This window comes from Artemia franciscana, unplaced genomic scaffold (genome assembly GCF_032884065.1).
Source record: "Artemia franciscana unplaced genomic scaffold, ASM3288406v1 Scaffold_1188, whole genome shotgun sequence".
In the NCBI taxonomy this organism is placed as follows: domain Eukaryota; kingdom Metazoa; phylum Arthropoda; class Branchiopoda; order Anostraca; family Artemiidae; genus Artemia; species Artemia franciscana.
The window spans coordinates 1-137,883 of NW_027062757.1; the positions used below are offsets into that span (position 1 = coordinate 1).

General features: G+C 34.0%; 3 protein-coding genes across 4 annotated transcripts; 1 reads left to right on the plus strand and 2 right to left on the minus strand.

Annotated features, from left to right (window-relative positions):
* The first annotated feature begins 1,328 nt into the window (after positions 1–1,328).
* LOC136042370 (microtubule-associated serine/threonine-protein kinase 2-like) lies at positions 1,329–24,011 on the plus strand. 2 transcript variants are annotated; one of them, XM_065727340.1, is made up of 8 exons: positions 1,330–1,632; positions 4,184–4,412; positions 5,417–5,655; positions 9,722–9,936; positions 13,955–14,190; positions 14,941–15,061; positions 20,386–20,436; positions 22,523–24,011. In XM_065727340.1, exons 1-8 carry the CDS (start codon positions 1,383–1,385, stop codon positions 23,771–23,773), a joined length of 2,592 nt encoding a protein of 863 aa, XP_065583412.1. In that variant the 5' UTR covers positions 1,330–1,382; the 3' UTR covers positions 23,774–24,011. The 2 variants fall into 2 exon arrangements, with proteins under 2 accessions (XP_065583413.1, XP_065583412.1); XM_065727341.1 differs by lacking the exon at positions 20,386–20,436 and having other exon boundaries at positions 1,329–1,632.
* Positions 24,012–36,951: 12,940 nt separating this feature from the next.
* On the minus strand, positions 36,952–60,796 carry LOC136042369 (BTB/POZ domain-containing protein 1-like). Its single transcript, XM_065727339.1, has 6 exons — positions 60,748–60,796; positions 47,590–47,692; positions 45,909–46,054; positions 44,202–44,421; positions 42,213–42,371; positions 36,952–38,564 (listed from the first exon to the last, which is right to left on the minus strand). The coding sequence occupies exons 2-6, from the start codon at positions 47,680–47,682 to the stop codon at positions 38,019–38,021; spliced, it is 1,164 nt and encodes a 387-aa protein (XP_065583411.1). The 5' UTR covers positions 47,683–47,692; positions 60,748–60,796; the 3' UTR covers positions 36,952–38,018.
* Positions 60,797–132,056: 71,260 nt separating this feature from the next.
* LOC136042371 (ankyrin-1-like) lies at positions 132,057–134,060 on the minus strand. The gene has a single exon (XM_065727342.1). It carries the CDS (start codon positions 134,058–134,060, stop codon positions 132,057–132,059), a length of 2,004 nt encoding a protein of 667 aa, XP_065583414.1.
* Between the last annotated feature and the right edge of the window lie 3,823 nt (positions 134,061–137,883).

Here is a 137,883-nt window from a genome sequence, read left to right on the forward strand (position 1 = left end):
GTCTTTGAGTGATAAGAGATAGGAATGTGTCTAACTATCCCTTTTGAAAGTATTACCTTAAATTGTTAAGTTGTTAACCTAAGTTAAATAAAAAAACATCCATCCTTCTAGTCTCCAATGAGAAATGATGACGATTAGTCATCTACTGATGAGTAGGTGACTAATTCGTGTACGAATTGTCTAATTTGAATCATGTTCAATTGTAACCTTACAAAAATATCTTGTAGTTAAATTGTATCTTGCTGTGAAAGACGAAGAAAGTAGATATGCTCCCTACAAAATAGGACTATATATATATATATATATATATATATATATATATATATATATATATATATATATATATATATATATATATATATACCTTAAATTGTAAATTAAGTTGTTAACCTAAGTTAAATCAAAAAAATTCCATCAAACCTTACAAAAATACTTTGTAGTTAAATTGTATCTTGCTGTGAAAGGCGAAGAAAGTAGATATGCTCCCTACAAAATATGACTAAAATCAATTTAGTTTCATAGTCATTGCTTTCTCAAGAACAAATTTTTTCTTTGAATGACCTAAACATTTTTTAAATTTTAATTTAAAAAGATGTTTATATGCTTCTTTTGTCTTTTCTAAAATAATCTTGAAGAGTTTCCGTAGTCAAATGATACATTCAGTAACCTTCGGTATGCTCAAAACTGTCTGACTATGTTGCTCGTTTATACAGTCGATCTTCTCTTACCATGGTACTCATGTCAGATTGCAATTGGTTGAATCATATAGAATGCTGTAATTGTTCATGATAAGGTCAAATCTCTTCTGGCGAAAACAAGAAAAGTCGGCAGGGGTCTCACCTCTGCAGATAAGTGAATGGAATTCCTCCTTTCTTTCATAAAATTAATCGAATGCCCCACAAAGAAACTAGGTAGGTTTCATCAAAGTGTATTAAGGCTCAGATATCTGATGCTAAGATTTGTGTATCTAACCATAAGATGCCCTCTTCCAAAAAAGAGAAAAACAAATAAACAAAACGAATTCTAAGATCTGAAAGTCGTGCATCTATATGATGTTCATCCGAAATCAAACCATAAAATTCACACTTTCTTCACTTTTTGATGAAAATCATGTGACTATCACTTGTTTTTACGATTGTTGACTCACGAGATAATATTAGATCCAGATTTATTCTGATTCAATGTATATAGTGTGTTGCCATTTTTCGCCTAAATTATAATTTTACACAGCCACAGCTCAAAGCTTGATTTTGCTCTTATTGTGTTTCGATTTTGAATTGTCAAACTATTAAAACTTTCTTATTTCTGTATGTTCAAGATTTCTTTTTTCTTTTTCTTTCTTTTTTTTGAAGAGTGGTAATTTTCCCTTCCATATCCTTGATATGGCTCTAATTTTTGTGAGTAATACATCTGAAAGTACTGCTATTTATTTATTGTGTCTACCTTTTTTCTTCTTTTTTTTTCAAATCTTAATAATTTTAGCCCGTTTGGATCGCTACTGTCACGAATTAGTGGGCAGTGAAGAGACGGACGAAGCTGATGACAGCACACCACAATTTGGGTCCTTCTCTGCCTACTCTCCAAGATATAGAAAATCACAAGTATTCAGGCTCGATGATACTGCGAAGTCTAGTAAGGATTTCCTATTCTAGATTTTTTCCTTCAATTTCCATTCCTGGGTCCAATTGATTCAATATAACTCATAGAAAATTAGTTAAGGTCAGAAAGTCATTAGTCAGCCAAAAAGAGTTTAGTTCTGTGTTTCTTTGATAAAACTAGCAATGAAACAATTATTGCGATTCCACCTCCAAAGCAGGTGTTCATTGATGTGTTCAAATTATATACTCTTTTTTGGGACGGGAGTGGGGCTATACTTGTAAGAACGGTTATCAGTAAACTATAAAAGATTAGCGGTAAACCCTTGATAATAGACTAGGGGTAAATCATGTATTTAATTAAACCTTGCGCCTTGAATTTAAGAATAAATAAAAAAAGATTATCAGAAAAGGATACAATTTTCTTTAATATTTTGGAGTTCGTTATGGGTGTCATTTTTGAAGATTCATCCCTTAAAATAAAAACAATTCAAACACGATATTGAATATGTAAAAAAAAAAAACTGATACCCAGTATTCAAATTCGAATCGTGATTATCATTTCTAGAAGGGATTTTTTTTTACGATATAAAAATATTGATAGTCTTTATAACTATATCTTATAGTTATCCTTAAAAGCACTCTTTTCAAAAAAAAATTAGATGTTTCTCTTAATAGAAAGTTTTTTTCCAGATGGTCTTAAATAACTCCATATGAATATCTTGTTGTTGCCATGGATTTGGCTTCCTTTTCCTCTTATTGTGACGAAGTAGTAGTATCATAGGTGAATCCACAGATATTTCAAACTAATTATTTAGCCAATTTTCACATACCCTATGGATGTTCGAAAATTGGTGCTATATTACTATACTTTTATTGGTGCCATAACTACATTCTTTAACCCTCAATTTACTTTATCATACACCCTGGTTAATTTTCTTTTCAGTGTTCTTTAATTCACAGCATGAACTTCTTAGGAAAATCTTACCTGCCATAAGAAAAGAAAAGGCTACATATTTTTGACATTCTTTCAAGTTACCCTGAGTTTATGTTCCGAGTGTTGCTAATCATCTGCTTATTGGGTGACATCTGCTAGTGTTAAATTAGTAATTATGCTTGGAAATGCAAAATGGCAAAGAGGTCGTTTCTTACCAAACAGTTCACTAGTTTCCGATCTTTTGTGACGAATATTAAACTAAATAGTTAAGGTTTTAGTTTAGATAGTAAGGATTTTAGTTTTGATCAAATCAAACTTGAAAAGAACATAAATTACCACAAATGCCAACAGGGCTACTGCCCATTAAAGGTTATAGCGTCATTTGCGCTTTATCCAAAAATATCACTGGAGTAACCATGGTTCAGAAATAAAAGCAGTTCAACTCCTCCCCCCCCCTTCTCTCTAAAAGCCCTAAATGGTGTGTCATTTGCCTTTCATTGAAAGTGATATGTATTTTGAACTGTGTTTTTTATTTGGCAACACTTAGACAAAAAATAGAATCAACATAATTGTCAAGATGATTAGAAAGAAGTAATGAAAGTAAACTAAACCAGTTTCACTGATTTTCTAGTACATATTAGTTATAATTTTATAAAATTATGTGATGAATCTGTGATGGTAAGTGCAACGAAATATTAGACTTGCTGAAAACAAGATTTAATCGCTAAAATTAAGCTAGCAGCCCATGCTGTAGTACTAAAAAAAAACCAACCGCTATCTCTAAAAGAAAATGATGTAGCGTGACTGTCTTTTTCCAATACTTCCACTTGCCTCCTCCTTAAGAGCTTTTTCTTCTTGTAGCACTGTTTGTCAAACAAAAGACAAACACTCAGGCTTGTAACTGGCTTTGATGACTTGAAGGAGAAAGACTTAGGGAAGAGCAATTACAAAACAGCTTTGCTCTGCCCTTCACATTTGTCTAGAATCTTATCATTCAAGGTTTGTTCAAGTGGAGGATCAGCAGATGTGTAAAACAGAAACTCCTTGAGGAACTAGCAGTATACTTGGCGTTTTTGACGTTTCTTGTGCAACATTCTAAAAAAAAGTTAACATGGATATGAACTGGATGGTTCGATTAATTGCAAAGCATTTAACTAAAACGGAGAAGCTCAAGGAGAACAGGTGGCGTTAAGACACTGAACTCTGCCTTGGATTGAGTCCAAAGCTGAAGGTTCGACAATAATATACTCGAAGCTATAATCTAGAGCACGTTAACCAGTATGGATTGTAACCGCCATCTTTCTCGTAATTTCTTAAAAGGTCAACGGTGCTTAACTCAGTTTTAAAACCGGCCCTAAAATTGGCGAATGAATTTTGTGCTCAATCCAAGACAGAGTCCAAAGTATGAACCTTGCTTAACCGAAAAGGAAAAATTCTAAGCAAAAAGTTAAAATTATTTTAGCAAGAAAGGGAGCATTAATTTGTTGTTTTTTTTTACCATTTCTTTGACTATGCTAGGCATATTAAGATTAGAAGGCTGTGTCATCGTTTTCATTCGCGGGAAATTTCTCTTATCTATGATTATTATTCACAAATGCAAGATTCTATTAATACAAGATTTTAATGTATCATTTTGCGTTTTTCAATTTAGGTACCGATTCAGATCAGTCAATTGTATCAGAACCTTCTCCTAGCACTTCGAGGAAGAGCTGTGAAACAGATGAGCAAGAAGAGCCAAAGACGGCTGCGCAAGAGCCTGCTGTAGAGCCAGAAACTCAGGTAGCAAGTTCACCACAAATTGTGCGAAGAAGACGAACTTTACAAAGGGATCTTGGAAGTGTTCCAAAATTAAATATACCACCAGCTGATGCAGAATTAAGGTTCGTCAGTTCGCATGAAATTGCGCCAGAATTTCGAAAAAACTATGTGTGGCATAAATAGTTAAACAAAAAACCACACTGGCTCTATAGACTCAAATAAAAGGAAGGGGTAGACACTTTTTTTTCAAGTAAAAGAGAAAAAATATATACTGATGTCAAACAAATTAACTACATATTAATTTTCCTTTTTTACTCAATAACAGCACAAGAAACAATAACAGCACAACATGATATTGGAAGCTAGTATGCCTAGAAAAAAATATCCAGAAAAATGTATATCCTGTTGCTGCAGGTTAAAAAGGGTAAAAAATACGGCACTGGAATTTACAATCCCTACCGGTGGTGCTGTTCTCTGTTGCATTTCCCTTCAGCGAGGAAGTGCAATGAGGGGTTGGGGGCCAGCCATCCTGTGCTTTCACACATCCTTCCTGTTTACCTTCCCTAGATTTCTCCTGGTACCAATTTAGAGCAGGGTCGAATCTGGCTGAGTTCACACTGTCGGCACTGACCGCCGTTCCAAACCAAATAAAAAGTGACACCAGGACTCGAACCCCCGTCCTCATGGACAAAGGATTTCAAGTCTATCGTGCCAACCACTCGGCCAGGACGGCTCTAGGCTCAGTGTTAATGCAGGGCTCGAATGTATTTTATGTATTTTCGTCCCGTTGTTTGTCCTGACGCTGCCCTTGTTAAATATTATCGAAAGCCATAGTAATAATTGAGTAGAAATAGCTTTGCCCTGTTTATTGATTTTTTGAAATGGCATTTGCATTTTTTTTTTTTTTTTTTTTTTGTATTACAGATGCCCATGTGACATGTCGTGTTTGGGAAGAAAAGATAACGTTTTTATCGTTTTTCAAATATTTCCCAGGATTGCCCTGTGATTTCTTATATGTTTTGTATGATTCTCCTTTTCTTTGAAACATTCTCATTTAACTTGAGAACTTGCTCAGCTAAGCAAGATAAGCTAATGTTCAAAGCGTAAAAAAATGCTTCTGTTGCAGCATATCCCTAAGTGAGAATCGTGAACTGTCTCCAGTAGAAGAAGTAGCATCCACAGCATCTGTTGAGGTAAATGACAGCACTGAGAGTTCACCTTTAAGCACCCTCGACAGTTGTTCTCTTCAGAGAAGCAAGTCTACCAGTTCCGCTACTTACTCGCCTCAGTCTTCAAGTCTTAAGAAAACAAAATCCATGCTCCGAAGTCCATCGGGTAGTGGACTTTCACTCATGATACCTGCAGGTAATTCTAGATTCCAGTATTTTCAGTGGTGTTCTTCTGGGAGAGGGCTACTGGGTCCGATCTACTAAGAGGTGTAATTTCAGCCTCCTATTCATCTCACTATTCAAAGTTTAAAAAAAATAACAAAAAAAAACATATTATGAAGTAACGTTGATCCTGGAGTTTCATGCCAATAGCTAATTATAACTTGTAGTCTTTTCTTTTTTTAGTGTTGTTTCTTGGGGGAAAGATCTTGGGGTTCTATCAACCAAGAGCAGTTATTCTGTTAGCTCAGACCCTGATTTTCTCATTCTTCAAGTCTTAAAAAAAAACAAATTCAATCCTCTGAAATTCTCTGGGTAAGAACTTCCACTCATGATACCCTAACTATGCTGTTTTTTTTTTTTTTTTTTTTTTTTTTTTTTTTTTTTTTTTTTTTTTTTTTTAAGTGTTTATGTATTAGGCGTAGGAGTACCATCAGATAGAAACATCAGCCTTAAGGATAGAAGCTCCTAAATGTTGACCATTTTCTAGCCATGGAATTTAAGCCGGTAGTCATAAAAAATACATATAGCTGATAAAATTTAAATTTGCCATGCTTTGCTCACCCCATTGACACTATTTGTTTAAAAAAACAGCTTTTTTTATGGCATAGACACGTTTATTTCTTCCATTCCGTTTGAACATGGTACATATTTAGAATGATTAAAAGTCAGTGTTTTACAGATCAATTGTAACTTTATGGCTTATTCAGTACTCCATTACTGTGTCAAAGTGAGTATGATTAAAAGGAGAGGGAAAAGGATAAGAAAGAACAAAGAAATAGGACTTAAGGCCAATGAAATTCAGAGAAGAAAAAAATGTGTAGATGTTTTGCCGGTAAAAGTAACAAGGCAACCTCTGTAGGCAATCTATATAATAAAAATTAATAACTAGAAAAAAAAACTAAAGATAGTACTTACTTAACAAAGATGAATTTCGTCGTTAAAGGTTCATTTTTTTTTGTAAAAAAATTTGAAGATTTGACTTATTAAATCACGGTACGAGTTTGAGAGAAATAAGCTAATTGTATCTTTGAATTTTTGTTTTATTTTTGTTGTAGTCTAATTATAAATTTTGTTACCTTTGAGTTGTTCAAGATTGAACTACATATCACCGACACTGCTCTCAAACACAGACACCGACGAAAGGTTACATGGATATCACCCGATGTAATGACTGAAAATATAATTGACTATATTCTAATATCCAGATGATGGAAGTCTTCTGTAACAGACACTGTTTCACTACCTGGAGGAGACTTTGACTCGGATCACACGCTGCTGATGTCTAAATTGCCAAGACGACAGAGATTCGCAGATTCGTAACTGAAAAAAGACCCTTATACCATTAGCTTCCCTACAAAACTACGGGACATCATGAGTGTATCCACACCCCTCCCAACTTCTGAAGAGATTGACCGCTTAGCCGGACATGCTATCTCCATAATGATAGAGACTGCAAATGACATACTTCGTTGAAAGACTGAAGATCAAAAACCTTGGATCACTGAAGACATAATACGACTATGTGACCAGAAACACGTATACAGCAACAAACCTGACTAAAGTAGCCGAGACACTACAAACATCTCAAAAGGAAAGTTGAACAAGAAGTCTGAAAGGCGCTCCAAAACTGAATCGCCGAGAAGTGTAAAGCGAAACTCAGTTCAAGATAGACAACATTAAGGACTTCTTCGAAACAGTTAGAGAACTATCCACTAGGAGAGATCCTAAAACGTCCGTGGTCTTGGACAAACAGGGGAACGATAACAATGATGCGAAAATTATTCTCACCCGATGGAAAGAATATTTTGAGAAGAAATTAAACCCACAAGTGATGACGAAACCAAACGTCCTAAACTACTTCCCAATCACAAAGCGTGACACCCTGCAACCTCCAATAAGATCCGACACCAAAGCCGCCATAGAGTCCCTGAAGTGTGGTAAAGCTCCAAGACCAGACGGTGTCTCTGCGGAACTAGTAAGTGTCGTCTCAGAAGATGTTGTTGACATACCATAGTATCATGACAGCCATTTGGGCCACTGGATATGTCCCACGACAGTGGTGTAAGACTGCAATAGTACCAATTCACAAAAATGACTCAAAGAAAGGATGTGAAAGCTACCAATCTATCAATCTGACAAGCCACCAGACCAAATTCTTGACTGAGATCCTCCTCCTTAAAATACAAGCAATCACCGCTCATGTAGTCAACAAGTATCAAGCTGGCTTTCGACCAGGACGATCTACTATTGACCAAATCTTTACTGTGCGTCAACTGATGGAACGCTACATCGATTTTGAAAGAAAGTTCTATCAACTATTCATTGATTTCCGACAGACCTGTGACCTCATATGGAGGAAAGGTCTTTGGCATATTCTACAACACTACGGTATTCCAGACAAAATCTTCAAACTCGTTGAGGATACGTACAACGAGTTCAAAAGCCAAATTATGACTACATATGGCCTTTCTGATGAATTCTCGATAATTTTCGGAGTCCTCCAGGGATGCACCCTATCCACATATCTGTCCAACCTTTTCTTGGTTGCCACCCTCTCCCTGATACCCGCTTGGTATGAGGCGAAAATAGATCCTACTTGACAACCTAGCGTACGCTGATAATATCGACCAGCTATCTACGGCTCCCAAGAAGTCCAAGGACAGGCAGACAGCATCTCTCAAGCAACGAAGTCATATGGGATGCAGATTAATGCAAACTATACCAAAATCACATTTACATCTTGCCAGGGCCAGGACAGAACAACCCCCCTCTTTAATAATTGATGGGTAGTAAGTGGAAACAATTGACCGATTTCTTTATCTTGGAAATCTATTAACGGCCGATAAATGCCACACTGCTGACATTAAATGCCACCCAGTCCTTTTCAGCTCTAGTTTCAGAAGACCCACTAATATATGAAAATTCAACCACCTCTCGAACCATCTAAAAACTCACTCATTTAACAGCCGGATCAAACCCATTGCTCTGTATGGGTGCGAAACATAGAAAATAAAAGTCTTAAACGAGCGCACAGTTCTTGCATTCGGAAGGACATGTCTACGCCGGATAGCGAAGACTAAATGCAATGATCGTATCACAAATGAAGAAGTCTGTTGAAGACTAAAGTCAATAGACACGATCCTAAATAAAGTTAATAGACAGCAACTACGCTGGTTTAGGCACGTCAAAATATGGATCCTATTCGACTACTCAAGATCTCGCTCGTAGGGACTGTTGGAGGGCGTCAGTCCCGGGAAAGACCTTGTTAGAGGTGAATTGAGAACTTTAATTGGCAAAATATCATGCATATCGAGCATTGGTCCGTAAAATTTCCAAAGGAGTGGTCCCAAAACGTCCCACGAGGACGGATGGGACCTAAGTTAGTAGGTAGTTAGCTTTTCGCTGTTTTATTTTTTTCAATTCTTTGCTTCGTTCTACATGTTTTGTTTTATTGTTTCATGTTATATACAGATATATCCTTCATATCTTTTGTTCTGTTTACGTTAGGAAATCTTAATGCGTACACAACTAGAATATTTGCTTCTTTCTACCCTGAATTTCACTGGTACTAGGTACCGTTTCTTTGGCTTTTGTTGTTGTTTTTTACTTAGTTTTATGACAGCTGGTTAGTTTGATGTTGGGTATTACAAATTGATTAAATTCAAATAATATATGTAAATAATACAATATATGTAATAATATAATATATATAAATAATATATTCCTTTGGTCTCAGTCTTTCCTAATTTCTTGTTTGATTTTCCCTCCTATTTTTGATATTTAGTTATTCTGTTTAATATTAAGTCTACTGTAACTCGTAACGAGAAGTTGCATTATTATGAGTATTATTTTCTTTTTTAATTAAGCAAACCGTAAATACTTGCCTTTGGAAAAAAAAATCAGAAAGTAGAACTCTGTTGTTTTTTCCTGCGTAGAACACTTAAGGAATTTGCAGTTTAGACAGTATAAAGTTTTAAGATGGCTTTACTAGTTTTTAATAAAGGGGTTTTTAAGTGACTTTTGTCTCGATTATTTTTCAGATGATATTTCGGTTCAAAACGTCCAGTCCCCGGGTGGTTCCAGCACAGCCAGCTCTCGTGACACATCTCCATGTAGAGACCTTTCACCAATTATTACAAGTCTTCGTCCACCATTGATTCTTCGTCGAGGAGCCAAAGGGTTTGGATTTACTCTAAGAGCTGTTAGAGTATATTTTGGTGACACCGACTTCTATACATTGCACCATTTAGTTCTGGTAAGCAGTACTTTGTCAAAATAGGCTTTTAAGTTGCAAATAGGTGAGATTGTATATCTTTGAACAAACAATTTTAAAAAGTGGATGGTCCAATATTCTGTACGTTGTAACATTCAGCGCTTGTAAAGCACGATTCTATTTTTTACCTTAAAGTGTCAAATAAATTAAAATCTGATTGTATGATTGGTCAAGTGGAAATTTAGAATTTTTTTTATGTCCTTGGTACTTCATACTTCATAAGATCATATCATAAATTGGAGACAATAGAAACCAGTAATGGAAAAAAAACAAGCCAAAGAGGTCGAAACTGTTTTTATGAAAATGAGAGCCACAAGTTGAGCGATTCTCAAATGACTGAAATGAATGAAAGAAAAGGTCTTTAAAAGATAGACGTAATAATTTATGATCGTTTTAAGTTTTAATGTTATTCCTTACTTTCAGTTGAGAAAAAACTTTATTTTTTTTATTTAATAACAACCACAAGCCGAAGACATACAATATCTTTGGTTTATTATCACACAAGAGTCATAGTTTTGAGGCTGCTTAAGATAAAATTAAATGCTAAGATTGGCCAGTAAACAACCCAAGTAAATTATTACTTATACCGGCCACTATTTAAAAAGTTCGAACTTTAGCGTAAAGAGCAAAGTATTGACGATGGGTAGAACTTCCTCATATACGTAATATGAGGGGGTTCGTCTTCTCGTCAATACCTCGCTCTTTACGCTAAAATTTGGATTCTATTCAAACTCTTTAATAATGACCCCTGAATCACAAAGGCCGTCTATTTAGAGTAATTAGCTCCTTTGAAATTACTAAAAATACTTTAGCGTAAAGGGCGAGGTATTGATGAGGAGACGGACCCCTGTAATAATTTCTGTTCGTTTTAATTTCTTCTTACTCCTTACTTTCAGTAAAAAAAAACTTTATTTATTTATTTTTAGTCTATTTAATTTCTTCGTGTTTTAAAATAAGGCTGGGAAATCCAATACCCCTTTCATGGAAATACTCTTCCCCCATGAAAAATTCCTCTGTGAAAAGATTCTCCCACGTAGCCAAATCCCCCTGACCTTCCAGGAGAAATCTCCCTGAAAACGTCTGTATACTTACCAATAACCAATAATATATTTAAACAATGCGCATAAGTTTATAAATTGCAGCCCTTCCTCCGGGGACTGTGGGGGATTAAGTCGTCCTCAAAGACATAGTTGTTAGATATTTCGACTGTGCTGAATAAAATGGTTATCTCAAAATTTTGATCTGGTAACTTCGGGAAAAAGATGAGTGTAGGAGGGGTCCAGTTTTTTAGGTCGCTTAACAAGGTCGCTAGAACTTCTAATTTCCGTTCGAAGGAGCCCTCTCACAAAATTCTAGGACCACTGAGTCGACACGATCATCCCTTGGGGAAACATACAAAAAAAAAACAAATAAACATGCATCCGTGATCTTTCTTCTGGCAAAAAAAATTTAAAATTCCACATTTTTGCAGATGGAAGCTTGAAACTTCTACAATATGGTTTTCGAATATGCTGAATCTGATAGTGTTTTTTCATTAAGATTCTATGACTTTCAGGGGTTGCTTCCCCTTTTTTTTGAAAATAAGGCGAATTCTCTCTGGCTCATAACTTTTGATGAGTAGGACTAAACTCAATGAAACTTATATATTTAAAATCAGCGTAAAAATCAGATTTTTATCAAAATCAAAATAAATTAGACAGACGGGCTGTGTTTGGAAGAGAATCAGCCTCACGTGGCTTACTGCTGCTCAGTGTTTTACTAACTGGAGATATTGTTCAATTGGTTTTGAAATAGTATTTTACTACCCATTGTTAAGTAAGGATACCATCAAACTTGAAAAAATAGGTAATTTTCTTGACAAAACACTGAGTGGATTTGGTCACTTGAATTTTGTTTTTTGTCCCCAGGTGTCCTTCGTTACATCCCTTATTGCCCCTATGTGTTATCCCTAGTTACAGGATTTTTCTTAAAAATAAAATGAGTACAAGCATTTATATTTTGAGCAACAAATAATAACACGGCAATTCAAAGGAATTGGGTGTGAATAATAACGGAGTAAGTTTTTGATGATGATAATTAGCATAAATAAAGGTAATTATTGTTTAATAACAGATATATAACGATCAAGTACAATAAAATGATTAAATGTGTAATAATCGAAATGTACCTATTTATCATATTATTACCGCCATTGGTAATTTTGTTTCTGAAATTAATTGAATGTTTCCAAAATATATTAGTGTTTGCTCATTTTATTTTTAAAGATAATAAAATAATTCGATTTAAGGTGTCCCTTTATTTCGCTAAATTGTGCTGTATTTGGTTATATATTTTTTGCCTATTTATTTTCAGAATTATTTTTTATAATTAGCATTGTGTTATAGTATTGTTTTTTAATATGACTTCAGAGTTCTTCAATAGGATAATTTTTGTTATATTTTTTGTTTTTATAAATAATATAGATAATAAAAGGTAAAGAATACAGCAATGGACGTGGTGGGCATTAGACTAGGTTTGATGGGCAGGGGAGTGACAAATCTAGAAATCGAGTTTTCTGTTTTTGACGGGTACTTTCTTTGCTGTAGAAATTTTTTAGAGCTCTAAGAGTTTAAAAAAAACTGTTTTGATGACAAAAGTTAATTTATCAGCTACTTATAAAACTGAAAACGGAGGAAGTTTTTTGTAAAAAGCAAACGTATCTTTATAACCAGATTGCTTAAGAATTGAAAAGTTTTTTTTTGCATTCTGCAGAAAACTTGGTGTTTTTATTTATTTAATTTTTTTTTAATGTCATTTTTTTCGATTAATCATGTATTTCTATTTGCTAATTTTCATGCCTACTCCTATTTTTTGGGATTGATTATTTAATGATGCTAAGAAATCCTACGTAATGCTAAAAACCATTTCAAATTGCGAGAATATTGATTTTGGTGAAATAAAACTATGATTTGTGAAGTAACTTATTCAATATCAATTCTTTTTGTTTGCTTAGTTTAGGGTGGGGTAGTTTAATTCTTTATGATAATTTTCCTTCTGTATCTGTCTGTGTTTAAAGTTAATCTCTATTTATATTTTTAAACCTATACTTAATACCAATATAATAGTCTTTATTACTTCTTGTACTACCACTTACAACTCACTGCAGCACCAATCCGCCTGAGTCCAACACAGCCACGCACGCTCCTCTTCCATCCCAGTCTATTCAAAGCCTCCCTCTTAGCAAGAAGTTACAATTTCTTTGAAGTCCCTCTTCGCGACATCCTCCCACTCCATTCGAGGACCTACTTTTCGTTTGGCCTTGGATGGTCTGCTGAAAAGGATGATCTTTGGCATTCTGTCTTCCTTCATCTCTAGAACGTGGCCTAGCTATCTAAATCTTTGTCCAGTTATAGCCCTAAAGTTCTAACAAAATTTTTGAAGAATTTGACGAATAGAACCTTTTTATAAACGAAAGCCAACTGTTTATCTTTTACTTTGGGCTTCTACTTCGAAATTATACGGTTTAATAAAAGAACAGTGTGTTGTGGAGTGGTGTTTTATGACGCGCTAATATAAGTAATCAAAATGTTGCGATCTATTGTGGCATTTGACGGGACTCATTCGCGAGTGTATAAGTCTTGAGCTACTTACGATCTTGCGTGAGCGAAGTGAGATCCATCAAAGAGCTGTCAAAGCAGGGCCTTTTGTTTAGTATATTATAAGTCGAAATTTTTAACGATGTTTTTTCTTGTTTTCCCCTAGAATCAGTCGATCAAGGGGTTTATTTTGGAAGGGGGAGGGGGTTATTCTAAAAAGTGTAATCAGGTTTGTAAGGTTAATTATTATTTATCTATTATAGTCGATTACTAGATTTCAAATCCCATTTTAGAAAGCCTGGCAGTCAGTAATGAATAACTACTTCTAACTGACTACTGCCCGTCTCTGATCTAAGCATTTTTACCATTTAATGTTCTTTCTTCTAAAATATTGACGAAAAACTAATTATTACTGTTTCTTCTAGAATGTTGACGAAAGAAGTCCCGCCTTTGAAGCAGGCCTTCGTCAGGGTGACCTAGTTACTCACGTAAATGGCGAGTCTATCCAGGGTCTTCTCCATACTCAAGTTATGAAACTCTTACTGGCTGGTACTGATCATGTGACAATTAGAGCAACTCCCCTGGAACAGACATCTATTCGTGCTGGAGGTCGAAAAAGAGAGGTTTCTAAGTCAAAAATGGCAAAACGTTCGCAGCAAGCGTAAGCCTCTTTTTGGTTGTTTCTTTTTTTTCCTTTTCTTTATTTTAATAAAAAAAATTTCCTATGCAATATCAGATTTATTTGTTAAACTAGTCGGCTACAAGATGGATTTAGCCGCCAAAACAAATATGTTGGTTCTGGTTAATTTCTAGATTTCAAATTTATTCTGAATTGTAATAGGTCAATACTTGTTTTTGCTTATGATTTGTTTTATTGTTTACTGATTTAAATTGTAAAGAATTCCTACATATTTTTAGGGAGGGTGAGGGACCAAAAATTGAATAATAATGCTCCTTTGTCAGAAATTAATCCCCTTCGTTAAAACACAGCGTGGTTTTTTCAAAGCATGTGCATTTTTGATCATGGGAGTGGAGCGGGGTGGACAGCTGACCTATTTATCTTCTCCTCTGGGTATCCTTTCTTGTTTTTCACTTAAAATCCCAAAAAAATTTATACATAGGTTTACACTGATTCAATCTGAGGGGAGGGGAAGGGTCAAAATTATAAGAAGTGCTTCAAGCCAGATTTCATTATTTTGTGTTGGGGGGGGGGGGAATGAAATTTATTATCACTTATTTTGAAATTAGGATTGAAGCTCTTGTTTAATACAAAAAAAAAATGTTTGTCTATGTTTATCTTTTGGGAGTGTAAAGTGCTTTAGAGGTTCTATTGCCATGTGGTTTAACTTTCGGTATTGACGTTATTCCGTTTTTGTAGTATATTATAAATGTGGGAAATTCTCTATTCTAGGAGAGTATTGACTGGGAATCATATCCGAAAAGTGCAACGGAGTGATGGACCAGACAGGCGTCGGAAAACCTCGCTCTTTAGGAAATTGAGTACAAAGCGAGCAAGCGCTGAAATCCAACAGGTAGTTCTTTCTGCTTTTTATCACTTATGTCAACCCGCTTGAATAACAGATTTACATGAAGGTGACTTTTACTAGAAAATTAAGCTTTCTCCACCTAAAGCCCCATATAAATACTGGGTGGCCAGATAGCATCCCTGATTAAATTCCATACAGTGCAAATCTAGAAAGGAAAATACTTAAAGACAAAGTAGGCAGCTTTTAAAGACAATTTTTCTAATTAAAGTATTTCAAAAATGCATGTAAAAAATAACAAGCATTTCAGAATGATAAAAAGACATCAAATTCCTGTATTGGAAGTTATGATAAGTTTGGCAAGATACTGCTTCCAAGCGTTTTCCAGGATTGTCTTCTTTTTTTCTTGGAGCTATTTGTAAGTTTATTGACTCTCTGAGCTCGAGGAAAAGAGAAGGAATTTCAGGTAGTCTTCAGGGAGGGATATTTCAATTTGAAGTACTTCATTGAATCTTGCATTGGTGGAGTTCTATAGCTCAGTCGAGAGGAATCCCAGCATAGAAACGACGAAAATATCGTCTATGCTTATTATTTGTCATCTTCGCTTTTCTTTCTATAATTTTCTTTCCTTTTTCTCAAATTTTACTTGCTATTTCCTTCGTTTTTTTATTTTTCTTCTTACTTCAGTCAGATATACCTTCGCTCTTCACTTTCACTTTGTGGCTGTTAGCAAGTTTGAGGCAAGCATTTAATTTTTTTTTCTTTTTGTCTGTTTAGTTGTAATAACTGGATTCAAAATTTCCCCCGAGGTTCCAAATGATATGCTCCAATATATTAAAAAAAGTAGCTCATTTTTAAATTTCTCTTTTATAAGAGAGACAGAAAGAGAAAGTTCTTATTTTATAAAATCTCTCACAATCTAACACAATAAAAATGACAATATTGGCGGTAGATAAAAAAAATCAGCGGTCTTAAAAGCAATAGGGCGTTTAAGCTATGATCCAAATACCTCCTGCCACTGGCCAAGACACTTTCTGTGCAAATCTTAACTCGTAAATTAGGACTTTTTTGTGTGGCACTGTCATATCGATTGTCAATCATCAAGGAGGGATGAGGGGGGGGGGGTAAATATTCTTTATGCACTAGGGTAAAAGCCCCCCCCCCCAAAAAAAAAAAAACAAAAAAAAAACTAGTAAGATGATTGAGCTTTAGAATATGGAGTGGGTTTCTGGTCGCAGTTCTTCATTCTCCGTTTTCTTTATTGTTGTAAACACCTTGTGTGGACTCTTCAACTGGGATTCTGCTTTGTAAAGCAAGACAAGCTAATCTAAAACGTGCTGCCTGTGTTTTTTTAGCAAATAAAATGCTCCTGGTTTTATGAAAGACTTGCTATTGCCCAAAATTAATTTTGTTTCAAGACATCCCTGGTTATTTTGTATAATAAGCAAACGGTATGTTCCCGATTTGCAATTAAGAAAGTTTTGTATTTATCAAAATAAACAAGCCGTTGAAGAAGCATAAGGGAATCTCAGTGGTGTGAGCTTGTGAATTTTAGCCTTTGAAATTATTTATAGTAAATTTTTGATAAGAGTGTCATAGGTTTTTTTTCAAATATGTGTCAAATCTGCTTTAAATTTTACCCAGTTTTACAGTCGAAGGCATATTTTTTTTTTCTCCAGGGCGAGGGAGACAGTTGTCCCACTATTTTTCAAGTATAATAAGGTCTTTTAAAAATATTGTTTTTATCAAAGATCTTATATTGCAAGGCTCAAACAGGCAGTAAAATTGCATTCAGAAACCTCAGACGATTAGTTTTTTCAGGAGGAGGATTGATGCTAAAATTTTACCCTGATTGCGACTCTAATCCCCATTTCACCTCGATGTCTCATTTCCGATACTATTCCTGAATCCACGAATACTTGCCTTTTTTATGTTATCCAATCCAAAACAACTAGAAGACTTTAGTTAGATACGTCACCTGATCAAGTTCTTAATAGAAACTTATGTAGATACATAATTTGCTGTTTAAAATTCCTAGTTTTAAAACTAATAACAAAAAAAGTCAATGCTTAATCAGGTGTCAGGAAGTTGAAGTTCATTCGTTAGTGGTAATGCTAATAAAACCCTTCTTGTCAAGACTCATTTTTTGTTTAGACTGGATGGTCACTGTAAAGCTACGTTCAATTTATACTGCATAAAAAAACTAAGTTCATAAGTAATTAAAAGGTAGATGCATAGCTTTAATGAATTTTTTAGTATTGAAATCAGTGTTTCTCAGTCTTTTTCCTTTTTTTTTAATTTCCACGTTAAATGTTTTATCAGCGTATCTAATTTTTTTTTCAAGAACATCAAGGGACCTTCTTCGCCGCCCTAGGACAATAGAAGACCCTTGCAGATAGACCATAGAAAAAAAAGCATCTACCTAACAATCCACCATGATTAATTTTTTCAAATTTATTTACTTCTTATTCAATATTTATTTAAGCTTTTAGCTACTGGGCTAACTCTGCAGCTGTTACTATGGAGATTACGGCTAACTCCGCAACTAATGTACGCTACTTTTTCAACATATTGAAGTACTAAGTACGATTTATCGCACTGGTAAAAAAAAAAGGAACGAATGAATCACTGAAACGATTTTTGTCATGTAGCACATTAGTTCAAGATTTTGGGGTGTTTATGATGGCTTCAGTAGCGTGGGGTAGTAGGCAAACGTGGTTAGCACTCAAACGAAACGTTTTGCTGGATTACGCCGTGCCTCTTGACTATGCTTATTTGTTTTGTTTTTTTTTGTTTTTTTTTTACATTTAATAACTGTGATTGAATCGAAGCATAAATTAATTCGTTCCGTGCATAAGTTAAGGTACTAAAAGGGCTGGGTAACTCCCCCCCCCCCCCCCAAAGATGAATCATTTGTAGAATGCTTCACTAAATTATATTTACTAGTCTCAGAGCTAGGGATTCTGGAATCGTTTTTTGTACTAGTCATGGCCGATCCCTGGCTACTTTTACCTTTGGGTATATATGCCGTGTGATACATCTGCAGCAGTTGGACAAACCCTGGGTGCTCTGGAAGGCCAGTCCCAACACCCCTCCTCCTCCCTTTTTCAAAGCATATTTTAACACTTTTACCTTAGATGGAGTTTTTTCACTTTTTAACTGAATTGAAAATTTGTATTCTGATATGTTCTCTCAAGCAAGGAACTCTAAAAATACGACTGCTACTACAAGCCTGAGACTACAAAGAGGAGCCATTTACTTCAATCTATTTTTTTATGCTTTCAGGATTCCTTGGGTAAAGTCTAAATGTTTTTCAAATCCAGGAATTTGTTTAGCATGTTATTATTATAAAACATTCTATTGTCTACTCATTAGAAAATAAATTAAAAGAATTTTCCACCCCCATATTACTTAGGCTGTAGCCAAGCTCGCGTCCATGTCTTTTTATACGCGGATAGTGCAAATTCAAAAAATACAAAATATAAAACAAGTGAAGCACATTAGTTAAGTGTAAACACGAAAATTTCTGGGAAATCTGTTCCCAAAGGCTTTCCATTGTTTGTCTTAGAAGAATAGATTAGACCAAGATGAAAGAAGGAAATGAAGAATATTAGGTTGATAGAATAATTTCATTTGTTACTGTCATATATCAAGTGGTTTGACCAACGACAAAAATAAATTCAAACTCAAACTGAACATTACCACGTTGATAAAATGGCGCAAGCAAATAAAGATTCTGAAGCATTATCATCACATAACTCTTTTTATATACAAATGGCAGAGTTTATGCAATAATCACTTACTCTGTTTTATAGCTGGCTTATTAATATATAGTAAAAAAAATTAAGTTTGGCATATGCATTGTTAATCAGGAACATCCGAATGGATGAGAGGACGCTCAAGAAATTGGCTTCTGGAATATTGAAGCGTTTTCGATGCCCCCCCCCCCCCCTAATATATTACGTATTTTACATAATTCATTTATTCTTCGAAGCTGTGTCACCTCTGAGATAAAAATCCTATGTGTCTATGGTCGTTGCTACAGATTTTTGTCGAAGTAAGTTCAAAGCGTGATCAGGTACATCAAAAAGAACCAACTCAGGAACCAAAATATTACAGCAAAAAATGAACAAACTTCTTCTTTTTTCATACACTGAGGAAACAGAGCTTTCTTTACTATGCAAATAAAGAAAAGAAACATCTTATAAAAAATCCAGTTCTGTTGCATGTAAAGAGAAAAAGAGAGCTGTGCTTTTTTTTTTTTTTTTTTTTTCTTTTTTTTTTTTTTTTTTTTATATAAAGAAAATGTTATGTCCACAGTGACATTGCTTCCAAGGATCGAGAAAATTTGCTCAATTCCTGATACAAATCTGATCTTTTGAAAAAGAACGATTATCACTTCCGATTAATCGCCCCATTAAGATTTATCAGGATGATATGACGCTTTAGTGATATTGGTTTCAATCTATATAAATTTATGTTTCAATCTAAATATTCCCAACAAAGATAAGATCTCTAAGAGATCGATTTAAAATAGTGTACTCTTAAGTCTGTAGTATTTTAAGGACTGTTGATCCATAAAAGTTAGTCTTTCATGGTAGCCTACTGTAAAACGTTTGACTTCTTTTTATTTTATTTTACTCTAAAGCGGCAACAAGGCTTTGAAAGTCTATGTGGGTTCAATATTTTTTTTTTGTGGGGGGATACGGAAGAGCAAACCTTGTAACTGAATGTAGCTGAACGATTTGGTATTAGTCAGTACATAGTATTCCAAAATGGGTTGAATCGTCTTTAAGCTAGGGGAACCTAAGTCTTTGGAGTATTGTGGCTCTTGAAAAAAGTGCCAGATACGCTCTTGTATTGTATTGGAATAACAACGCTTCTTGATCACTAAGGTCCTTGCGTTGGCCCTGGGGTATGTTAATACGGCCGGGTTCGGACTCTTGGTCCCACATTACCAAGCTGAGATCAAACCCACTCCGCCACCACAGGATATACGCTCTTGGGTTTTAAGCATGACCATATTTAAATAATTTATTAATGATTGTATGTTAATTTTTATTTCATATTAACTCTTACTATTTTATAAATAAATTATCCATTATAAAGGACAAAAGTAACTCGTAGAATTGAGGACTTTTTCAACTTGACACTGACTTGTGTTATTTTCTTCATGAATGATGGAAAGGTAGTGTGGATTTCATAATTACTACAGTCCAAGTCCTTCGCTTTTAACTATAATATATTTGTTTTTTATTTGGACAGTACCTTTTTTCAAATTTTTATTTAATCCTTTCTGCCTTTTTCTTTGCTTTTTTAATATATATGTGCTTTGCTCTTTAAGTTGGCTTGACTGATTTCATTTTTGACAGGGTCCTTTTTCGGCGCCTGTACTCCTTTCAGAGAGCATGGCTTTTCATAAGGTAAATAACTCTGCTTATTATCTTTATTTTGCCTTTTTATCTCTATTATATTTTTATTTCATCTGTAAGTCTGTTAATCTTCTCTGTATTTTGGGCATAGTTGAAGAAATCATTTAAAACATGTAAGGTGGACCGACTTTTTTGGCATAGTCTTTTTAGGGGGGTACTGAGCACCTTTCTCTATAACCGTTTCTTCTTGGTTGATAATATTAGTAAATGATACACGTTGTATAAGCAAAAGAGCTTAAGTTTTACGCTTGAATATTACCTCTGGAGAATTACACTTAACATTACCAAAATTTATACCAATAGAATTATCCCCCGTCTTCTTCAACGAAAAAATATACCCATGCCAATGAAGACAAATAAAAAAGAGTAAAGGGGGCAGTTATTCCCTCTCCCATCTATATAATATATTTGACAAATAAATATTCTCTCTGCTACAATAAAGAAGTCAATAACATAGGTAAATAATGCGTTTAACAAGTTTTGGGAACGCATTTTAGGTTTTTCTTTTGTAAAATATTCAATCTATGTGGCTATTGTTGAAATATGATATAGATCTCTTGTTTGTTTATCCCCAAGAAATAATTAATGATGACAAAATATCATAATATCCTTTGTAGTGTTGTGTAGATTGGGGCTAGTTGCAGCTTTTATTTCAGTGTATTTTATTTTATCCTTTTTCTAGGCTAAATTTCTTAAGCTTGCCTTTCCATACCCAGTACCATAGTATATATGTATGTACGTGGAACAATGAATGGTTGAACTTGGACTTGGTTGAACTAGAATGTCTAATAAAGCTTAACTATAAATTCAAATGAATTTACAGCATATTTTCCCTTTATTGGTACTGTACTACAAGTGTATGTGTGTGTGGGAGTTGATATGTGCCTCTCCAAAATTTATTTTTGCCCCCCCCCCCCCTCCGTTCAATTTTGAAAAATAACTTTTGCCATTTTCATTGAAAAAAGATTTTTTTTTATGTTTTATCGAAGAAATAAAGAAAAAATGCCATCGCTCCCCGCTGGAATATTAAAACTACATTTTTGACCCCCCCCCCCCCACCTCCTCTACGTTTCCATAAATTGACACGGACAAAAGCGAGAAAGGGACAGACCAAAACTTATCATTGCCGAAAAAGAGGGAAAAAAAAGGAAATGCCATTCAACTTTAGTTTAATAGCCATCCGAGAGTGAAACTGTTTACTTACCAAATAACTACAATAAATGATACTATACAACTATAAGAAAGAACTATAGAACTTATGAGCTGTAATATATGGGTCTCTCGTAGTGTATTAGGAAATGATAATGAAGGGTAGTTTTGAGGATCCTATGATAGCAACTCGCAGCAAACAAAGGGTACGCTTAGTTAAGCTCTGATGGTTTCTGGCAAAATGCAATGGCTTACTATAAAGTCCCATTCTAGTTTCAGAAACCATTCCACGCTGTTCAAAGCACGCTTGCTAGATGACTAGTCATATAAATGTTTCTTATATTGTAAAAATGATAGTGAGTAAGTAAAATCTATTTCCCCCCCCCCCCCCAAGAAAATAAGAAACTTTTTGACGGTGACACCTCTTTTTAGGCCAAGCTGTTATAAATTTATTTTTTGTAAGTTGTTTTGTTAATATTTCCATATTGGAAACACAGAGACAGAAAGACAGATGTGCAGACAGACAGACAGAAAGACAGACAGGCAGGCAGGCAGGAAGGCATGCAGGCAGGCAGGCAGACAGGCAGGCAGAGAGAGAGAGAGTGAGAGAGAGAGAGAGAGAGAGAGAGAGAGAGAGAGAGTGAGAGAGAGAGAGAGAGAGAGAGAGAGAGAGAGAGAGAGAGAGAGATCGAACTATGACATGGTTCCTAATTTAGCCATAAGTACCTCTTAAATTAGCATAAAAATATACTATCTTTATTTTTACTTTTTGTTTCTTGTAATAGTAAATTTATTCTTGTAATTGAATATTAAATGTTTCAGTTCTTTTCTTTTCAAAATTTGATTGGCTTCAATTCTTCCTAAACTTCTTAAAACATGTAGGCCAAGTTTGATGCTAATTATTTTATTATCGATTACTTTTTTTTAGATACAAAATTCTGGTGGTTCCCCTGTTCTTCATACCAGCCAAAGTTATCACGCCGGTCTCTCTAAATCTTTCAGTGGTACAGATATTGACATAAAAAATCTTCAGATGCAACAACGTCGAAGCCCAACAGAGTCACCACAGTCATCACCCTCCACTTCACCGTGCTCAACCGCTCCTAATAGCCCAGCTAGTCTATGTGGAAGTCAGTTTCCTCGACCGTCCTCTCTTCATGGTTTAAAGCATAAACTGCATACTGTGGCAAAATCGTTGAGTAACCCAAGAAGAAAGTCGGCTGGAAATATTCCATTATCTCCATTGGCAAGAACGCCCTCCCCTTCTCCCCAAATTGTTGCACCTGGTTCTCCAACAAGGTCTCCAAGCCCCTTGGCAGTGCCTCTTGTCCATCACGCAGGAAGTTCAAATTCAACTCAAGTATATTCTCCAAGTGGTCAGCTTTCGCTGCCTCTTGGTAAAAAAATATTCTCGAGGCCAAAATCCGCTGAGCCAGGATCTCCACTCTTGCGTCGAGCCCTGTCTCCAGATAGACTGCATCCACGGTCTGCTGAGAAACCAGGCATCTCTCCTCTCTGTTCATCCATGCCTCACGCAACTGTGATAACTCCTCCTAGGGTTACAATATTTAATCACCCTGTTAAAGAGCTTCGATCCCAAAGCTGCGATGAAAAGAAAGAGGATAAGAAAGGGTTAGGATCCAGTTCCTCTGCCCCTAATTTTGCTGTTATGGGAGGTCAAATATCAGAAAGTCCTCTTGTCTCAGATAAACCCCCTCTATCACCTGGTAAAACAAGAGGTGGATTTATAGTGCAGTCAGACTCCGACACAGAAGAAAAGAAAGAGTTGTCATCTATTTTTAGATCTGAGTCTTCTGGTGAGGAGTCAGAAAAAATATCACGTGCTAAGACTAGGCTCGGATCTATTGGCAACCGAACATTTAAGCCAATCGATAAGCCCCATAAATGTGAAAGAAAGCAGACATTTAAGCCTAGGAACACTGTACATGAGGCTAATGATAACCTTTTCGAAATACCATCAGAGTCTGTTTCATCACCAGCAAAGACAGATATTCCGTCCACAAGTGATAATTTAGATAGTTCATCTAGTCAGGAAATAAACCTTGGCAGTAGTATTGACTCCACAGCCATGGTCAATGCTGGTGATGTAGCCACTGTACGACGAATGAGACGTAAAAAATCACCAAACTTGGGAGTAGAAAAAGCGCAAGCAAATTGAAGACTTTATAAAAACTGACACCTGTGTTCAAGTTGTTCATGCGTTACTGTGTTTAATGTGTGCATTTTCAGCGTGTCATCAAAACAACCTCAGTTCAAGAGTGTACTTGTAGAGATTTGACAGTGTTAAAGTTGAGGTTGATACGGTTTCAGTTTAGCTGTCTTTTCTTCTTCTGTTTCGGTTGACATGTTTAGCAGAATACTGTCTAATAGCTGCCAATACAAGTCATTCAGATAAATATCACTACTTTGTGAATATTCAGTAAAAAAAAACAAAAGTCTTAGGCTGTCCATTGTGTGTGTGCGCAATTGATAGTTTAACAATGGCAAGTATTTTACATCATTTTATCTCTCTTAAATCGGCTATTTAAAATCTAGAAAAATTTGTCATAAGCAACGCAAAGGTCACGGTTTCTTTAAATTAAAAAAAATAATTTTCTTCCGTGTTCGATTTCTGACAATAGGTGTCCAAAAATAGGATTTACACAAAAAGTAGATTTTAGGCCACTCTATTTTATGATTTCAATTAATTAATACATTAGATATTAAAAATCTAAATTTAGAAGCTGGGGTACCTCCCTGAGTGTAGCTATGGCCACTAGAATAGCCGTTAGATTTTGTGATGCATAGGTCTTAATGTACGAATATCAGAAAGCTGTCAAAGTTTTCCTGCTCCTTAGAGGATTAGATCTTTATTCTTAGATCTTATATTATGTCCAGCATGCATTTGCGTTAATTTGCTCCTGAAACCTCGCTTTACAATAAGCGTATATTCAAGTGATAATTTGGAGCTACTTGTTTTTTCTCTTTTCCTCTTGTATTGTTTTTCGAAAAATGTTTGCGAAATCCTTGGTATTCCTATAGAATTACAACTTACAGTTAATTTTACATATATATTACGTATATTCATATTGGCACACAAAGAAAGTTTCGTTGAAGGGGGAGGGACAAAATCTACACATTAACAGTCGAGCGATTTTTTGGCCCTCCTCGTCTCTTCAGAGGTTTACGGTTTTATTCCCTCAAATTTGTGGTTGTTTTTATTCTATGAATGTGTTACTACAAAAATATTCAGTGTATGTATTTATGTTTATTTTTGTTTTCATTTCAACGGTGGATGATCTCTCATTTTACTTAGAATTTTTTACAGCGTCCTATTCGATTTTACTACAATAGTATACTGTTTGTTCACATGTTGATTTTGCAGTATTTTTGTTTTTGCATTTAGATGTAAAAAAAAAAAACACTAAATTTAATAGATGGTGAATGATGCGTGAGACTTGATAATTTCTTATTAAGTTCTACCTATTTTTAATGCTTTGGATTTTTACCCGCGATTGAAATAGAAAAAAAAGCATGACTTTTATTTTTTTATGATTGGGTGAAAGTTTTCTTGCCCCCTCCTCTCCTTGTTCATTGGTTTCAAACATTTGGTGTATTAATATACACAAATTAACAGGTTTCTTTTAAAAAAGTTTTAGAGATGCATGCACATAACAATTAAATAAAGTAAAATCTCTCAAAATCAGGATGACTACCGAAAATGACAAAAACCAAATTTTGTCACCGAACACTTTTTTTCGTTCAACTGACGAAACATAACTAAAATGTTCTCAATAGTTTTATTCATGCACAAACAGATAAGTGAAAAGAACAAGTTTGAGAATTTTGACCGGATATTCGGTATATTAAATTCAAAATCAGGAACGAATAATGTTTTTGAACCTCTTCCGCTATTTGTTGTACAGACTTGATCATTTCTCTCATAACTGGACGGTTTAGACTGAGCTCAAATGAGTATCGTTAGCTGGCATGGATGTAATGGTATTTAAATGCAGCAATTTTCTAATATTTTTATGTAGAGATGTTGATTTTAGCCTAAGACTTCATCTTTATTGTCAGTCTCCTGAAAACCAAAAGATGGCTGTTTTGACTTAACTTGTTTTTTACTTCTTAAATTACTTAATGCAAAACATATTTTTTGACTTTTTTAAGTTAATAGCAAAAGTGTACGTTTGGTGCTGCAGAAATGTGCAATTATATTCCCCTCTCATAGGAGAGGGCTGGTGAGTTTCAAATTCTCCTCTGTTCTTGGCCTGAGCAACTCTGGAATGTTTCAAGAAACTTGACTTAAAAAACAAGACTTTTATCTACCCCCCCCCCCAGCCCTAGAATTAGTCAAATTGCAAATTTCTATTTCACGACAAATTTGACGTAAGATTTTAAAGGTATGAAAGTTTTCATGTAAAACTTGAAAATTTATTAAATACCAATTCGTACGCTGTGAGATAGAAAAAATTTCATTAGGAAATTAAAAAAAAAGAAAATCTAAAAATGTTCACTAGGATCTTTATCATTTGTAGTTTTTCATACGAAAGAAATTATTTTTCTGTCAATGTTATCTTCTGTGAATTTAATGTCTTATGAATTGTTTTGCAGCAAAGCTGTGAGGAATGATTTGAAATTATATTAATTAATAACATTGTATAATGTAAAAATATGATCACTCGTCAATTCCTTTGTTTTAGTGTGGAGTACAGCCAAAACAACTCACCGTTAGTTTTTTTTTCAGGTCTTCCGATCCGAATATCCTCGGTACTTAGATTTGAAAATAAATAAAAAGGAGGTTCAATTCCATTCTGAACACTCGAAATAAAAATGCAAAAAAAAAACACAACTTTATAGTCACAGTGATTCAAGATACTAGTAACCCAGGCAGTTGCCCGGGACACCATGAGCTTATTGCCCTTTGAATAATTAGTGACCCTAAGACGGGTTTAACCCTATTTCTGCTCGAACTTCCTCAGTTTTAAAAGCTAAAAATAATGACCTTTCCTATCGAAATGGACCATGTGGAAGTACATAGCCACATAATAATATATTTTCACCAAAGTCGCTACCTAATTATCTTCTATTTGTTTCCATTAATGTCTTGTGCTTCCATTAGTATCATTACTTAAACCTAAATATATTGGGGGAAATACAGGAAACCCTTTTTTGTGCTAACATTATCTCCTGTGAATATAACGTTACCGAATTGTTCTACAGCAAAGCTACAAAAAAATATATTAAAGTACCTTGTTTTTGGATGTATATTTCCTTTAAAAGATTTCCATGGGAAGACCCGTCCCTAGAGAAAATTAAGGGCCTTGTCCTACGTTAGATGTGTAAATACAGATTTAGATTCCGTAAAATTTGTTTTAAAACCAAGATTAAGTACTAGCTCTTTTCTCCATACTTCCTGTGAAATGTTTGCTTGCATTAGCCTATGCTTTTTTTCAGCCCTGTCTCACTATTAGTTTGAATGCTGTTACCTTTTCTATTACTTGTTAAGAATTTACATTTTTGATTACATTTTAGCATTGATTTCTATAACTTGCATATTTGTCAGTCCACTCCTTTTGATTTCTCGATTTACGACATTGCTTTTTGCAGCTCAAAGCCTGCTAAGTTGTGTTCTGTTAGATCATGTAGTTTTAATGATAGATAATTATTTACGTTGATAACCTAGACTAATATAATCAATAAACCCTATTTTGGATGTTAAACTGCTAAAGCATTGCTTTTCTAATATTCCCTTGTCTGAACTCCCGCGTTTCTTCTCAAAGAAGGCAGAAATACCCAAGGTCAGCTTTAATATTGTTGGCCAACTGCTTATGAAAGACATTTTGCTAATATTCATAAGTTTATACTTTTAATCCTTTTATAAAGAAGGAGTGATAAAACAATATAGTTCTCACCTCTTTCTTATCAATATAATTTTATTAAAGTCTTATATAGCCGCCTTTGATTTAATTTAAGTTCTACTTATTGAATTATTTGAAATTTGACTTTTTTTCATCTATTTTTACCATATGATTGGTTATTTTGTTTAATAATAGTAGACGTTTTTTGCGCAAGTTTTTAAAAGTAAAACGTATAGACAATTAATGAACAAACTAATCTTTGAAACCAATGTTTAAACTAACTAAGTAATGTTAGATTTCGAAGTGGTTTCACGATATAAGAATTAGATGGTTCTAACACCTTTTTTTTAGAAGCGTAGTGAAACTGTAAAAATACTTCATTATGTCTTCCCTTCCATGGCATGTACTTCCTGACGGCTTAAATTATTTAATAATTTGACTTCTTAGTTTCAGTAACATGGGTTTGATTAACCGAAAACGAGAACTAATGTCTTAGTTGCCTGATGAGCTTAAAATCCCACTTATTTAGCCAAATTCATGGAAATCCAGCTGAAATTACAACTAAATTAAGCGAATTCACAAGTAAATTAAACTTAAACTTGAAATGTAATTAAATTAATTGAAATTAAAACTAACTGAATTTTTGGCTGAATTTAATTTAACAACTAAATGAAAGACGGTTTACAACTCATTTGAAGTAGTTTGAAGCCAAAAATGGCCCGAATATTCCATGAATGCAGTACGAATGGGACACAGTTTACTTTGTTCCTCTATTGGGTTCCGTGATTCTTATTTTGGACCATACTGCAGTCACTTCCCTTATAAAAATAAGGCCTTACTACTTTGAAGACCAACAATGTTACGAATATTTTCAAAAGTGCTACAGCTTGCTTGGCTCCTGCATTGGGTCCGGTTATTTTCATTTTGGACTATTTCGCAATCACTTTCCTTTGTTTTACACTTTTTTCGCGGGTTCACACTTTTCTTTTCTTTTTTTCTGTTACATTGTTTTTTCCTAACTTTTTTGGAATAATTGGCATTGAGTACGTGAGCTCTATTCTTCATTGTACTGAAAAACTACAAATATAGCTTGATCTCATCAAAAGCGATAAAGAAAGTTTCATCGAAATAGGAAAACAAATCCATGTTCTAAAAATCCAAATATTTTGCAATTAAATTTAATTTTTATTTCGTTATACTATCCTAACCATTTGGAAATAGAATACGAGCCTGCCGAGTTTCAATTTAGTGTTTCGGCATAAGAGTTAGAAGGGTAGAATTCAATGGTGGCATTTCATGGGGGGTTGCCCCTCTTCCTCTACTCCCTTAAATTCCGAAAATTTCTTTTGGGTATTTTAATTAAAAATAGCCTTTTTTGCTATTGTCATTGAAAAAAAAATACTCCCCCCTAGATTAGGATAGATAACTTTGCTCCCTCCCTTCCCCCTATACATATTTGTGAATTTTGGCTACTGACGGCATTCAGGGGTGTGCCCGTGACTGTAAAAATCATGAAGAAGAATATTGATATATTTAAGTCAATTTATATAAAAGGTGAAATTAAGACAATACCGGAAAAGGCTGTTGAATAATTAATGGCAAATTTGACTCAATGAGCACATTCGGGATAGGACACTAAGAGGTGTGTTTCTTAATGCAAAAGAATGTAGTGGATGGAAACATAAATATTCCTCCAAAGTTGGGTTTAAACTACTTTACTTTGGTTGCTATTCCGGAAGGACAGTTCTAGCTCTTGGACCCTATATAACTAGATTAAGTCGTAGAATGGCTTGAGATACAGCTTTTTGTTTTGTGTAATAGTTTTCTATTTTTGGTGTAGCACTAATTCTGGAAAATGTATTATAGATAGGAATTGTCTTCTTTTTTGCTATTTTTAAGGCACTCAAGCATAGTAGAGAACTTGAGAGTTGGGATGTGTTTATGAATTTCTGTTATTCATTAATGTGAACAATTTTAAAGTGTCTTTATAATTGTTGATTGGTTTGAATTTTTTGGGCTTTCATTCTATTTTAACTTGGTGTGGACTGCGCACTGGTTTGTTAAACTGTTCTGTGTTTCTTTTTTTCTCGATAAATATATTGTGTTACAGAAAAATAAAATGTATTTACAGAAGACGAAGAGGGACATTTTCAAGATATATTTCTGAGTACAAAACTTATTCAGGTTCGTCAATAAATTATTTGTGACATATTTCTAGTAGTCAGACAAGTGGGGTACACTACTACTACTAACAACTTGATGCACCACCCAACCGGCTGAGGCCAACACACTACGCATGCTCCTCCATCCTAACTTATCTAAAGCCCCCGAAGAAGTTCCAATTTCCCTTAAATCCTTCCTTGTGACCTCTTCCCATCCAATTCTGGGACGACTAGCTATGGTAATTGAAAAGACTTCATGAAATTTTATATCGAACTCTCATGCATTGGCTGCGTGGAGATAAGAAAACGAATCGTTCTGTGAAATTTCGCCTTTAACCCGGAGTCGTGGTAAGTTCTGAGATCATGGTCGTGATTTCAAGACTTTAGTAAAATAGCCAAAAAAATACTATCATAGTTCTTTTCTAGACCAAACCGGAGTAAGCACTGCGCTAAACCCTTGAAATTAAGACCATAATTTTAAAATGTAATGTGACTGTGGGCTAGCGGTCAGATCTGACGAAGAATTTTGCAGAATTTGGTCTGTATTCGTTTTTTTTTTGTTTTTTTTTTCTCTGTGAATGTCTATGAGAGTTTATTCAGTGGTTGACTTATGAACTATCTATTCCAGCATAAAATTTAATATTTGATTTATAAAAAAATGGGAAAAGGAACATCAAAATGTTGAATTATCTCATTCATAATTTTCTTGATCTATCAAATAATAAAAAAACAACAATTTTTTCAACTGAAAGTAAGGAGCAACATTAAAACTTAAAACGAATAGAAATTATTACGTATATGAGAGGGGTTGCTCCTCCTCAATACCTCGCTCTTTGCGCTAAGGGTTTTTAGAATTTAAAAAAAAATCTTCTTATTGTTCTAATTAAACGAACATAGTGCTTCGGGAGTAGTTCTTAAAGAATTGGGACAGAATTCAAACTTAAGCGTAAATAGCGAGGTGTTGAGCAGGGAGAAACCCCTTTCATATACGTAATAATTTCTGTTCGTTTCAAGTTTTAATGTCGCTCCTTACTTTTAATTGAACCTTTTTTTTTTATTTCTGATCGTTTTTTAATAACGCCAGGAAATCTGGGTATAACTCCACGAAAAAATCCCTCCTCCCCACGGATTTATTATCTAGACAATTCAATTCTGACGAAAGTTAACTCCAGACAATTACCCTTAACATCTCCGTGCGTAAAATTGAGTCAGCAAAGAAAAAGCAAGACATAAGAAGAATTACGTATAGGAATTCTGGCCGATTCTCCCACGTATAGGAATTCTGGCCGATTCTCCCAGTATAAAATTTCCCCTGAAAAATCACCCCCTGAAAATTTCCCTCCACGGAAAATTGTCAACGTGGAAAATCCCACCAGCAGAAAATTCTCTTCCCTCCCCACCCGAAAACGTATGCATACTTCCCAATAACATACTATACGCAAACAATGAGCAAATTTTGTAACTTAAAGGCCTTTCCCCAGGGATTTTGGGGAGCCATGATATCTTCAAAGGCATAGTATTCGGTCTTTCAACTATACTGAACAAAATAGCTGTCTCAAAATTTTGATCGGGCGATTTTGAGACAAAACGGGCTTGGGAGGGGGCCTAGTTGCATTCCAATTTTTTGGTCACTTTAAAAGGGCACTAAAACTTTTAATTTCTGTTCGAATGAGCCCTCTCCTGATATTCTAGGGCCACTGGGTCGATACGATTACCCTTGGAAAAAATAAAAATAAGCACACATCCGTGACCTTTCTTCTGGCAGAAAATACTCATTCCACATTTTTGCAGATAGGAGTTTGAAATCTCTACAGTACGGTTATCTGATGCCCCGAATCCGACGGTGTGATTTTCATTAAGATTCTATGTTTTTTGGGGGGTGTTTCCCCCTTTTTTCAAATATCAGGCAAATTTTCTCAGTCTCGTAGCCTTTGATGGGTAAGATTAAACTTAATGAAACTTGTATATTTGAAATTAGTTCCGATTCTTTTGATGTATCAATTGGTATCAAAATTCTGTTTTTAAGAGTTTCAGCTACTATTGAGCCGGGTTGCTTCTTAGTTACTGTGCGTTACCACGAACTATTTGATTACAACTAGTATCAAGATTTTTAATCTATGAAATGTTCCGCTATTATTTCTATTTAACTCTTACTCTTTTTTACTTAAGCTGTGTTATAATACGAAACACACACAGTTCACTGCCCTCAGTGCTTCAATCAAATCCTACCCATTAAAACTTACTGTTATGGACTAATCCAAGAATTTTGGAAACAAGAAAATTTTTCTTTGTATGCGTTAGCTAGGTTTTGACATGAGCGACTTCTGCTTCGGCAGCGGGATTTCACATCACTTGGTGATAAAGTTAACGTTTAGCTTAAAATCTGGCTTGCTTCTGTTTAGAACAATAATTAAAGAGTCCTTTTTCTGGTCGTCAATTTTGTTTTATAATACCAAGGACAGTAAAATGAAACCTGCCTGAATTGGTGAAGTGGAAACCTATCCAACTGTGTACATATTTAAGAAAAACTGTAATCCAATTTTTAGTGCAAAGATCTCTGTTCGTAGTTCTGTAGTTTTGGTAATAGCAGGAGCCAAATTAAAAAAAAAAAAAAAAAAAAAAAAAAAAACATGGGCGAAATCAGCCAAAAATAAACTAAACTCTATGATACAGCATCTTAAGAAGGCATAGTTTTTCTTTGAAGATGCAGTTGTCTTTGGGAATCAACAGGTTGTAAGTGTTTGAATTTGTGGACGGATTAAGGCTTCAAATTTAATTAATTAATTTTGCTTATTTATTTTCACAATTCAGCGTGGCAACGCTGGCAAAAATGTGGCACAACGTTAAAAACGTCATATTTGAAACAACCAAAGATAAATCCTAGAAAATCGTGGTTTTCTAGTATGAATGGACTAAAGGGCAGAAAATATGTTTATTTTGTTGTCCTTGGTATATCATGGTGAATAAAAGCTCCCTATTTGTGTACTACCAAAATGGCACAAACGCTGAACTTGTTTAGATAAGCATTTATAAAAGTCTTTCCTTTTTTCGAAAAACTTTCTAGGATAATTTCAGGGAACTTCGTTATTAATCAGTCTTTCTCAAAAGATGTTAATTTTCAAAATACGTTTTGTTTCTTCTTTGTTTCAAAATCTGTTGAGTTTCTGCTTCTTGGTAGTAGGAATTTTTAAGTAGAAATGATCATACGAGAAGGAGGAGGAAGAAATAAGGCGAGGAATGGTCTGCTTCGGATGAAAGTAAAACCGGCACTATTAAACTCTACTGAAACTACCAAAATTGTAAAGGTTAATACTCATTAGCATTAGGGATTGCAAATTAGCCAGCCACCACAATAAACAGATGATTTAACATGCTACTATTTCACTTTCAACGTCTTGCTGGTGTTTTTAACATCAGTCTGATAAACTACCGTCGGTCATTGGATTTGGAAACAAAGAGAAGAAACAAAGCACTATTTTAAAAATAATGTTAAAAAGCGCGTAAAAAATGAGCTTTAAGCATTGTCTTTGATTTTTTTTTCTTTCGTGCACATTTGACATCAAATCGGGTATCCAATTTTTGGTAACCATTTTGGCGGAAGTTAACTCTCTGAGAAAAAAATAACAACATTTTCTCATCGGAACAACGTTCAAATTCTAATTTCACAATCTTCCTTTTAAGATGTCTTCTGGCTTTTGTCAGTTTGTCCCTCTAAAGCAATGAGCAAAATTAAAAATTGCTTTCGTGTGAAACAATTGACCAAAACTTAAGAAGAAGAAAAAGAAAGTTTAATCCGAGTGTGGTAGGAAAGAAAACCTTCGTTGGGAGAATTAAAAAATTTCTTCTAAAAAGTACATGGCGATCCTTATGATTTGTCTCATTGGTAAGTTGATTGATTACTGGTCTTGTGAATAAGCTAAAAAAATAAATAAATGTCATACTAAAAGTTTTATTTACAACTGGGAAAATACAACAAGAATTTACTTAGGAATGTTGAATTTGAATATCTCCAATTCTTCTTCTCAACTCCCTATTCAGCTAAAATTTTGAATAAATGGTTCCAAAAGAAAATAGCCACATTAATGAATAAACTTGCATCTGCTTCCATAGCGGCATCGCAGTCCGTATTTACAAGGTTTCCGAGAAAATGAGTTATTTCTCTTCTTGTCTATTTGAACAAAATCACTCGAGTTCCAAACTAAGGGCGTCCATTTTTTCTTATTTTCTGGCCTATTTACAGCATCTATTTCGAGCTTGCGCTTCTCAGGATAATTTTGTTTTTCGTCCATTTTTTGTATCACTTTATCTGGCAATGGTGTAAGTAAGTTACTTGATGGCACTGATCTGTTTCTATCTTGGAAGTAAGCTTGTGTATTTGTAGACTCACTTATTCTAGATTTTATATCTGGTTTGTCATCTGAAACCAAAAGTATCGATTTCTTGTATTTTAGTTGCTGAATCAATTCAATATTTTCTTTCAAGATACATTGTTTTTCTTGCTCCTTATAGTTCGCATTGAATGAAGCTGGTGACAAAAAAATCGTTGATACTAGTGGGACAATCTTCAGTATTAAATGAACTTCTGGTCTGTTCTTTATTGGATTCTTCTCTCAGTATCTTTTTTAAATTTCTCTCTTCTGGCTTCAATTCTTCACGTAATTTCTGTTGTGGCTGCTCAAATAAATCTTCACCTAGCAAACCTTCAACGTTAACCATATATACAAGGGTTTCATGAGAAATTAATTCATCATCACCCGCCAGGAGAACTTTGCAAACTGGCGAAGTTTGACTCTTTGCCACAATTCTGCTTTTTAAAACAATTAAAAGCTTTAGCGTCAAGAGCGAGGGATTGCGGAAGGGACAACCCATTTCATATACGGAGTAATTTCTGTTCGTTTTAAGTTTTAATGTCGCTCCTTACTTTCAGTTAAAAAACTAGTTTTTTTTTATTATATCAGAATAAAGAGCGTATTCTTTCAATGCATTAATTGATTCCAAAATTCCTTTTTTTTTTAGTTTTGCTTACTATTGGGCCGAGTCGTTCATTCCTTACCAATTCGCTACCAGAATTTGCTTGAGTTTCATTATGGTCAGTTGACTCTTTGGGGGTGTTTCCCCCCTTTCAAAAAGTAGGCAAACCCTTTCATGCTCGGGCTGAATGAGATATGCTAAAGGCTGATACCTCCTACGTTATTACAGAAAAAAATGTTTCTGAACTTGATTTTAATGCCTCAGTCACATGAACTGATTTGGTTTATAAGATAGTGACGTACAAGTACATTTTAGCAACTGTGAAGGATGGGTGGTAGATCATTTTTAGGTAAGGGGTTAGATGCCTCAATGAGTTTTTTTAATGGCCTAATTTTCTAAGCCCCATTAGACCTTCAGATAAACACAGAATGAGTTTTGAGGAAATGTGTTCTAAGCCCTTGTTTTCTGAGTCCATCGGATAGACATATTTGGACCTACACCTTTGTTAAATCCTCAAAGAATTTTCTCTGTGGGGATGTTTTTTTGCGAGAGATTTTTTGTGGTGCAGAACTATCCGGGTAAAATTTCCACAGAGGGAAAGAGGGTTTTTCCGGGATTAAATTGAAGAAAAAAGTAATTATTCTGAATATAAGGGGGTTTGCAGTGTCCTGTACCCCTCGCTTATTAGGGCTTCAAAAAAGCTACCTATTCTGATTCAATAACCCTTGTGTTGCAGCAGTTGTTCTTAAAGAATTGGGGAAAAATTCAACTTTAGCTTAAAGAGCGAGGAACAGTCCCCTACAGGTACAAAAATAATTTCTATTTGTTTTAAGTATTGATGTTACTCCTTGCTTTCAGCTGACCTGACTTTTTTTCTATTGTAATTTCAATTTGAGCCAGCTCTGGTCATAAATGAAGGATTATTTTTTAGCCTGTTATGATCAAGATTTAGTTTCGACTGTTCTTTTGGAACCTGTAAACCATTACATCATCTAGTTTCTTTAAGTACTACCTTTCTGAACTGGGCCACCTTATGCAAAAAAAAAAACACTCTGTAAGCAAACGAAGACCCAAAATGTTATCACTCATAATTTTAAGTAAAAGTGGACAATTACTGCCCGAGCTGAATAAAATTTGAAAACCTGTGTTTACTAGTTTTTGGATACACCAGCTGCATGTCGACCAGATTTAAATTGACCACCAATTGTAGATTTTGCAGTCCTGACTTCTTTTCTCTGTATCAATATTTAGCCAGAAAAAAATCTACCATAAACACTTTGTGATGCAATTTGAGAAAGATATCACATTGAAAACAAAAGGCATGAAGTTTAAGCATAATTTTTAAGTAACTTAGACAAGCAAACAAACAGAACAGCCTACATTTACACCTGCTTCATGAAGCGATGAATTTGGTGAAAGCTGCTTCATCCACTTTAAGTTTATACCTCTCTGAATGAAAAGTTATTTTTCTCTTTCTTAAGAGGAGAGTTACTAAAATCCTGCAGATGATACCGAGATTGAATACTTTGACTCTCCTTTCAAAATCAGAGATTCTGCAGTTTTTTTGAAGACAAGATATTCTTTTTTTTCTTCTAACATGGACAAGAATACCCACAAGAAATTTTGCCAGGGGACAAATTTTTCAGGAGGATGAGGAGGGCAATTTTAAAGCGAATAGTTACGATGACAATATATTAAAGTCCGTTAAAAGAGACAGTAGGTAGGTAGGATAAAGGGGGAGAAGATTTACAAGATCCTAGGTCTCAAAGCGAAGTTTTTATTGTCTTTCTTTTTCCCAGAGTGATGGGGGGATTGCTCCCTCTCGTATCCTTTCACGGATGGCACTCACGAATTCACGACTGTGAATGCATTTATGCGCTCGTACCTTGAAATTTATAGGCTTCTTAGTCTTGAGTAGGACGTTGCTCCATTCAGAAGGCGAGGAGGACTAATCCCCGAAAGGTTCAAAGCCTAAAGAATACATGACAAGGAGACAACTTTATTGAATGATTAAATAAATAAAAAAAATCATCTGAAAGTAAGAAGCAACATTACACCTTAAAACGAACAGAAACTCTCAACTTAAGTCTCAACTTTCTTTGAAAATACTGCTCATTCAAATTAAAATTCTTGGGTTTCAGAAGTTGGTTTTAAAGAATTTGGCCAAAGATTCCAACTTTAACGTAAAGAGCGAGGAGTGAGCGAGGACGGAATCCATTCCGTCCATATAAACCCCCTCCCCCCAAAAAAGTGATAAGTGTGGATATGTGTGACTCTGGATTTAGCATGCATCAAATGGCACTAGGATATCTATCCTTTGGTACTTTTAAAACAGTAATCGTGTTCCAAAAGTCCGAAAATGGTAAGTCAATTATGTATATTTATTATACAAAAAAAAAATACAGGAAAAATTCATTGCATCAAAATATTAAATATGGAACCGGCTATTTCCACATAAAAACAAACTCATTCATAAGCCTCACTGTAAGATTATAGTCTCACTGTAAAAAAAAAAGAAGAAAAAAACCCTGCAGAACAGAGCTTCAACTACAAGCGACACAACTTATATTTCACATCAGTTAGAGAATTTTATAGGACAATTTACAATCTGAAAGATTATATTTGGGACTAAAATGGTGAATTTTTTTTATCAACATTATAAGTAGCGAACAGTTTTGATATTCGTTTCTTTACAAAATAGCGGATCTGAAACAATTATGGATATTTACCCAGCCCTTTTTCAAGCAATACCAACACAATTCTGTTAGTAAGCCAACTTTCCTAATAGACAAAGCATAATTGAACATAGGGTGGAGAGTATGCGGTAACAAGAAACCATTAAAATTAACGAATTCAAGTTGTCTAAGCCTGAAAATGTACATTTGAAATTAAGAAGCCCCTTGATCATTAACCTTTTCAGATAAAGTATCCTCTAAGGCCTCTCTCAAATTTTGAAAATGTGCGCATTATTTTTAACTATATAATTATAAAAATATGCCAAAACTATATAAATAAGATATAATTTAGTGAGAAAATGTATGTCAAATGACCTCTCTAATAGAATCAAAGCGTTTGAGTATTAAATGGCTGGTGACAAAGAAAACACGCATCTTCAAATTTCTTTTAGAGTGAGGAGGGGGGTAAGCACTATCAGAAAAAAGAGCTCATAAATTGTTTTTCGTTCCCTACATTTTTTTGTAATGTCTTCATATTTCCTAACGGAACTAACTTTTGCAAAATCGATTTCAACTGAAAAAATTCAAATATTCTTATACCCTTGTTAAACAGCTCACTCTCTATAGTCTTGAAAATATATGTATAAAATAATAATAGTAAACAAATCACAATACAAAATAGCATAGATGTTTACTCCTTTCCTTTTCTTAACCACAGATCAAACTGAATCTATTAATAAACAAAGTTTATTTCATGCTAATATCCCCTTCAACCATGCCAACTTCACAGGGAATATTCCCTTTACAACAAGTTTGTACGTAGAGTTACTACAAAGAACGGCTTGACTATCAAACACAGCTGCAACACAACAGACACCCGTTTCTACAGATACAGATTTAACAACTAGAGGATAATCTTTTGAATCAAGGACTGAAACAGTTGCCAAACATCCAGTACCAATATGAACCTTTAGATGACAACTTACTAGTAACACTGACTGCTCTACTTTAAACTCTTGACTAAGACAATCATAATGTCTCATTGAAGACCAATAAGAGCTACCGAAACTGAAAATGTTCATGTTTATTCTGATTGTGACATGGTTAACTACGGATTTGGTCACTCTAAATGTCTTTTTGCTTAAATGCCAACTAGGGGAGATGATATTTGATTCCTTGAAAAGAAAGAAGTCAGATTTTTCCTTATCCGTGAGCAATTCAGAACGAGCAGGGCCATCGAGAAATTCTTCAATATCCATTTGTAGAAAATGAACATAAGGTATGAGGCTTCGTGCCTCCTGCAATTAAACAGCCGAAATAGAAAACAAGGTATAAGTCTTCGTAAATCTTAAAAACAGTTAGTTGAAATAGAGCATAAAGTATGTTCTAAAACATTTATGTGTATGCGTTTTTAAACATATAGAAATATAACATAAAAACTGAACATTTGGTATAAACCTTCATCCTTCCTGCAATTAAACAGTTGAGTTGAATTAGCTTCATTTACGGTACAATAACATTTTTTTCACCATAATAGGAATGGCAGTAACACAAGAATTTTTAAATGTATTATTCTTTTATTTTCACGATCTATCTTCAATCACGATCGATCCATCTCAACTGTTCTATGGACTTTTATTGGTTTTCTTTTATTTTGGGCAGTGATAAGGGGCAAACCCTCTTTCAAAAGCATGGTTGATGTAGCGTGAATAAGGAAGCAGTTTTTACTTTTTTAGATTCTTCTTTTGCTACTAAAATCCCCTTTGGAATTGATTTTTGGATTTATATTAGAGGAGAATTTATTCATGCATTCAATTTTAGAATCGTTCCATGCGCGTAATTCTAAAAGAAATCATAGCTTAATATGCATGTACACATGTGTAAATGAATGCCATCTTTTATGCTGCACCAAAAATTTGTATCAATTGGGGTATTGTTATCCTGAAACACATTTTATATGGCTTAAGATTTATGTGCCGTTTGCAAGTTTTCAATATGTTTTTTTCTACAGTCCTTTGGTTTTAATGGCCCAACGTAAGACGACAATCTTGCCATCGCTAGACGGATGAAATTCAGCCTTACCCATATACTGAATTTCATTTTGGAATTCACTTTCAGATTTTATTTTAATTCTTTACTGAAAACTAGGTTGAAAATGCGTCAGATGCATGCAAAATTACGAAAGTTTTCCTATTTTATGTTTAGGTCATTTACCAAAAAAAAATGTAAATAATGACATAATTCTGCTTTGGTAAACAGATTAATCTGATAATAATGAATTCAATGATCAAAGTCCGTTAAAAGAGACAATAGGTAGGTAGAATAAAGGCGGGGGGGGGGAGGGTAAGATATACAAATATATATGAATATCTTGTTCTGTTGGCGCGGGTTACAGCTGTAAGCTTATCGGAAAACTACATGTTTTTCAGAGAACATAAATCTTAAGCCAAATAACAGTCTAATGTCAGAATAAACGGTAATATAGAATTTTCTAACGCTTTTTAGGTTATTTTAAGTTATGTTTTTTATATTGCCAGTACTTCACAATTACTCATAAGTATCCAAAAACCACCAAATAACTCAGAATCACCAACAACTAATGCAATTTTAAAAATTAAAATGCACATAAGTCACAATGCATATAGAAATTCCGTCTAGCGGGTGACTAGCTTTAAACTATTTTTTTAGGGTAAAAAAAGTGGAATCACTTCATGCAAAGACTCAACCCATCTAACAAATACTATCCTCAGTTAATTTACAGTAGCTTTTGTATTCGAGAGAAGTGTCTAAAAATACCGCTACAAGAAATATAAAACATATCTTAATAGTTACATTCAAAAATATCAATTTATAATTTACAATTTTTGCATTCAATCGCAAAATAGTGCGGTTTATATACACTAATGAAGAAAAAGATAGGAGAAGTATATGAAGCTTCGCTCGGTTCCTGGTACTGATACTGATGCTTTACTGATTCTTCATGTACGGACAGTAGGGTCATCCCAAACACTGGTCAAAGTGGAAATTGATGTCGTTGAACTTTGCCTTACGTTAATTTTTCCTCGAAGTCGGCTACATAGTTTTTTTTTTCTGAAAACTGGCATTTCAGAATTTCTGCCCACAAAAACGATCTAATAGGTCACAACTTTAAGGAAAAATTCGTATGTTTCCAAGGGTGGTTGTATCGAGCCTAACCTCACGCCTTGACATCAACAAGAAGTTCGCATTATCTGCAGTTAGAAGACAAGTGACAATGAGAATCAATATATATACAAGCCAGCCGCATGGACCGCTGGGGTCTCGTCATTTATATCTTTAAACGAAAAGTCGTGTATGTATTTATGTAAATTTTACGGCATTTTTTTACATATTGGCACCCTGGTCTATTCTGACCTAAAAAACGATCTCAATAGGTCACGAGTTTGACACCAAACAGCAAAAATCACACTGAATTGCAAACAAAAGTTGCACAGCGAAACTTGTGGGTAGAAGACAAAGCAAAATCAAAATGGAATGAAAAAACGTGTCAGTTTAGCGCGCGTGAGCTCTTGAAGACAAAGCAAAATTACAATGGAATGAAGGGGCGTGTTAATTTAGAGTATGTGAGTTTGTGATTAATAAATAGGAAGCAGGAATTAACTTTTAGTATCTTTGACACCTGCAAAATTACACAAGATGAGAAATGACTGAACAGCTAAAGAAAAACGCAATGAACAAGAAACAAGAACAGATCACATTGAATTGCCAAAGAAAATGTGACTTAAACAAAAAATAACACGATAATTATGCTATTGCGTGACTAATATATTTCAGAAAATTACAATTGAATAAGGAGCGTGTTTATATATATGACGTCGTACGAAATTACACCAGATTTTGAATGAATCCGAACGGCTGAAGTAGACGGAGTGGAAAAAAGTCAGAAGTAGTGATTCACAAAATTGAAGCCCAAGCGAGATCAGCGGCTAGAAGATATGTGGCAACCAGCACCACAACGAATGCATTGAATCGTAAATGATATCTGCGGTTAGAAGAGAAGTAACGGTGAGAATCACAACGAGTCCCAGAAAAAAACAAATCCTATGAAATGGATGATTCTTTGATGCATTAACAGGAAGAAGGAATTGAATTTACGTCATAATTTCTTAACTCAATCGAAATTGCTAATTTGACACTCCGTGACTTTTAACTAAAACATAACGAATATAAATACTCCCTTTAAACGAGCAACTGTGTATTTATTTAGACATGTATAATGTTTCTCTGAAGATGATTTTGAATGAATCCGAACAGCTAATGCAAAAGGCATAAAAGTTTCTGATGAAATGATGCACGAAATGAAGTGCAAATGAGATATACGATTAGAAGACATGCGACAACAAGTATCACTACGAATCTCAAATGGAAATACTGTACAACAAAATCTGCGAAAAAGAGAAAAGCGACAGGGATGACGACATTGGATCGTAAATGAAGTCGGCGGTTAGAAGAGAAACAATAGTGGGAATCACAACGAGTCCGAGAAAAAAAACAAATATTTAAAATTGGATGATTCTTGATCCATTAACAGAAAGTAGAAATTGAATTCTCGCCAAAATTTCTTAGATCATGCTAACAAACAATTAAGGAATCAAATATACACAAAACCCGTTTAAATTTGAAGATATCAACCAGTATATAATCAAAAAGCATTAAATTTTACTTTGTAGGATATTAAATTTTTAGTATTGGTAAGCTCTAATTTACATTGCACATTTTTGATTGAGGTACTATAACAAGTCTCAAATATCATTCTATTTTTTGAGTCTAGTTTTATTTCCTCCCAATTGGCTAATTGAAAAGAAGGGTTTATTTAAAACGCTATGAGGAGAAGCAGAAAACAGAGAGGGACAAGGAGATTAGAAAAAGAGAGAGAGTGAGGGAGAGAGAAGAACAGAAGCACTTACATCGTAACCGTGTTGGGTTTTATACCTTTCAATAAAATTAAATAACTGGCTTTCTTTATTCAAAGATAAATTCGAGTCCGAAATTAGCATAGTCAGTGTTTCCACTGAGCACTGCAGCGCTTTTTCACTCAATGCTTCTGAAGAACCATTTAGAAACACCTAAAAAAGGAAAAGAAAAACAATGAAGGTTGATATAGCACGAAAAACAGTATTGACAGTGAAAAGTTGTGTAATATTGAAGTCCAACTGTTATGATTTTAGGCAAATTTCAGCATAAAAAGAATTATATTTTAATTATCTACATATTTACCATCAACTAGAAGCAGTAAAATAGATAAGATAATAGAAAAAAAAACAATATTATCCAAACAGGAAAAATAAAAGCAGACTCATTCGAACTAAATAAAAGGGCTGACTCAAGGAGAGTTTCGAAGCTTTAAAAACAAACCATATTTCAACATTAAAATATAAGCACACTTCAAGCGCTCCCAGCAGCTATTGTTCTGCCTTTGCATAGTTTTCAAATATGCGAAATCGGCAAATAAGGATAAAGTTTTTCTCGCTGCTACATCACGTCTGAGCTAATGAGCAGACAGAGCAGCATTTGCAGCCCTGTATTACATTACTTAAGTCGTTAACACAGACAGAAAAAAGTGATGAACCAAGCCCTGTGGTACCCCATACTGTATCTCCGAGAAATTTGATGTGCACTCAGGCAAAGGGATAATAGGATAGAAATCACGATTGTGCTGTAAAACGGAAGTCTAAAAATTATTGCATGAAAACATAGTTAAAAATTCTACACCAATTATCTTACAAAATTATCCGAAACTTGTATGATATGTGGACGACCTATCTGCATTTGAGGCTTATCGACGAAACATTAAAAGCTCAATTATGACATTAACTGACGATGTCACATAGGAGGCTTCTTTGTTGAAGATGAAAGTTAACGCTAATAATTCGTCAGTTACGACGGTTAATTTGTTTAAATCATCCCCCCTCTTTCACAAACACCATTCCTCCCAAAATCTTTATCAGATGCATTAAATTAGTTGGGATGACAATTACTGCTGACTTGAAGTGGGACGTCCATGTTCAAAACATCCTCAAACAAGCTTCTCCTTCGGTATCCCTTCTAATACTTTTCATAAAATTTTCTTGCACCCCCTAAGGACCTTCTCCGACTTTATTGTTCTTTATTCGGTCAATACTCGAGTGTGCTTATCCAGTATGGCATTTTGGTCTTTCTTCAGAGTATATTTATATGATTCAAAATACCCAAAAACGAGTACTTAGAATCATAAATGGTGAAGGGAAGATTCCGTCATTATCTACTAGGTAAGTTCGAGCTCACCACGTTGGCCGAGAGAAGATACCTCCTATGCGTTCATTTTGGTACCAAGACCCTGTGTGTTCCCCGATTACGTTCTGTCATCCCCAAACCCTACCTTCCCGCCCGCAACAACCACCCCTTATAAACTCCCCAAAAGTCCCCAAAGTGACTCCATCCCCGCCAACTATGCTGTGATAGAAATTTTAAAATAAATTCTATTCTATAAAAAGTGAAGTTAAGTTAACCTTAATAAAATATACCTAAGTATGATAAAAATATAATACTTTAGAGATAAATTTGGGGTATATATTTGCACATTAAGAGGGAGGGGGCAAAGTACAGTGGGTCTGCAGGCAAAATATGTTAGCTACAATTATTCTGATATTATGAAGTAAGAATTGTTTTCTGACTTCACACTGTCCAAATACTCCCCCCCCCCCCAATGTGTCAATATATGGTCTAAATTATATTCACTTCTTTTTGTCTCTTCTCACGCTAAGTTGAAAAAAACTAGCAAAAAAACTGGTTTACTGTGAGTTAATGCATGAATAACTTAAGAGGTAGGGGGTATATCATACAAGTACCAATTAATCTACTATCCTAGTAGGGTAATCTAACTGGAATAGGTCTAGGAAGTAGAAAAAATATCTTACTCTCGTAGCATATTTGGCTAAGTAGGGCTTGCACAGAAGGTCAGAAGCAAGCTCGCACATTAAGGCAGCATTTTCAGGCGAAGTTTGTGAGAAGAACAGTGCCAATACTCCAGTTTCTAAATTTGGACAAATATATTTATCCGCCAAAGAAAACAGACCCAAAGAAGATTCTGCATTTAGTGATAAAGCACGTGAAAAAACACATTCTGACTGCAGAACACTGAAACAAAAGAAAGAAAAATGAGCAATTTGTTACTTAGATGGCACTTGGGTGTTTATTTATTAACGATTTTCAAGACTAAAAAATTGACAAAAATATTAAAAAATGTGATAGAAAAATTGGAAAAAGAATGGAAGAAGTGATGATAAAGGTCCCCCCCCTGCAAAATATATTAACTATGATTATTCTGCATATTATGAAGTAAGAATTGTTTTTTAACATGCTTCCTTATGTAGAAAACCAACCCTGCATTTATACCGAAGAAACGATTAGAGAGCATTGAACTGACCAATGATAGTCAAAAGACAACTCGTATTTTTTCAAACATTTCAATTTTATGTTGTTCGTTTTTTTAGTTTAATCTAATGGCTGCAAACCTATTAGCCACTCATTAAAAGAAAAAGACGAAAAAAGTTCTATGAGATTTCATAGAAAGAAGAAATGATAAGAGAGCATTAAACTGATCAATGATTGTCAAAAGACAACTCGTATGTTTTTCAATTATTTCATTTTTTTCAATCTAATGACTGACGTGTCTCAACTTGTTTCGCGAATATTTCTCATAAATGAAACTAAAAATTATACTTAACCAATGCTAACATTACATCAACTATCTCGTATAGAAACAAAGATGGGTAAACGTTAAAAATTCCCTGATCAAAAAAATTAAATAATACAAAACACAAAATATCACCCTAAGAAGAGTCAATGCCTCTATTCAGCCATCTGAAATTCAGTTTAATCAGTTTAGTGAAAACACAAATTGTTTCAAAAGTTGCTATTTCATGCATAAAAATTCTTTTAGGCATCAATTTTCTACACTTATGAACAAAATGCAATGAAGCAAAAATAGTGCCAGTGTAAGTGTGCTTATAAGAAAATAAAACTAAATTGATCATGGAAAATACATTTACTCTAATAAATTTTTGTTATTTATTGTCAACTTTAATAGTCGCCACAATTTTTTTTCTTAGCTGATGGATGGGACATAAAAAAGACACAATTTCGCTTAACATAGACCTACAGGGTATACTAACAGCAGTATGTAGTATTTCCAGCAAAGCGTAACACTTGTGCGTTTAGGCGGGATAGGAGTCCAGACTTTATTTTTGACGATTTCTTTCTTTTTTGTTTAGTATATTTAATAATCGTTTTAACTTAAGTTTTTCTGTTAACTTCCATTTATTCAGTGAAGACAGTCTTGTTAATTCTAAGTTTGAGCTTACAACAAAAAGATTAAATGGAGTCCCAGTTGTATCTTTATTTCTGTCCGTTTTAGGTTCTGATGTTGCTTTTTAATTTTCTCTGAAACAGTCTATTTAAAATAATAACTATATAAAGAGTGAACAAATACCTTTGAATACTCAGAACAACAATGAAACTGGCTATATACTAGGCCAAACAGATTTCGACGCCAAAGATTTCAATTATATTTATGACCAAATAATTAAAATATTAATCAAATGTAAATTGTTCAGTACACTTACTCGATAAACAGGGAGAAAACCTCGAAATTCGTTTCTTCGACTACTTCCAGGTCAGAAATGACATTATTCTCGAATAATCTCCACTTAAGTGCAGCTGCCAGTACAGCACTTTCACTGCAAACCTTATTAGGATTTAAGACCAGAATCTGAAAGATCAGCACAAATTGGTATTAACGTATTTGGCAAAATCTTCACATAAACGTTTCAAAACTCAAAAAAAAGTTTAGCCAAAGAAATTTCTAAAACCACAACTTGTTATAATAACATTATAGCAAACGCCAAGTCGTTAAGTATGTAAATTCATGGACTATTGCGCCCAATAAGGCTCCTAGTTTACTTGAAGTCAGCCCACAGGAGCCTATTAATAATCCTCAATTTTAATTTATTATAGAAACATAAATAATTAATAATAGTTGGTACATTACGATTTGTATACTTGCAATTGACAGTAAGGGTCCCTTTGGGTAAAAGAAGACCACATAAGAACTGGTCTCATTTCTCAATGGCCAGGGTGACATAGCCATCAATAATAAATCTTTTTTAGCTCTTGCAGGCAAGGTTTTAGTGTTTTAGGTTTAGTTGGGTTTTTTTTTGCTTTTTGATTCATGTCGATTTCTCTTTTGTTTTAAGATTGACAATTTTCTTCTACATTTCCGCTTAATTTGTTTTTCGTAGATAACTTCGAAGACCACACTGCCTTTCCATGACGAAAGTAAAACAGTTCAAAATAGGGATGATACCTTTTTATTGACAGTAAATAGATATAAAATTATTTAACTGGATATTTCGAACACATATACAGTGTTCATCATCAGCAGTAAAACTAAAAGACATGAATAAAAATAAACAAAATTTATACCTAATAGAATTTTTTTAATTTCGATTGTTTCCCTGAAAGTTTGCTTTAAACCTTGGTCCCTAGAAATCAAAGGAACATTTTCAAACAAAATAAAATGATTCGGAAAATTAAAGATATGCTCCGAGAGGGTCGACGTGAAATCTTCAGGTTTGGTATTTTGCTTTAAAGACGATGAAATAGAATTATGATGTTGTAGCAATCTCGTTTTTATATTCTGGTTAGTACGTCCCACATAAGAGCTTCCACAAGTACATGGGATTTTATAAACCCCACTTTGCCCTTACAGAGGCCCATAGGACTTAGAGTAAAATTCGAATGAGTCTCTTCCCAAGTTTCCATAGCCAACCCTTCTATACAAAGTGGTCAAAAAATACACAGGGGTGGGACATGGCTCTTTACTATAGGCGATGCTATAGGATCCACCCTAACGTTCGAGGGTGGTTAGAAGATAATCAGCCAAATGTTTAGAGGTTAAAGAGTATCTTAACATCATAGATTCAACCCTCACAAAGCAAGATCATACCTTTCAGGTTATTTAATTCATAGTTTTGGTAACTAACTTAGGGCTAAATAAAAAAAACTCAGCACAAATAGCAGAATACAGCAGTCATACCAGGACATTAAATGTCTTTCTAAGATCAGTTTTACTTCACTGCCCTCTCCACTACACCTCAGCTCCCACTCCCACAAGAATAGGTTTATGTGTTCTAATGTTTACAAACATCCTTTCCTCCTCATTTTATCTGACTCCTTTTCTTCTCACCCAAAACAGAAGAATCCCCAACTGAATGAACAAAAAAGTAGTTGCACTGGCAAATATACCTCATTTTGATTAATCCTTTGGCCATCTTTGATGTTGCTAAATTTAATAGTAATGACTTGCAGAGAATCAGTTTCTGGGAAAACTTCAATCATTCTAGTGAATCTAAAATACATGAGAAGATTATTTAGAAGCGTTGAGTAACATGATAAAGATAGGATATAGAGAAGAGAGTAGCTAGTCTATATGAATTACCTTCTGTTATTTACATTTTACCTGTAGATTTTAATTTAAATCTGCCCTCCGTTTCTAATGTTGTGATTTCAATTTTTTCTTTCGAAATTTAGAATAAAAAAACCATTCATTTGGCAAATAAAATTTTAGCAGTTGATAAGAATACCCTCAATATCATACTACACCAGAATGCTCACATATACAAGGGAGTGAAAATAGTCCCTCAAGATTGTCTCAAACCACCGTCTTCTATATGAAAAATGATGGGCTAAAATGACAATGTTAGTATTTTTTAGTCAGTCCTGATTGATAATTTTCCCTAGCCTTATCCCCCCTTATCTAACAACTACTACTACTAACAAGTCACTGCAGCACCAAGCCACCTTAGGCCAACAGAGCTACGCGTGCTCTTCTTCCATCCCAATCTATTCAGTCTCCCTCTTTACACCATTCCAAGAAGTGTTCATTTCCCTTAAATCTTTCCTTACATCTTCCCACCCCCTTTGGGGACGACCTGCTTTTGTTTGGCTCTAGACAGTTGGCCGACAAGGACTATCTTTATTTGGCATTCTTCATCAGTAGAACGTGTCCTAGCCAACGCGACCTTTATCTCATTATAGCCATAAAAAGCAGGATTGAATTACGTTTTTCCTACAGCTTACTGTAGATATAGAAAAGACTGAAAAAGTTAGTGATACTTCAGATGGAAGGAAGATTTATTTTGTGAGTAAAAATTAGTGACAGTAACAAAAGGATTGAAAAATTGTAAGGCCTCAGGTGTTGACAGTTTGGTAAATGAAATTTTCGAATTTAGTAGATATGAACCTATGACGGTTTAGCACATTCTCGAAATGTTCTGTCCATCTCCCTTTAACTCTTTCCTTGTCAATAATTGTCACCGCGTCCTCTCTTCAACTGGGGCAAGTCTAGATCGACTATACCCTCTTAATCTATTAGCATTTCAGAACAATATTTACTATTATGTCGTCTGGCTGTATCTTCCAGGTTTTCAGCAATCTTATCTGTGGCCACTAGTTCACACCTTGATCCATATTTTAATACTTTTTCCACTTTCTTTGCATTCCTCTTATTTCTATATAATATATCACTCGAATAATTGCTGTAAAAGCCCTCCTCCTCTCTATTAGACATGAAGCATTTTCACTAATTTTCCTATATTCCCTAAGATGACGTTATCGACTTCACAAACAATTTTCTTAAACTTATTCTATCCACCTTCTATATTGTCCAATTACTCCCAAGTTAACATTCAACTGTTCTTAGAAAGTTAATACGAAATTCTCATCCTGGAGTCTACCAACGTCGTAGCTCTCTGGAAGGTAGTTACCCTTTCTTATAAGAAATTAAAATCCTGTTCACATGAGGGAAGAGAAAAAGGCGGTTTTAAGCTCTAAAATGCTCCAGTATTTTACACGAACTGTGTGTCTGTCATCAAGGGTAGTCGGTAAAAAAAAAAAGCAAATCTGTAAACTAGCAAGAATACTAAATATTGAGGTATCTATAAACAAAATCCAGCCAAAATCTGTTTTCCTTTGCAGTAAATATTTTTGTTGTTCGAAGTATTGACAGTAAGGTCAAAACAATAATCTAGCTACTCCTTCTACGACAATAGTTTTGGTATGGAACATGTTGGGCATTTAGTGTCCAAACAAGTAGTTAGAACTGTTGGTAAGGACAGAATTTCACAGAATTCAGAACCAAACATATTTTAACACCTAAAATCCTACTATTTCTCGGTGCAACAATCCTTTCAAATACTTTCCTGTCATTTCATAGAAACCAAGGTAAGGTGACTTACCCATGGGCTCCATTTCAGACCAAAGAGCTATAGAACTATTTGTCTTGTTATTAACCATTCTTTTATAAGGGTTCAAACGCATGATCTGGTTCAGTGAATATTGACTGAAGTGACACCCAAGCAAGCTAGTGATTATAGAAGGTACAGAATAATCGTGTGATACAAATGCATATGACCTATTGGTCGAACGTGTCAAACCCCAAGCAAAAACAACGACTTTTTGAAGGCTGTCAGCCTTCTTGGATTTAAAATTTGATGAATTCTAATGCCCTTTTTAAGACTAGAAAATGACTGGACGGTGTTAAGCCCCCTGCTTGCCTCTTTTTGTCTAGGTCCCAGAGTGGCGAAACAGAAAAAGAAATTGAAAACCAAGATGAGAAACTTTAATATAACGAAAATATGTTTCTATTAAAACTGACACTTGTAATTTTCAGGGCCAACTGCCCAAATCTACAGGAAATATTAATTATATATAAAGGAATTCACTCATAATATTGACGAAAAAACACTTATTTTTTATGCCTCTTTGAAAGCAAAACTTTATAAATGCTAGACTTTACATAATTTCGGCCCTTCAAATAGGTTAATGGTAAATTTCGATACAACATTCCAACGAAGTATGTTAACAACTTAGACACTGCTCTATGACCCAGATATCATCCAGAATGTACTCTAGTTTGACAGCTCCTCGAGAAGAGGATGCCATCCCGAGAAACAGAATCATGCCCATCTAGAGGAATCATGGCAACACCAGTTTGCATAAAACATCCTTCTCTGACTCTGTCTTTGGTTTGAAAAATTCTCTTAGCCAGAGAAAGCTTCATCTCCTAGTGTTCAAGCTTTTGGTTATCCATTGACAAGGAGGGATACAACAACTCATGGCCTACAGTAAGGAATGTGCCAGATGAGCTGAGCCACTACCATCACTGACCAGCATCTCCAGAATATTTTAACTGGCAATTGGAATTTAAAAAAAAATTGAGCATGTGGCAAACTGGGATTACTCTGGAGATCTGAGGAGGCTATTCATCTTTGGTACCGAAGGTGAATCAAAAGCAGTTCATCACCTTTTACTCTATGTGACAATGAAACTTTAAAGGCTTGCAATGCATGTATATAATCTTTTGTTGCTTGTTCTCTTAGATATTGGTTGAGTTTATTTGATAATTCAAAAAAAATCATCCAAAAGCTATTGAGTACCCACAAATTTTTGCACAGATTTCATAGTCTTCAACAGAGACTACTAATGCTGGGTTGTCACAAATTCAGTTGTAGACAACTAAAAAATTCTGTTTCTACTTTGTTTTTTTTTCGACTGCTTTTATAATAAACATGAAATTTGAGTGAAATTGCAGTTATCAGCTTTTGTCCAGCTTAGAATACTGTTAATCCAAGTTAATAAAACTTTCAGGAATAGCTCTACAGCCCAAATTAGATTCCAAGAAGGTATTTCCAATCGTCCACTCTGCCTCTGCTCTCCTCCAGGACACTAACTTGTTTATAAGCTTGGAACAACTTTGTGCTAGGGGAATCAAACGTTCAGAAATGAACGTACAGGCTAAATAAGGGTATAGTAAGGAGTTTTCAACAACATACCTCCATTCTTTCTTATCTTAGATTTGAGAAAAATCAGTCTGACTTTTTTTTTTAGTTAAAATCTAACTCCAATGATGAAAATTGCTTGCCCAAGCCTACAGCCCAAGAAAAGGAAAGAAAACTCTTGGCACAAGCTTAAAAAAAGTCTTTTCACACATCAAGGTAGTTTGAGGTTAGATATCAAAAAAATCTTTTTAGTACAGACGATTACTAAAAAAAAAACTTTCTGGTGAAAGTAAAGAGCACAGTTGAAACTTAGAAGAAAACAAAATTATTTTCTCGTAATTTACACAATATGCATCTGGAAGATTAAAAAATAAGCCGACTTGTGACATCCCCTTGCAATTGTAGAATTTATAGAACTAGTGCAAAACAGCTTGTATTTGTAGAAACGAATAAAAATCAGGACAATGAGAAACATAAAACTCCTTAAGCAATCTGTAGAAAATACAAGATTAATTTACAAGGCTCCCAACAGTCTTTCACCAGCCAAGATATCAAATACTTTTAGTATATTATTCAAATTTGCTATAAAAAATAAGAAAAAAAGAAAAAAGTAAGCACATATTTCAATAAAGCGATAGTTTTTTAGAATTATAGACAAATTGCAAAATATCATAAGTCAGTTTATTTGAGCTAGTTTTGTAGATATGTGTTGCATAAACCACAGAGCAATAATTTTTAATTTTGAGTTTTAACTTTGCTCTTCATTTCCATTAGAAAACTTAATTTTTTAATCTAAATTAATTTTATTACATTAAGTCCTTTAAATATACACAATAAACCCTACAAAAAATCTTTATCTGACTTCGGATGTGAAATTACAGAAGTCAACAGGAGTTGTTGTTATCATTGGATATTAATATAGCCTTTACGTCCAAACTCTCAAACTTTCCAAAATAAATATATGCAACTTTGTCACATAAAAAAGAGTTCTAAGGACCATATGATGTCCAGTCTTTTGAGGAGTTGAGGACAAAAATACAATTATTAACGAAATACTGCTCTTGAATAGCACTATATTTTTATGCAACTCATTAACATGAGGCACAGTATCAGAAAAACTTTCACACAAAGCACTGCATACATTTGTGCTTACATTCTAGAGTTCCTCATATAGAGTCTCATTAAAATTATGTACTCATGTTCTTAAAAAAAATAAATAATAATAATAATTTTGCTCTTTAGAGCTATGAGGCATGTCCTTCATCAGACATATGCACATAGAGGGTAGGGGAATTTTTCACTTAAAAGTGACACAAAGAAATAGTTTATGCAAACAATATTTCATTCCCTGAATGTACAACATTCGGTTCCTTATGTAAACAATGACTCTTAAGTAAAAATTCAGCCATAGGCAGGCATTGGAAGTTGCATCAATGATGGTACAAAATAGGTATGAAATCAGTAGCACCAAACCAAGCAATTATTTTTCTAATCTAACAAGAATGTAGCAACTAAGAAGGAACGGTGCATTACCAGAAACATGTATGAAAAAAGTTCCAAAGCTGCCAGGAGTAGAATTTGACAGAATTCCAAAAGCTGCCGACACTTTAGCAGCATAACTCGTGTTTTGACAGCTTATCTTTGAGCTAAAGAATTTTTATGTGTAAAAATGGTATTTTCAGAAAAGTCTGCCAATAGATTTCACTAGGCCATTAAAACTGCCAAGTAGCATTGCTACTATGCTACCCCACTTTTTGCATGGTGAACGAGAAATAAAAAAATACAAATTAGATTAAGATAATTTCCACAAAGCAAAGGTTAAAACCAACAAACAAAAAGTATAACATGACAAAAAAAAATTGAGTAAAGTTTTTCCAGACCCTACTTATTCTAATAGCTATGGTCTGTGACAATCATTGCAGAACTGGTTTTTAATTTGTGTTTAACGTCAAGTACAGTTTTCTGCTGCAAACCTAAAACTGAATCATATACATACCAATCTTTCTGCTTGTTCAATCCTTCTACAACTAGGGACACAATAAATAGCAAAAAAGGGCAATTCTGATCACTTGTACCTTACTGATTATTTGACATCAAATATTTGCATTTGGTGACAAACAGATTCTTTCAAGAAAAAACTATACCTTGTTCACCCTCTTTGCAAGATCAATTTTAGACTGACTATGAAGCAGCAGGTTTTCAGTGTATCTAGGATAAGAAGTGCCCAAAAAACAAGAGAAACAAGCAGAAGATACAGGCAACTCAAAAGAATACCTGATAAACATGTGCTGTAAATATATGATGTTTGTTCCATTCTAAGTCTATGGCAAATAGGTATATTCCGAAAAACCAGACTCCTTTAATTTCGGTTTCAAATAAGAATGTTTTATTCATTCAAAGATGAATTCTTCCGGATTTCACCATCAATATTTGAAATGAAAATAATTCTTATCTACAGATAAGCTATAGCAATGAATAGTAAAACAAAATTTAGATTGATTGTGGGCTATCTCTTTAAAGGTCTTTCCAATCTTACACCTCCTCCCTACTCGCAAGAGTTGCTTGCACACATATGCTAAGATTAAAATATATGGAACTTATAAAGCTCGAAACTATATGAGAAATATGAAGTTTTCCAAATTCATCAAAATTAAGTTCTTATTGGTGGGGAAAGGGCTGGTGGTACATACCTAAGAAGACTAAAGCTGAGGTTAAGGGGCAGTGTCAAGAGCCATGATTCCCAACATGGGGCATGGTAATATTTCGGTTGGTCATGAGCAGGATATGCACCCTTCAGCTGACTACACTTTAGAGCTTCAATTTTGAAAACCTTTTTCATATAAATGACATCACATTCAAATACATATAATACATGATGCATGATAATATTACAGTGATGCTATCCATTGTATAAAAAACGTTGTATTCAGTTAATATTTTTCATCAGCATAAAATGTGCCCAGAGGAACACCCAAAAAAGATACCAAGGAGGCATTTTCACAGTACCAATTCGCAAAAAATGTTGATGGGGGGGGGGAGCAAGGATTTTTTTTTTTTTCATTTTTTAATGAAGGTACAGCCAACAGAACAAGGTTGGGCAAAAATAATTAAAATGGGGGTAGTGGTGACTTTACTGTTTTGATAAACAGTCAACAAATTTATCCAAATTCAGGGTCTTCTCTTTTCAATGGCCATGATCATGAGATTAAGGAGACTGTCATTTCCCATTGTTGATCATAGGTAGTCCTTCAGAAGCCCTTATAATGAGAAGAATAGTTCATTACAGGCATTGGTCACAGGTAAAGTAGCAACTAGCTTCATCCGTTTTAGCACTGCAAAATAGGCAATAGGGAAGTCAGATAAATTTTGATAGCTCAGAGTAGATCCATTTTAAAAGTGTCACATTTTGAAAGGTGCAACTTTGCAAGAGAAAGCTGGGATTCTAGGGCATAGTCATCAACATCAAGAATCACTGGATTATGACAAATCATCCTTTCAACTTTCGAAAATTCAAAAAAAAAATCAAACATCAATCCATCTGGCTCATGAAATAATCTATCACCTTGAAACACAGAAATTTACTGGAGTCTGTTTGAACTGGCTGACGGATGTTGGGCTTGTCAGCTGATGAATTTGAAAGAGTCTTTGAGACAAGTCAAAATGGTTAACTTCTCTTGTTCTGAGCACTGGTTTTGGATGCTTTGATTCCTGGATATTGCTTATAGTCAAGAATTCGGTTGTGTTTTAGCTAAAGTTTTTATTGGTTATCATTTCTCAGCTTTTGGAGTGTCTTGTATGTCCTGAAAATTATTGTAAGTGCCTTACAAGTCAACATTTACAATTAATAACACTTTTTCCATTAATTGCAAAGTTGCAACAAAAGAGGTCAAGTTGATTTTTTTTCAGTAGTCGTTTTGCTTCACATGCTGCCTCACCATCAGAATTATCAGGGACTACTGCTAGTACAGAAACAATACAATCAAATCTGACCTTCAGCTGGAAAATATAGTGGCATGCATAAAACCAGCAAGTTTGGGCTGTCCTCTGAAGCTCCAAGACTTTTTGCCTGCTGACACACTGAGATTCCACAAATAGTCCATTTTAAGTGCTGCTACATAATTCTTTGCACTACAGAGAAAAATTCCGAAAGTTAATTGACATTTTTCAGATAATCAGTCAAAACCAAGTGTAATCTGTGGTCAACACAGTGCCAAAACAAAACTTCATGAGGCACCTTCTTTCTAAACTTTGCTTGAACTCCAACAAATTCCCTTTCCACTCATAACGAATACGCCATCGTAACATTGGACAATGCACAGCATCAAATCTACAAAAAAACTGTTATAGTTTCAAAAATCAAGAGGGCTAAGCTTTTGGCATTTAATATTTGCATGTGATGGAAGCCAATTAGTTGCTCCACTAATTTTCTATCTGATATGTACCTGGGTAGGATTGCTAAATATTCTTTTCTTGAAAAATCTTTTGTCTTGTCAACAAGAAGTGATTAGCTGATTTTACTTCTAAAATAATGACTTGCTGCAAGGCATTTCCTATCAGTGTAACTGCATTGCTTTGGTGCTGACGACTGCAATAATGACCTAATCAGTGCTATAACTTTGCCTTCAATTTTTGGCTGCCTTTACATATTTTCTCCATCAGTTCAACAAGATTATCCCAGCTTGCAGATGTTTCTGATCTGTCATGACCCCTTGAAGAAAGACCCTGGTGGGCAAAAAGCAGATAGCACAAAAAATGCACTTTACATGATCTCTATTTTCTTGAACCTCTTGACATTTGGACCAACTTAAGTCATTGCTACACATCTCAAAGCATCAGTACTAATTATCTTAAATTCTGCCCATGCTGACACACAATTCTTATGTCTTTTATAACTATTATGTTGCTTCAACAGACCAGAACTCTTAAAAAATATTCTGTCTTGATGAAAGCCGTTTTTCCAGCAGTTTCCCCAGCCCCTAGATCCCCACTAGATAAATGGTAGCAAGCAAAACAAAACAAAAAATTGTAGTTTGATGAGTATTCAATCCATTCATAAGTCTTAAAGCAATGCATACTGAATTTCCTCCTATTGGAAGTGGAAGCCAAATACCTCTCAGGAAAATGTTGAGCTGGTTGGTCATTGTTTGATTATGGATTCACTGCAAAAAAGAAGATAAACTGACAACCTGATGCCTAGTTTTGACTGAACTCCTGTCAGAGATCATGGCTACAGGTAAGACACCAGAGAAGAATTGTTTTACACAATTCAAGACAAGGTTGTCTACTAGTGGTATATTTAGGATTCTCCAGGATGAGGTCAGAAGTAACATCTTAAACAAAGTCATTGAAAAGTAATAGTAAGAAAAGTAACAGTGCTATTTAATTGCTTTGAAAAAAACAAAAGCACAGGGATGAACTATGCAAGTAACCAGTCATTTAGTATTGTTATTTCAATAAAGCACATAGCTAAAACACAAAATAGCTATTAAATAGAGGTAACAAGGTCTTTTTCCAAATCAAGGCAGGCATGCCCCTTGTCCCCAGTAATTGGCACCACTGCAGCCTTTTAAGCTTCCTTCAGGCGAATACAAGTAAAATTCTAAATGAAAAAAATCTAAAAATCACAAAAGAGGCATGAGGATATTAGAAATGCTTAGGCGGGACATGGCCCAAAATTGACTGAGAACAACTTGTGAGGATATATTATAGGAGAAACCATAGAATGAACTTCAAATGTTTTTTGGAGGGGGATTTGGGATTTAGGGAAAAATTGGTTTTATGTGAATTTTAAATTTGGCTAATCCTATAGGAAGACTCCTTCTGAGAAGAAACACTTTAGTAACAAAAGAGAAATACTATTCAATTATATATTCAAGTATAATTTTCTGTAAAGTAAAAATGATACCCCATCTCCCACAAATGAAGCAAAATTTTGTCTTTAGGGTATTGACAAATGTCATAATAAACACCATAAGAACACATTTCTTACTTTATAGATCATATATAGAGATTTATATTAATCATATTTTGATGGCTCCTTCTATTTTAATCCATGTCTTTCCCAATTTTGTATATAACACAGGGAAATATCTTGTCCATTATGAGAGAGGATACAACTGACATCATATTTGGTAAAAGTTGGAAAAAGTATTTGGTAAAAGTTGGTAAAAGTGTCAAAAGCAGAATTGAATGGTACTACTTGTTTGTTATCATAATGCTTCCTCCTTATAAGGATTCTTCATACATAATTTTTTTTTTTTATTATGGATAAAATTACAGTTGGATGCTTGGGCAGCTCTTCTGTAGGATACACACAAATAAAAAAAAGGATTACAATTAGCAGGGTGAATTTCCTGAAAATGGGCACCACCTCCTACCCTTATCATCCTATATATAGTCTTTAATAATATATTTCTTTGTTGTTTGTCATCCCATGATGAGTTGCATAATGGATAACTGAATTCTTGACTTGATGAAATCTAGTTTCCTCTGAGTGATTATAAGTAAATAGCAAAGTAAACAGTAAAGTAAAGTAAATAGCATGCTGTATATTTGGTAAGAATTTTATTGTAAGAAATTTAGTAAGAATTTCAGTGTTTTAGTGTGTTCTTTTTTATATATATATATATATATATATATATATATATATATATATATATATATATATATATATATATATATATATATATATATATATATATATAGGGCTTTACCTGGGAACACCAGGATGGAGGGGTAGCTGTAAGAAAATAAACTATACAATGGAGAAAGGGCATAAAACAAGGAATCAAATGGCACTGTTTGTATTGTATTTGCATGTTTGTTTCAGAAGACAATAGTACTGTAGGGCAACAGGTTTTCAGAAGAAAGATTATAGAACAAAAAGAGCAACATTTTTAGATAGCTAATTAGGTTTTTTTTTTCAATGTTTAAAAGTTGCATTTGTGAAAATTTTCTCTCTCCCCATAATGTTGTTGTATATAGCTCTAAGCTTTATGCAGCACTAAGGATTAAAAATGATGAAATTCTTACTTTCTAATACACAGTAAGTTTTGATTAATCATGCTTCCCTGTTTTTTTTTTTTTTTTTTTTTTTTCTTTTATTCATGTTTTTGAGTACTTTCTCAGAAAAAAGCTATTGCTGAATTGACTGTGACCAACAATGCACAAAAAAAATTAAAATGCTGTATTTTCTTCAATATTTTAGATGCATTTGTAAATTTCAAGAAAAACAATTCAATAATACATAAGACAAGCACTGAACATAAACCTTGTGTTTCCATGTTACATTTTATGGACCCACTTATAACTTGAGAATTTTTGATTGAAGATTTAGTGATACCAATGTATCTATGAATTTTGATAGGGCTGCAAAAAATGAATGTACTGACTATAAAAACAGGTTATTTTCCTTTTCTTAATCCTTCCCTCCTGAAACAGATAGAGCCCATGCCAATTTTATTTTAACCATAACAAATTTCCTAATTCTGTATTTTGTATAACATGCAAATATAAGGGTTATTTCGTAGATCCTGAAGAAAATTCACAACTTGCAGCAATAGAATGGCTGGTAAACAACTTACAGTAAAAGTTGACCATTCTTGTCAATATGCAAATGCTTCCTTCAACTTCACCAAAATTTACTTCAAGAATAGAACAAAATGGTGCCATTAAGACTGCCCTTAAGGTTAAGCTGCCATTAGTGTTTGGAGCCTATGTCCCCTTAACCCAAAGATGTTTATAATTTCCTGAGATATTTTGTAATAGTCAAATATTTCACTGCTCCTTTGTAGTACTCAAATATTTCACTGTTTCCTCAAACTTGCCCCTTGTAACCTTTTCAGCTTTATACAAGGTTTGGTGATGATGGGTTAGGTAAGGTTGGATTAAGTCAAGTTTTTACCCATTTCTGAGAAACCAAATTTAAATTAATCTAACTTTAACTCTTACTGTCAAAGCTTGCATAAGACTGAAAAAACTAATATAGATATATATATATATATATATATATATATATATATATATATATATTTAAATAGTCCCAAATATTTGAAATACACATGCAAGGCCATATCCAGGGGGAAGGGTATGGGGTTTGACCTCCCCCCTCCTGAAATTTTTGTACAACTTTTTTTTCTCCTGAAATTTTTTTTTTTCTTGTGACCCCCCCCCCCCCCCCCCTGCGCACAAAAAAAACCTTTGCCAAACAGAAATCCAGGATACAGCCAAATATATGTGGGCATGTGAGTTTTTACACTAATCCATGTAATCACATTTTATTTCCACTGTCCTTAGTATTTTACAGAAAGATCAGTTTTCTATACTTTTTGGACATTGCCTTTGTCTATACTTGTATGAATTTGCTTAAATAATTTACAAATTAATTAATGTGCCAAAATGGTGCCATTACCAAAATTTACTTCAAGAACAGAACAAAATGGTTCCACTACATTTGGTAAAATTCTAGTTAATATACTTCTTGCTATCTCAGAAAGGGTTTAGGTTAGGAAAATGAAACTTTCAGGGATGGGTCTACAGGCTAAAGTATGTCCCAGGAAGGTATTTTGAAGTACCTACCTCCACTCCTTCTCCCTCTAGAGGGCCCTGACCTTTGGTGACCTTCAAAAATATGTGTTATAAAAGTGAAATCTTGCAAAATAGATCCTCTGCTTGAATGAAGTACAACAAAATTGTTTTCAGCTTCACAACTTTGCTCAATCCCTATTTATCAGGTTTTGAAGATATGCAAATACATTTTGTAAATTCTGAAAAAAAAAACACTGATATGGCTTAGAATTCTACTCAAATAACAGTAATTGTATTTTCAGAACTAAATGTAGAGAAAAAGCAACTGGTAACTGAAAATTAAGGTAAATGTTGTTTTGTCAAAATTTCAAAAGGTCATGTAGACCTGTCATGTAGGTGAATTTCAGGGCTCTCTAAAAGGAGAAGGAGTGGAAGTGTGTACTTTAAAATACCTTCCTGGGATATGCTTTAGCCTGTAGACCCATCCCTGAAAGTTTCATTTTCTTAACCTAACCCCCTTCTTAGATAGCAAGAAGTCATTCAACTAGAATTTTACCATACATTCAAGCAGAAGATCTATTTTGCAAGGACTCACTTTAATAACACACATATTTTTAAAGGTCAGGACCCTCTATTGGGAGAGGGATTGGAGGGATTCTATCCCTGAAAGTTTCATTTTCCTAAACTAACCCCTTTCCAAGATAGCCAAAAGTTACTAAACTAGAATTTTACCAAAATTTGTAATGAGAAAGGTAGATATCCCTCAATAGCCTGATTAGGCTACATGACAGAAATGTAATTTATCAGAAGTTTTACATTTTACAATTAAGGCTAAGGAAAATAATAATTACCATGCTTTAATCAAGCAAAAATGGCAAATTTTCTTACAACACAGTTTTGTAATAAAACATGTGTTTTTAACTTTTGGAAAATAGGCTAGCCTATGGACTGTTTTACCTTCTGGTGCCACATTAAGGGCTCAAAAAGGAGTTTGCCTCAGAAATAACTATTGAATCATGGAAAAACATAATGAGAGGCATCAATTGATGTATTTGCTTTTATCTTGGCTACATTTCGTTGTAAACTGCCAATTCCTTACAGGTTTCTAACGCCTATCTTTGAAAAATATCTGAAGAGAATTGCAAACCAAATCCATCAAAGGTCATCTATGAATTTTTGAATGTAAAATTTGCCTACCGTTCAAATCAGGGCTTCCACTCTCGACAAGTTTTAAAAATTCGGGGACTTTTCAGGGACAAGTCTTCAAGATTCGGGGAATTTTCGGGGCAAGTTCAAAATGGAATTTTGTTGCAAAAATTTGGCAAAATTGATTATAGCTTCGTTTTCAGGCTCAAGTAGGGCTTGGATCCACGTAGTAAGTCAAGTTTTCATCAGAGTAGGTTTTAGAGCCATAGGATGGGATCGGAACTCATATTTAAAAACGATTATTGCTAATATTGCCGACAAAACCTCAAAACTGTTTTCACATAAAACAATAACAATAGGCTATATATAATATACACTCTGAAAATTTGTTGCTTTAGGTTTTATATTATCGTTGCTGCTTTGTTCTCTTAGCCCGAAAACGAGACTTTTATGTCATTTATTTTCAGAAAGATGACAAAAATGAAGTATAGAAAGACAATAATTGCAAACAGAGTAATAAAAAGTGTAACGATTTCTTCAAATTAATGAATATTCTTCGGAAATCAAACATGAACTTACACCAGGAATTAAATAAAAAAAACCTGAAAGCAAGGAGCAGCATTAAAAATTGAGACGAACAAAAGTGATAACATAATAAGGACTTTTAAGCAACCGACTATTCACGCTGAAGTTTTTTAGTACTTAAGCTTCTCATTGTTCAATTTGCACTACAGTTATGTTTCAGAAGTCGTTCTTACAGAATCGGAACTAAATTCAAACTTAAGCTTAAAGATCCCCTTCATATATGTAATATTTTTTGTTCATTTTAATATTGTTCCTTAGGCGTACTTTCAGACGGAAGAAAACTTTTATTTTATTTCAAAGGGTTTTTTTTAATACCAAGAAATCCAGTTTCACCTCCACGTAAAAATTATTCCTCTCCCCAAAAAATCGTCGAGACAATTCAATACCGTTAAAAATTTATCCTGAACGATTATCCTTAGCATCTTTACGCGTAAGATTGGGTTTACAAAGAGAAACTTAAAATTAATAGAAAGAATTTGTTTAGGAATTCTGGCCAGTCCCCCCAGTGTAAAATTTCCCCTCAAAATTTCATCTCCCAGAAATATCCTTCCCAATCGAAAGTTCTCCCTGCGGAAAATCCTTCAGCAGAAAATTCAATCCTTTACCCGAAAAAAGAATGCATACTTCCAAATAACAGATATTATGCGTAAAGAATGGACAAATTATACATTTTCAAGACCTTTTCCCCAGGGGCTGTGGGAGGTCAAATTAACTCCGAAGGCATATTTATCGGGTCTCTCAATTATGCTGAACAAAATGGTTATGGTATCTCTAAACTTTGATTAATGGATTAACAATGGGTAAATTAAATATTTTCAAGATCTTTCCCTAGGGGCTCTGGGAGGTCAAATTAACTCCAAAAGCGAAGTTATTGAGTCTCTTAACTATGTTGAACAAAATGGCTACGGTATCTCTAAAATTTGATCAAATAATTTTAGGGGGAAAAGGGGTGGAAGTTCCCATAGTTGTCATCCTAATGGAAAAAGTACATTTTCTGGGAAAATTTTTGTAGATAAAAGCTTTAACCCTATACAGTTGAATTCTTTGATACGCTGAATTTGATGGAGTTATTTTCTTTAATGTTCTTTGATATTTTAAGTGAGTGGTTTCCCCTTTTTTCAAAAATTAAGCAAATTTTCTCAGGCTCGTAGTCTTTGAAGAATAGCACTGTACTTAAAGTATCCTATGTATTTGGTACCAGCATAATAAGCCGATCCCTTAGATATATCAGTTGTTTCTTAAAATTTCGGTTACTATTGAGCCGCGTTGCTTGCTTACTTACAATTTGTTACTGTGAGCTATCTGATGAATTCAATATTTGCATGTAACCTTCAATGCTGAATAGAGATAAAAATCATCAGATATTTGGTCTATTATCACATAAAATAAAGCAATGAAAATCAATTCAAAGTATTTTGTTTTTGGTGTGCTGAAACCAAAATAGGAACAAGCAATTTAAAAACGATAAATAGCTACGAAAATTAGAAGAGTGTGACAAAATTGGCTTATTAAATTAGAAGTCTAGAGATAATCGCAGCTCCTTCTTTGGCAGTCGCATTAGCCTTGACACATGACAACATTTTTGCCATTTATATATTCACAATAAGAGAGGAGGAATCCGCATCCAATCGTTTCATTCCCATTTTGATTTGCAAAATGGAGTTTCAACGTGAACTTTCCACTAACTCTATTTTCGGGTAGATCAAGGGAAAAGAAAGACATTCGGAGAGTTTTTGGAGATTCGGGGAACGCCATTTTTGGGGGGATTTTCATGATTTTTGGAATAATCCCCAAAAATTCGGGGAGAATGGTAGAACAGGTTCAAATGTATAAACTGGGTAGAAAAACTTCTACGGTAGGGCTCGCTGATATAATGAATCTAATAAAGCTATTTTTGCTACACCGCTTGCTTTATTGGAGGTGTTTTCAACAGATTGTAGCACCCTTACCATGCGTTGCTATAGCGCTACGCGTCAAATATTTTTGCAATTACCAGTTTTTACTCTTTAATCAGTATAATATTATTTAATAAGAGCCTCAATTTTCGCTTTTGTAAATTACTGAAATGAAAGCTTCCTTATATTTGAAAATATTTTATTACAGTTTTAATGTAATTGTATTTATTGCAATTCTATTGTAATTTAATTATTCTCACTTGTATCTACGTAGCTAAGACGGAAAGAAACTGCGGAATCATCACGCTTAAGCAGTTCTATAAACAAAAATGCATCGCTAACAGGCATCTTTAAGATAAGACAAGGCATCTTTAAGTTAAGATTTTGTTAGAAGCTTACATTATTATTTATTACTGTGGTAAGTAAATATATATGCACCGGTCTCAAAGGATGGTTAAATTTATGGTAAATGTTAGAGGTAAGAATTAGAGGTAAGTGTTGGAGGTACTTAAGGTCATATAGCAAACAAGAATATTATTATACGCGTTAACACTATCTATATATCCCTGTTGTGACGTGTAAGTTTATGAGCACTGTTCAAAAGGGAAGGTTAAGTACACGATTAGTTTAGAGGTCCTAATTTACTTGTTATACTTTTTCCAATTCTTTATGCTTCCAATGCTTGATTTTGTCGAAAAGAAACACAATTTATTGCGTCATGGCCTTTCCACTATCATGCATCGTAATATTTTTGCCATGTGGACAAAATATCAAAATATTGACAAGAGACAACCTCTTAGTTCTTTTGTATATCTATAAATCAGACAAGTATTCTTTACTTGTTAGAGGTCTAGACTGCCAAACGTTTTATATTTTTGATGTAATTACGCCAAAAGGAAACACAATACATTGCGTCATAACCTTTCACCTGTCATACATCAACAATATTTCTTATGGTAGGGACAGGATATAAAATTTGAAAAAAAACATGCTGACAAATATTTACAGGATAGTTGGTTCAGCAGTAAAGAACTTGGGGAAGCTTAAAAGTCAGATTTCAGTTTTAATTGCATCCATTTCGAGTTTAGAAAAAAAGATTGATTATTGGACCCTTTCAAAAAGTGACTCAGTATTTGCCAAACTCAAGGAATCTCAAGAGAAAGTGAACCAGATTTCAATTGAGGCTGAACAACCATCTATTTTGATTGAAGGGTTTGCAAAGGATTGTGAACCACTTTTTTGTGAGCTTTTTCCTCTTATTGATCCAGTTATTTCAGCTCAGAACAAGATCAAGTACTACCAACTTTTAGAACTTGGAAAATGTATCAATTATGACTTAAAAGATGCATTGCATTTGAAGGACTATGAGAGGATTGCCGTTAAATTCAAAAATTACAAGAAATCTGTTCTCAGATGCATGGGACTCAATGTGGAAATTTGCAGAATTATTTACAAGGGTTGAAGCAAGAATGGGCAAAAACTATTTACCTCTCTGTAAAAAGGTCAGTTGAAGATGTATTGGTAGAAATTGGGTGGCCGTTCATTTCAACAAATCAGCCCTTAGAGAACGTGAAAAGGACTACGGATGATGGATATAAGAAATTTCAAAGTCTTATGAAGATTCTTGCTTTGCTAAACAATGAGGTGGACCCTGATTCAGATTGTATTTGCGGACTGCCGTCTTCTATTTCTGGTTTGAGGTTGCCAATGAGGCATTTGACAAAACCACTAAAAAAGCGCTTTGAGAATCATTTTAGCGGCAATCGACAGACAAACGACTTGAGTCGGCCAGAGCTATACCTTACTCAAGTTTTAGATTGGTGCAAGCGTCCATGTGAGTTTTTAAGTGAATGGGTACAACCCGTTTTTGATAGTATCAACATAGATTCCAAGGAGGAATTCACAAGAGCTTTGTATGGTTTAGTGGTGGTTAAGCTAAGTCATGACCTGCCCCTTTTATATGAGGATGACTACCTTTTTGGTCATTGTATCGATGAAATTATTGCATTTGAGAGAGAACTAAGACTAAGTGTTCACAATCAACCTTCAGTTCATGAAACATTGACAGGTGAACGTACGTTAGAAAAATGGCTAAGCACTGAGAAAAAATACGCTATAGAGAAAATGGACACCCTTCTCAGCTCTGATACTGCCTGGATTTCCACCAGCGATGTAGAATTCGATGGTGCTACGGTGCTTTATTTCACAGAAGTTGCAGAAAAATTTACAAAAACTATTTTGGCGATGACTGATCGATACAATGTTTTGCCACAGGTAGAGCACAGATTGCAGTTTCTTGATTTACAGTTGGAACTGCTTAAAGAATTTCGAATACGGATGCTACAAATGAAGAATGAGTTTGAAGATCAGCCACTTTGAGAAAGTTTTTGTGGTGTATTGAATACATTACATTATGTCACCCTGATTTTAGAAGATTGGGAAGATACAACGTTGATTCTTCGACTTAATTCTTCCCGACAAGAACCTGATGCAGCAAATTTGAAGCTGAAACCTTGCGAAGAGCCTGATATTACAGTACCTGCTCTAAAAGATGTATCTAAAAGCTTGGATCAAGTTGCTGAGGTTGCGGTTTTCGACTCAATCGTTGAGCTGTTTGAAAAATTTGAGAAAGACATGGTAAATTGGATTGTTCATACAATTCTAAGAGATGTCAACGATCGAAGTGCTTATTACCAGAAAACTAGATGGCAAATGATGTTTTCAATGAAGGATTATATTCAACCTTGTTTAACACCAAATTTGTGCAAAATGCTGCAAGCTCTTCAGGAAAGCTTACAACGAGCTCACCAGCGATTGTCTCAGAAAGAGTTTTTAAATGTCTGGAAGTCCGTTGGATCTCGTGTAAAAAAGTTTTTCTTCGAAGAAATAATTTTAGAAAATATATTTAATGAGGGAGGTGCTGAGCAGCTAGAATATGACATAAAAAATGGACTGTTACCAATATTTGGACAATATTCAATTCGTTCATCTTTAATATTTTCAAAAATACAAGAATCGTGTCTTCTCCTAAAGATGCCTGTTAGCGATGCATTTTTGTTGAAAAATCTCCTTACGCGTGATGATCCTGCAGTTTCTTTCCGTCTTAGCTACGCGGAGACAAGTGAAAAGATGCAAGCCTTGAGGGAGCATGGAATTTATAATCTTTCTGTTCAGAATGCTCTATTTGTCTTTGACAGAAGGTTGACTACTTCACTCTGATTTTTTTTGCTATATATAGTACTCACTTCTAGGGCTACTTTTTGAGGGATTCAAAAGGCTATATACTATTAGCTTTATACTCTCACAACGTGAACTGCCTGGTTTATAGATTTTTTTTTTATTGATTAAAGTAATCAACCACTTTACGGAATTAAAACTAAATTTTCTCATAAAAAAAATATGTCCCAGTTACCACATAGTAATAAACCCCCAACAGTAACTTACATCCTCATTTGAATAATCCTCCCGTAACTTCATCTTTTGAATAAACCCCCCCCCCCCCCGTAACAAGAGGATGGTAGTGCAGGAAGAGATGGGCTGGAGTTAGAATCTCTGATGAGCTTTGCAACTTGCAACTAGCTTCATGGGCTGAAAAAAAAAATTGGCTGGGTTGTATTTAAGAGTACAGACCTTCCTTATTCAAACAATCTGAGTTCAAAGGGGATATATCTTCGAAATACTTCTGGAAAAATGATGGTATGAAAGCTAGGGAAAGATCTTCCTACCAGCCAAGCTGTGATGTCAATAGTGACAGTTCTTCCAGGATTGTTGACCATACACATATCCATGGATTGTTTGTACTGACACTTGGATGGGTCAGAGACAAAAATATCCAATGGTTGCATGCGATGACGACAATGGGATGGTATTGTCAGCAGTATTACCCTATGCTCCTTGGCGTAGTTTATAACAATTGGATGAAGATGAGCATCGTCCTTTTCTGTTATGAGTAGCTTATTAGCATCAGGAGAAGCATGCAAATGCTTCACTAAATATTTGGTGTTATTTATAGAGATAGGACCTTTGATCCACCCATTAAGATAAGACTTGCTATTGCTAGCAGAATGTTAAAAAGATAGCCTCTTATTTAAAAAAAATCCATACTTTCAGACTTCCAAATATGTTTATAAAACCCGTAATTTCACACTGGATCAGTGCTATAAAAGTTGGTTTGTCTATTCATAAGAAAATTCGTTAATAGGCATTTCAACCTTGTAAAGACCAGGCTACAGCCAAGCTTAGAAGTAAGACTTGAATGGGTGGGCGGAGGCAGCATTTGAAAAATATAAAAAGGTATAAATATGTAGTATGACTTAAAGAATGACAATAACTTTGAGATTTCTTGGGAACAAGGTCCCAAATGCTCCCCTGTATAAGTCTGGTGTTAATTACATAATGGTAAAAGAAGGAAATACATAATATTAGGTTTTGAGGACAATTGTGGATAACAGCCAGCGACTCTCAAAGTTTCTAACTCATGAATAGGGCCAAACTAAAGCTGGGTTTTGAGAAAGAATGACCAACAATGATCGCAACGGCGGCGCGCTGCCGACATCTCACCGATGGCGACACGGAAAACTTTTGGTAGTGCGCCACCGCTGCCATTTTTGGCCCCGTCACTACTGGTCTACCTTTATCAGCGCGGCGCCAGGGTTCAGGAGCATCATCCATAAGGAATCACCTTGAACTAATTCTATAGCTTTGTTTGCACCAGGCCTTATGATGGAAGTTCAATCTGATGAAATCGAAATTTTCAGGCCAAATATTTTGTGTGCTGTTTGTCCAAGGCAATAGAGTTGGTGCAATTCCAGTAAATACCATACATTTTGCTTTGTAATTCTGGCCACAGAGAATATAATGCAAGGTAATACACGAAAGTTCTATCGGGACTGCCTGGTCTATCTATGTAAAACTTCTTTTCGAACACAGTTAGAATCATTGTTTTCCAGTAAATATTTTTCAAAATTTCAATTTTTCCCATTGCAAAATCCAATACGCACGTTCTGCAGCAGCAGCTGATTCATCAGCATTTAGAGTGTTCATATTTCAGTCGTCTTGGAAAGTTTCAAAGTCGTTCATACTATATCGTACCGTCCGGGAACTAAAATCTTCGACCTTCTGTTGCTATCGTATTTAACTTGGATGCAATAACATGATAAGCTAATTTTATTGCATCATCCTTAGATACATTATTTCGGCCTGATTACAGAATAGAATCTTGAGTCAACGGGTTTTTTAACCTTTCCCGGGAACTTTTGGATTCTGCAAGACATCCGAAAAAAACAGAATTTGAACGAAGAGCATTCGCATCACAGAGAGCATTTTGGACTGCGTTAATTCTTCTCCACAATCTATCCAATCTTCATTAGCAGATAAACTAAAGCATTATAATTAAAACAAACTGTATTTATACAGAATAAAATAATTACTTCCGGGTTACATTTACCTGTTTTCTACTGTCTAATAAAAGGACTTATCCCTATTTGAACTATTATTTGTTCATCATAAAGAGGCAGTGTGGTCTTTGAAAAAATACCTAGGATGGATCACGTTCCATTGTAACCGAAAATTAAGAAATGGGTTTTTAAATAAACTGGCAAGTGAGTAAAAATTGCCATTTCTAGCTGATTCAAGAATGGTAACTATTATCTAAATTAGTCTGTACTTTAAAATGTGACTTTGAAAACAAATCTAAGGGAATCTCAAAAAATAGCCTGAAAGCCACTAAGAAATGATGTCGAATTGAAAAAAAAGTACCCCATAGGAATCACCATGGCCGAAAACCCTATTCAGAAAACTTACTGTCTTCTACTTTGAACAACAAGGAAAATTCCTTTGTTGCATGGGTAGCATAGCATAATCTTTTTCATCTCCTTCTCCACTGCTAAAACCATCATAGAGAGCTATTTAAGGGCTCCTTTTAAAGGTAACTGCTATATCTACATACTTTTATAATAATAAACATTATGTCAGAAATGAAATGAAATTTTGACAAAAAACTGCATCTTCATATACATTGATATAATATATATAAATCGCTTATATAGAACAATACGATCGTATTGTTCGTATTTTCTAAATAGACTGTTCTAAATAGAACAATACGATCGCTACGTAGCCGCATGGTGACAAATTTTAATACCCTCAAATGTATTGGAAACAAAGAAAATTTCTTATCTTAGCCTAAAATAAACACCAGAAACCAAATCATAGGTACACCAACTAGGAATAGGTGCAGGCCCCTTATTGATAAAGACGCTCTAACACTTGAACAGCCAAATGTTCCTTTCAAATATCTAAATTACTGCATATCTTAAATCGAATTGTTTTTCTAAGTTTGTGCTTTCAAACTGAAGTTGTTAACCTTTCGAAATCTTTTAAACAATATATCTCACGTAAGAACTTAAAACTTACACATAAATGCATTCAAAGACCACACTGACTATACATGACGTATGAAACAATGAAGAGGAAATATAATAAATGAAAAAAAATCAAATAGTAGAGAAAAAACGATGGTAGTATCAGCCAGTGCAACAGAATGAAGCAAAAATAAGCAAACATTTCGGGCCATCCACCAAGTCATCCTCAGTGCTAAGAAAAAAGAAAAACAAAACAAAAAACAATCTAACCTTTTGATTAGACTTCACAAGAGACAAATAGACAGGGGTATCTATTCGTCTCTTGTGAAGTCTACTTCAAAAGGATAGATTGTTATAAAAATCTATTCATATTTGCGCGTCCCTCTATGTAGGGGACATGAAACCAAACTGTTCCTATTCTCAAATGCATCAAAATTAAATAACAGGCACACCAACAAGTAAAGATGTCAACCACTCATCGCATAGACAGCCAAGACATAACACCAATGTCTACTTACAAGCCCTCCCATGGATTAACATTTGACCAGGATTATTTCTAATGTGTACTACACCACTGAAGTTGTCAGCCCCTCGGAATCCTGAAAATGCTGTAACGCATAAATTTTTTTTTTTTAAGAAAACGATATGTCATATCTCTTGATCAGCTCAACAACGACTATTGATGGATGCTGAAAAAAAAATCGGTCTCTCTTGGTTCAAGAGTTCACTTTCTTGCCATGAGCCAACTTTTTAATATTACGACTTAGAAAGCAGCAAAGGCATAGCACCGAAACCTTTGGCAATGGTACCCAGTAGCCGTCGTACATTTTAAGTCCTTTTCGATTCTAGTTTAATTTTGATTTCAAACTGCCTGCACAGCACAGAACTTTCTGGTGGAAAGCAGAAACATAGTAAACGATTCTCCATATCACATGCTAAAAAATATAAAATAATTACCAGTCAAAATACTTCCGATGATTCGATTTTGTTTGACCATTGAGCCCATGGTCAAACAATGGGCTCAAAAATGTTTTAGACGACATACCAAACAATGCCTCACAATTAGTCAATCAAAAGGCTTGTTTCGATTATTGAACATCACAAAACAGCGTACTCAACAATATTTCATACTAATGCAAAAAAAATAATGAATGAATGCTGGATTAAAGACCAATTAATTGAGATCACTAGATGATGGGGTTGTCGATTTTCCAGAACAATCAGAAACATGTTTAACAAAGAAGCGATTCAAAAACATATTCCAATTATTCAAAATTATTAGTTAATGGGCTCAATTCTTTTTCATACCTAATGCCAAAAAAAAATTCAAGAAAAAATTGAATGAAAAATCGTCTCCAATTATTGAACACCACTTGGAATGAGCCTGAAGTAGCTCATAGAGCTTATATTATTTAGTCCTTAAAGAAATAGATAAATAAATAAGTGCTGCTTATTGAAAAATGTAACTATTCTTTTTTTAAGGAATTGGGTCTCCCCCCGCAGCTCAAGAAGTGAAGTTAGGTTACTCCTAATAAAACATACCTTAAGCATGATAAAAATATTATACTTTGAAAACGAATTTGAGGTATATATTTGCACATTAGGAGGGGGGGTAAAGTAAAGCGGGTCTGTATGCAAAATGTGCTACCTAGACTTATTCTGATTTTATGAAGTAAGGATGGTTTTCTGACTTCACTCTTTTTAAATACTTCCCCCCCCCCTAAAGTGCAAATATATAGCCAAACTTATATATTTCCCATCTATTCTGTCACTTCTCTTAGTCTTTTCTCACGCTAAGTTGAAAGGAACTAGCGAAAGAAACTGTTTTACAGTGCGTCAATGCATGAACAACTTGAGCTGCAGGGGTATATCATACAAGTATCGGTTTTTTGATAATGGCGATTTCAATTTGCCAGTTTTCATTTCGATGGAACGCGCTTCTTTGGAGAGAGGAGGTGGATGTATTTGTTATTTTTTCTTATTCTATTTTACGAGCTCTTACTCAAACCTTCGAACTATATCTCCAGTAGAGGGCTCGATAAAAGCGATTTCACTTGGGTACTCTTATTTCAATCGATCTTCATTTCTGTGGGATGGGGTGGGACAATTTTTCTGCCCTCCGCTTTAGGTGAATCATATTTGACATATAAAAAATACTTGTCTTCACTAGATAATCTTGACAAGGATCTGAAAGATAGAAACTATATATCATTAATAAAAAAGGAAGCCTACAAAATCAAACAGAAAGAATAAAATCGTGCATTGTAGTTGAATCCGTTTCAAAACTTTTGTCAAAATTGATACCTTCGGTTAACTGGCTAATATTGTCTGAGACTGGAGTTCGGCTTGGTTTCAAAACATCTTGGGGGTGGGATACTTTGCGAATAATTTCAATTTTTACTAAAAAGAAATAAAATGGATGTTTTTTTTTAATATAAATCATTTTTTAAGAGCTTCAGTTCTGATATTGATATTACAGATACCATTTTACTGAATCTAAGGAAAGACTAAAAAAAAAAAAAAATCGAAATAATTTTATTTTAGGAATTTACATTTTATGAAGAAAAATTGTCTATACTAAAGTTTTGCTAAATGATTTGATAATGCAAAATAAGCTTAAACAAAAGAAAAGGAAACGAAACGTTTTTGGTTTTGTGGGTAATCCCCTAAATTCAATCCTCACCAGATACCGGAAGTATCCGGTATTTAAACGGGACACTCCCGGATTGCCTACTCCCTTTCAATTTATTATCATACTAGTACAATATTTTACTATTACTAATTTAAAAAAAAAAATTCCACAAGACAAGTTTTTCAAAGAAAAGTAAAGAGCTCCATTAAGCCAAGAATGATCAAAAATAAAGTCAAATAATTTTCCAAGCGTCAAACTACCACAGATCGAACTCAAAACTCGAACTCAAAACGAGCAGAAATTACAATAAATAGCCGATTTATACTCAAAACGAGCAAAAATTAACATGAGTAGGGCTGATAACCTGTAGACCATCTCAAGACCAGAATACAATTACAAAAAAAATCTTACAAAGAGCATTTAAAATTTGTTTCTATGCACTTCTATTACGTTTTTACGAGTTAGATAAAATTTCAAGGACGCGGGGCTGGGGAACCATATTGGAAAAACTGTAAGTAATTCACTTTTGTAACTTTTGCAATTTCCAAGATCTGTAAATAAGCGCGTTTCATTTGTTTTATTTATGTAAAATAGGCACCCAGCTGACTGACCGTATTTCTTACTTTAGGCTGTACGAAAAGTGTAGTTAAATCTACAAAGTGAATTTTTTTATATTTATTTTTCATCAGTTTTTGTTCGTCTTATATTGAGTTAGTCTTTTCAGGGATAAGTAAAACAATAGTTTGAATCTTCTCGGTTTTTTAAGAGCTTATAGTTTGGCCTGCTATTTGTATGCGGGAAAAAGTTTTTCAACAATTTAAAAAAAATATACCCTTTTCAAATTCTTGAAAAAGATAGTAGTGTTTACTTTAATTTTATACTTCCTCTGCTTGACCTGATACATAAAACTTAATACCATTCCCAAAAGATTCTACCCATAATCGTTGACACTTTTGATTTCCTTACACACTTTTGATTTTGTTACATTTTAAAACATGAAGTAGGAATAACGGTCGGTTTTGATTTTATCCATGCTCGTTGACACCTTTGATGCACTTAAGTAGTTTAGTAGTTAAGTAGTTAAGCAGTTTGATGAAGTAGGAATAAAAGTATATGAATTTGAACTTAATATCCTTAGTTAATCTTGGGATATTGCTGAGATGTTTTATTGGAAACCAGTAGACATACGGTGCGTTTTGATTTAATCCATGCTCGTTGACAACTTTGATACACTTACAAACTTTTGATTTCGTTACATTTTAAAACATGAGGTAGAAATAATCTTGGGATATTGCTGAGATATCTTATTGGAAACCAGAAGACAAACGGTGCGTTTTGATTTAATCCATGCTTGTTGAGAGCTTTGATACACTTAAACACTTGATTTTGTTAAATTTTAAAATATGAAATAGGAAGAAAAGTATATGGAATTGAACTTAATAGCCTCAGTTAATCTTGGGATATTGCTGAGATGTCTTATTGGAAACCAGTAGACAAACGATGTGTTTTGATTTAATCCATGCACATTGACAGCTTCGATACACTTAAACACTTGATTTTGTTAAATTTTGAAATATGAAGTAGGAATTAAAGTATATGAATTTGAACTTAATATCCTCAGTTAATCTTAGGATATTGCTGAGATGTCTTATTGGAAACCAGTAGACACACGGTGCGTTTTGATTTAATTCATGCTCGTTGACAGCCTTGATACACTTACACACTTTTGATTTCGTTACAGTTTAAAACATGAGGTAGGAATAAAAGTATTTGAATTTGAACTTAATATCCTCAGTTAATCTTCAGATATTGTTGAGATGTCTTATTGGAAACCAGTAGACAAACGGTATGTTTTGATTTAATCCAGGCTCGTTGACAGCTTTGATACACTTAAACACTTGATTTTGTTAAATTTTAAAATATGAAGTAGGAATAAAAGTACATGAATTTGAACTTAATATCCTCAGTTAATCTTGGGATATTGCTGAGATGTCTTATTGGAAACCAGTAGACATACGGTGCGTTTTGATTTAATCCATGCTCGTTGACAGCCCTGATACACTTACGCACTTTTGATTTCGTTACATTTTAAAACATGAGGTAGGAATAAAAGTATATGAATTTGAACTTAATATCCTCAGTTAATCTTGGGATATAGCTGAGATGTCTTATTGGAAACTAGTAGAAAAACGGTGTGTTTTGATTTAATCCATGCTCGTTGACAGCTTTGATACACTTAAACACTTGATTTTGTTATATTTTAAAATATGAAGTAGGAATAAAAGTATAAAAATTTGAACTTAATATCGTCAGTTAATCTTGGGATATTGTTGAGATGTCTTTTCGGAAACCAGTAGACACACGGTGCGTTTTGATTTAATCCATGCTTGTTGACAGCTTGGATACACTTACACACTTTTGATTTCGTTACATTTCAAATCATGAGGTAGGAATACAAGTATATGAATTTGAACTTAATATCCTCAGTTAATATTGGAATATTGCTGAGATGTCTTATTGGAAACCAGTAGACACACGGTGCGTTTTGATTCAATCCATGCTCATTGACAGCCTTGATACACTTACAAACTTTCGATTTTGTTACATTTTAAAACATGAGGTAGGAATAATCTTGGGATATTGCTGAGATGTCTTATTGGAAACCAGTAGACACACGGTGCGTTTTGATTTAATCCATGCTCGTTGACAGCTTTGATACACTTACACACTTTTGATTTCGTTACATTTTAAAACATGATGTAGGAATAAAAGTATATGATTTGAAATTAATATCCTCAGTTAATCTTGGGATATTGCTATTGGAAACCAGTAGACAAACGATGTGTTTTGATTTAATCCATGCTCGTTGACAGCTTTGATACACTTAAATACTTGATTTTGTTAAATTTTGAAATATGAAGTAGGAATAAAAGTGCATGAATTTGAACTTAATATCCTCAGCTAATCTTGGGATATTGCTGAGATGTCTTAATGGAAACCGATAGACACATGGTGTGTTTTGATTTAATCCATGCTCGTTGACAGCCTTGATACAGTTACATACTTATGATTTCGTTACAATTTAAAACATGAGTTAGGAATAAAAGTATATGAATTTGAACTTAATATCCTTAGTTAATCTTAGGATATTGCTGAGATGTCTTATTGGAAACCAGTAGACGAACGGTGTGTTTTGATTTAATCCATGCTCGTTGACAGCTTTGATATCAATAGTCAAAATAAAACAATTGCCACCAAATAATTCCCTCCTGCTCCAAATGTGAAAAAGAGAACCATAATTCAACATCCTCTCCTGCTCTTGAGTCATATTGGAAAAACTGTAAGTAATTCACTTTTGTAACTTTTGTAATTTACAAGATCTGTAATTAAGCACATTTCATTTGTTTTATTTGTGTAAAATAGGTACCCGGCTGACTGACCGTATTTCTTACATTAGGCTGTACGAAAAGTGTAGTTAAATCTACAAAGTGACTATTTTTTATATTTATTTTTCATCAGTTTTCGTTCGTCTTATATTGAGTTAGTCTTTTCAGGGAAAAATAAAACAATAGTTTGAATCTTCTCGGTTTTTTAAGAGCTTATAGTTTGGCCTGCTATTTGTATGCGGGAAAAAGTTTTTCAACAATTTAAAAAAAAACTATACCCTTTTCAAATTCTTGAAAAAGATAGTAGTGTTTACTTTAATTTTATACCTCCTCTACTTGACCTGATACATAAAACTTAATACCATTCCCAAAAGATTCTACCCATAATCGTTGACACTTTTGATTTCGTTACACACTTTTGATTTTGTTACATTTTAAAACATAAGGTAGGAATAAGGGTCTGTTTTGATTTTATCCATGCTCGTTGACACCTTTGATACACGTAAGTAGTTTAGTAGTTATGTAGTTATGCAGTTTTATGAAGTAGGAATAAAAGTATATGAATTTGAACTTAATATCCTTAGTTAATCTTGGGATATTGCTGAGATGTTTTATTGGAAACCAGTAGACATACGGTGCGTTTTGATTTAATCCATGCTCGTTGACAACCTTGATACACTTACAAATTTTTGATTTCGTTACATTTTAAAACATGAGGTAGGAATAATCTTGGGATATTGCTGAGATATCTTATTGGAAACCAATAGACAAACGGTGTGTTTTGATTTAATCCATGCTCGTTGAGAGCTTTGATACACTTAAAAACTTGTTTTTGTTAAATTTTAAAATATGAAATAGGAAGAATAGTATATGAAATTGAACTTAATAGCCTCAGTTAATCTTTGGATATTGCTGAGATGTCTTATTGGAAACCAGAAGACAAACGATGTGTTTTGATTTAATCCATGCTCATTGACAGCTTTGATACACTTAAACACTTGATTTTGTTAAATTTTGAAATATGAAGTAGAAATAAAAGTATATGAATTTGAACTTAATATCCTCGGTTAATCTTGGGATATTGCTGAGATGTCTTATTGGAAACAAGTAGACACACGGTGCGTTTTGATTTAATCCATGCTCGTTGACACCCTTGATACACTTACACACTTTTGATTTCGTTACATTTTAAAACAAGAAGTAGGAATAAAAGTATATGAATTTGAACTTAATATCCTCAGTTAATCTTCGGATATTGTTGAGATGTCTTATTGGAAACCAGTAGACAAACGGTATGTTTTGATTTAATCCATGCTCGTTGACAGCCTTGATACACTTAAACACTTGATTTTGTTAAATTTTAAAATATGAAGTAGGAATAAAAGTACATGAATTTGAACATAATGTCCTCAGTTAGTCTTGGGATATTGCTGAGATGTCTTATTGGAAACCAGTAGACACACGGTGCGTTTTGATTTAATCCATGCTCGTTGACAGCCTTGATACACTTCCACACTTTTGATTTCGTTACATTTTAAAACATGAGGTAGGAATAAAAGTATATGAATTTGAACTTAATATCCTCAGTTAATCTTGGGATATTGCTGATATGTCTTATTTGAAACCAGTAGACAAACGGTGTGTTTTGCTTTAATCCATGCTCGTTGACAGCTTTGATACACTTAAACACTTGATTTTGTTATATTTTAAAATATGAAGTAGGAATAAAAGTGTAAAAATTTGAACTTAATATCTTCAGTTAATCTTGGGATATTGTTGAGATGTCTTTTCGGAAACCAGTAGACACACGGTGCGTTTTGATTTAATCCATGCTTGTTGACAGCTTGGATACACTTACACACTTTTGATTTTGTTACATTTTAAATCATGAGGTAGGAATACAAGTATATGGATTTGAACTTAATATCCTCAGTTAATATAGGTATGTTGCTGAGATGTCTTATTGGAAACCAGTAGACACACGGTGCGTTTTGATTTAATCCATGCTCATTAACAGCCTTGATACACTTACAAACTTTCGATTTTGTTACATTTTAAAACATGAGGCAGGAATAATCTTGGGATATTGCTGAGAAGTCTTATTGGAAACTAGTAGACACACGGTGCGTTTTGATTTAATCCATGCTCGTTGACAGCTTTGATACACTTACACACTTTTGATTTCGTTACATTTTAAAAGATGATGTAGGAATAAAAGTATATGATTTGAAATTAATATCCTCAGTTAATCTTGGGATATGGCTGAGATGTCTTATTGGAAACCAGTAGACAAACGATGTGTTTTGATTTAATCCATGCTCGTTGACAGCTTTGATACAGTTACACACTTTTGATTTCGTTACATTTTAAAACACGAGGTAGGAAGAAAAGTATATGAATTTGAACTTAATATCCTCAGTTAATCTTGGGATATTGGTGAGATGTTTTTTTGGAAACCAGTAGACAAACGGGGTGTTTTGATTTAATCCATGCTCGTTGACAGCTTTGATACACTTAAACACTTGATTTTGTTATATTTTAAAATATGAAGTAGGAATAAAAGTATAAAAATTTGAACTTAATATCCTCAGTTAATCTTGAGATATTGTTGAGATGTCTTTTCGGAAACCAGTAGACACACGGTGTGTTTTAATTTAATCCATGCTTGTTGACAGCTTGGATACACTTACACACTTTTGATGTCGTTACGTTTTAAATGATGAGGTAGGAATACAAGTATATGAATTTGAACTTAATATCCTCAGTTAATCTTGGGATATTGCTGAGATATCTTATTGGAAACCAGTAGACACTTGGTGCGTTTTGATTGAATCCATGCTCGTTGACAGCTTTGATACACTTACACACTTTTGATTTCGTTACATTTTAAAACATGATGTAGGAATAAAAGTATATGATTTGAAATTAATATCCTCAGTTAATCTTGGGATATTGCTGAGATGTCTTATTGGAAACCAGTAGACAAACGATGTGTTTTGATTTAATTATGCTCGTTGACAGCTTTGATACACTTAAATACTTGATTTTGTTTAATTTTGAAATGTGAAGTGGGAATAAAAGTACATGAATTTAAACTTAATATCCTCAGCTAATCTTGGGATATTGCTGAGATGTCTTAATGGAAACCAGTAGACACACGGTTTGTTTTGATTTAATCCATGCTCGTTGACAGCTTTGATATCAATGGTCAAAATAAAACAATTGCCACCAAATAATTCCCTCCTGCTCCAAATGTGAAAAAGACAACCATAATTCAACATCCTGTCCTGCTCTTGAGCCATATTGGAAAAACTGTAAGTAATTCACTTTTGTAACTTTTGTAATTTACAAGATCTGTAAATAAGCGGGTTTCATTTGTTTTATTTATGTAAAATAGGTACCCAGCTGACTGACCGTATTTCTTACATTAGGCTGTACGAAAAGTGTAGTTAAATCTACAAAGTGAATTTTTTACATATTTATTTTTCATCCGTTTTTGTTCGTCTTATATTGAGTTAGTCTTTTCAGGGAAAAGTAAAACAATAGTTTGAATCTTCTCGGTTTTTTAAGAGCTTATAGTTTGGCCTGCTATTTGTATGTGGGAAAAAGTTTTTCAACAATTTAAAAAAAAATATACCCTTTTCAAATTCTTGAAAAAGATAGTAGTGTTTACTTTAATTTTATACTTCCTCTGCTTGACCTGATACATAAAACTTAATACCATTCCCAAAAAATTCCATCCATAATCGTTGACACTTCTGATTTCGTTACACACTTTTGATTTTGTTACATTTTAAAACATGAGGTAGGAATAACGGTCTGTTTTGATTTTATCCATGCTCGTTGACACCTTTGATACACTTAAGTAGTTTAGTAGTTAAGTAGTTAAGCAGTTTGATGAAGTAGGAATAAAAGTATATGAATTTGAACTTAATATCCGTAGTTAATCTTGGGATATTGCTGAGATGTTTTATTGGAAACCAGTAGACATACGGTGCGTTTTGATTTAATCCATGCTCGTTGACAACTTTGATACACTTACAAACTTTTGATTTCGTTACATTTTAAAACATGAGGTAGGAATAATCTTGGGATATTGCTGAGATATCTTATTGAAAACCAGTAGACAAACAGTGTGTTTTGATTTAATCCATGCTCGTTGAAAGCTTTGATACACTTAAACACTTGATTTTGTTAAATTTTAAAATATGAAATAGGAAGAAAAGTATATGGAATTGAACTTAATAGCCTCAGTTAATCTTGGGATATTGCTGAGATGTCTTATTGGAAACCAGTAGACAAACGATATGTTTTGATTTAATCCATGTGTAGTTAAGCAGTTTGATGACGTAGGAATAAAAGTATATGAATTTGAACTTAATATCCTTAGTTAATCTTGGGATATTTCTGAGATGTTTTATTGGAAACCAGTAGACATACTGTGTGTTTTGATTTAATCCATGCTCGTTGACAACCTTGATACACTTACAAATTTTTGATTTCGTTACATTTTAAAACATGAGGTAGAAATAATCTTGGGATATTGCTGAGATATCTTATTGGAAACCAGTAGACAAACGGTGTGTTTTGATTTAATCCATGCTCGTTGAGAGCTTTTATGCACTTAAACACTTGATTTTGTTAAATTTTAAAATATGAAATAGGAAGAAAAGTATATGAAATTGAACTTAATAGCCTCAGTTAATCTTGGGATATTGCTGAGATGTCTTATTGAAAACCAGTAGACAAACGATATGTTTTGATTTAATCCATGCTCATTGACAGCTTTGATAAACTTAAACACCTGATTTTGTTAAATTTTGAAAAATGAAGTAGAAATAAAAGTATATGAATTTGAACTTAATATCCTCAGTTAATCTTCGGATATTGTTGAGATGTCTTATTGGAAACCAGTAGACAAACGGTATGTTTTGATTTAATCCATGTTCGTTGACAGCTTTGACACACTTAAACACTTGATTTTGTTAAATTTTAAAATATGAAGTAGGAATAAAAGTACATGAATTTGAACATAATATCCTCAGTTAATCTTGGGATATTGCTGAGATGTCTTATTGGAAAGTAGACAAACGGTCCAGTAGACACACGGTGCGTTTTGATTTAATCCATGCTCGTTGACAGCTTTGATACACTTACACACTTTTGATTTCGTTACATTTTAAAACATGATGTAGGAATAAAAGTATATGATTTGAAATTAATATCCTCATTTAATCTTGGGATATTGCTCAGATGTCTTATTGGAAACCAGTAGACAAACGATGTGTTTTGATTTAATTCATGCTCGTTGACAGCTTTGATACAATTACACACTTTTGATTTCGTTACTTTTTAAAACATGAGGTAGGAATAAAAATATATGAATTTGAACTTAATATCCTCAGTTGATCTTGGGATATTGCTGAGATGTCTTTTTGGAAACCAGTAGACAAGCGGTGTGTTTTGATTTAATCCATGCTCGTTGACAGCTTTGATACATTTAAACAGTTGATTTTGTAAAATTTTGAAATATGAAGTAGGAATAAAAGTATATGAATTTGAACTTAATATCCTCAGTTAATCTTGGGATATTGCTTAGATGTCTTATTGATACATTTAAACACTTGATTTTGTTCAATTTTGAAAAAAGGAAGTAGGAATACAAGTATATGAATTTGAACTTAATATCCTCAGTTAATCTTGAGACATTGCTGAGATGTCTCGTTGGAAACCAGTAGACACACGGTGCGTTTTGATTTAATCCATGCTCTTTGACAGCTTGGATACACTTACACACTTTTGATTTCGTTACATTTTAAAACATGAGGTAGGTATAAAAGTATATGAATTTGAAATTAATATCCTCAGTTAATCTTTGGATATTGCTGAGATGTCTTATTGTTGACAAAGGCTGTCAAAGCTGTCGTTGACAGCTTTGACACGCTTGCACACTTTTGATTTCGTTACATTTTAAAACATGAGGTAGGAATAAAAGTATATGAATTTGAACTTAATATCCTCAGTTCCTTTCAAGTCTTTTCCTTCCAAGCCGTTGTGTTGAAAATTGGTTAAGATTATTTTCTTAGACTTCATTGGGTGTGTACCAGCCGAACAAGGGAAACAGTAAAAAGCGATAAAACGGAAATTTTGGTTCTTGATTAAGATTTCCAAAAGAGGAATGACTGGGGACATTTTATAGGCGAGGGAAGGGGCTAAGAAGCCTTCAGAATGGCTTTAAAATAAGGTAGCATAAGGTATAATGGCTTTAATATATATATATATATATATATATATATATATATATATATATATATATATATATATATATATATATATATATATATATATATATATATATATATATATATATATATATATATATATATATATATATATATATATATATATATATATATATATATATATATATATATATATATATATATATATATAAATATATATATATATATATATATATATATATATATATATATATATATATATATATATATATATATATATATATTATATATATATATATATATATATATATATATATATATATATATATATATATATATATATATGCCTAGGATAAATACTTGAAGTAGTACTTGAAGTTCAAGTTCAAGTTCAAGTTCCTTTTATTACCAATATCCATCCATTTATAAACAAAAAATATCCCAAAGGGCTCAATGGCCCGTTATTTGGGAAAAAAAAACAACAAAACAAAACATAAATAACTATTAATTACATTCACACTTAAAATATATTTAGAGTCTACTCACCAATCCTCACCCGAGTACAACCGGCCTCCGCACCACCTACTTACAAAAAATAAATAAATAAAAAAATATATATACATCGAGGATCAAACACTCATACCACCCAAATCTAAATAAATAAATTCAATCTAAATAATTAAATAAATAAATTAAATCTTGATAACTAAACAATATAAATAACTGATCAATATTATAATTTAATTTATTTTTTTTTTATTAAAAAATTCTTCAACCGTTTCTTGAAGGATCCTATGGTACAGGACCGTCGAATCCCAACAAGAATGGAATTCCAGGCACGTCCGACAGCAACTATCAGACCAAAGTCCGAACGCACTGCAGGGGTGGATGGCACTAGCACATCATCCTTGTTTCTAGTTTCATAAGGACTGAAATTTCGAACAATTTCAAAAAGCCCGGAAAAACTTGATGGAAGGTCTCCACGGAAATACTGAAACGCAATGAAAGAGTATGAATATCTTTAATCTTCAGAAGTTCAACAGAAATATGGGTGGTAGACTGAAGAACTTTTGCTGCTTTCAGTTGGAGATTATGTAAAGGTGTAAGTACAGATGGAAATGTTGACATCCACACTGACGAGCAGTAGCATAAATAAGGGTAAATAAGAGAGAAATATAATAGACGAAGGATAGAGAAAGGAAAGACTCGCTTCAGCTTTCGAATAATTCCAAGTAATACTTAAAAGTAATACTTCAGTACAATTTTTGCAAGTACTTGATATTTGATACTTAAGTAAGAATTTGGAAATTACTTATTACTTGATATTTAAGTAAAAAAAACAATGAGTACTTAATACTTGATACTTAAGTAAAAATTTGGAGTACTTGTTGCAGCACTGCTTGGGATATTGCTGAGATATCTTATTTGAAACCAGTAGACAAACGGTATGTTTTTCTTTAATCCATGCTCGTTTACAGCTCTGATACACTTACACACTTTTGATTTCGTTACATTTTAAAACATGATGTAGGAATAAAAGTATATGAATTTGAACTTAATATTCTCAGTTAACTTTGGGATATTTCTGAGATGTCTTATTGGAAACCAGTACACACACGTTACGTTTTGATTTAATCCATGCTCGTTGACAGCTTGGATAAACATAGACACTTTTGAATTCGTTAAATTTTAAAACATGAGGTAGGAATAAAAGTATATGAATTTGAACTTAATATCCTCAATTAATCTTGGGATATTGCTGAGATGTCCTATTGGAAACTAGTAGACAAACGGTGTGCTTTGATTTAATCCATGCTCGTTGACAAACCAGTAATAAGTGTATCAGCTTTGATACACTTACACACTTTTGATTTTGTTACATTTTAAAATATGAGGTAGGAATAAAAGTATATGAATTTGAACTTAATATCCTCAGTTAATCTTGGGATATTGCTGAGATGTCTTTTTGGAAACCAGTAGAAAAACGGTGCGTTTTGATTTAATCCATGCTCGTTGACAGCCTGGTTACACTTACGCACTTTTGATTTCGTTACATTTTCAAACATGAGGTAGGAATAAAAGTATATGAATTTGAACTTAATATCCTCAGTTAATCTTGGGATATTGCTGAGATTTCTTATTGGAAAACAATAGACAAATGGTGTGTTTTGATTTAATCCATGCTCGTTGACAGCTTTGATACACTTACACACTTTTGATTTCGTTACATTTTAAAACATGAGGTAGGAATAAAAGTATTTGAATTTTTATTATATCCTCAGTTAATCTTGGGATATTGTGAGATGTCTTCTTGGAAACCAGTAGACATACGGTTCGTTTTGATTTAATCCATGCTCGTTGACAGCTTGGATACACTTACAAACTTTTGATTTGGTTACATTTTAAAACATAAAGTAGGAATAAAAGTATATGAATTTGAACTTAATATCCTCAGTTAATCTTGGGATATTGCTGAGATGTCTTTTTGGAAACCAGTAGACAAACGGTGTGTTTTGATTTAATCCATGCTCTTTGACAGCTTGTATAAAGCTACACACTTTTGATTTCGTTACATTTTTAGACATGAGGTAGGAATTAAAACTTGGGATATTGCTGAAATGTCTTTTTGGAAACCAGTAATAAGTGTATCAGCTTTGATACACTTACACACTTTTGATTTTGTTACATTTTAAAATATGAGGTAGGAATAAAAGTATATGAATTTGAACTTAATATCCTCAGTTAATCTTGGGATATTGCTGAGATGTCTTTTTGGAAACCAGTAGAAAAACGGTGCGTTTTGATTTAATCCATGCTCGTTGACAACCTGGTTACACTTACGCACTTTTGAATTCGTTACATTTTCAAACATGAGGTAGGAATAAAAGTATATGAATTTGAACTTAATATCCTCAGTTAATCTTGGGATATTGCTGAGATTTCTTATTGGAAAACAATAGACAAATGGTGTGTTTTGATTTAATCCATGCTCGTTGACAGCTTTGATACACTTACACAGTTTTGATTTCGTTACATTTTAAAATATGAGGTAGGAATAAAAGTATGTGAATTTGAACTTATTATCCTCAGTTAATCTTGGGATATTGCTGAAATGTCTTTTTGGAAACCAGTAGACAAACGAAGTGTTTTGATTTAATCCATGCTCGTTGACAGCTTGGATAAACTTACACACTTTTGATTTCGTTACATTGTAAAACATGAGGTAGGAGTAAAAACTTGGGATATTGCTGATGATGTCTTTTTGGAAACCAGTAATAAGTGTATCTGCTTTGTTACACTTACACACTTTTGATTTCGTTACATTTTAATACATGAGGTAGGAATAAAAGTATATGAATTGGAACTTAATATCCTCGGTTAATCTTGGGATATTGCTGAGATGTAGGAACTTAATATCGTCAGTTAATCTTTGGATATTGATGAGATGTCTTATCGGAAGCCAATAGACAAACGGTGTGTTTTGATTTTATCCATGCGCGTTGACAGCTTTGATACACTTACACACTTTTGGTTTCGTTGCATTTTAAAACATGAGGTAGGAATAAAAGTATTTGAATTTTTATTATATCCTCAGTTAATCTTGGGATATTGTGAGATGTCTTCTTGGAAACCAGTAGACATACGGTTCGTTTTGATTTAATCCATGCTCGTTGACAGCTTGGATACACTTACAAACTTTTGATTTGGTTACATTTTAAAACATAAAGTAGGAATAAAAGTATATGAATTTGAACTTAATATCCTCAGTTAATCTTGGGATATTGCTGAGATGTCTTTTTGGAAACCAGTAGACAAACGGTGTGTTTTGATTTAATCCATGCTCTTTGACAGCTTGGATAAAGTTACACACTTTTGATTTCGTTACATTTTAAAACATGAGGTAGGAATTAAAACTTGGGATATTGCTGAAATATCTTTTTGGAAACCAGTAATAAGTGTATCAGCTTTGATACACTTACACACTTTTGATTTTGTTACATTTTAAAATATGAGGTAGGAATAAAAGTATATGAATTTGAACTTAATATCCTCAGTTAATCTTGGGATATTGCTGAGATGTCTTTTTGGAAACCAGTAGAAAAACGGTGCGTTTTGATTTAATCCATACTCGTTGACAGCCTGGTTACACTTACGCACTTTTGATTTCGTTACATTTTTAAACATGAGGTAGGAATAAAAGTATATGAATTTGAACTTAATATCCTCAGTTAATCTTGGGATATTGCTGAGATTTCTTATTGGAAAACAATAGACAAATGGTGTGTTTTGATTTAATCCATGCTCGTTGACAGCTTTGGTACACTTACACAGTTTTGATTTCGTTACATTTTAAAATATGAGGTAGGAATAAAAGTATGTGAATTTGAACTTATTATCCTCAGTTAATCTTGGGATATTGCTGAAATGTCTTTTTGGAAACCAGTAGACAAACGAAGTGTTTTGATTTAATCCATGCTCGTTGACAGCTTGGATAAACTTACACACTTTTGATTTCGTTACATTGTAAAACATGAGGTAGGAGTAAAAACTTCGGATATTGCTGAGATGTCTTTTTGGAAACCAGTAATAAGTGTATCTGCTTTGTACACTTACACACTTTTGATTTCGTTACATTTTAATACATGAGGTAGGAATAAAAGTATATGAATTGGAACTTAATATCCTCGGTTACTCTTGGGATATTGCTGAGATGTAGGAACTTAATATCGTCAGTTAATCTTTGGATATTGATGAGATGTCTTATCGGAAGCCAGTAGACAAACGGTGTGTTTTGATTTTATCCATGCGCGTTGACAGCCTTGATACACTTACACACTTTTGGTTTCGTTGCATTTTAAAACAAGAGGTAGGAATAAAAATATTTGAATTTGAACTTAATATCCTCAGTTAATCTTGGGATATTGCTGAGATGTCTTATTGGAAACCAGTAGACAAACTTCGTGTTTTGGTTTAATCCATGCTTGTTGACAGCTTTGATACACTTACTCAATTTTGATTTCGTTACATTTTTAAACATGAGGTAGGAATAAAAGTATATGAATTTGAACTTAATATTCTCAGTTAATTTTGGGATATTGCTGAGATGTCTTTTTGGAAACCAGTTGACACACGCTGAGTTTTGGTTTAATCCATGCTCTTTGACAGCTTGGATAAAGTTACACACTTTTGATTTCGTTACATTTTAAGACATGAGGTAGGAGTTAAAACTTGGGATATTGCTGAAATGTCTTTTTGGAAACCAGTAATAAGTGTATCTGCTTTGATACACTTACAAACTTTTGATTTCGTTACGTTTTAAAACATGAGGTAGGAATAAAAGTATATGAATTTGAACTTAATATTCTCAGTTAATCTTGGGACACTGCTGAGATGTAGGAACTTAATATCGTCAGTTAATCTTGGGATATTGCTGAGATTTCTTATTGGAAGCCAGTAGACAAACGGTGTGTTTTGATTTAATCCATGCTCGTTGACAGCTTTGATACACTTACCCACTTTTGATTTCGTTGCATTTTCAAACAGGTTGTAGGAATAAAAGTATTTAAATTTGAACTTAATATCCTTAGTCAATCTTGGGATATTGCTGAGATGTCTTATTGGAAACCAGTAGACAAACGGTGCGTTTTGATTTAATCCATGCTCGTTGACAGCTTTGATACACTTAAACACTTTTGAATTCGTTGCATTTTAAAACATGAGGTAGGAATAAAAGTATATAAATTTGAACTTAAAATCCTCAGTTAATCTTGGGATATTGCTGAGATGTCTTATGGGAAACCAGTAGACAAATGGTGCATTTTGATTTAATCCATGCTTGTTGACAGCTTTGATACACTTACACAATTTTGATTTCGTTACATTTTTAAACATGAGGTAGGAATAAAAGTATATGAATTTGAACTTAATATTCTCAGTTAAATTTGGGATATTGCTGAGATGTCTTTTTGGAAACCAGTTGACACACGGTGTGTTGTGATTTAATCCATGCTCGTTGACAGCTTTGTTACACTAACACGCTTTTGATTTCGTTACATTTTAAAACATGAGGTAGGAATAAAAGTATATGAATTTGAACTTAATATCCTCAGTTAATCTTTTGATATTGCTGAGATGTCTTTTTGGAAACCAAACACACGGTGCGTTTTAATTTAATCCATGCTCGTTGACAGCTTTGATACACTTACACACTTTTGATTTCGTTACATTTTCAAACATTAGGTAGGAATAAAAGTATATGAATTTGAACTTAATATCCTCAGTTAATCTTGGGATATTGCTGAGATGTCTTTTTGGAAACCAGTAGCCAAACGGTGCGTTTTGATTTAATCCATGCTCGTGTACAGCTTGGATAAAATTACACATTTCGTAACATTTCGCTACAATTTAAAACATGAGGTAGGAATAAAAACTTGGGATATTGCTGAGATGTCTTTTTGGAAACCAGTAATAAGTGTATCTGCTTTGATACACTTACACACTTTTGATTTTGTTACATTTTAAAACATGAGGTAGGAATATAAGTATATGAATTTGAACTTAATAACCTCAGTTAATTTTGGGATATTGCTGAGATGTAGGAACTTAATATCGTCAGTTAATCTTGGGATATTGCTGAGATTTCTCATTGGAAACCAGTAGACTAACGGTGTCTTTAGATTTAATCCATGCTCGTTGACAGCTTTGATTCACTTACACACTTTTGATTTCGTTGCATTTTAAAACAGGAGGTAGGAATAAAAGTATATTTATTTGAACTTAATATCCTCAGTTAATCTTGGGATATTGCTGAGATGTCTTTTTGGAAACCAGTAGACAAACGGTGCGTTTTGATTTAATCCATGCTCGTGGACAGCTTGGATAAACTTACACACTTTTGATTTCGTTACAATTTAAAACATGAAGTAGGAATAAAAACTTGGGATATTGCTGAGATGTCTTTTTGGAAACCAGTAATAAGTGTATCAGCTTTGATACACTTACACACTTTTGATTTCGTTACATTTTAAAACATTAGGTAGGAATAAAAGTACATGAATTTGAACTTAATATCCTCAATTAATCTGGGATATTGCTGAGATCTCTTATTGGAAACCAGTAGACAAACAGTGTGTTTTGATTTAATCCATGCTCGTTGACAGCTTTGATACACTTACACACTTTTGATTTCGTTGCATTTTAAAACAGGAGGTAGGAATAAAAGTATGTGAATTTGACCTTAATATCCTCAGTTATTCTTGGGATATTGTAGGGATGTCTTATTGGAAACCAGTAGACAAACGGTGTGTTTTGATTTAATCCATACTCGTTCGCAGCTTTGATACACTTACACACTATCGATTTCGTTACATTTTAAAATATAAGGTAGGAATAAAAGTATATGAATTTGAGCTTAATATCCTCAGTTAATCTTGGGATATTGCTGAGATGTAGGAACTTAATATCGTCAGTTAATCTTGGGATATTGCTGAGATGTCTTATTGGAAACCAGTGGACAAACAGTGTGTTTCGGTTTAATCCATGCTTGTTGACTGCTTTGATACACTTACACACTTTTGATTTCGTTACATTTTAAAATATGAGGTAGGAATAAAAGTATTAAATTTGAACTTAATATCCTCAGAATCTTGGGATATTGCTGAGATGTCTTATTGGAAACCAGTAGACAAACGGTGTGTTTGGGTTTGATCCATGCTTGTGGACAGCTTTGATACACTTACACACTTTTGATTTCGTTACATTTTAAAATATGAGGTAGGAATAAAAGTATATGTATTTGAACACAAAATTCTCAGTTAATCTTGGGATATTGCTTAGATGTCTTATTGGAAACCAGTAGACACACGGTGCGTTTTGATTTGATCCATGCTCGTTGACAGCTTGTGTAAACTTACACACTTTCGATTTCGTTACATTTTAAAATATGAGGTAGGAATAAAAGTATATGAATTTGAACTTAATATCTCAGTTAATCTTGGGATATTGCTGAGATGTCTTTTTGGAAACCAGTAGACAAACGGTGCGTTTTGATTTAATCCATGCTCGTGCACAGCTTGGATAAACTTACACAATTTTGATTTCGTTACAATTTAAAACATGAAGTAGGAATAAAAACTTGGGATATTGCTGAGATGTCTTTTTGGAAACCAGTAATAAGTGTATCAGATTTGATACACTTACACACTTTTGATTTCGTTACGTTTTAAAACATAAGGTAGGAATAAAAGTATATGAATTTGAACTTAATATTCTCAGTTAATCTTGGGATACTGCTGAGATGTAGGAACTTAATATCATCAGTTAATCTTGGGATATTGCTGAGATTTCTTATTGGAAGCCAGTAGACAAACGGTGTGTTTTGATTTAATCCATGCTCGTTGACAGCTTTGATACACTTACCCACTTTTGATTTCGTTGCATTTTCAAACAGGTGGTAGGAATAAAAGTATTTAAATTTGAACTTAATATCCTTAGTTATTCTTGGGATATTGCTGAGATGTCTTATTGGAAACCAGTAGACAAACGTTGCTTTTTGATTTAATCCATGCTCGTTGACAGCTTTGATACACTTACACACTTTTGATTTCGTTACATTTTAAAACATGAGGTAGGTATAAAAGTATATGAATTTGAAATTAGTATCCTCTGTTAATCTTTCGATATTGCTGAGATGTAGGAATTTAATATCGTCAGTTAATCTTGGGATATTGCTGAGATGTCCTATTGGAAACCAGTAGACAAATGGTGTGTTTTGATTTTATCAATGCGCGTTGACAGCTTTGATACACTTACACACTTTTGATTTCGTTGCATTTTAAAACAGAAGGTAGGAATAAAAGTATGTGAATTTGAACTTAATATCCTCAGTTAATCTTGGGATATTGCTGAGATGTCTTATTGGAAACCAGTAGACAAACAGTGTGTTTTGGTTTAATCCATGCTTGTTGACAGCTTTGATACACTTACACACTTTTGATTTCGTTACATTTTAAAATATGAGGTAGAAATAAAAGTATATGAATTTGAACTTAATATCCTCAGTTAATCTTGGGATATTGCTAAAATGTCTTATTGGAAACCAGTAGACAAACGGTGTGTTGTGATTTAATCCATGCTCGTTGACAGCTTTGTTACACTAACACGCTTTTGATTTCGTTACATTTTAAAACATGAGGTAGGAATAAAAGTATATGAATTTGAACTTAATATCCTCAGTTAATCTTTTGATATTTCTGAGACGTCTTTTTGGAAACCAAACACACGGTGCGTTTTGATTTAATCCATGCTCGTTGACAGCTTTGATTCACTTACACACTTTTGATTTCGTTACATTTTCAAACATGAGGTAGGAATAAAAGTATATGAATTTGAACTTAATATCCTCAGTTAATCTTGGGATATTGCTGAGATGTCTTTTTGGAAACCAGTAGCCAAACGGTGCGTTTTAATTTAATCCATGCTCGTGTACAGCTTGGATAAAATTACACACTTTTGATTTCGTTACAATTTAAAACATGAGGTAGGAATAAAAACATGGGATATTGCTGAGATGTCTTTTTGGAAACCAGTAATAAGTGTATCTGCTTTGATACACTTACACACTTTTGATTTTGTTACATTTTAAAACATGAGGTAGGAATAAAAGTATATGAATTTGAACTTAATAACCTCAGTTAATTTTGGGATATTGCTGAGATGTAGGAACTTAATATCGTCAGTTAATCTTGGGATATTGCTGAGATTTCTCATTGGAAACCAGTAGACTAACGGTGTCTTTTGATTTAATCCATGCTCGTTGACAGCTTTGATACACTTACACACTTTTGATTTCGTTATATTTTAAAATATGAGGTAGGAATAAAAGTATTAAATTTGAACTTAATATCCTCAGAATCTTGGGATATTGCTGAAATGTCTTATTGGAAACCAGTAGACAAACGGTGTGTTTGGGTTTGATCCATGCTTGTGGACAGCTTTGATACACTTACACACTTTTGATTTCGTTACATTTTAAAATATGAGGTAGGAATAAAAGTATATGTATTTGAACACAAAATTCTCAGTTAATCTTGGGATATTGCTTAGATTTCTTATTGGAAACCAGTAGAAACACGGTGTGTTTTGATTTAATCCATGCTCGTTGACAGCTTTTGTAAACTTACACACTTTCGATTTCGTTACATTTTAAAACATGAGGTAGGAATAAAAGTATATGAATTTGAACATAATATTCTCAGTTAATCTTGGGATATTGCTGAGATGTCTTATTGGAAACCAGTAGACACACAGTGCGTTTTGATTTGATCCATGCTCGTTGACAGCTTCGATAAACTTAGACACTTTTGATTTCAGTACATTTTAAAATATGAGGTAGGAATAAAAGTATATGAATTTGAACTTAATATCCTCAGTTAATCTTGGGATATTGCTGAGATGTCTTTTTGGAAACCAGTAGACAAACGGTGCGTTTTGATTTAATCCATGCTCGTGGACAGCTTGGATAAACTTACACACTTTTGATTTTGTTGCATTTTAAAACAAGAGGTAGGAATAAAAGTATGTGAATTTGAACTTAATATCCTCAGTTAATCTTGGGATATTGCTGAGATGTCTTTTTGGAAACCAGTAGACAAACGGTGTGTTTTGATTTAATCCATGCTCATTGACAGCTTTGATACACTTAAACACTTTTGATTTCGTTACATTTTAAAACATGAAGTAGGAATAAAAGTATATGAATTTGAACATTAATATCCTCAGTTAATTTTGGGATATTCCTGAGATGTATTTTTGGAAACCAGTAGATACACGGTGCGTTTTGATTTAATCCATGCTCGTTGACAGCTTTGATACACTTACATACTTTTGATTTCGTTACATTTTAAAACATGAGGTAGGAATTAAAATATATGAATTTGAACTTAATATCTTCAGTTAATCCTGGGATATTGCTGAGATGTCTTTTTGGAAATCAGTAGAAACACGGTGCGTTTTGATTTAATCCATGCTCGTTGACAGCTTTGATACACTTACATACTTTTGATTTTGTTACATTTTAAAACATGAGGTAGGAATAAAAGTATATGAATTTGAACTTAATAACCTCAGTTAATTTTGGGATATTGCTGAGATGTAGGAACTTAATATCGTCAGTTAATCTTGGGATATTGCTAAGATTTCTCATTGGAAACCAGTAGACTAACATTGTGTCTTTTGATTTAATCCATGCTCGTTGACAGCTTTGATACACTTACACACTTTTGATTTCGTTGCATTTTAAAACAGGAGGTAGGAATAAAAGTATATTTATTTGAACTTAATATCCTCAGTTAATCTTGGGATATTGCTGAGATGTCTTTTTGGAAACCAGTAGACAAACGGTGCGTTTTGATTTAATCCATGCTCGTGGACAGCTTGGATAAACTTACACACTTTTGATTTCGTTACAATTTAAAACATGAAGTAGGAATAAAAACTTGGGATATTGCTGAGATGTCTTTTTGGAAACCAGTAATAAGTGTGTCAGCTTTGATACACTTACACACTTTTGATTTCGTTACATTTTAAAACATTAGGTAGGAATAAAAGTACATGAATTTGAACTTAATATCCTCAGTTAATCTGGGATATTGCTGAGATGTATGAACTTAATATCGTCAATTAATCTTGGGATATTGCTGAGATCTCTTATTGGAAACCAGTAGACAAACGGTGTGTTTTGATTTAATCCATGCTCGTTGACAGCTTTGATACACTTACACACTTTTGATTTCGTTGCATTTTAAAACAGGAGGTAGGAATAAAAGTATGTGAATTTGACCTTAATATCTTCAGTTATTCTTGGGATATTGTAGGGATGTCTTATTGGAAACCAGTAGACAAACGGTGTCTTTTGATTTAATCCATGCTCGTTCGCAGCTTTGATACACTTACACACTATCGATTTCGTTACATTTTAAAATATAAGGTAGGAATAAAAGTATATGAATTTGAACTTAATATCCTCAGTTAATCTTGGGATATTGCTGAGATGTAGGAACTTAATATCGTCAGTTAATCTTGGGATATTGCTGAGATGTCTTATTGGAAACCAGTAGAAAAACGGTGTGTTTCGGTTTAATCCATGCTTGTTGACTGCTTTGATACACTTACACACTTTTGATTTCGTTACATTTTAAAATATGAGGTAGGAATAAAAGTATTAAATTTGAACTTAATATCCTCAGAATCTTGGGATATTGCTGAGATGTCTTATTGGAAACCAGTAGACAAACGGTGTATTTGGGTTTGATCCATGCTTGTGGACAGCTTTGATACACTTACACACTTTTGATTTCGTTACATTTTAAAATATGAGGTAGGAATAAAAGTATATGTATTTGAACACAAAATTCTCAGTTAATCTTGGGATATTGCTTAGATGTCTTATTGGAAACCAGTAGACACACGGTGCGTTTTGATTTGATCCATGCTCGTTGACAGCTTGGATAAACTTAGACACTTTTAATTTCGGTACATTTTAAAATATGAGGTAGGAATAAAAGTATATGAATTTGAACATAATATTCTCAGTTAATCTTGGGATATTGCTGAGATTTCTTATTGGAAACCAGTGGACACACGGTGCGTTTTGATATAATCCATGCTCGTTGACAGCTTGTGTAAACTTACACACTTTCGATTTCGTTACATTTTAAAACATGAGGTAGGAATAAAAGTATATGAATTTGAACATAGTATTCTCAGTTAATCATGGGATATTGCTGAGATGTCTTATTGGAAACCAGTAGACACACAGTGCGTTTTGATTTGATCCATGCTCGTTGACAGCTTCGATAAACTTAGACACTTTTGATTTCAGTACATTTTAAAATATGAGGTAGGAATAAAAGTATATGAATTTGAACTTAATATCCTCAGTTAATCTTGGGATATTGCTGAGATGTCTTTTTGGAAACCAGTAGACAAACGGTGCGTTTTGATTTAATCCATGCTCGTGGACAGCTTGGATAAACTTACACACTTTTGATTTTGTTGCATTTTAAAACAAGAGGTAGGAATAAAAGTATGTGAATTTGAACTTAATATCCTCAGTTAATCTTGGGATATTGCTGAGATGTCTTTTTGGAAACCAGTAGACAAACGGTGTGTTTTGATTTAATCCATGCTCATTGACAGCTTTGATACACTTACACACTTTTGATTTCGTTACATTTTAAAACATGAAGTAGGAATAAAAGTATATGAAACTGAACATTAATATCCTCAGTTAATTTTGGGATATTCCTGAGATGTATTTTTGGAAACCAGTAGATACACGGTGCGTTTTGATTTAATCCATGCTCGTTGACAGCTTTGATACACTTACATACTTTTGATTTTGTTACATTTTAAAACATGAGGTAGGAATAAAAGTATATGAATTTGAACTTAATAACCTCAGTTAATTTTGGGATATTGCTGAGATGTAGGAACTTAATATCGTCAGTTAATCTTGGGATATTGCTGAGATTTCTCATTGGAAACCAGTAGACCAACGGTGTCTTTTGATTTAATCCATGCTCGTTGACAGCTTTGATACACTTACACACTTTTGATTTCGTTGCATTTTAAAACAGGAGGTAGGAATAAAAGTATATTTATTTGAACTTAATATCCTCAGTTAATCTTGGGATATTGCTGAGATGTCATTTTGGAAACCAGTAGACAAACGGTGCGTTTTGATTTAATCCATGCTCGTGGACAGCTTGGATAAACTTACACACTTTTGATTTCGTTACAATTTAAAACATGAAGTAGGAATAAAAACTTGGGATATTGCTGAGATGTCTTTTTGGAAACCAGTAGACAAACGGTGTGTTTTGATTTAATCCCTGCTCATTGACAGCTTTGATACACTTACACACTTTTGATTTCGTTACATTTTAAAACATGAAGTAGGAATAAAAGTATATGAATTTGAACATTAATATCCTCAGTTAATTTTGGGATATTCCTGAGATGTATTTTTGGAAACCAGTAGATACACGGTGCGTTTTGATTTAATCCATGCTCGTTGACAGCTTTGATACACTTACATACTTTTGATTTCGTTACATTTTAAAACATGAGGTAGGAATAAAAGTATATGAATTTGAACTTAATATCTTCAGTTAATCCTGGGATATTGCTGAGATGTCTTTTTGGAAACCAGTAGACACACGGTGCATTTTGATTTAATCTATGCTCGTTGACAGCCTGGTTACACTTACATACTTTTGATTTTGTTACATTTCAAAACATGAGGTAGGAATAAAAGTATATGAATTTGAACTTAATATCCTCAGTTAATCTTGGGTTATTGCTGAGATGTCTTTTTGGAAACCAGTAGACACACGGTGCATTTTGATTTAATCTATGCTCGTTGACAGCCTGGTTACACTTACGCACTTTTGATTTCGTTACATTTTAAAACATGAGGTAGGAATAAAAGTATATGAATTTGAACTTAATATAATCAGTAAATCTTGGGATATTGCTGAGATGTCTTTTTGGAAACCAGTAGAAACACGGTGCGTTTTGATTTAATTCATGCTCGTTGACAGCTTGGATACACTTACACACTTTTAATTTCATTACATTTTAATACGTGAGGTAGGAATAAAAGTATATGAATTTGAACTCAATATCCTCATTTAATCTTGGGATTTCACTGAGATGGCTTATTGGCATTCAGTAGACGCACGGTGTGTTTTAATTTAATCCTCGCTCGTTGACAGCTTGGATACCCTTGTACACTTTTGATTTTGTTAAATTTTAAAATAGAAAGAAAAAAAAATGAAAAGTTTATTTGAACCCTACGGCCATACACAACATGGTTTAAGGATACAACAATGCATGGAACACACACTCAATATAAAACAATATTTAATTTCATTCACTTGAGCTCGACAGAGCCTCTCCCGCCTTTTCCACATATCTTACCATTTTGCATATGGTTCCAGGCTTCGAAGACCTCAGGATATCAGAAAGTAGCACCAACCGATGGTCCCCCCCCAAATTTAATTTTGTTATATCTTAAAACATGAGGTAGAAATAAAAGTATATAAACTGGAACTTAATATTCTCAGTTAATCTTGGGATATTGCTGAGATGTCTTATTGGAAATCAGTAGACACATGTTATGTTTTGATTTAATCTATGCTCGTTGACAGCTTGGATCCACTGACACACTTTGAATTTCGTTACAATTTAAAATACGAAGTAGGAATAAAAGTATGCGAATTTGCACTTAATATCCTCAGTTAATCTTGGGATACTGCTGAGATGTCTTATTGGTAACCAGTAGACACACGGTGCCTTTTCATTTAATCCCTGCTCGTTGACACCTTGGATACCCTTACACACTTTTGATTTTGTTAAATTTTAAAATATGAAGTAGGAATAAAAGTATATAAATTTGAACTTGATATCCTCAGTTAATCTTAGGATATTGCTGAGATGTCTTATTGGAATTCAGTAGACATATGGTGCGTTTTGATTTAATCCTTGCTCGTTGACATCTTGGATACACTTAACACTTTTGATTTTGTTACATTTTAAAATATGAGATAGGGATAAAAGTATATGAATTCAGACTTGAGTATCCTCAGTTAATCTTGGGATATTGCTGAGATGTCTTATTGGCAACCAGTAAACATACGGTGCGTTTTGATTTAATTTTTAAGCTACATTTATTTTTTAAGCTTACTGGACAAAGTACACAATTGTGGGGGGTTGACCTACCCAATAACCCTAGAGATATAATTGGTATTTGCAAGACCGTTCGGCTATGCTGAACATAACTGTTGTCTAAATATTTTGATTGGAAGTTTTTGAAAAATTATGAGCCAAATTTGCAAATCTCTGAAAGTTTTCCGTATTTCATAATTGCAGTCCCTATTTTTCTGCAGATAATTTATATTGTTTGTTTTTCCATTTTTTGAAAATACTAAATTTTTTGTTTAGAGGAGGGCTAATTTCCCTCTAATCCCTTTTGACTCTTAAAAAAAAAACAACTAAAACTTTTAATTTTCTATCAAATTAGCTCCTTTAAAATATAATTAACATTACTAGCTATGATAGAGTAGCGCTGCCAATGATATGGCTTATATGGCTTTTTAATACCTGCATGCATATAGTTTTTCTTTGTTTAATTGAAATTAGTCCCAAACGTTCCCTAAAAGTTTCAACTTAATGCCTTTAGTGTCATTAGGTACAGTAACAGAAGAAGTAGTATTAAAAGTATGTACATAGTGTCTTCTGACTAGTTCGAAATCCACCATTTCTTACCCTGAGAGGTCTTTCTATTACTTACCCTAATCCATTATTGTGATTTTGCTTTGTCACCCTTTTGACCATCTTTGTAATCATAGTTCGTTTTGATTTAGTTTAACATCCGCCTAAATATATCTTGAAAGCTTCACCTTGATACCCTTAGCTTGTGTAGTGCCAATAGTTGTAACAGTAGTAGTAGCATTAGTAGCAGTATGCACAGAGCATCTTTGGTTGTTTTTTTCAATGTCTCCTTCAAAATAGGATCGAAAATTCAACTTATTCTAAAATTTCAACTCATCGACCGTTTCTGAAAAATTGTTGATACGTCTTCTTGGCAACCTATTTGGGGACAGTGTGTTTCGAATTTGTTCAATACAATTTCAATATATCCTAGAATTTTCGCCTTAATACCATTAGCTTTAGTAGGAATAGTAATAGCACCAGCAGTCATAGTAGTAGCAGCATAATTAATATTAGTAGTCTTATCTTCAGTAGAAGCAATAACAATAGTAGCAGTACTAGTTTTTCTAGGAGTAGAAGCAGTAGCATTATGATACCAATATAGTCTTTTGGTTATTTCATCAACATCCCCCAAAACAAGCCTTGTAAGTTTCAATTTCACACACAAAACTGTTATTGATATTGCTCATATACCCTTTTGACAACCTACATACAGATGACGGGTTGCGATTTAGTTTGCCTTCCCCCTAAATCTCCTCTGAAAGTTTCACCTTCGTAACCTTAGTTATAGTTGTAATAGTAGTCACAGCAGTAGTATTTGTACTTCCAATTTTCAACCAAATGAGCAATCTCTAGAGTTTGTACAGCCATTCCTTCCATAAATACAACCCTTACCCCAGATCTTGGGGGTCCGTATTTACTCCAAAAGCCTTGCTATATAATCTTTAGACTATTTTGAATAATATGGCTACCTCAAATTTTTTTTTGAATATGTTTCGAAATAACACGACACAAGTTTTGGGGAAGCGGTAGGGAGGGTGGTAGCTACCCTATGATCCCTTTGACCGTCAAAAAGGGCACTAGAACTTCTGATTACCAATCAAATAAGCCTCGTTAAAAGTATATACGACTACCCTTTCTCTAGGAGCCTTATATACCCCAGAGCATAACTTACAGACCTTTGCCCCAAGGCTAGGAGGAGGGGATTCCTCAAAGACATAATTTACATGCACTTCAACCACTCTGACCAAAATTGCTATTCAATAATTTTGTTTGGATTGCTTTTTTCGGGGGGGGGGAGCTGGTTGCTCTCAAATTATTTCGACTCTTAAAAGGGGGCACTATGACTTTTATATACAAATGAAATGAGACCAATATCATGTATTTATGACAACCCATTCCATACTAAACCTTATGTTACCCCAGGACATAACTTAAAAACCTTGCCCCGGGGCTCTTGGGGTCACTGAAGGCATTGTTATATATTTTTTGGTCTATTTTGGACAAAGTGCCTGTCTAACAATTACAATGTGCGTTTGGTGAAAAGCGGTTGCCGAGGGGGGGACTAGTTACCCTCTATAAATTTTGACCCTTAAGGGAACCACACCTTCCAATTTTCTACCAAATGAGCCTCCTCTAAAGCTTATACAACCATCCCTTCAAAAAAACCTTAAATGCCCTAGGGGCATAAATTTCAAGCTTAGCCCCCAGGCTCTGGGGGTTTGTTTCAACCCCAAAAGCCTTGTCATATGACCTTTGGACTATTCTGAACGAAATAAAAATTTCAAAATTTCTACATGATACATTTGGGAAAAACACGATGTTTGTGTGTGTGGAGGGGTGGGGGAGAGAAAGCTGATCTTTGATCACTTTGATTCTTAAATTTGGCAATAGAATTTCTGATTATCAATCCATTGAGCCCCCTCCAAAGTTTATACCACACCTTCTATAAAAACCTTTTATGCCCATAGGGCATAACTTACAACCCTCGCCCCGATGGTTGTGGGGGGAAGAGTTTTTCATTCAAAAGACATAATTTCATGACCTTTCAACTACGCTGAACGAAATAGCCATTTAAAATTTTTGATTGGATGTGTTTGGGGAAATGATGAACGTGTGGGGGGGGCTATATGCCCTCCCTCCATCACTTTAGACTTACAAAGAGCACCAGCCCTGTCAATTTCAAATTGATTGAGCTCTTTTTGAAGTTTCCATAAAAACTCCTTTTATACCAAGTTCCGTAGTCTAAAACAAAAAAAAGAAAAATACATTATGCCAACATCATTCTTTACTTAGGCAGCGCTATTGCGCTTCTTTTGATTGTTTTCTTTTTATTGTTCAAAGATATTAAAGTACCAAAGACACTAATAATCAAATTTAGACGGGAATAAAGAAAAAAAAGTATTCAAATGATTTCTAATGTGTTAAAGCTGTTTGTTTTTCAAAATTTTGTATTTATTTACCTCTTCTCTTCAAGCTTTTACTTTTTCAATTCCTGTATTTAGAAAATTTGTGTTTAAGCCCTTCCCGACTTTTTTTTTAGTAAGAAAGGGAACGAATATTAGGAAAAAGATGTGTTTTTCCTTTTTCTATTGCTTGAGGGAAGCGGTGGGTAAAAGGAGGTTATTTGCCGCTTCAAAAATTGAAATTCTCTGTCTTGCATCTCAGGGTCGTACGCTTCTGATGAAAGTAGCAAAATTAATTATATTGCCAATATAGATGCTCACAATTAGCCAGTTAAAAAAAACAGACATTTACTCGGCTATGTAACACACCTTTACTGTGTTAATTAAACTGCTAAACAAAATGCGGCTTGCAAATCAGTCAATAAAAGAAATAATTTGAACTCAAGCGAAGTGCAAAGGAACAATTTTAATACTTTTTAAGAACTTCCCTTGTTGGTCTATGGCTCTTTATGGGAAAATCTTCACAGACTTTCCCAACAGGTATCCGTGCGACAGGGAAATTGTGTTCTTATGTGCTGAAAAATATGAAGCCCCAGTTAAGTTCGAGTGTCACCATTTTAAAGCGTAGACTATTCTGTTGTTAGAATAAAGCTTCCCTCCACCAGTCTTCTCAAAATTTGTTACGGAGGGGGGGGGGGGTGGTTATATAAAATTTATGTGGGTGTTGGGTTAAGGGAGGATTGTTGCTACGAGGTAATTAGGACTTTTCTAGGTCTTGGCTGCTTAATATCAGTATGAGACATGGGAACTAAATTGCTAACAGAATAAGAAGACTCTGTGAATGATCACCAGAAATCTGGGAGACAGAATCATCTCTCTGATGTTCAGGTCTCCTAAACAGTATAGATTCCCTTGGGACCGTGCCTGAAGACTAGAGGAACCATACCTGATGCCCTAGCACATAGACAAAACGATTAAAGACAATAATTTTTATTTCGTACTTACATACAACTTTGGATAAGACAACTTCAATAATATATAGCATGAAAGGGTGCACATGAACGCTAAAACTCAACTATCGAACTTATTTCCTGTTTTGCCTGCGTTCAGTAGGTGACCTCTACTGAAAATGTTGCAATACTATTGGTATTTCCCAATCATGATACATTGTCTAGTTTCCACTCCCAAGAGTTATTATTGTAAAAAGGATTTTCCTTTTGGTTTTTTGAGTTAAAAAAACCAAGGTTCATATAAACCAGTAATAGAGATTGGATTTTGATTGGCTAATTCAAAAAGAAACTTTTTTACTCTGAGTAATTTTATTTGCCACAACAACAAATAATTCGACGTGTGTTAAAAGCACGTATCCCATAGAGTATTGAACTTAACTGCTAAATTCCATACCCTATAAGACTTAACTTTAAATCTTTCTAATTTGAAATTTACTAAAGGGGTATGAATGAGAAATTTAGTCCTGAATTTAAAAGTTTCTAAAGGGGTATGAATGAGAGATTTGGTCCTGAATTTTAGAGTTTGTAAAGGGGTATGAATGAGAAATTTCGTCTTGAATTTTATAGGGGGGGGAGGTGCTGGCCTATATGTTACATATCCCCTTTCCCGTTGTAGATTGATGTCCTCATCAATCAGAGTAATCCCTTTCTTTAAACATTGCATTCTTTGATTTTTATTGTCTATTAAAAAAAAATTATTATAATTCCTTAAACTTATAATGATTATTCAAAATTTTATAGATATATGTCCCTACACCTTATATGGACCTTTAACCTTGCACTTATTACAATTATATAAAAACATCACTTGACATCACTGTGTTTACAAATTAATACCTGGTTCCAATTGTTTGGTTTTATATATTATAATTAATTTTACTTATTATATTTAATTCTCAATTGATCCTAAGTATTTTAACAATAAAATATAAAAAATATATAAAAAATACATAATAAAATCACCACTGGAACTTATGAATTTAAATTTTGTATTCACTAATGGCACTATCTGTAATTGTTTGTCACTTATTTTTGGAATATTATTCTCACACCTATTCATAATTCTCGTGTCCTCCCCCAATTCACTAATTGAACTGATATAATGTCATTTTCCAATTTATCACCTCAAAGTATTTTTATTGCATAAAACTTTAGCAATTGTTAAGTCTGTCTTGTTTTTACGCTTCTACTTAATGGGAAGCGCAGGACCCGGAACACCTATCCCCAACAGTTTAAGTGCAAAAGTACTGCTGGTACTACGGCTCTTCCGGTCCCGCTCTCTTCTGTATTTGAATTGTTTTTAAGCGTTTGTTAATTGTTTTATTAGTCAATGAACTAAGGTAACTCTTAAGATATTTCTTGGTACACAAATTACAAAATTAGGACTTATGTTGTAATCTTCTGATATTCATCGACGTCCGTGTTGTTGATAACGTATCTTGATGTAGGTGATCCATTGATTGTTGTGGATCTTGTTTGTTTCTTCGAGATTGAGTGGTGAGTGTACCTTCTTATCTTAATATTGTGTCTTGTCAGGTCTACATAGTTCAGTTGGAACAATAGGGAGGGTCTCGGGACAGCAGCAGGCGCTTTAGAGGTGACTTATCTGGTTGATAGCTGTTGGGTCGAATCAGATGTGTGATTTGGGCATCTTTCGGCGGTTGATGAATCATGATAGGTGTTTTTCAATTTCTGACCATGACGTATCGTCGGCCAATGTTAGAGTATGCCAAGTTCTGTAATAGAAATTTCCAATCAGAATCATGTTGTTAACATATAAAATAATACTAACGATACGTAACTGAGAAGCATTATTATAACATGAAAATTGTATAGCATTAATATTATTTATAAATTGAAGGGTAATCGAAAGTATGATAATTCTTTAGGTACATCAGAAATAACGTTAGGTATATAAGGTTTTATAGCAAATAAGAATATTCTTATGTGTATTACTCTAACACTATATCATTATGGTGACATGTAAATATAAAAGCACTGTTCAAAAGGGGGTGGTTAAATATAAGGTTACATAGAGGTCTTTATTTACTCTGGATCATAATTTCCTCCAATTTTCTGATTTTCCAATGAACGATTTGTCGAAAAGTAATACAATTTTGCATCATAGCCTTTCAACCACAATGCCTTGGAATATTTGTATTTTGGAAAAGAGTATTAAAATAACAAGAGACGACCTCCTTAATTCTCTTGCACATCTATAAAAAGGAACGAATTTTCCGTACTTGTTGGAGGTCTAAATTTGCATTAGATTTTCTGCCAAAAGTTTAATATTTTTGATGCATACGCCAAAAAGAAATTCAGCATATTGCATCATAGCCTTTTAGCTGTTATACATCAACAATATTTCTTACAGTCAGGAAAGGAAATGTGAACGTACAGGAAAAGACTTCTCAATTTTCCTGTATTATTATATCCTCCCTGTTATAATAGCCTGAATATCATCAGGAGCAGTAGGGTTTAATTGATGCATCTCATGTGCCTCAATTATATCATTATTTTTCCTTCTTCGCTTCAAGAGTTTTTCATAGTTTACTGTTAGTAGAGCTCTTATTGATAGTGAAATAAGAAATACCATAAATATAGTGATTATAATATTGTACCATGAATTGGGTGAGAACAATCCATATTGACTCTCCACGTATTTTAACCTTTGGTCTTCGTCAGTGAATAAGGGTATTTGCAAATCTAATGCTTCTTTTATTTTTGTTAATTGCATTGTACCTTTAATCTTTTCTATTTTTGGCCATATGGATGTTTTAGATTCCTCGTTGTTTATATTCAAAATTGTGAAAGACAAGTTTATTTCTTGAAAGTTTATTATTTTTGGGCTCATGACGTTAGTGCTGGTTGTGATTAGAGGTGTTTGCACCGTTGTTTCTTTATTTACAAGTCTGCAACCTTGTTTGATTGTAATAGTTCCAACGTCTTGTAACAATATTTCGGTTCGATAACTGGGGTCAATTTTTCCGTATTGTTGTAGCAGGATAGAGTTCCTACCGTCTTTCTAGGTACTGTAAATAACCATAAATCGTTCCGTAAATTAATGAACGTTTCTCTTTTGGTGCTTCCTATTAGGGCTTCACATGAGTCAGGAATATTTTGTTGCTTTGATTCCTTCAGGAACAGATCTAGCATCCATGATCCTACTTTTACGTTATATATAAGTGGTGTTAGTTGGCAGAATAAATTTTTAAATGACACGCATTCCTTTAATTCTTGGGCATTTGCTAGTGCGTATTTTCTCCTGTCTTGATCTATTAACATATATTCTGCTTCTGGGATGATGCTCATGAAGGAGTTTGTCTCTTTTATGTTAATGGGGAAGGTAGATATTTTGTATAGGTCATATATGGATTGTTGATTAATTAATGGAATTGTGACTACTGCAAAAAGTTGTTCATTAATTTCGGTGATATGCACCTTTAGTTTGGTATAATATAAGAACAAGTTAGCTACTTCCGGTTCTACTGGTAAATGGAGACCAAATGTTAAGTGAGTTTTTATCTCGCTTAGAATGTTCTTTAGGTCTGAGAGATCTACTAAGTCATAAGAAAGGGATCCTCCTGTGAATTCAAATAATGCGAATTCAAATTTACTGACATCGGTAGCTAAGTTCAACAATGACATAATAACAATGTCTAGTGACACCATCGTTAGACTGAAATCAGAGATTACTCTATCGACTTCATTTTTTAAATAGTTCATTGTGTTGACCGTTCTTGAGATTTTTTTGGATATTGCCTCAATTTTATCGTTTTGATAGTTGGCTATACTTGCTTGTATTTTTTGTACATGTAATGTTGTATTCATGGCTGTGTTTAGTCTTTTAACATTATGTCTTAATGTATTCAAATCTTCTTCGGTGGACAAACCGAACAGGCGAGAAGCAAGTTCCCCAACTATTGGGATTAAACTTGTTGATCTTTTATATTTACTCTTACGGAAAATTGCTTCAAATATACGTGTTGTGCTTTGTTTAAGCTTTTGTATTTCTGCATTGAAAAGTTCAAATAACCCTTCCAGCCTTTGTCTGTACAATATAAGGAAAGCCTGATGAGTTGATATTTTATGAGCATTTTCTATGGTTAATTCCGGGAGGAGTTCTAATTCATTCTTAGCTGGTTCGTCAGCCATGGCCAGTCGTGCGTAAGTTTTTTTACCGTCTATAGTCCAACATTCTCTCCTGTGATAATAATCTTGGCATTTTTTGTCTCCATCCATACATTGAGTTCTACCATAGTCAGCGTCAACAAAAGGGATTTGCCATTAACTTGTATTCTTCCTTCTTCTCGTAGAAGTCCATATCCAACTAGTGGATCTGAATGGTTGCCTCGCTGTTATTAAGATTTCATTATTGCTATTTGGTGTCAATACGCTAGGGATAGTTTCTGTAATGATTTCTGATATCAAGGTGTCTAATTCTATTAGTTGTGGGACAGTAGTCGTGGGGGTTGATGTGAGGAATGTTTCTTTCCCTTCTGTTGTTGGGGTATATTCAGTTTCGGCTGTTGTTTCTTCGTTTTGAGTATTGGATTCCCAGAAGGTGGTCGTTTCATATTTCTTTGATGTACATTTTGAGGTTTCCAGTACTTTGTTAGTGGTTACCTCGATATTATTATTGGTAGTATGATGTGGAATACGGGAGGTTGTGTTGGTTTTTGTCGTTTCTGTTGTGATGTTTATTATTCTACAGAAGTGTTGACATTTGAACTTATATTTCGGTTTGCTATTACCATTGGTAGAATTTGATGTTACTTCTAGGTTTTCTATACCCTTTATTGTTTCTGGTATTTTATTTGTTCGTGTTACAAGGTCAGATACAATTTTAGTTGTTTGGGTTTCAGTTGTTTCTTGCGATTTTTCAGCGATTTCTTGTGTGTTTACATCTTTTGTTTCAACTTCTGTTGGCCTTATTTCAGAGAGATTTATCTTTTCTTGTATTTGTTTCTTTTCAGCCCTTTTAGCTGATTTTGGTCTATTCCATAGTTCTTTTAAGAAATCCCACACTGTAGGCAATTCGTTTCATAATGCATATTATCCATCATAAAATTTGCTTTGTCCAAGTTGGGTCTTAATTGGTTTGATTATATTTTGGGTCTCTTTATTGGTATCTGGGTCTTGGTATTTATTAATTGATCGTTTTTTCTCTTTTCTATGGCTTTTCCGAGTCCTATAGCTTTATCAATTTCGCCCATTTTTGCATCGAAATCATCAACTATTTTTTTTGTTTCGAGTTTGGGATAAGTAGGGGATGGTGTATCTTTTTTTCCTTCTGGGTGCTTTTGCTGGCTTGTAGCCCCTTGTCAGATCATAGGAATTGAAAAATTGATTCTTTCAGGTCATATGTATTTTTCTCCGGTCTTATAGCTTGTTGGAACAGCGTTTCGAATGGTGTAGGGTCCAGCTTCATAAATATTTTCCATGCGTTGTTACTAGTTAGAAGTGAATTTTAATGTTTGAATATTATTCCATGTTTTACGACGTCTTGTGTATAGGCATATATACATATGGTCATCAAAAATGTTAAGATCATCATTTCTTATCTGTAATTAATGTTTGATAAATTATTCTTTGAATAAATATTTAAAAAAAATCGAATTACGTAACGATGAGATTAATTAAATACCATTTGAATTGCTGAACATAAGTGCATGTTCTAAATGCCATCTTAAGCGTAAAAGTTGTGAACACAGATTATGATTAACATGAATAATAAGCCCCTGTGATAGGCTTGTCCATGATAGAGTAATCTAAAGGGCTAATAACCTAATAGTTTTAATTATTAACAAATAGTAACTTTATAAATATAGTTGATTTACAAATATCAATTAAAGCTGAAAAAAGGACGTGACCGTCTTTTTAGTGACTTCAGGTAATCAACAAGACAAATATTTTGTCAAACAAAACTAATTTCGAAAAATTAAAAAAATTAGAAAATAAAACAATAATATTTTAAGGGTGTAGCATTAAGTATGTTAATATGTAACAATGAGTATGTTAATAGGTACATTGTCTACAAATTAAAGGATCAACTTCATATTTAATAATAATTTATTAGTGACAATATTTAAATTTTGTTTTAGGTCTGGTATAAAATTACTGTAAGACCTATTATTTCTTCATTACTCGCTAATACAAAAGGGCTTAGGGCGAGATGAATAGACATTAGCAAATTTTACGGAAAATTATTTTGCTGTTTAATAAAATAATAATAAAAAAAATATGGGGTAGGAAAGTGGTAATTGCCATAAGTTGCATACTACTTAAAGAATTTTATTTCAGTTTAAAATAGTTTTTTTTTCACGTTACTCTTCTTAAAGGTGCTTGATTAAAATTTGGAAACATAGTTATTTAGTATAGCCTGGAACTCAAAATAAAATCGTTTTTGTGGTTGAGTGAGAGAAAGGTTTGTCATTAAATCTTCATTAGCATTTGGTTAAGTTAAAAATTAGTAGTTTATTTGGCTTCCTTGAATATGTTCAAAATTCAATTATGGGTTACATACATGCACAAGCATACATGTGTATACATGCGCATACATACATGTGTATATATGGATTTTTTTTTCAAGCATTTATAGTTAACGCTAAAAAGTGTTAGTTTCTAAGTGTCTGGATTTCCGACCAGTGCTGCAACAAGTACTCCAAATTTTTACTTAAGTATCAAGTATTAAGTACTCATTGTTTTTTTTACTTAAATATCAAGTAACAAGTACTTTCCAAATTCTTACTTAAATATCAAATATCAAGTACTTGCCAAAATTGTACTTAAGTATTACTTCAAGTACTACTTCAAGTATTTATTATATATATATATATATATATATATATAGTAGATAGTGTTTTTACATAAATTATCACTGGAAGACCGAATCCGAGAAGGTACATCTATTAAACCAAATCGAAGAATTTTTCTGTTTTGGTGCCATCTGTTAAGCCGGAGGAGGAATTTGCAATATCTGAAATAAGCCGCACGTAGAGTATGAGGATTTTTCTTACGAAACCGATGAGCCACGCCTGACAAAAACAAAAGCACAGGGGCGCAATAAGCGTTATAAATCATGCACAAACCGTTGCGGTTGTGACAGCTTTTGTTTGGGGATATTTTCCGTAAGCGACGCGTAGGTTTTTCACGGCTTGATTCACTAGGGATGAAAAGGTAGTGGAAAGGCTGAACCAAAACAAAGACCAAGCCAACTAACTAAAGAAGAACATGGCAGAATTGCAGTCCCAGCAACGAATTGAGCGACCACATAAGGGCTATTAAAACAAATACACTCGCATTTAGACGCATTAACTGACGGTCCAATCTTAGATAGTTCATTGGTTAATATAGTAAAATTGTAAAGAAATCCACGGCGAGTCCGGGCAACAAGAAAAACGTCGTCTGCATATGCAACAGAAGACAAACCCATATTACCGTAAGAAACAGAACTTTTAAGGGGACGCAGGAACGATGCAAGCACACATTTAAATACACTAGAAGACATTACGGCAGAAGTTGCAACCTATCTATTTCTAGCCGCAGTTTTCACACCATGAAGTGGCAAAAACCATGAGACTAAGTCGAAAATCTTTTGAGAAAAAAGGAATAAAATAAGAGATAAGAGCTCATTTGGCATGAGCTCTAGCAAAATTATAAGAATCAATAGATTAATTTGAAAGAAAGATCAGAGGCTTAATGCTGGTCGCATTTAAAATAAGAGCTCTGAGACACAAGGTCCTTTTAAATATCAAAACTTATTAAGATCCAATCACCCACTCGCAAGTTAAAAATACCTCATTTTTCTAATTTTTTTTCTCTCCTTTCAGTCCCCCTCCCCAGATTGTTGAATCGGGGAAATCAACTTTATCAAGTTAATTTGTGCAGATCCCTGACACGCCTACAAATTTTATTGTCTTAGCACGTCCAGAAGTACTGAACTGGCCAAAGCACTGGAGCCCCTAACTTTCCCAAAGAGAGTGGATCCACTCTGGTTTCGTCAATCATGTATATACGACATTTGCTTATTCTACCAATCAAGTTTCATCCCGATCTCTCCACTCTAAGCGTTTTCGAAGACTTCCGGTTTTCCCCTCCAACTCTCCCCCAATGTCACCAGAACTGGTCGGGGTTTAAAATAAGAGACCTGAGACATCAGTTCCTTCTTAACATCAAATTTAAAAATACCTCACGAACGGTCACCTGCTCTTAAGTTAAAAATACTTTAATTTTTTTAATGTTTCCGAATTAACACCCCCTCCAACTCCCCCAAAGAGAGCAAATCCATTTCGGTTATGTCAATCACGTATCTAGGACTTGTGCTTATTCTTCCCACCAATTTTCATCCTGATCACTCCAATTTAACCGTTTTCCAAGATTTCTGCCCCCAAATCCCCCCAATGACACTGGATCCGTCCGGGATTTAAAACATGAGATCTGAGTAACGAGGTCCTTCTAATATGAAATTTCATCTGATGAAATTCAAGATCCGATCACTTCTTCGTAAGCTAAAAATATCTAATTTTTTCTAATTTTTCAGAATTAACCCTCCCCCCAACTCCCCAAAAGAGATTGAATTCGTTCTTTTTATGCCAATCACGTATCTAGGACTTGTTCTTATTTTTTCCACTAAGTTTCATCCCGATCTGTCCACTCTAAGCATTTTCCAAGATTTTAGGTTTCCCCCTCCAATGTCACCTGATCCGGTCGGAATTTAAAGTAAGAGTTCTGAGACATGATATCCATCTAAATATCAAATTTAATTAAGATCCGATGTAATTTTTCCAAATTAACCGTCCTCCCACTCCCACACCCCCCCCAAATGATCGAATCGGGGAAACAACTATTTCAAATTTAATTTGGTCTGGTCCCTGATACGCCTGCCAAATCAGCATAGCAAGACTGGAACTGACATACCGACAGAACTACAGAATTTGCGATCACTGCATGTCACTTGGTAAATACCAAGTGCCACACAAAGTAAATTTTCTTTGGGGACGGAATATTTGGTTGAAGGTTGGCTTCAGTATGACTTATTTTGGAAAAGGGTTATTTCCAGCTTTGAGCAAGCCATGGGTGGAAGTAGTTATAGGCCCTACTAAACCGAAGGAAAACTCGACTTAAAGCTTGAAACCCCCTCCCCCTCACCCTATTTTAGATATGGCTTGTGATATCAGAGCTCGATATGAGCCCTGATCCTAGTCATCTTTAATCTAGCTTTCATTTGGATCCGTTGCTCCATTCGCAAGTTATACAAAATTAAACCAAAAGCTTGACTTTTTTCAGCACTTAAACCCTCTCTCCCTCGTTCTATTTGAGCTATGGTTTTCATGTCAAAACTTGATGCCTGTCATGGTCTTAGGTACCTTTGGTTCAATATTCACTGAGATCCATCAATCTCTCGCAAGCTACACTGAATTAAGTGAAAAACTCAACTTTTAATTAAGCTTGGGTCTCCATCCCAGAACTCAATGCATATCATACTCTTAGGCATCTTTATTCAATTTTCATCGAAATTCATCTCCATATGCAAGTTACAGTGAATTAAATGAAAAACTCGAATGTTTTTTAACACTTAAAGCCCCATCGCCCTAATTAAGCTCAATTTTAATCCAAATAGTTCAATTTCAATACAAATCAGCTATACTCGATTGCACAGACGGGTGGACAAATACAAATCAGCTATACTCGATTGCACAGACGGGCGGACAGACAGACAGATCTCAAGAACCCATCTTGGTGGATATTTTCCACTGTCCAAATAGGTGACAATACCTGCATGATGATATGCCATTATTTTCCTTGTTTTGGATCCAATTAGCCAACATGGCTACCTAAGACGTTGTAAAATCCGTCCGTCCGTCTGTTTGTCTGTCCGTCCATCTGTGTAATCACGTATAGGGGGAGAAACGTTGGTTGGATTTGGATGAAAATTTTGATGGCCAGATTTTGTGCCAAGGATCATGAGACACATCAAGTTGAAAGATGAAGACCCTAGCTCAAATAAAAGAGGGGAGAGGGGGCTTTACCTGCTAAAAACAGTTTTTCATTTAATTCAGAGGAACTTGCGAATGGAGTGATGGATCTGAATGAAAATTAAACTAAAGAGGCCTAAGACCATGGCACATATCAAGTTTTGAGATAATGACCCTAGCTTGAATATAACAAGGGGGAATGGGTTTTAATTCCTGAAAATTTTAAGTTTTCTGTTTAATTTAGTATAACTTGCAAATGGAGTAATGGATCCGAATCTAAATTAGACCGGTATTAAGTTCCGGTATCACAAACCCCATCTCAAATAGGGCGAGAGGGAGAGGGTTTCAAGTCTTAAGAAAGTTGAGTTTTCCTTTAATTTAGTAGGGCCTATAACTTATAAATGGAGTGACAAATCTGAAGTCAGATTGGTCTGAATACCTGAATTTGCTGAAACGAAATTGACAAAATACTACTACATTGGATCCTGCTAGAATAACCTAGACTTGTTTATTGCAGACAACATTTAGATGGGCAAAGATTCATAGCTTCAGTAGTTTTACCAATAATATGGTCCTGAAGATGATGAAATGGTAGAAATCTGGTTCAGTTGAGGAGATGACAAAACTTAAACACTAATGTTTTAGAAATATAAGACCAAATGGACTATAATATGCAACATTTAGCACAAAACAAGGGATTTTAGCTCACTGTCGACCAGTGAACTGGGAAATAATTTCAATTTTCTTTGTTATATAACTTTTAAACAAAAATTAAACCAAGTGTTAATAATACTATAATTTTTTTTGTCAAGAAAAAATACCTTATTTCATATCCAAAAATAGGGCATGGAGGTATATCTGAGTTTACTCTAAATCTAAAGGGTGATGTTTTCTTGTATATTGCCAAAGCACAGACACACAAAAGCTATATCTGAGTTTGCTCTAAATCTAAAGGTGATGTTTTCTTGTACATTGCCGAAGCGCACACGCACAAACTTTTCGTTTCAAAGGTAAAGTATTTGAAAAACAAGTACATTAAAAGTATCTTAAGTAATAAGTATTTCGTAATCTTACTTAAGTATCAAGTAATAAGTACACCCTAGAGTTTTTACTTAAGTACAAGTACAAGTAATGGAAAATTTTACTTAAGTAGTACTTCAAGTAAAAGTACTTCAAGTAAGTGACAGCACTGTTTCCGACCCCTTGTCTTTTGGTTATATTGGAAATCGGGCCTTCCCCGGCAATTTCGTCAAATTCTGATTTTAATAAATTAAAAGATATTATCTTTAGTATACATTAGATAGTTCACCAGACATTTTGGTATCTGAAGACTTTCTAGGGTGTAATTAATATTTAATCTTTGCATAGCCGTACGTATTTTTTTTTCTGCATATATGGTGACCTCATTAAGTATTGCCTCAAAAGCGGCCGAGGGAAATTTTCGTATGTATTGATAGCCTTTCCTTATCACTGCACGTGAAAATCGACAATATAATAGTATGTTCATTAATTCTCTTATTAAATTACTTTTAATAACGACGTTGATTGTTAAATATAAAGACAATTATTCGTAATTCAGATTTCTTACTGCGTTTCTGACAAAGTTTTCCAAAATCAGTTCATTAAATTCATAATTGAATCTCCACAAATTGGGTAAGCTCAGGTTTTCTTCAGCAGACCCAGGTTTTAAGCGGTTTTGGGGGTTTAATTCTGGTTCAGTATTTGTAAAATTTGGGTTACTCACGGTTTTCCTCAACTGCATTTTGTTAGTTGTTTTTTTATTCAAAGCAGGATATAAGCTTAAAGTTACCTGTTTAGCGTGGGATTTGACTGAGGATTGTCTAGAAATATTATTGTGTTAATTCTTTTAGGTTAAAAAAGAATTTAAGTTATTTTATTCCTATATGCATTGCTTTATTCAGCGCATGGTGTATTTTGGTAAATACGAATTTATTTATTTTTTGTGCAGCGCATCTAAGTTTTGCCCTTTGCGGCAACTAGCGCAGCGCATTGCGGCGCATTAAGTATTTTCCCATTAAGTTTTCCCTTTTACGGGGCATAGCGCAGCGCATTGCGGCGCATTTTTGCACCGCAATTGGTTCTCGCCTAATTGAGACTTTCTCATTGGGACAGTTAGCGGTATGTCGTCTAATCTTTAAGAAGCGATTAATTTAGTAGTGTTAGTGTCGGCAAGCGTATTTATTTTCAAAATTATTACCTTAAAAATGTTTTTTTCTGTTTATTTCCTGAAATGTTCGTTTGTTTTCCAAATTTAGATTCGTTTAGGGTTTTTTTTGTTCGAATCTAACCTCTGATATTATATCATAATAATTCTCTCTGCTTTTCGGTCTATTCATAGAACATAGTACCCCTTGTACTAACTCGCCTCCAAATCTCATATTTTTAAAATCAGATGTTAAGGAGGGGTGAAGTTTTCTCGCCTCTTTCTTTAGCTTGGGGACTTTTCTTAGGTTTACTAACGTTAAATGTGGCTTCCAGCTCTCCTGATTTGCGAACTGTATGCTGCTTTTGCCAATTTCTTTAGTAATTTCTTCTAAAACTGGGCCTAAGCGAGCTTTAACTATATTCTCATTATTCAAATTCGCGTATAGAATTTGTTCATAAAATTCTCCGATGCCTTAAAAATCAAGATGTAGTTGGTTACTTGTAAATTTTTGTTGAAAACTTTCCATGGCCCTTACGAAAGCATTCTTTGTGAGTTCAACTTCGCCATTATTTTTTAGGTGTAAGACTTTTAATGTAAGATGGAAGGAACTGTGTTTGATTATGGCCTTTGTCAGGCTGGGATCTTTTTCAATCATATGATTTTGTAATTCTGAAGCTTTAGTCCTTATTTGAGCTTTCTTTATTTGAATGGCGAGAAAATAATTTGGTGGAGGTTCTTTCATTATTCCAGATTTTTTTGATAAGTCCAATTTCTAAAAAAATTAAGTTGGATTATTTTAATGATAATTAGGTGGATTTAAGCATTTTTTGACAACGATTTTCACAGGGTTGGCGGTGTGATTAATAATTGATTTAAATCAAGTATATCAAGTATTTTGAAGCCTAAAAGCTTGTATTACAGTCAATTTTATAATTATTCGGGAAAGTAAGAGTTGGTCCATTTGGTGGTGTTGAGAATTCTTTTGACTTAGATATGCGAGTGGACCAAAAGTTTACTTGAGATATTTGATTATTTTCTTCGAGATTATCATCAACGAACATTAAATATCGTTGTAGATACTTAAGGAGTCGGAGGTTACTTAAGGTATGATTTATATTTGTCTTTCGTATAAGAAGACGTTTACATTTCTCTTTTAAGGTTTGCTGATTTGAGACATTACAAACCATTTTGAAATTAATGTTTTGTGGAAATATAAGGGGTCTTTACAGTCTATTAATTTTTCATATATGACAAAATCTATTTCTGGTGCTATTTTCGACGCAAAATTTTCGTCGTATTACTCCAGTTAATAATTACTTTCTTTAATTCGCCATAGTCCTCTTCGTATAGGTAGAATTCTTGACCATTTTTTATCAGATTACTTGATAAATGATAGGTTTTATAATCCTTATAAATGCCGTGTAGTATATTTGGTCTTTCTAGTATGATGTTGTTATTTTTTCTTATGAGTATTGATAAGAATCTGAAGGGCCAAATGATCATGAAGCCTCTTTCTTTATATATTCTCCAAAAGTTTTCGCGAATCAAGGTTGCTATTAGGGGATATTTGGGGAGGGGGGGTATTGTTGAGAAGAGTGGTAAAAGTCTAAGATGCAAGTCACTGTTTATATTGGAAGTCTTCTCTCCTTATCTTAGGTGAAAAGGAACAGTACAGCAAGATGAATAAAATTTTTGTTATTAAGTTATTACTAAGGACAATAGGAACTTGTAGTAGGAGGTAGAGGGTTTTATAACGTAAATTCCTTGTTGCGTTCTTAACGGCAGTTTCTAGATCTTTGTCAATTAAACCATGGTTAATGCCGAACAAGTTTGGCAAACTTTTGGTTTTATCCGGAATCCAAGAGGTTTGGTTGTTGGGGTATCTTTTGGGAGTTTTCGCTGTCCTGTATGTTACGTCAAAACTTCCAAAACTCTTTAAGCTGGTAAGGTTCGGATTACTCATGGTTCTTTTTAATGGCATTGTTTTTATTAATATATGTTATTTATAAAAGCAAGTTAATTAGCTAATGAGCGATTACCTGGTTGACACCGGGTTCTTTTAGGAGTGGGGTATGATGGGTTTTTTTAAGTCTTCGTCTATAAATTAGTGAAATTACATAAAAGGGGTGGAAATAGCTTGCCAAAATACTGTTTCAAGATTGTCAATGTCATAATCTTCCGTGAGTCTTAATATTGGTCCATCATTGGTTGGTAGATTACTTTCTGATTTTAATAGGTAGAGGGTTGTAAATGTTAATTGGAAATCTTGGTTGCCTATTTTGGGATCATTTTTTATATACATCAAATATTTCCTTAGACTCGTGGGGATTTGGACGCTATGTAGGGAGTGATGAATGTCCCTTTTCCTTATAATTTGACGTATTTGTTTCTTGCATTGATCTTTTAGACTTGGTTTATTTGGGGCTTTGTGAATTATTTTGTAAATTAATTGCTTACGAAATCATAATGGGCTGGCACAGTCCAGTAATTTTTCATATACGACAATGTCCTTATCCGGTAAAATTTTTGATCCAAAATTCTCATCATTCATGTAGAATTTGATTGTTACATTTTTGTATTCTTCATATTGTTCTTCATAAATATAATGGATTGTATTGTTTATTATCATTGGGTCAAATTCTGCACCGTACCATAAATAATTTTCATATATTCCCAACAGTATCTTTTCATTTTCAACTATTCTGTAATCTAAATATAGCAGTAATTCCAGAAACTTCAAAGGCCAAATTATTTTGAAACCCGGTTCTTCTTGTACGTGCCAAAAGTTTTCACGAATTAGGGATGCTATTAAGGATTATTTCTTGGGGGGTGTTGCAAGAAGTAGCGCTGCAAAGGTGTATAAAGCATGTTTATGCCTATAATTGTAGTGTTTACTCATTACATCTTGTGAAAAGTAGCCCATATAATAAAATAATCATTCCGGGTATAATAAAATCGTCGCTAAGAACGATGGGAACTCTTAGTAAAGAGCTTAAGGTATCATATTGCAAGTTCCTTATTGCATTTGTTATTGCAGATTCAAGGATTATTTTGTTTAGTTCATGGTCTTTTTCTGAGAGATTTGACAAACTTTTGGTTTTATTTGGAATCCAAAAGTCTCGTCTCGTAGGCGCTTGGTTTCGGTTCGGTCTTAAAGCATCAGTATTACTTAAAGTTCTTTTTCGCGGCATTTTTCCTGATTAGTACTAGTTATGCATGTAAGCAGGTTAATTAGCTAATGGGTAATTACCTTTTCAGCCTGAAGTCCTTCTGGGGTTTCGTCTAAAAAATGAAAACTTTTTATCATTTGAATTTTTTGATTTTAATTTATTTTTGTACGCGTCTTTTTTTGCTTCTACTGATTTTTTTCGCTTTAAGAAAATGTTATTTCCCTTAATGCGTATTCTTGAGATGTTGGATCGTACATTAATTTGGCACAATGTCGGATTTTATCTAAGGGGTGGTGTACCCCTTCGTATTTCGTACAATTTTTGTTTTCTTTGATTTTGTAACATATTTTGGGGGGTTTACATTTATCGATTAAAAGGAGGTCAGTTTGAGTGGGACCCTTGCAAAACCAGTAGTGAATATTAAATCTTCGTTGTAATTTTCTTATCAATAATTGAAGACTTGTTAAATTTTTTCCTTTTTTGTTTTTGTTTGAGTACTTTATTTTTAAATCCCCTCTAGCGGGTCTATATTTTGGATTATTTGCAAATTTTAATCCAAATTTATAAGTATGAGGTTTAAATTTTGTTAGATCGTAATTAAGGTACCACGTTTCAGCATACACTTCTTTGCCATTTTCATCTTGAACCAAAACCGCGGCCGCGTAAATAACATTTTCTTTGGCGTAAATTATTGCAATAAATTCCGTATCTATAATTTCTTTGGACATATTTTGGTAGTAAATGGGGTAATCAATTAGATTTAGAAGGATTTAGCAACTTAGAAAAATTGGAAATGCTGAATTAAGCAGAAAAGTACAGCGTATAAGAATTTTTATTTAAGTTCGTTCAAGAACTTGCTAGTATTGTATACAATGGGTAGAATTGGTTGGTATAATATCGGCTGAAGAAATGAAGAAATAGCAATCGGGAAACCACACAGAAACAGCATACGAATTTAGCAAGATTCGTAAGCTATCTCAGCACCAACTCCCGATTATTGCCCCAAGAGGAATTTGGATTTGTTAAGTCGAATGCTTTTTTTTCTTCGGGGGGGGGGGTTTGATTAAGTCAATAATTTTTTTTGTTATTCCTTGGGACACTTTTAATTTACTTTCACTTGTTTACTTTATCACTGGCTGTAATAACGAAGAATTAGCTTTCAAGGATTTGGACTGTCACCACTAATGGGTCCAGCAAAATATCCCAATTAACGGTGACCGCCCCTAACCTCGGTCACAATTTTAGTTGCTAAATCTGAATCTTCTTGTTCGGTATGCGCAAGTTATAGCAATAATAATAAGCTTTATAATTAAAGTTTTGTTAATGTTAACTTATTCTTACGGTGAGATATGTTAACAAAACAGTTGTACCTTTATGATTATTCTTGTTAGAAAAGATTATTTGGAGCTTACTTAAAATATTGAGCACTTTTTGACAAAGCAGGCCAATTTTTCAATCTGAGTCTTATCAAACTTCCTGAAAAGTACTTTCTATGGGGATTTTTTTTATCACAAAGTGGTTTCTTAGCGACAAAAAAATTCATTAATTTTTTTTCTTAATTTTTTCGGTAAATGACTTTTTTATTTTACCCCTGGCTGATAGATTATTAGTAATAATCTAATTTATCTGGCTTTTTGACTACTCGGCCTGATTTGGTTGTTATCTTTTCCTCTTTTGGTTCAGCACCTCTTTTCTTTGGTTTTGCTAGCGATATTAAATCGAATTTTTTATATTGTTTCTTTAAGGACTTTTGACCTTTTAGTTGTGCCTTTTTGGCTTGGGCAGTAGCACTATGTGGCTTTACTCCTTGTGAACTTTTGAAATTGCCCGTGTCTGATTCACTGTCTGTTTCTGAAGAACTGGTACTCGTAGTAGTACTCATTTCTTTGGAAGATGTGTGAGATTTTTGAGTTGACCCTGCTTGACCTTCAAAAAAATCTTCTCCTCGTGAAGCAGAGGGTTTACTAATTGATTCATCTTGTTAAACTCTTTGCTCGGGGGAGTTAAAGGATTCTTGGGAATTTTGGGAGGATTCAAACGTTTTCTTAGGATGCCTCCATTGTTTAAAAGCCATATCTTCAGGAGGACGGGGAATTGATTGCATCATGGTTGCCTTCCAAGATACCCAGTCCTTTGGTTTTGCTTTTGACACTGTTATATTGTGATAGTGCTGTTCTCTGGTAGTGGGGTTTGCTTCAAATATACTTTGTCTGGTTTTTATCGAATAATTAATTAAATCCATTGCTTTACCCAATGTTTTTTGTGGGAAAGATTGACCTGTTCTGGCTCTTCGTTACCATGAGTTTGTATAGCCTTATTTAATTCATCGTATAGCGTAAAAGGTCTGTCGATTGGTGTAACGGGGCTTACCACATCATCGGGGAAAGGTTTTGGGGGGTAAGGAGTTGAGATTCTATCTGGGAAGAATTTTGTTTGTGGAGAAATTGTATCGTCCAATTCTTCCGAATCTTCGCTTGAGGATGAATCGCCTTCATCGTGTTTTCGCATTTTGCGTGTGCTACCCTTGGGAGTAACCATATTGGTCATTGTTAGAAATTCCTGAAACTCTTCCTCGTCGCTACTATTTTCAAAATATCCTTGTTTAAAATTGAAAGGTTTAAGCTCGCTTAGTCTAGATTGAGGTGGCTCATTTTTATCTTCCAAGGTATTCGGTGTTGACGGTTGCGGGGTCCATGTTTCTGTGAATTCTGCCCTTTTTATGCGACTAACATGTGTTTTATAGATTTTTCCCGTTTTTGGTTTTAATAGTTTAAATGTAACGTTATTATCATATTTTTAATTATTCTGTAGGGTCCGGACTATCGATCAGAGAACCTTTTTACTGTCCACTTTGTTTTCATTTTTTGAGTAAACGCAATACCCTACTTGAAAATCAAGTTCACCTTTGACATTTCGCATATTTTTGGCCTCTTGTTTCCTTTTTGATTTTTCTATTTCTTGTTTCACAAGTTTATAAGTTTTTCTCATTCTATTGATAAATTCTTGTTTATAATCTTCAGGGTAATTATAGTATTGTGTTGACTCTATAATTTCATTATACGGGATTCTAAAGTCTCGTCCGAATAATATATAAAATGGGTTATCAAGTATAACTGGGGAGTAAGCTGTATTAATTTAATTTATTAAATATGGTAAGGTTACGTGCCAATCTCTTCGATTGTCTTTTGTGTATATGCTTAAAATACTAGAGAATAGCTTATGCCTGTTTCTTCTGCTAGTACCATATAAATCAAAAGAAACTATATCAAATGGAAACCTGGCCGTAGGCGTTCTTCCTATTGTTATTATTTGAGGTGGAGTTTTTATATTGTTGCCGTCGGATGATATGACTACCTCTTGTATTTCTATTCCAACCGTTACTAGGTTGATTTGTCCTTCCATGATACCCTCCGCGATACTGATTCGTATTGCGTTCGAAATTGGGATTTTGGGTTTGGTAATTACCTCTTGTTAAAAAGGTGTTCCCCCGATTACCTCTGGGGGCGTTCCCACTATAGTTTGTCCCCCTGGACAAACGGTTGCTCGTTCCCCTAAAATTAGGTTGATAATTGTTGTTTACAAAACAATTTCTTGCTATATGGCTTAACCAGTTACAGGTGTAGCACCTTAGTGGTTCATTATTGGTTTGTGCTCTCAATTGATTATAGGGGGCAAAACGTACTTGTCTTGGAGGTGTGGCTGTTTGAATGGGTTTTGGCGATGATTCTCGGGAGAAAAATCGCGGAGAGGAATCTCTTGATTTTATAGGGGTTTTATTTTCTACTGCATTTATTGATAATTTTTGATGCTGCAGGACAATTGAATCTATTTCTACGACTCTTTCTACTTCTTGAACTACCAGTTCTAAGTTATCAACATTTTTGCCTATTAATAGGCAATATAATTTTGGGCTGAGTTCCCTGTTTAAATGCGTTAAGTATTATTTTTTCATATAAATCTCCTTCACCCGGACCATATCGCGCTTCTGTTGCGATTCTAATCTTATACAAATAAAATATTTCCTTAAGTTTTGAGTCTGTTCAAATGCTACTAGGCCATGTTTTAGTTTATTTAGAGAACTAGTGTCAATGAATCTTTTCTGAAAGGCCGTTTGCAATAAGTCTATCGAGTTAATTGTTGAGGTGGCTTCTGTGCCTATTGTGTTTTCAATTTGTTTTTAAAATGTTAGCGCCTGCCCTTTTAGCCTTAAGAGTAGCATGTTTTTTAATACTTTAAAGTCAATTTTTGTCATTTCCACAAATTGTCCTAAGCATATGTTGAAATGATCCACATCCGTATCCCCTCATATTCTGGTAAGGATTTTGCAATTTCTACCGAAGTTGCAATAATTTGTTGCGCTTTTAATAGTTCATCTTGTTCCAGCGCCATATTTACTTTGGTTTGGTTCCTTTTCTAAGATTTGTTGAAGGTATGCTGTATAGAATAATTTTTAACAGTTTTTAAATTTTATTGATATTTCATTTAAATTATTAATGATTTTGATTATTTTTAAATGGGGTATACGTATATAAAAAAACACAAAATTAGAAATAAAATTGCGCTACACTTAAAAATCCAAAAATAACTTGTAAATAATCATAATTGTCTATGTTAGTAGGCAGTCGTGGTGTCAGGTACCTACAGTTCCTTTTACTGTCTTCTTTTCCAGGCTGCGCCACTGTTACGGGGGGGGGGGTCGGTTATATAAAATTTTTGTGGGTGTTTAGGTTAAGGGAGGATTGTTTCTACTAGGTAATTTGGACTTTTCTAGGTCTTGGTTGCTTGATATCAGTATGAGATATGGGAGCTAAATTATTAACAGAATAAGAAGACTCTGTGAATGATCACGAGAAATCTGGGAGACAGAATCATCTCTCTAATGTTCAGGTCTCCTAAACAGTATAGATTCCCTTGTGACCGTGCCTGAAGACTAGAGCAACTGTACCTGATGCCCTAGTACATAGACAAAATGATTAAAGACAATAATTTTTATTTCGGACTTACATACAACTTTGGATAAGACAACTTCAATAATCTATAGCATGAAAGGGTGCACATGAACGCTAAAACTCAACTATAGAACTGATTACCTTTTTTGCCTGCGTCGCGCTAATATAAGTTTAAGACTGGATTTCTAAAACAAGAACTCGGCAGTTGACCTGGGCAGGTGACCTCTACTGAAAATGTTGCAATACTACTGGTATTTCCCAATCATGATACATTGTCTAGTTTCCACTCCCAAGAGTTATTTTTTTAACAAGGATTTCCCTTTTGGTTTTTTGAGTTCAAGAACCCAAGGTTCATATAAACCAGTAATAGAGATTTGATTTCGATTGGCTAATTCAAAAAGAAACTTTTCTACTCTGAGTAGTTCTTATTTGCCACAACAACAAATAATTCGACGTGTGTTAAAAGCACGTATCCCATAGAGTATAGAATTTAACTGCTAAATTCCATACTCTATAAGACTTAACTTTAAATCTTTTTCTAATTTGAAATTTACTAAAGGGGTATGAATGAGAAATTTAGTCCTGAATTTAAAATTTTCTAAAGGAGTATGAATGAGAGATTTGGTCCTGAATTTTAGAGTTTCTAAAGGGGTATGAATGAGAGATTTGGTCCAGAATTTTATAGGGGGGAAGGAGGTGCTGGCCTATATGTTACAAATTGAAAACAAACAAAAACACAACATTGTTGTAGAAAATACACATGGGAAATTTTCAAATTGTAGCATACAATTACTTTTACTTTTAGACCCTCCCCCCCCCAAAAAAAAAATCATCTGAAAATTAAATTTCTTTGTATTTCCCAGCGAAACTGTTTTTTGGCATTTCTGTTGGGAAAAAAGAATCGAAAAACGACAAAACTACCCCCCGCTAGATATATAAAAATACATTTTGCTATATAGAAGTTTTCGTAAATTGATGCACCTACTTTTCTTACTTTTCCTTTAACATGTGCCCTGTTAAATTGTCAGATGGTGCTTAAATCCCACATCTAGCTGAAAACTGCTAAAATTACATGTTTTGATTTTGGATAGCAGAAATTTAAAACTAAATTTGAAATAAAGATTCCGTTTGGACGTTGACTTACTAGGTTTTGAGTTTTCCAGCTTTTTCTCCTACGAGGAAAAGGTGCGTCATGAAGGTCCCTCTGATTCTCTTATACCAACGCCATGTATGACTGATGTTTGAGTATTGGGACCTGTTGTTAATACTTGTGCACTCAAGACTCTATTTAGATTAAATACACTCCAATTATGGCTGATGCAATACAACATATGTTAGGTCGAGAGTACATCTTAGCTTGCTTAGGAGCTAGAGAGGTGGAGCTGATCAAACTCCTAATCTACATGATAGAATACTACCCTCTGAAAAATATTCGGAGTCGAGTGTATAACATAACATACATAAGAGTACAAAGTTCTCAGTTCACAAAGCACAGTGTTCTTGCAGTGACTATTGAGAAGACTAATTATATGATTTTTAGTCGTATTGATAAAGTTGTAAATAATTATCATAGTGTTCTTTTACGAGTTGTTTCCATTAGTCAGGTTTTTCAGTGTAGATATCTAGGATTTTGTGTTGATGTAAATTTTAGTTGGATTCATCATTGCAAAGTTTTATCTTCAAAATTGGCTCGTGGAGTTGGTATTTTAAGAAGATTTCATAAAAAAAAAATTCCTCTACATGTTCTGAAAGTAATTTATTATTCAATTTTTCATCCTTATCTAGTGTATGGTTGTTCATTGTATGCAAGCAATTTTTTTAGTCTCGTGAAATGGGTCCAGATTATGCGGAATAAGGCAATTAGAAGTTTCGGTGAGTATCTTGCGGGTGGTAGTACTAGAGATTGTTTTAGGGATTCAGATATTTTGAATATGGATTTTATTAAGTCTCAGATGATTTTAACTTTTGTATACCAGGTTTTAAATGGATTGTCTCCTCAGTATTTTAGAAGTTTTTATCGATGTAATTCAAATTATCACGATTATTCTACAAGGAACTGAACATTTTACTAGTGAAATCAGGAATACAACAAGATCTGGGCTTATGATTAAACATGTAGGTGTTGATATTTGGAACTCAGTTCCAGAGAGTGTTAGGTGGTCTAAAAACCTTAGGTTATTTAAAGCAAGAAAAAAATTACTTTTTGAATAAATTGTAAATTGGATTGGTTAAACTTTTTTTTTCTTTTTTTTTCTTTTTTTTTAAATGAGAGATGGCTGTTCAGAGATTGCTTAGTTTTTAGTCTGTTTTTTTTCTTTATTTGCGTATTTCTTTGATTTTGAATGAATAGTTGTCATTTATATGTTGTGGTTCTGCTGCTGAACAGGGACATTAAGGTACCTCAATTGACCAGCATATTGTTGATTGTAAGTACAATTTTAGTAGTTTTTTGGATGAAATAAACGCATACATACCTACCTACTTACCTAAACAAACTCCTAATCCACCTTATGGAATGCTAACTCCTAGGAAAATACTTGGAGTCGAGAGTATAACATAACATACATAAGAGCAGGAGACTATGAACTAAACAAACTAATCCGACTTATGGAATACTAACCCCTAGGAAAAGACTCGGAGTCGATAGGATAACATAACATACATAAGAGCGGGAGACTATGAACTAAACAAACTAATCCGACTTATGGAATACTAACCCTTGGAAAAGACTCGGGGTCGAGATTACAACATAAGATACATAAGAGCAGGAGACTATGAACTAAACAAACTAATCCGACTTATGGAATACTAACCCCTAGGAAAAGACTTGGAGTCGAGATTATAGCATAACATACATAAGAGCAGGAGACTATGAACTAAACAAACTAATCCGACTTATGGAATACTAACCCCTAGGAAAAGACTCGGAGTCGAGAGTATAACATAACATACATAAGAGCAGGAGACCATAAACTAAACAAACTAATCCGACTTATGGAATACTAACCCCTAGGAAAAGAATCGGAGTCGAGAGTATAACATAACACACATAAGAGCAGGAGACTATGAACTAAACAAACTAATCCGACTTATGGAATATTAACCCCTAGGAAAAGAATCGGAGTCGAGAGTATAACATATCATACATAAGAGAAGGAGACTATGAACTAAACAAACTAATCCGACTTATGGAATACTAACCCCTAGGAAAAGAATCGGAGTCAAGAGTATAACATAACATACATAAGAGCAGGAGAATATGAACTAAACAGCTGACTAAAGATACATTAATTTGAAGGGCAGAATTAAAATAACCAAGAACTTTTTTAGTAAATTAAAAAAAGTCAAATAAATTAGTAAATAGGGATAAAATAAGTGCGTAAATTAGATTTGCTGAACTAGATTTGCTGAAGTCTGCTATAGATGGTAACATTTTGTTCTGTGGATTCTTTTGATGGAAACATTGCAATAACAAAAGAATAGTACCATTCAATTCCTCAGCTAATATTCTTTCCAAAAATAAATTTAGGGTGAATGATGTAACGGAGTTATGGAAGTTGATTAAAAAATCTACAGAAAATAGAAGGTTGACAGATTCAATCCCCCAGGGCCAATACCATGCCAAAATATTTGTAACGGAGTTCTGGAAGCTAGTTTAAAAATCCATATAAAATAGAAGCTTGACTGATTCGATCCCCCAGGGCCGATACCAATTTTAATTGAAGAAAAGTACTTAAGTAATATTCGAAATCAAGAGTTAATCAACCTTAATATAAACTCCAGAAGTCTTATTATTGCCCATAGTTAAGGCCATATGCAGGAGGGAACTTAAGGGGTTTGAAACCCCCCGGAAAGTTTTCCCGACTCGTAAAAACATAACAAAAACTAGACCTACGTTGCCCAGGCAGCGTGAAGTATAGCGGCAATCTTTGTCCGGCTTCGCCGACTAAAGTGTTGCGAGAGTAACACTTTGTTTTTTTTTTTGCTATCGATCAGTAATCACATGATCAAAGGCTCAGCGTTGAAACAAAAACAACAAAATAGTATCGAAAGACGGGGCTAAATTGACTTTGCAGCCAGTTGAACTTTATCCTTTTCAATCGTAGACATCGTGACGATTGAAAACTCGGAACAATATCTTATATTATCTAGTTGGTATTATAACGCTATCTTTTCAGGATCAAAATACCATAGATGGCATTTTATTAATTATTACGAAACTATCTCACTGTTTTATATTCTCGTTTGTGCTTGTTTCTTCACTATCGGTTAAATGATGAAGTTGTCAGCCTAACGAACTTAAAACGGTATGTTCAAACAAAAACGCAATGAGCTATCCCATGACCAAAGGCTAATCCTCAGCGTTGAAAAAACAGCAACTACAAAATAATATCGAAAGAAGGGACTAAATTGACTTTGCAGCCAGTTGAACTTTATCTTTTTCAATCGTAGACATCGTGACGGATGAAAACTTGGAACAATGTCTTATATAATCTTGTTGGTATTATAAAGCTATCCGTAACTTTTCAGGATTAAAATACCATAGATGACACTAATTATCACGAATCTACCTCATTTTTTTACGTTATCGTTTGTACCCGTTGCGTGAACACTTAATTCTGTCAGATTTAAAGAGATCGAATACAATGTGCACCAATTTGCACACATTTCTAGCCCAAAGTGAACAGATTCTTACTTACAAGTCCCTCTCCCGTGATAGACATCAAGTTCATTAGAAACAAATAAATGGGTACACCCACTAGCAAAAGTTGCAAACCTCTCATCTCTGAAGATGATTGTAGCCCAACAACCGATTATTACTTACAAGTCTCCTGCATGTTTTACCACAGGAACCAAATTGATTTAACCATCAGATACACCAGAAACAAATAATAGGTACACCAACTAGCAAAAGTGGCAAACCCCTCATTGCCGAAGATGATTATGAGCTAACAGCCGTTTCTTGCCCAAAGCGAACCGACTCTTGCGTATAAGTCCCTCTCCCGTGATAGGCATCAAGTTCACTGGAAACAAATAAATTGGCACGCCAACTAGCATAGTTGCGAACCCCTCATCGCTGAAGTTGACTGTAGCTTAACAGCAGATTATTACTTACAAGTCCCCTACATGTCTTACCACAGGAACCAAATAGGTTTTACCATCAAATACTCTGGAAACAAATAATAAATACACCAACTAGCAAAAATTGCTAACCCCTCATTGCCGACGGTGATTATTACTGTTGCTTACAACTCCTATATATGTCTCACAATTTGCATCGGCCTAGATTTCGTTTCAGTGTGTACCTTACTAGTGAAGTTGTCAACCCCTTGAAACTTTCAAACTGGTATACCTCATGGAGGAATTTTTGTACCAAAATATGGATGTCATATACTTTGATCAGCTCATCAAGAGCTATCGATTGCCATAAAAAAATTCTTTATGTCTTAGTTCAAAAGTTGATTTTCTTGCCGTAGGCCAACTTTTTAACGTCACCACTTAGAAAGGAGCAAAGGATAAGCTCCAATTTCTTCAGCAATGAGAGAACTTTTAAAGTTTATTAGGCACATCTGATACCATTTCTCTACCACAATCCCAAGTCTGAAAAACCGAATGATAAACCCAGCTGAAATCACGAAAACAAATGGGAAGAAATAATAGATGGCAGCACTTTTGGACCCGCGGGAAAATACCACATTTTTGCTTCTGTAAATTTTTCTATTTATCACACAAAGAAGATATATTGGCTCTGGGGCTGGGTAACTGTCGCAAATATTTAACACTTATAGATTTTAGTCCATCTTCAATTTGAAAGCGGTGCCTGCCTGCTTGCCTGCTAGAACGGAGCTTTCCACTGGAAAGCAGAAACATGGATTGATGAAACGAAAGCTTGGCTGCACAACTTCAGATACTCCTCTCTGACACAGGCTATGTAACTCCACTTCGCCTCGCACACCATAGGCTCTGGCTCGTGGACAAGCAAAAACTATCCTTTTTGGCCCCAGGCAAGAGTTTTGCAGAGCTTTCCAAAATGTAATGTCATATTCATCAATCCGGCCTGAGGTCCACACTTTCCGTAAAAACCACACAGGTTAGACCCTTACCAGTTTCCAGGAATAAGCTGAGATCGGAGGCAGAAAAAAACGGGACAAAACCAAAGTGTTGATCTCGCAACACAATGAATATAGACGAATTTCTTATGTGTTTAGAGCATTTTTTGTGTAGCCCCCTTGAAAGAACATCATTTTGTAAAACCCCTTCCGAAAAAAAACCTTGGATGCTGCCTTGCCCATTGCATTGATAATTTTGAGCTATGAGGCAAGTTCAAGAGGCTAGTTCATAGTTTAAATACTACCTAGCCACCGTCTATTCATATTTGTCTTCAAAATGATGACCTACAATAGGCATCAAATATAAGCAATTACCGCTAGTCGGCTTATTTGATGTGCTAAGAAGCAGTAGTTTTGGTTTTGTATTGATTTTCTCTTCAGTTATAAGAAAAAGTTTGTTATTGTTAATTAAATTTTGTTGTTGTTTTTTTTCACTATGAAAAACAAACTAGACGAAACAAGATAATTCAAGCTTAAGTGATTGACAAAAAAAAAATTAAAATCAGTTTTGTTATAATAGATCTTACAGTATACAAGGACTTTGTTGTACTTTGCTATAATTGGTCTTATGTCCTACCTCTCTGTAAATTCCCACGATATATGTGCAACTGTTTTTATAGATAAGAATTCTGAGGGGTATTTTATCTCTCTTAATTCTGAGAAGGCCCAGATAGGAAAACCGCTTATTTAAGACAAGTCCTGCTTTACTTACGCTATTCCTGCTTTACAATCTAACATAACATAAAGAATACGGAAAATTCTGCTAAGTACAATCCCACTGGTCTTCTAGCACTGTCCTCAACAAGTGAATCTTCAAGTAGCGGGTCAAGAAGCAGCTCTAACAGCGGTAGCAGCAGTGATTCTGATTCAGACGATCTCCATAGTGAACAGAATGAAGTCGACATTTCTTAGGCCCAACTATATGTTTCCCGTATTCCTTGGCATAGTCTATATAGTCAAAATAGTCCTTGATTAGGTAGCTGTGTTTGCCTCAGGCGGCTAGGTGCTGTAGTGCATTGTTTGTAATAGTAGAAGCATATTATTTACTCTAAAATTTATGTTTGTAAAATCTAATTAATTTGTTTTGATAGAATAGTCATAAAACGATGTACTGCTACTATTTTTGTATCTGCTTTTTTCAGCTCCAGTTCAGCAGTTGACATCAAAAGGAGTGGCTCTTCAAAATAAACGAACGCCCACTGGCCTGCCCACTGTAAGTATTTGAACATTGGCAATAGAAACTCGAGCTATTGGTCACGCAACTCTTATTGTAACCTTTACTGCAACTAAGGTAAGAAAAAATCCAATTACTGATACTGTTAATAGCGGAGTGCCAAAATACCACCTCTCAAGCATTGTTGTCAATAAAGTATATATTATCATAGAAATGATTTCATAAGCTTAGTGCAAGCCTGCCATCAGAATTTTAGTTATGGGGTTTTAGCTCTTTAGATCCTCTTGCTCCAAGAAGTTAGGAGTTATCCAAAGATGCAAAATTCTCCTCTCTGATGAGTATTCTGCCACTATTCATTTCGTGCATCAGACCTACCATAGAATATGCATGTCCTCTCTTCGGTGGCGCCCAAAAAAGCCACATCGCTTCACTACAATGGATTCAAATCGAGCAGTTCGTGCGTCAACCTCTAGCAGCACGATAGCTAAAACCCCACAGTTAATCCAGGAACGCTTTGACGTCACGTTTATATCGGTTTTCTAAAGATACATGTATAACCCTTGATCAGAGGAGCTCGTTCCTGACAGAGCAAAGCCCTTGCGATCAACTCGCCGGAGTACAGCTCGTCAGGTCTACCTTGAGAAAGGTACTCCCCACCAAAAATATATGAAAACGAGTTTTTCCCGACAACCAGTTGCCACATGGAATAGCTTGACGGTAGAGGTAGGTAATTATCAGGACTAGTGACATATAATCACCTGTGATGGAGCTGCGAAGCCTGTAATAAAAAAAGAAAAGAAAAACCTTCTTATTATATGTTTTTATTAGCAGAGTTATTCATCACAAGGTGCTTCTCTAAAGAGGGTTTTTAAACCATACCCCTTTTGCCAAGTTGGCACATGTAAGTTCTGTGATAAGTAGGAACTTAATCACTTAATGATAGCCTAAATGCTCGTGGAAGAGAATCAAATGAAGTTATACCATAGTAGTTTGTTTTATCTTCTCATGCATACATCATAGAGTATTTGTGCTGAAGTCAATATTCAACTTCTTATACATTCTTGTCCCTGTTCAACTTTTGATTGACAGATAGTTCATTCCACATAACCCTTAAATTGCCCCCCCCCCCCACCCAAAAGAGACTTTTGTTCCTCTTTTTTATGTCCCTGTGTATAAGCAAAACCAGAACATAATTTACTCTGTACTGAAAAAAAAAAGTTTAATACAGATATACTGATTTTTATCTGAAAGTTTAAATAATTTTCTATTTATTAAACTCAAAAAGTAAAAACATTTCAAATATATTTGGTTTTCAGTAGAGTGCAAATTATATTCTGGTTTTGTGAAGGCATGGAAAGGCCTTACCCATGTTAATTTTTGCCTGGATTGAGTTTGATTCGTTTATTTATTGTAATTTCTGTTCATTTTGGGTTTCATTTATTTATTGACGGTGACTTGTGGTAGTTTTACGTTGGAATATTATTTGACTTTATTTCTTTTCGCTTTAGGTTTAATGCAGCTCTTTACTTTTCTTTGAAAAACTTATTTTGTTGAAAAGTTTCTGTGGGGTGAACTTTCCAATGGAATTTTTCCGAATTCCTATACGAAATTCTGTTTATTTGTCGTAGTTTCTCTTTGCCAGTTCAATTTTACCATGAGATTTTCCATGGGTTAAATTCTTCATTGGGATTTTCCACAAGATGAATTTTACTGAGGGAATTTTTTGCGGGAGTATCTTTCTCCTAAGGGTTGGGGGATAATTTCATGAAGAACTTTCCATGGAATGGAGGATTTCCGGCGTTATTTTAAAAACAATCAGCAATTAAAGTGTTTTCCAAATAAAAGTGTGCTAAAAAAAAAATCACCCAGTATCCTCCGCAAGAAATTTTGTGGGGGGAGGGGGGATTTTCAGCTAAAATTTCTTAGAAATTTTAGAAAAGCTTATTTTTTAAAGGACTTTGTGTTTCGGGATTTTTTCTTACAGAATTCGGATAAAAAGCCAAACTTTAGAGAAAGAAGGGGGTTTTTATGAATATGCAACTACCTTCGTATACGTATAATTTCTGTTTGTTTTAATTTTGATGTTGCACCATACTTTCAGTTGCAAAAACTCGTTTTTTATTTTATTTAATAAAGGGTAAAGGAGCTTGTATCAGATTAGCAATGCAAAAGATTCATTCACTTTTTCAAACGAAATAGCTTGTAATTAGCTATTTTCTAAACCAAGGACATACGCAAGATTTCCAACAGTAAGGAGTGACTTGGCCCAGCAATAACTGAACAATCATCCAGACTATGAAAATAGGTTATCTGCAATATCTTGGGAACGACTAGAGTCAAGAGTTGAAATTTTCTGGAACTACCTAGGAAGGACAAACCAAATTAACCAAGTTTAGGCAAAGGATAAGGCGACAAAATTTTTGTATCCAAAATGTTAGTTCTTCCAAAAACGTTTATTTGTAAGCATAAAAAAAATTATGCAAAGGGAAAAGTTGAAAATAAATATTTTGCCGAAAAAGGTCAATTGTCTTTTTTTATTAGCTGAGGCTCATAATACTCGTCTTGATGCCGAATTTTCTAACTTTCTGTAAAAAAAATAAAATCTTCCAGAGCCATTAGCGCGTTTAAAAATGAATATACCTTTATTGGAAGAAAAAATAATCTAAAGTAGAAAGATCAAAAGCAGATAAAAGCTAATTAAACACCTAAAATATCAAAACTGCAAAACAATAATACTAATGAAGAAGCAATTTATTAGCCATAAGCAGCCAAACTAAAAACAGAAAACATATAATTTTTGGAAAAGACTACCATCAATTTTGAACTCACAGTTAGTTTATAGAAATGACGAATAATTCTTTTGCTCCACATTTCGCCCACCCTTTAGATTTCGCTATTCGACATCTTTTTTAATCTGACCATTTTACCTTTCACTTCTTTTTGAAACTTTACACTTTCTTGACGTTGCATTATCAAGATCCATCTTTTCTTGCAATATTAAATTTTCATGCTCTTCTGCATTTCTCCTTCGTTTTCTACCTTTATTTCTTATAGCAATATCAAAGCAGAAAATGCAGAAATGCATTTTTGCATTCATCGCATCTAGCTTAGCACCACAAAGAACAAGAAACGGAACAATATCAACTCTTCCTATCTTAATAGCAAGGTGTAAACACTCCCCGCAGTTTGGATCTGCCCCACGGTCCAAAAGAATTTTGACTAGATTCAAATTATTGGCTTTTATAGCTATAACTAAAGGTGTTTTACCATGTGCATTCGTTGCATCTAATTCGGCACCGGATTTAATAGATAACTTGCACAAATCAGCTCTCCCTTTCTGAACAAAAAGGTGTAAACACTCCCCGCAGTTTGGATTTGCTCCACGGTCCAAAAGCAATATGACTAGTTCCAAATTATTATTTCTTATAGCAATAAGTAAAGGTGTATCCTTTTTTGCATTCATTGCATCTAGCTTAGCACCAAAATCAATAAGCAACTTACAGATGTTAACTCTTCCTTTCTTAACAGCATGGTGTAAACACTCCCCGTAGTTTGGATCTGCCCCACGGTCCAAAAGAATTTCGACTAGATTCAAATTATTGGCTTTTATAGCTGTAGCTAAAGGTGTTTTACCATGTGCATTCATTGCATCTATCTCGGCACTAGATTTCATTTTATCTATAAGTAACTTACACAAATCAGCTCTCCCTTTCTGAACAGCAAGGTGTAAACACTCCCCGCGGTTTGGATTTGCTCCACGGTCTAAAAGAATTTCGACTAGATTCAAATTATTGACTTTTATAGCTGTAACTAAAGGTGTTTTACCATGTGCATTCGTTGCATCTAATTCGGCACCGGATTTAATAAGTAACTTGCACAAATCAGCTCTTCCTTTCTGAACAGCAAGGTGTAAACACTCCCCGCAGTTTGGATTTGCTCCACGGTCCAAAAGAACTTCGACTAGATTCAAATTATTGGCTTTTATAGCTGTAACTAAAGGTGTTTTACCATGTGCATTCGCTGCATCTAATTCGGCACCGGATTTAATAAGTAACTTGCACAAATCAGCTCTTCCTTTCTGAACAATAAGGTGTAAGCACTCCCCGCAGTTTGGATTTGCTCCGCGGTCCAAAAGGAATATGACTAGTTCCAAATTATTATTTCTTATAGCAATAAGTAAAGGTGTATCCTTTTTTGCATTCATTGCATCTAGCTTAGCACCAAAATCAATAAGCAACTTACAGATGTTAACTCTTCCTTTCTCAACAGCATAGTGTAAACACTCCCCGTAGTTTGGATCTGCCCCACGGTCCAAAAGAATTTCGACTAGATTCAAATTATTGGCTTTTATAGCTATAGCTAAAGGTGTTTTACCATGTGCATTCATTGCATCTATCTCGGCACTAGATTTCCTTTTATCTATAGGTAACTTACACAAATCAGCTCTTCCTTTCTGAACAGCAAGGTGTAAACACTCCCCGCAGTTTGGATTTGCTCCACGGTCCAAAAGAATTTCGACTAGATTCGAATTATTGTCTTTTATAGCTGTAACCAAAGGTGTTTTACCATATGCATTCGTTGCATCTAATTCGGCACCGGATTTAATAAGTAACTTGCACAAATCAGCTCTTCCTATCTTAACAGCATGGTGTAAAGGTGTTTGACCACCATCACGTTTTTGGAGGTTGTTTTCAAATGGTCCATAGGAGCGGTAACTAGGGTTTGCACCTTTTCTAAGAAGATATTTAACAAATTTAAGCGCAAATTTGCTATACACAGCGTAAATTAAAGGCGTGGCCTTGTTAGAACATACCATTTCTAATTCTGCATTTATTTCCTTGATGGCGTGCAGCTCCTTCAGTTTCCCTTTATAACAAATTCTGTGCAACTTGGGCAGTTTTTCAACATTGTCTTCAAACTTCATCATAGTATATCTATTTCTTAAGCAAAGTTCACAACAACGTATATCTAGCGTTAATATTTTTGTACTGAGGCTCTGAGCAATACACTTCATCCATTTATGCTAATAATGACGTCATTGAGTTTAACATGACGTCAGCCTTTCTGGTGACGTCAGCTCTAAAAGTAATTTATTTAACCTTCGACTGAAATAAAGTTAACTATGACGTCATACTTGGTTTTGGATTATTTATTCAAAACCTCTATTCAAAACTGTACTGTAGACTACCATTTAAAATTTATTAGATATCCACTGAAAACTGATTTGCTTCTGATCGACTTTTTGTACTTATTTTAAAATAAATTATCTTAATACTAAATATAATTATAACTGGTAAATCACTTTTAATAAAAATTTATGTTTCAGTTTTGCAAGAAAAAAGTTTTTTCCTTGATTGCTGCTCGTTTTCCACCTTCAAGCTTAAAAAATGTAAATTATGCGGGGAAAATGAACACCAATACGTCTGTGTTACCCATCTGTCTTTTTTTCGTATGTATTGAATTTTCCTATTATTCCAAAATTTTTCTACCGAAATTTTTGTATCATAGTTTTTAGTTTATTAATTAACTAATGATTCATTAATTATTTTTATGCATTAACTATGCCCTCTAATTTATTTTAAGAAAAGTAAAATTTCAAAAACAACAGATTGATAACCGTTAGATTATTCTTTTTGAAATTTTACGCCCCTAATAATTTCTCAGCCCCAGACAAATTCCCCCTCTGCTCCCTCCCCATAAAACTGCCTCTGTTAAGAAATAGAAACAAGTACCTTGAACTAAAGATTAGTTTCAGTAAAGTGCAAATTATGTTCTGGTCTATAGAAGGTATAAGAGAAGTTAGCCGTACTTTTCTTTGTGGTTGTTTCTGTTCGTTTCGAGTTTGAATTAGTTACTGATTGTAATTCCTTAACAAAACAAGGATAATGTATGTTTTCTGTTTTGCTTATCTAAAGTTAATATAATTCCTTTACAAAATGTGTGTTTCGAAGATTGATTTAATTAAGTAGTTTAGAATTGTTTAAAGTAAATTTTCAGAATTTTATAGACGCCAACCGCTTTTTGACAAAATGAAAACCACGTTTTCATTTTGTTTATTATCCATGCATGTAAGTGAAGTTTCGAACCAACAGGACAAAATGAAACGATTAAAGATCATTTATAATAGTTTTTTTTTCAAATTTATAGACTATTTTTAAAAACAAATTTGTCGGTTACCTAAAGGTAGCAAAGGGAAAGAGATGAAGCTTAGTCTTTAGTCAATAATACTTATGTATAATCATTAACAATATCTAATACAATAGACTGAACTAAGGTTAATTAATTAAACCTAATTTAAACTTAAACTTAGAAAAAAATAATTAAACTAAATAATTTAACAATGTTTCCGATGGCTGCTATTGTTTAAAGTGAATATTTCACTTTGTAAAAAAAAGTATTTTTACTCTATGATGCTTTTGATTTCATTTTAAGCATAAATTGAAAGCTAGTATTGTCATAAAATTATGAAATGTTATCTCAATCACACTTACTTGGCGTGGGTTGGGCAAATAAACTCTTAAGGGGAATGCATTTACAAACCCGAACTGAAATTTGATTTTCGAAAGAAAACTATTTTTAATTTTTAGATCCTTAGGAAACACCCCGTAAAAGTCATAGAATGTTAATGAAAATCACACCATTAGATTTATCGTATTAGACAACCATATTGTTGAGGTTTCAAACTTTTACCTGCAAAAATGCGGAATTTCGTATTTTTTGCCAGAAGAACGATCACAGATGCGTGTTTTTATTCCCAGGAGTAATCGTATCAACCCGGGTATCCTAGAATACCGCAAGAGGGCTCATTTGAACGGCAATTAAAAGTTCTAGTCCCCTTTTTATGTGACCAAAAATGGAGGGCAACTAGGCCCCCTCCCACGCACTTTTTTTCCCGAAGTCACCTGAACAAAATTTTGAGATAGCCATTTTATTCAGCATAGTCGACAAATTTAATAACTATGTCTTTGAGATTGACTTAATCATCCACAGCCCCCGGGGGAAGGGCTGCAAGTTATGGACTTTTACCATTTTTTACATATAGTATTGGTTATTGGGAAGTATACACACGTTTTTGGGGGAGAGAATTTTTCTGGCAGGGGATTGGGGGAGAAGGTTCCATGGGAGGATCTTTCGATGGAAGAATTATTCATGGGGGGAGGAAATTTTCCATGAAGGGGGCGTCGGATTTGCCAGGATTATTCAAAGACGATCAGAAACTAAAATAAAATAAAACAAGTTGTTTAAATTGAAAGTAAGAAGCAGCATTAAAACTAAAAACGAACAGAAAGTATTACGTATATGAGAAGGTTTCTCCCCTCTTCAAAACCTCGCTCTTCACTTTAATTTTTTTTAGTACTTTCAAAAGATATATTTATTCTAATTAAACCCTTTGTGATTCAGGGGTCATTCTTAAAGAATCGAAACAAAATTTGAACTTTAGCGTAAAAAGCGAGGTCTTGACGAGGGGGCAAACTCTCCCATATACGCAATAATTTCTGTTCGTTTTAAGTTCGTTTTAAGATATTTGTCAAAAATTGTTTACTTACCTAGACCCAAGGGAATATCAGCAGGGCACCCTAGGCCGTATCCATGATTTTCGCTGGGGAAGGGGTATACACAAATAGAACTTTTAAAAACGAATGAAATTTTTATGTTTGATATGAATCAAAATTATTAAATTAAGATAAAATTATTAAATTCCTCAATATAAAAAATTGTTCATGTTCCCTTACAAACTATTCCTAGCTAAAAAATTACTGCTTAACAGTTTGAAAGAAGAAAATAAAAAGAGGAATAGATCCCTGCTACTTTAAATCAATTGCTTAGTTAGAAATAAAAATTTGATAATACAAAAAAATCATTTCGAAAAAGATGTCAAGTACTCTCTAAGGAAAAAGTGGATGTATTGCTGGCCAATATGATGAAGGTACAAAATCTTTATTTTAATAGGATATATTTTCTATGACATACGTGCATATTTTATTTTATATAGGTATTATTTTATATAATATTGTCAGATATTATATTACACTAAGTATCACACTTTATATGATATAGGCACAAAAATTAGCAAAAACTTGACGAAAAAAGTCAAATAGTAAATGTAACCACCTAGAATCGTCAATATATTTTGACAATGGATTGAAGCAATTCGAAAACCTTAAAACAGAAAACCAAAAGTTTGAAGTTTAGTTGAAATTGTTGAAGTTTAGAATGCTTGCTACTCAAGAAAATTTGTCAAAGTGTCAATTAACGTCAAAAAGAAATTATTGTTAAATTGCTTAAAATGTAAAAAACTGGTGGTTGCACAAATATTTCTATATATTTGACAATATATATTTTCAGCTGTCATATCGCGTGGTCAAGTCACCTTTCGGTTGTCAAACACGTACTTGTGATTGCTGGAGAAACACTACCAGTAGTTGATTAAGTTTCTTCCGTGGTTCTTATTAGTTATGCAAAATTCATAGCTTCCAGATTTAAGATCTCCGCTTAAAGTCCGGCTTGAACACCTGATTTTGCAATTTGGAAAATCTGTCCTTGCCAATATGAGCCGCCGATCACTACTACCCAAACCAGCCCTTCCCAATAGTCGAATTAGGTTACAAAATAAACTTCTACCCCCTAAAGTACGAGCTAATCGTTACGCAACTTATTTGTGCCTTTCTTCACATCGATTTTCAATGCTGAGCCGTAGTGTGTGATTTTTGTTAAAACGTAAGAATTTGTAAAAAACTAAATTTAACTAT

Bases quoted from the DNA above. Each gene is read 5' to 3' on its own strand.
- LOC136042369 (XM_065727339.1), bottom strand. From the start codon at position 47,682: ATGATTGAAGTTTTCCCAGAAACTGATTCTCTGCAAGTCATTACTATT. The intron at 46,055-47,589 runs GTATATTTGCCA...CTGATCTTTCAG, and splicing joins AAAGGATTAATCAAAATGAG to ATTCTGGTCTTAAATCCTAA. The intron at 42,372-44,201 runs GTAAGATATTTT...TTCCTTTTTTAG, and splicing joins TAGCCAAATATGCTACGAGA to GTGTTTCTAAATGGTTCTTC.
- LOC136042371 (XM_065727342.1), bottom strand. From the start codon at position 134,060: ATGATGAAGTTTGAAGACAATGTTGAAAAACTGCCCAAGTTGCACAGA.
- LOC136042370 (XM_065727340.1), top strand. From the start codon at position 1,383: ATGGCTCTAATTTTTGTGAGTAATACATCTGAAAGTACTGCTATTTAT. The intron at 5,656-9,721 runs GTAATTCTAGAT...ATTATTTTTCAG, and splicing joins TTCACTCATGATACCTGCAG to ATGATATTTCGGTTCAAAAC. The intron at 20,437-22,522 runs GTAAATAACTCT...ACTTTTTTTTAG, and splicing joins AGAGCATGGCTTTTCATAAG to ATACAAAATTCTGGTGGTTC.